This window comes from Balaenoptera ricei, chromosome 16, assembly GCF_028023285.1.
Source record: "Balaenoptera ricei isolate mBalRic1 chromosome 16, mBalRic1.hap2, whole genome shotgun sequence".
Classification (NCBI taxonomy): domain Eukaryota; kingdom Metazoa; phylum Chordata; class Mammalia; order Artiodactyla; family Balaenopteridae; genus Balaenoptera; species Balaenoptera ricei.
Genome location: NC_082654.1, coordinates 28,434,548 through 28,577,874, shown reverse-complemented (window position 1 = coordinate 28,577,874; position 143,327 = coordinate 28,434,548). Strand labels below are relative to the sequence as shown.

General features: G+C 43.6%; 4 protein-coding genes and 1 long non-coding RNA gene across 13 annotated transcripts; 2 read left to right on the top strand and 3 right to left on the bottom strand.

The window, feature by feature from the left end:
- Positions 1 to 34,184: 34,184 nt before the first annotated feature.
- LOC132350199 (uncharacterized) lies at positions 34,185 to 39,465 on the bottom strand. Its single transcript, XR_009497868.1, has 3 exons — positions 39,395 to 39,465; positions 35,200 to 35,310; positions 34,185 to 34,268 (listed from the first exon to the last, which is right to left on the bottom strand). It is a non-coding gene; the product is annotated as an uncharacterized LOC132350199 (long non-coding RNA).
- A 15,868-nt stretch (positions 39,466 to 55,333) lies between these two features.
- WNT8B (Wnt family member 8B) lies at positions 55,334 to 60,869 on the top strand. Its single transcript, XM_059900871.1, has 6 exons — positions 55,334 to 55,380; positions 57,317 to 57,350; positions 58,110 to 58,248; positions 59,070 to 59,195; positions 59,964 to 60,106; positions 60,324 to 60,869. Exons 1-6 carry the CDS (start codon positions 55,334 to 55,336, stop codon positions 60,867 to 60,869), a joined length of 1,035 nt encoding a protein of 344 aa, XP_059756854.1.
- Positions 60,870 to 61,918: 1,049 nt separating this feature from the next.
- On the bottom strand, positions 61,919 to 97,085 carry SEC31B (SEC31 homolog B, COPII coat complex component). Of its 9 annotated transcripts, none has more exons than XR_009498002.1 (27): positions 96,901 to 97,082; positions 93,679 to 93,765; positions 93,200 to 93,323; positions 87,113 to 87,308; positions 86,815 to 86,910; positions 85,687 to 85,830; positions 85,185 to 85,327; positions 84,230 to 84,329; positions 83,949 to 84,110; positions 83,270 to 83,404; positions 80,115 to 80,345; positions 78,101 to 78,175; positions 77,744 to 77,842; positions 75,443 to 75,542; positions 74,741 to 74,919; positions 74,344 to 74,470; positions 73,840 to 73,985; positions 72,952 to 73,125; positions 72,279 to 72,440; positions 68,554 to 68,731; positions 67,824 to 68,132; positions 67,537 to 67,595; positions 67,147 to 67,248; positions 66,687 to 66,803; positions 66,160 to 66,231; positions 62,723 to 62,941; positions 61,919 to 61,988 (listed from the first exon to the last, which is right to left on the bottom strand). XR_009498002.1 is itself a non-coding variant. In XM_059900270.1 (26 exons), exons 2-26 carry the CDS (start codon positions 93,755 to 93,757, stop codon positions 62,903 to 62,905), a joined length of 3,348 nt encoding a protein of 1,115 aa, XP_059756253.1. In that variant the 5' UTR covers positions 93,758 to 93,765; positions 96,901 to 97,082; the 3' UTR covers positions 61,935 to 62,902. The 9 variants fall into 9 exon arrangements, 7 of the variants coding, with proteins under 7 accessions (XP_059756253.1, XP_059756252.1, XP_059756251.1 ...); XR_009498001.1 differs by lacking the exons at positions 61,919 to 61,988; positions 62,723 to 62,941 and adding exons at positions 65,231 to 65,317; positions 65,444 to 65,934 and having other exon boundaries at positions 96,901 to 97,081; XM_059900270.1 differs by having other exon boundaries at positions 61,935 to 62,941.
- Positions 97,086 to 100,087: 3,002 nt separating this feature from the next.
- On the bottom strand, positions 100,088 to 105,237 carry NDUFB8 (NADH:ubiquinone oxidoreductase subunit B8). Its single transcript, XM_059900274.1, has 5 exons — positions 105,114 to 105,237; positions 104,723 to 104,849; positions 103,156 to 103,255; positions 102,564 to 102,719; positions 100,088 to 100,271 (listed from the first exon to the last, which is right to left on the bottom strand). The coding sequence occupies exons 1-5, from the start codon at positions 105,196 to 105,198 to the stop codon at positions 100,179 to 100,181; spliced, it is 561 nt and encodes a 186-aa protein (XP_059756257.1). The 5' UTR covers positions 105,199 to 105,237; the 3' UTR covers positions 100,088 to 100,178.
- Positions 105,238 to 106,893: 1,656 nt separating this feature from the next.
- Positions 106,894 to 117,468, top strand: HIF1AN (hypoxia inducible factor 1 subunit alpha inhibitor). Its single transcript, XM_059900646.1, has 8 exons — positions 106,894 to 107,102; positions 107,394 to 107,644; positions 110,272 to 110,420; positions 112,788 to 112,933; positions 113,733 to 113,839; positions 114,263 to 114,326; positions 114,553 to 114,663; positions 115,515 to 117,468. The coding sequence occupies exons 1-8, from the start codon at positions 106,926 to 106,928 to the stop codon at positions 115,557 to 115,559; spliced, it is 1,050 nt and encodes a 349-aa protein (XP_059756629.1). The 5' UTR covers positions 106,894 to 106,925; the 3' UTR covers positions 115,560 to 117,468.
- The last annotated feature ends 25,859 nt before the right edge of the window (positions 117,469 to 143,327 follow it).

Genomic DNA, 143,327 nt, shown 5'->3' with positions numbered 1-143,327 from the left:
ATCAGAGCAAGTAAAACCACGAGGAAACCAGGACACTAAACCTTGTGATCCCGCTAACAGTGTAACTCTAAAGTTCAGAAAATCAAGCAGTTCGAAGTCTCAAAGCAGAGAAACAAAGCCATGCCATCACCTGCCAGGAAATCTTACATAAATCTGCAGAAACGTGGGTCCTGCCCAGTTCTACCTCCCAACTTTGGAGCCTACATGCAGCTGTTAGAAAACAAGAAGAGAATGTAACCAGGTAGACTATGGATTTATGTAAACTTTCATACATCTTCTTTCCAGCTGTATTAAGTTAGCTGGATCACTAAAGATGATTAGGCCATTGAAAAAGGTGTCCAGGGACAAATATCAGAAAAATGGGAGTGCATGTGTGAGAGAGAGACAGAGAGAGACTTCACCAGGTAGGATTCGATCAAAAGATGCATAATTCGAACAACACTGTGGTACCCCAACCTGCTCCACCAAAATAAACCAATGTGTCCTTGGGGAGAAATATCACTGTATAAGGGGCCTGATCTATTAATTAATGCCTGACTTATGTGTACCATATAAAAAATAAATCTTTCCAAGACATATCTTACACCAGGTACTACCCGAGATAGACATTTTTAAAATAAAGTCACATATTGACTGGGGAATGGGGACCACCCATAGTCTCACCCTGACCAAGACTGTCACAGAGACTGGCATTTAACTTAGCAGAAGGCTTGTGCATGCCTACGTACTTAGTCATCCCAGTTTATTCTAGTTTCACAGCGGGGAGGTTTTTGGTTTCTGATCTAGCGCGATGTTCCACCCCGTGCCTTGTTATAGGGGATGTTTACTGAGATCACCCACGTGGGTAAGGAAAAGAAATTTCCTCAGCTAACGTAAGGAAGTTGTGCCCTCTGCAGGACAAAATGGCAACTGCAGCCCCAGTAATCCATGAGGACTGCGTCCTGTGCTTTTTGTAGCACTATACTGTTTCTCTCCACAATGCGGCACTGCTGTTCTAAACTCGTTTTTCAGCCAGCTTTGGGTGGGAAAGACAGGGTGACAGCGGGGAGAAGGTATAGGGTGGGAAGTACAAGGGAATTACGAGGAGTTAGAGGCTAAGGAAGAAAGCTGGCTCTTTCTGCCAGAGAGGGCTTGCCTGGCAACTCAAATCAGACCCATTTCAATTAGGAAACGTATCCCCTAGCCCAAGTAATTCATTTTGGATAATTTAATCCAATAGTTCCCAAACCTGCCTGACCAACAGAATCACCAGGGAAGCTTTTTTAAAGGTGTAGATCCCCAGATTCTAGTCCAAGAAACTCTGATTCATAACTTTGGGGAGGGGACCAGTCACCTGTCTTTTTTTTTTTTTTAATAAATTTATTTATTTATTCATTTTTGGCTGTATTGGGTCTTGTGTGCAGGCTTCTCATTGCAGTGGCTTCTCTTGTTGCACAGCAGGGCTCTAGGCCACGTGGGCTTCAGCAGTTGTGCTTCATGGGCTCTAGAGCACAGGCTCAGCAGTTGTGGTGCACGGATTTAGTTGCTCCGCAGCATGTGGGATCTTCCCAGACCAGGGCTCGAACCTGTGTGCACTGCATTGGCAGGCGGATTCTTAACCACCTCGCCACCAGGGAAGTCCCCACCTGCCTTTTTAAAAAGCTCTCCCAAAGATCATTTATGCAAGATTTGGAAAGGAAAACAATATTTTTAGAGGAATCAGTCCTTGCAGCAAGCACAGCTTTCATTTCTCAGTTCAATAACAATGAACGTGGGGACTTCCCTGGTGGCGCAGTGGCTAAGAATCTGCCTGCCAATGCAGGGGACACGGGCTCAAGCCCTGGTCCAGGAAGATCCTACATGCCGCGGAGCAACTAAGCCTGTGCGCCACAACTACTGAGCCCACACGCCACAACTACTGAAGCCCGCGTGCCTAGAGCCCGTGCTCCACAAGAGAAGCCACCGCAATGAGAAGCCGGCGCACCACAACGAAGAGTAGCCCCCTTGGACGCAGACAGAGAAAGCTGGCATGGATCAATGAAGACCCAATGCAGCCAAAAACAAACAAACAAACAAAAAAAACAATGAATGTAGTGAGAATCTATTCTGTGGCAGTGAGTTCTCTAGGAAATAAGAACACAACTGACTGACTAAGCCCATCTATCTCCTTGAGGAGTTTACTAAACAGAGCTCTATTTGGCGTTTCCTCCCGCCCATTATGGGCAAAGACTTGATGACCCAACAGATTTATAATTCCGTAGTAAGAGACTGCATTGTCTCCCTTCCATGTACTTACTGATCACCCCAGTTAGGGAACAGGGGTGATCTGGCTAACTTTGGTATCATTCAGAACTGAGTTCGAATCTAAGCAACAACTCATCAACTATGGGACATTAAAAAAATTACCTAACCTTTCTGAACCTTTATTTATAACAGGAGATAGTCATACCTGCCTCTGAAGGCTATAGAAGACTCAAATGAGGTGATTTAATGTCCTTACACCCTGCCTGGCACATGATGATTAATAAATAGTATTTATTAATAGTAGTAGTAGTAGCCCACTACCTTGATCTCTAGAGCACCTGCGTAATCTAGGGACTCTTTACATGATTTTTTTCATGTCCTAATGCCCTGTTTTGAGGAAAACTGCTCATCCTTGCCTCCAATAACCAGTTAAAAAAGTAAATAAGGAAAGCGTCCTTCCTGCCTCTGAATCATAGCAGGTAGATAAATAAATATATTTAGCAGTCCTTAATCCCCCCCATCATTAATGTTAGAATGATACAGTTGGAACTTACCTTAGCAGGAGTTTTCAAGTTTGGTAAGCGAGTGAATCCTCTGGAGCACATATTAAAAGCACAGTTTCCTAGGCTACTTCTCACGATTCTGATTAAGTAAACCTGGTGTGGAGCCCAGGAATCTTCACTTTAACAAACCCTTAGATCACACTTTGAAAAACATGGCCTTAGAAATAACTTAGTCCCAGGTGATGAATATTAACTAAACTTACTGTGGTAATCCTTTTGTGATATATACGTGTATCAAATCATCATGTTGTACACCTTAAACTTATACAATGTTATATGTCAATTATAACTCAATAAAACTGGGGGAACAATTACCCAATCCCAGGGTATCAAACTCAAAAGCTTTCAGAAGCCAAGCAGATCATGCACATATAAGAAGGGACAGGGTGTCGGATAAAAATGGTGTGATGCTTACAAAGTGGAACTGGAAAGTGCATGCCCTACCTATCTTCTTTTCTTTTTTATAATTAAGTTCCAAAGCATTTGGAACCAATTTGCTAGGCAAATGAAATTTGTCTGAGAATTCTCTGAGCACAGAAAGGTGAAATGACTTGCTCATTATCGCTCGAGTAGTGGTGGAGCTGGGCCCAGAGCCTCACTTTGTGAACATCCTTTTTACTGTGCCATGTTACAGCCTCATGAGTGGAACTCAGCAGTCTCCTTCTTCTTTGCCTGAGACTAAATCTCATACCCAGTTGGAGAAAAGGAAAGACAGTATTGAGAGAACCCAGCTCAGAGGGTGACTCTAGCCTAGACTATTCCCCCGAAGAGAATTTTCTTAGAGCAAAACGGCCTAGAGTTAATGGAGGAGGTCTTCACCCAGTGGTCCTGAGTGCCAAGACCTCTCAAACTGCAGACAAATACCTGCCATCAGTTATTTTTTGATGGACTTTAACACTACTTAAATGTTTATTTTCAAAGCAAGCAGAAGCAGTTTGTCTCCTTCCTGAGAGAACTATCCACCTGGTAATGGTGACCAACAGAGCCAGGGAAAGAGAAGGTCAGATCAAGTGGGGGAAGGGAACAATGTCAGGAAGTTGCAGAAAGCAAGACACCATATTTTTAAACACTACACACCTATCTTGTAAAAATTCAGGAAAACCAACATCCCATAAAAATACGTAACAGAAAAGTATCAAGATTAAATCCAGTAGGGCTTCCCTGGTGGTGCAGTGGTTAAGAATCCACCTGCCAATGCAGGGGACACAGGTTCAAGCCCTGGTGCGGGACGATACCACATGCTGTGGAGCAACTAAGCCTGTGCGCCACAACTACTGAGCCTGCGCTCTAGAGCCCACGTGCCACAGCTACTGAGCCTGAGTGCCACAACTACTGAAGCCCCCACGCCTAGAGCCCGTGCTCCACAACGAGAGAAGCCACCGCAATGAGAAGCCCACGCACCGCAATGAAGAGTAGCTCCCACTCACTGCAACTAGAAAAAGCCCAGGCACTGCAACAAAGACCCAACACAGACAAAAATAAATAAATTAATTAATTAATTAAAAAAAAAGATAAAGCGTTTAGGGCAATGTCTGGCATATATTGAATAGAAAGCACTCAATAAAGGTGATTTATTATTATAAAAAAATTTTTTTAAAAGATTAAATCCAATAAAAGTTATTATAAGGAAAAGGAGAATGAGATAACATTTTTACAGACAATGAAAATGAAAGCACACCAGAACACATTAAAGCTATTATATTCTGCTTCAAAACAAACCAAAAAAATTTTTAAATGATACAAGACATAAAAGAATAGTAGAAATCAGAAACAGAAATACTCAGAAATAAAGTGACAGAACTCATGAAAGAATTAGAAATAAAAGAAAAAAATTCAGAAACAAAGACTGAACAACCAGGAACACCAGAGTGAACAAACACAACAGATAACACCTTAAGAGAAATAGAAGATGAAAAAGAGGGAAATTTTAAAAACCAAAAAGAAATTTAAAATATCAAAGAGAAAGTGACAAATATATATATTTTTGGCTGCCTGGCGCAGCTTGTGGGACTTTAGTTCCCCAACCAGGGATCGAACCCGGCCACTTGGCAGTGAGAATGCAGAGTCCTAACCACTAGACCACCAGGGAATTCCCAGAAAGTGACAAATATTAAAGACAAACTAAGAACATCCAACATACAGATGATAGCTTTATATTGTCATAGTTGGGAGAGATCCCAACTATACTGGGAATATAAATGTTTAAAAATTTTAAACTTTTTTAGTTTATCTTAAACTAAAAAGGATTACAAGTTCATTCAATGATCTTGAAGTTTTTCACTGATTAGAACCTAAGTCCCCCTTTCCCAGGAAAGGTATGGTTTAGCTAGTTTCAAAAAAGAACACTCAGGATAAAGGATCCCATCCCCTATATCTTGGACTGATCTAGATTTTCTGTGTCCTATAGCTTATACAATTTGGGGAGCCATCTAAGAAAAAGAATACAAAAATGTCTTATTTTTATAAATTTTACAAAAACATTTGGCAGTTCAAGGGGCTCTAATTTAGTCTTATGGGAAATCCACCTCTGCCCATATCTACTTCTAATACAAGAATAGGCTGTCTTCTAACTTTTTGTAAATGATTTTTAAAAATTTTTTTTTTTTTTTTTAATTTTATAGCTACTTTATTTATTTATTTATTATTTATTTTTGGCTGTGTTGGGTCTTCGGTTTGTGCGAGGGCTTTCTCTAGTTGCGGCAAGCGGGGGCCACTCTTCATCGCGGTGCGGGGACCGCTCTTCATCGCGGTGCGCGGGCCTTTCACTATCGCGGCCCCTCCCGTTGCGGGGCACAGGCTCCGGACGCGCAGGCTCAGTAGTTGTGGCTCACGGGCCCAGCTGCTCCGTGGCATGTGGGATCTTCCCAGACCAGGGCTCGAACCTGTGTCCCCTGCATTAACAGGCAGATTCTCAACCACTGCGCCACCAGGGAAGCCCTAAAAATATTTTTTTAAGAGCAGGTTTATGTTCACAACAAAATTACAAGGAAAGTACAGAGATTTCCCATACACCCCTGTCCCCACATATGCATAGCCTCTCCTATTATCAACATCTCCCATCAGATCGGAGATGAATCTACATAAATGAATCTACATTGACACATCATAATCACCCAAAGTCCATAGTTTACATTAGGGTTCACTCCAGGGTTTCTATGGGTTTGGATAAATGTATAATGATATGTATCCATCATTATAGTATCATACAGAGTAATTTCACTGCCCTAAAAATCCTCTGTGTTCCACCTATTCATCTCTCCCTTCTGATCCCTGGCAACCACTGAGTTTAGTCTCCATAGTTTTGCCTTTTCCAGAATGTCATATAGCTGGAAGCATACAGCATGTAACCTTTTCAGATTGGCTTCTTTTACTTAGTAATATGCATTTAAGGTTCCTCCATGCCTTTTTATGGCTTGATTGTGCATTTCTTTTTAAAGCTGAATAATATTCCATTGTCTGGATGTAACACAGTTATTTATCCATTCACCTATTGAAGGACATCTTGGTTGCTTCCAAGTTTTGGCAGTTATGAATAAAGCTGCTATAAACATCTGTATGCAGGTTTTTGTGTGGACATAGTTTTCAGTTCCTTTGGGTTGCTGGATCATATGGTAAGAGTATGTTTAGTTTTGTAAGAAACTGCCAATTTGTCTTTCAATGTAACTGTACCATTTTGCATCCCTACTAGTAATGAATGAGAGTTCCTACTGCTCTACATCTTCACCAGCATTTGGTGTTGTCAGTGTCCCCAGGTAGCTGGAAGAAATGTAAAATGGTCACTGCTGGTAGAAATGTAAGATGATATAACCACTTTGGAAAAGTTTGTCAGTTTCTTAAAATGTTAAGCTGCACCTACCATGTGAACCAGTCATTCCATTTCTAAGTATTTACCCCAAATAAATGAAAGTACATGTGCACACAAAGACTTGTATTAAATGTTAATAGCAGCTTTCTTTGTAAAAACTAAGAACTGGAAAGAATCCTTATGACCATCTACAGGTAAATGGGTAAACAAAATGTGGTATATTCATACAATGGAATACTACTCAGCAAAAAAAAAAAAAGAAATGAACTGTTGACTAATGAACAACTTGGAAGAACCTCAAAAACATTATACTGAATAAAATAACACAGACAGAAAGAGTACGTCCTGTATATGATTCCATCTATATAAAATTCTAGAAAATGAAAACTAATCTATAGTGATAGAAAGATCAGTGGTTGCTTATAAAATGTGATAGGAAGCTGGGGAGGGGTAGAAGTCGATAACACTGCATTGTATAATTGAAATTTGCTAAGAGAGTAGAACTTAAGTGTACTCCCACACACAAAAAAGATGACTACGTGAGGTGATGGATGTGTTAATTAACTAATTCGAGGAAGCCTTTCATATGTATGTCAAATCAAGATGTACATTTTAAATATCTTACAATTTTATTTGTCAGTTATATCTCAATATGGCTGAATTACAAAAAAAAAAAAGAGAGAGAGAGAGAGAGACTAGGGAATGACAGATAAGGAAGGGATAACCATGACTAGTGGGAAACACACCAAAAAAATACCCTCACAGGGAGCCATCCAGGCTGGTGCTCAAAAAACCTGGGTAGCTAAACAATACAGGCAATGGCTAGGCAAGAAGCCATTTAAAGCCATAGGTGAGGTGTCATTTCATCACTCTTCCTCTAGCACATTGGCAGAGGTATGATCACTTGGGTGAGGACAGCTTTGTGTATTGCTTGGTGCTTATTTTTTAAAAATATGAAACATATTTCTTCAGAAGTCCAGAGCAAAATAAAAACCCCAGAGGGTTTCTTGGAGGGCTGGCTTTTGGACAGGCTGATACGGTCATTAGATACCATGTTTCACTCTTGCAGGACTTAAGCTGAATAATCACCATCGGTCGCCTTGACTTGCCCTATAATGCACCAAATTAAGGCATTCTTTTCTCTCTCTCCAGCCTGTCCTTTGGCAGATTGCTGTTGCTGATACAGAATAGCTTGCCTTTATTACTCTTTCCTTTATTCTGTTTCCTCTTTTTTCATAAAAATTGTGGTAAAAAATACATAACATAAAATTTATCATCTTAACCATTTTAAGTGTACAGTTCAGAAATGTTAAGTATAATTCTCATCATTGTGAATTATTATTTCTTCTTGCCCCAAACCATCTCTTTTTCTGTACTCCACTTTCTCTTAACAGCGTCCTAGTCATCCGATTCAAAATCTCAGAAACAACCTTTGCCTACTTCTCCTCCACTTACTAATTCCAATCAGTTCCATCTGTAAGTTGTGTTGAAGGCTGTAAGTCAGCCACCAAAATGTTTCTCATCTCATCAGTTCCTTCCTCTCCCACCTCTATCTCTACCTTAGTCTAAAGTAAAGCCTTATTACTTCTTTTTCTTTTTTTTGACTTATTTATTTCTTTATTTATTTATGGCTGCGTTGGGTTTTGGTTGCTGCGCGCGGGCTTTCTCTAGTTGCGGTGAGCGGGGGCTACTCTTCATTGCAGTGCACGGGCTTCTCATTGCGGTGGCTTCTCTTGCTGCGGAGCATGGGCTCTAGGTGCGTGGGCTTCAGTAGTGTGGCACATGGGCTCAGTAGCTGTGGCACACGGGCTCAGTAGCTGTGGCTCGTGAGCTCAGTAGTTGTGGCTCACAGGCTCTAGAGCGCAGGGTCAGTAGCTGTGGCGCTCGGGCTTAGTTGCTCCGCAGCCTGTGGGATCTTCCTGGACCAGGGCTCGAACCCGTGTCCCCTGCATTGGCAGGCAGATTCTTAAGCACCGTGCCACCAGGGAAGCCCAAGCCTTATTACTTCTTTCCTGGATAACTGCAAGAGTTTTATAAGTGATTCTCTTATCTCCAGGATCTCTCCCCTTTGATCCATTATTTACCAAATTAACATTTTTAATAAAAGTTTTTAATCATAAGTATTCCTCTGTTCAGAAAAATCTTCCATGACTCCCCCTACAAAATAAAATATGGTGTCCTTAGCCTATCATACAAGGTTCTGCAGGATGTGCCATAAATTATCTTACTAGTCTTATCATTAATAAGCATGCTATGACTTCAGAGGACTGAGAAGAAGAAAAGAGTCTTTGTCAATGTACAAAGCAGAGAATGCATCTCCATCGAGACCATTCCATAACACCAGTATGACACTGATTTCATCAGTGCTCTCGTTTTAAAGAATGCCTTTCCCATCCGCAAACGATGTTAAGTGTACAAGCCATTGTGAAATCATAGGCACTAAAAGTTAAATGTTCGTGTTTCTTGCATGCCTACATTATTTTTCATTTTGAAATAAAAAATTAATTTCCTCTGAAAATCATAGAACCAATGTATTAGAAAAAATCTTTGGATCTGTCTACTTTTCTTTACATCTGCTGCTACCATCATTGGCCAGGCCACCATCATCTTCCACCTGGTCTCCATTTAGGAGACCTCCACAGCAGTCTCCTAAATGGTTTTCCCTGCTTCTATTCTATCATTCTTCTAATGCATTCTTCACACAACAACCAGAATACATTTTTCAATAATATAAACCATATCACAATACTCCCCTGCTTAAAACCTTCCTACGGCTTCCCACTTCTCTTAGAATCAAATCCAAATATCTTGAAGGTTCTTCCTGATTTAGTTTATTCTACCTCTTTGACCTTATCTCCAACTATTCTCCCCATTTTGCTTACTATGCTTCAGCCTTACAGGTCTTCTTTTCATTCCATAAACCTGCCCAACTTGTTCCTACCTCTGGACCTTTGCATCTACTATTCCATTCACTGGACTGCTCCTCCGTGGATCCATGCCTCTTTCCTGTCTTTCATGTCTCATTTCATACATCCCCTCTTCAGAAATGCCTTCCATCACCACCTGATCTAAAGTAGGTCTCTAGTCATTTCTTATTAATTATCTTGCTTTATAGCACGTATCATATGAAATTGCTTTGTCATTTATTCATTATCCATCTCCCCCACCATCACCACCTCTGTAATGTAAGTTCTATGACAAAGAGTTCATTCCTACTTTTTGAGAACTGTATCCCTTGTGCATAGAATAGCATCTAGAACAACACAGCCACTCATTATATATGTGTTGAATGAATGAATGAACCACCTTCAAGCAGTTTGAAAGGAGAGCAGATTGTACTCTCTTTAAATATCTCCAGAGAAGATCTCACCATTTTTCTGAAAATGAATTCCAGCATCCAATAACTTTTAGTTGTCAGAAAGGTCTTCCTAATATCCAGACTAAATCCTTTCTAAAGCAATTGCTGTCTTTTCCCATTTGGTCCTCAATGGAATCATTAAATTGTCTTTTTTTTTTTTTTTTAAAATCATTGCCACTTCTTTTTTTTTTTTTTTTTTTAGCTACTTTATTTATTTTATTTTATTTTTTATTTTTTTTTTGGCTGTGTTGGGTCTTCGGTTCATGCGAGGGCTTTCTCTAGTTGAGGCAAGTGGGGGCCACTCTTCATCGCGGTGCGCGGGCCTTTCACTATCGCGGCCCCTCCCGTCGCGGGGCACAGGCTCCAGACGCGCAGGCTCAGTAGTTGTGGCTCACGGGCCCAGCTGCTCCGTGGCATGTGGGATCTTCCCAGACCAGGGCTCGAACCCGTGTCCCCTGCATTAGCAGGCGGATTCTCAACCACTGCGCCACCAGGGAAGCCCCAAATTGTCTTTTTATAGTCAGGAATAAATTTGTTATTAGGCTCTCTTAACACTAGTTTTACTCTTCACATTTTCTAACATTGTTGTTCTCTTTTGTCCTTGTCAAATTCTCTGTCTCAAGCTTCATCTGTGAGCCCAATATTGGACACAAACACTACTGCTTGAAATAATGCCTACATAAGAAAACCTCAACTTATAAGTACCTACCTTAAAAAGAGCAGTCCTCATGTCACCCCCACCTCTTTCTTAATCTCTTTTTTGATAGGTTCTACATGTGCTTTTATAAGAGACTTTTGTGAAAATCCTTGGACTTTTCAAGAATCTGTAAGTTCAAATGAGAAGTGAAATAGCTAAAGGACACAGATCCTAGAAAAGCTCCTAAACTTGACTGGTCCATCTGTGGTTTAGCTTAAACTCTACACAAAGCATGTTACAGGCACAAGGTCTAGGATTCCAACAACCCAGAAGAAGGTTGAATGGATAACAGTGAAAGCACACTTTAGTGAGAAGTTATTAAGACTAAAAGTGAGCTTTGGGGGTAAAGCTCTTCAAAGCTGAGTAGGGGAAAAAGTAAACAGAACTGAGGAATCTTTAAACTAGATGATATTCAAGAATGTGGCATAATTATTTACAGTAGCCAAGACATGGAAGCAAGCTAAATGTCCATCGACAGATAAATGGATAAAGAAGATGTAGTGTATACACACACACACACACACACACACACACAATAGAGCACTACTCAGCCATAAGAAAGAATGAAATAATGCCATTTGTGGAATCTAAAATATGACACAAATGAACTTATCTGTGAAACAGAAACAGACTCACAGACATAGAGAACAGATGTGTGGTTGCCAAGGGAGGGGGAGGAGAGTGATGGATTGAGAGTCTGGGATTAGCAGATGGAAACTATTATATAGAGAATGGATAAATGACAAGGTCCTACTCTATAGCACAGGGAACTATATTCAATATCCTGTGATAAACCATAATGTAAAAGCATATGAAAAAGAATGCATAAATATGTATAACTAAATCACTTTGCTGTAAATGTCAATAAAATAAATTTTTTACAAAAGAAACCCACCTTTGGGAATTCCCTGGTGGTCCAGTGGTCAGGACTCTGCACTTTCACTGTTGATCCCTGGTCGTGGAACTAAGATTCTGCAAGTAGCGTGGCCAAAAATAAAAAAGAGAGAAAAGAAACCCACCTTTAGAAACAGCATAGTGTAGCTGCAGAACACCCAAGACAAAAAGACTGTCTTAAAAGCAGACAGAAAGTCACTACTTTCAAAAGAAAGATTATTAGATTTACAGCTGACATTTCAGAAGGAACAATGGAAGCCAGAAAACAATAATATATTTATATGCTCAAATAAAATAATTATAAACCTAGAATGTATATTTAGTAAAGCTATCTTTCAAAAACAAGAATGAAATTAAAATATTTCAAACAAAAACTGAGTTTTCCAACACACTACAGGAATTCTAAAGGTTGTAATGCAAGTAGAAGGAAAATGATCTGTTTTTTAAGACCACAGATAAAATAATTAGCAAAGAAAGTGGTAAATACGTGGGTGACTCTAAAAAAGCAATAACTAGATTAAATAATAATGACAATGTCTTATGGGGTTTAAATAAAACAAGATAGAATTAAAGTGCATGAAAATAATAGCATATAAATTGGAAGGAAGATAATTGGAGTCAAAGTTTTCTACAGTCTTTTAGTGTCAGCTGTGGTTTACACTGATTACCTTGGGACTTTGAAAAGTTGAATATGGATAATAAAATTTCAAGGGTAAACACTAAAAGAATAGAGAAAGTGTATGATTTCTAAGTTACTACAGGGAAATAAGGAATGAAAAAATATTCAATCCCTTTAAAAGAGGCAAGAAAAGATACAAAAAGATACATGTGGGGAAGGTGGAACAGATAAAAATCACATAGAAGGAAATTCAAATATATCGGTAATCACAGTAAACAGATTAAACAGTCCCATTTAAAGCAAAAATAGATTGATTAAAGGTAAATTTATCTATATGAGGTTTTACACGAGAGACATAAATCATAAGGACACAGAAAGTTTTGAAGTAAAAAGATGGAAAAAAAAATACCAGGCCATCACTAACAACAACTATATTAATATCTGACAAATAAACTTTAAAGCAAAAAAGCATTACTTGAGATAAAGAAGATCAATTCATCAAGAAGTTTTAACAATTCTGAACAACATAATTCACAATTTAATCTAATGCACATACTTAGAAGATACCCAACATTACAAAGTATATATTCTCTAGAATTCAAAAATATGTAGAACTGAGTGACGTAAATACACCACACATGTGACACAGCTAAAGCAGTACCTGAAAGGAAATTTATAACATTAAATGATTTTGAAAAGAAGATGATCACAATAGGGCTGTTGAGTGTGCCCCCAGCAGGGCAGTTGGCTTCCCCCAGAGCAAGTGATCCAAGAATGAGAACAAAATGTCATACAACTTAAGAAGTTAGAGACCTTCATGATGGCAGAGGAGTAAGACGTGGAGATTACCTTCCTCCCCACAAATGCATCAGAAATACATCTACATGTGGAACAACTCCTACAGAACGCCTACTGAACACTGGCAGAAGACCTCAGACCTCCCAAAAGGCAAAAAACTCCCCACGTACCTGGGTAGGGCAAAAGAAAAAAGGAAAAACAGAGACAAAAGATTAGGGACAGGACCTGCACCTCTGGGAGGGAGCTGTGAAGGAGGAAAAGTTTCCACACACTAGGAAGCCCCTTTGCGGGCGGAGACTGCAGGTGGCGGAGGGGGGAAGCTTCGGAGCCAGGGAGGAGAGTGCAGCAACAGGGGTGCAGAGGGCAAGTGGAAAGATTCCCTCACAGAGGATCGGTGCCGACCAGCACTCACCAGCCCGAGAGGCTTGTCTGCTCACCCGCCGGGGCGGGCAGGGGCTGGGAGCTGAGGCTCGGGCTTCGGTCGGATCCCAGGGAGAGGACTAGGGTTGGCGGCGTGAACACAGCCTGAAGGGGGCTAGTGCGCCACAGCTAGCCGGGAGGGAGTCCGGGAAAAAGTCTGGAGCTGCCGAAGAGGCAAGAGACCACTGTTTCCGGGTGCGTGAGGAGAGGGGATTCAGAGCGCCACCTAAACGAGCTCCAGAGATGGGCACGAGCCGCGGCTATCACCGCGGACCCCAGAGACGGGCATGAGACGCTAAGGCTGCTGCTGCCGCCACCAAGAAGCCTGTGTGAAAGCACAGGTCACTCTCCACACCTCCCCTCCCGGGAGCCTGTGCAGCCCGCCACTGCCAGGGTCCCGTGATCCAGGGACAACTTCCCCGGGAGAACACACGGCGCGCCTCAGGCTGTTGCAACGTCATGGCGGCCTCGGCTGCCGGAGGCTCGCCCCGCATTCCGTACCCCTCCCTCCCCCGGCCCGAGTGAGCCAGAGCCCCCTAATCAGCTGCTCCTTTAACCCCGTCCTGTCTGAGTGAAGAACAGACGCCCTCAGGTGACCTACACGCAGAGGCAGGGCCAAATCCAAAGCTGAACCCCAGGAGCTGTGCGAACAAAGAAGAGAAAGGGAAATTTCTCCCAGCAGCCTCAGGGGCAGTGGATTAAATCTCCGCAATCAACTTGATGTACCCTGCATCTCTGGAATACCTGAATAGACAGGGAATCATCCCAAAATTGAGATGGTGGACTTTGGGAGCAACTGTAGATTTGGGGTTTGCTTTCTGCATCTAATTTGTTCCTGGCTTTAGGTTTATCTTGGTTTAGTATTTAGAGTTTATTATCATTGGTAGATTTGTTTATTGATTTGGTTGCTCTCTTCCTCCTTGTTTTTAATATATGTATACATATATATTTTTTTCCTTTTTCTCTTTTTGTGAGTGTGTATGTGTATGCTTCTTTGTGTGATTTTGTCTGTATAGCTTTGCTTTTACCATTTGTCCTAGGGTTCTGTTTGTCGGCTTTTTTTTGGTTTTTTTTTTTTTAGTATACTTTTTAGCACTTGTTATCATTGGTGGATTTGTTTTTTGGTTTTGTTGCTCTCTTCTTTCTTTCTTTCTTCTTTTGTCTTTTTTAATTACTTTTTAATTTTTCTATTTCTAATAATTATTTTTTATTTTAGTAACTTTATTTTCTTTCTTTCCTCCTTCCTTCCTTCCTTCCTTCCTTCCTTCCTTTCTTTCTTTCTCTCTCTCTCTCTCTTTCTCTCTTTCTTTCTTTCTCCCTTTTCTTCTGAGCCATGTGGCTGACAGGGTCTTGGTGCTCCAGCCAGGTGTCAGGCCTGTGCCTCTGAGGTGGGAGAGCCGAGTTCAGGACATTGGTCCACCAGAGAACTCCCAGCTCTACATAATACCAAATGGCAAAAGCTCTCCCAGAGACCTCCATCTCAACGCTAAGACCCAGCTTCACTCAAAGACCAGCAAGCTACAGTGCTGGACACCCTATGCCAAACAACTGGCAAGATAGGAACACAACCCCACCCACTAGCAGAGAGGCTGCCTAAAATCATAATAAGCTCACAGACACCCCAAAACACACCGCTAGACGCGGTCCTGCCCACCAGAAAGACAAGATCCAGCCTCATCCACCAGAACACAGGCACCAGTCCCCTCCACCAGGAAGCCTACACAACCCACTGAACCAACCTTAGCCACTGGGGGCAGACACCATAAACAATGGGAACTACAAACCTGCAGCCTTCAAAAAGGAGACGCCAAACACAGTAAGTGAAGCAAAATGAGAAGACAGAAAAACAAACAGCAGATGAAGGAGCAAGGTAAAAACCCAACAGACCAAACAAATGAAGAGGAAATAGGCAGTCTACCTGAAAAAGAATTTAGAATAATGATAGTAAAGATGATCCAAAATCTTGGAAATAGAATGGAGAAAATACATGAAACTTTTAACAAGGACCTAGAAGAACTAAAGAGCAAACAAACAATGATGAACAACACAATAAATGAAATTTAAAATTCTCTAGAAGGAATCAATAGCAGAATAACTGAGGCAGAAGAATGGATAAGTGACCAGGAAGATAAAATAGTGGAAATAACTACTGCAGAGCAGAATAAAGAAAAAAGAATGAAGAGAATTGAGGACAGTCTTAGAGACCTATGGGACAACATTAAACGCACCAACATTCGAATTATAGGGGTCCCAGAAGAAGAAGAGAAAAAGAAAGGGACTGAGAAAATATTTGAAGAGATTATAGTTGAAAACTTCCCTAATATGGGAAAGGAAGTAGTCAATCAAGTCCAGGAAGCACAGAGTCCCATATAGGATAAATTCAAGGAGAAACATGCCAAGACACATATTAATCAAACTATCAAAAATTAAATACAAAGAAGAAATATTAAAAGCAGCAAGGGAAACACAACAAATAACATACAAGGGAATCACCACAAGGTTAACAGCTGATCTTTCAGCAGAAACTCTGCAAGCCAGAAGGGAGTGGCAGGACATATTTAAAGTGATGAAAGGGAAAAACCTACAACCAAGATTACTCTACCCAGAAAGGATCTCATTCAGACTCGACAGAGAAATTAAAACCTTTGCAGACAAGCAAAACTAACAGAATTCAGCACCACCAAACCAGCTTTACAACAAATGCTAAAGGAACTTCTCTAGGCAGGAAACACAAGAGAAGGAAAAGACCTACAATAACAAACCCAAAACAATCAAGAAAACGGTAATAGGAACATACATATCGATAACTACTTTAAATGTAAATGGATTAAATGCTCCAACCAAAAGACATAGACTGGTTGAATGGATACAAAAACAAGACCCATATATATGCTGTCTACAAGAGACCCACTTCAGACCTAGGGACACATACAGACTGAAAGTGAGGGGATGGAAAAAGATATTCCATGCAAATGGAAATCAAAAGAAAGCTGGACTAGCAATTCTCATATCAGACAAAGTAGACTTTAAAATAAAGACTATTACAAGAGACAAAGAAGGACACTACATAATGATCAAGGGATCAATCCAAGAAGAAGATATAACAATTGTAAATATTTATGCACCCAACATAGGAGCACCACAATACATAAGGCAAATGCTAACAGCCATAAAAGGAGAAATTGACAGTAACACATTCATAGTAGGGGACTTTAACACCCCACTTTCACCAATGGACAGATCATCCAAAATGAAAATAAATAAGGAAACACAAGCTTTAAATGATACATTAAACAAGATGGACTTAATTGATATTTATAGGACATTCCATCCAAAAACAACAGAATACACTTTCTTCTCAAGTGCTCATGGAACATCCTCCAGGATAGATCATATCTTGGGTCACAAATCGACCCTTGGTAAATTTAAGAAAATTGAAATCATATCAAGTATCTTTTCCGACCACAACGGTATGAGACTAGATATCAATTACAGGGAAAAAATCTGTAAAAAATACAAACACATGGAGGCTAAACAATACACTACTTAATAACCAAGAGATCACTGAAGAAATCAAAGAGGAAATCAAAAAATCCCCAGAAACAGGATAGAAAGCCCAGAGATAAACCCACACACATATGGTCACCTTATCTTTGATAAAGGAGGCAAGCATATACAGTGGAGAAAAGACAGCCTCTTCAATAAGTGGTGCTGGGAAAACTGGAGAGGTACATGTAAAAGTATGAAATTAGAACACTCCCTGACACCATGCACAAAAATAAACTCAAAATGGATTAAAGACCTAAGTGTAAGGGCAGACACTATCAAACTCTTAGAGGAAAACATAGGCAGAACACTCTATGACATACATCACAGCAAGATTCTTTTTGACCCAGCTCCCAGAGAAATGGAAATAAGAACACAAATAAACAAATGGGACCTAATGAAACTTAAAAGCTTTTGCACAGCAAAGGAAACCATAAACAAGACCAAAAGACAACCATCAGAATGGGAGAAAATATTTGCAAATGAAGCAACTGACAAAGGATTAATCTCCAAGATTTACAAGCAGCTCATGCAGCTCAATAACAAAAAAACGAACAACCCAATCCAAAAATGGGCAGAAGACCTAAATAGACATTTCTCCAAAGAAGATATACAGATGGCCTACAGACACATGAAAGAATGCTCAACATCATTACTCATTAGAGAAATGCAAATCAAAACTACAATGAGATATCATCTCACACCGGTCAGAATGGCCATCATCAAAAAATCTAGAAACAATAAATGCTGGAGAGGGTGTGGAGGAAAGGGAACACTCTTGCACTGTTGGTGGGAATGTAAATTGATACAGCCACTATGGAGAACAGTATGGAGGTTCCTTAAAAAACTACAAATAGAACTACCATACGACCCAGCAATCCCACTACTGGGCATATACCCTGAGAAAACCATAGGTCAAAAAGTGTCATGTACCACAATGTTCATTGCAGCTCTATTTACAATAGCCAGGACATGGAAGCAACCTAAATGTCCATCAACAGATGAATGGATAAAGAAGATGTGGCACATATATACAATGGAATATTACTCAGCCATAAAAAGAAATGAAATGGAGGTATTTGTAATGAGGTGGATGGAGTTAGAGTCTGTCATACAGAGTGAAGTAAGTCAGAAAGAGAAAAACAAATACAGTATGCTAACACATATATACGGAATCTAAGGAAAAAAAAAAAAAGGCCATGAAGAACCTAGTGGCAAGACGGGAATAAAGACACAGACCTACTAGAGAATGGACTTGAGGATATGGGGAGGGGGTGGGGTGAGATGTGACAGGGTAAGAGAGTGTCATGGACATATATACACTACCAAATGTAAAATAGCTAGTGGGAAGCAGCCGCATAGCACAGGAAGATCAGCTCGGTGATTTGTGACCACCTAGCGGGGTGGGATGGGGAGGGTGGGAGGGAGGGAGATGCAAGAGGGAAGAGATATGGGAACATATGTATATGTATAACTGATTCACTTTGTTATAAAGCAGAAGCTAACACACCATTGTAAGGCAATTATACTTCAATAAAGATGTTTAAAAAAAAAAAAAAATCCCCAGAAACAAATGACAATGAAAACACGATGACCCAAAACCTGTGAGATGCAGCAAAAGCACTTCTAAGAGGGAAGTTTATAGCAATACAATCCTACCTCAAGAAACAAGAACCACCTCAAATAAACTACCTAACCTTACACCTAAAGCAATTAGAGAAAGAAGAACAAAAAAACCCCCAAGTTAGCAGAAGGAAAGAAATCATAAAGATCAGATCAGAAATAAATGAAAAAGAAATGAAGGAAACAATAGCAAAGATCAATAAAACTAAAAGCTGGTTCTTTGAGAAGATAAACAAAATTGATAAACTATTAGCAAGACTCATCAAGAAAAAAAGGGAGAAGACTCAAATCAATAGAATTAGAAATGAAAAAGGAGAAGTAACAATTGACAGTTCAGAAATACAAAGGATCAGGAGAGATTACTACAAGCAACTATATGCCAATAAAATGGACAACCTGGAAGAAATGGACAAATTCTTAAAAAGCACAATGTTCTGAGACTGAACCAGGAAGAAATAGAATATATAAACAGACTAATCACAAGCACTGAAATTGAGACTGGGATTAAAAATCTTCCAACAAACAAAAGCCCAGGACCAGATGGCTTCACAGGAGAATTCTATCAAACATTTAGAGAAGAGCTAACACCTATCCTTCTCAAACTCTTCCAAAATATAGCAGAAGGAGGAACACTCCCAAACTCATTCTACGAGGGCACCATCACTCTGATACCAAAACCAGACAAAGATGTCACAAAGAAAGAAAACTACAGGCCAATAACACTGATGAACATAGATGCAAAAATCCTCAACAAAATACTAGCAAAGAGAATCCAACAAGGAAAGGATCATACAACATGATCCACACACATTAAAAGGATCATACAACATGATGAAGTGAGGTTTATCCCAGGAATGCAAGGATTCTTCAATATATGCAAATAAATCAATGTGATAAACCATATTAACAAATTGAAGGAGAAAAACCATATGATTATCTCAATAGATGCAGAAAAAGCGTTCAACAAAATTCAACACCCATTTATGATAAAAACCCTCCAGAAAGTAGGCATAGAGGGAACCTACCTCAACATAATAAAGGCAATATATGACAAACCCACAGCCAACATCGTTCTCAGTGGTGAAAAACTGAAACCATTTCCACTAAGATCAGGAACAAGACAAGGTTGTCCACTCTCACCACTATTATTCAACATAGTTTTGGAAGTTTTAGCCACAGCAATCAGAGAAGAAAAAGAAATAAAAGGAATCCAAATCGGAAAAGAAGAAGTAAAGCTGTCACTGTTTGCAGATGACATGATACTATACATAGAGAACCCTAAAGATGCTACCAGAAAACTACTAGAGCTAATCAACGAATTTGGTAAAGTAGCAGGATACAAAATTAATGCACAGAAATCTCTTGCATTCCTATACACTAATGATGAAAAACTGAAAGTGAAATTAAGGAAACACTCCCATTTACCATTGCAACAAAAATAATAAAATACTAGGAATAAACCTACCTAAGGAGACAAAAGCCCTGTATGCAGAAAACTATAAGACACTGATGAAAGAAATTAAAGATGATACAAACAGACGGAGAGATATACCATGTCTTGGATTGGAAGAATCAACATTGTGAAAATGACTATACTACCCAAATTAAACCACAGATTCAATGCAATCCTTATCAAAGTACCAATGGCATTTTTCACAGAACTAGAACAAAATATTTCACAATTTGTATGGAAACACAAAAGACCCCGAATAGCCAAAGCAATCTTGAGAAAGAAATACAGAGCTGGAGGAATCAGGCTCCTGGACTTCAGACTATACTACAAAGCTACAGTAATCAAGGCAGTATGGTACTGGCACAAAAACAGAAATACAGATCAATGGAACAGGATAGAAAGCCCAGAGATAAACCCACGCACATATGGTCACTTTATTTTTGATAAAGGAGGCAAGAATATACAATGGAGAAAAGACAGCCTCTTCAATAAATGGTGCTGGGAAAACTGGACAGCTACATGTAAAAGAATGAAATTAGAACACTCCCTAACACCATACACAAAAATAAACTCAAAATGGATTAAAGACCTAAATGTAAGGCCAGACACTATCAAACTCTTAGAGGAAAACATAGGCAGAACACTCTATGACATAAATCACAGCAAGATCCTTTTTGACTCACCTCCTAGAGAAATGGAAATAAAAACAAAAATAAACAAGTGGGACCTAATGAAACTTAAAAGCTTTTGCACAGCAAAGGAAACCATAAACAAGACCAAAAGACAACCCTCAGAATGGGAGAGAATATTTGCAAATGAAGCAACTGACAAAGGATTAATTTCCAAAATTTACAAGCAGCTCATGCAGTTCAATATCAAAAAACAAACAACCCAATCCAAAAGTGGGCAGAAGATCTAAGTGGACATTTCTCCAAAGAAGATATACAGATTGCCAACAAACACATAAAAGAATGCGCAACATCACTAATCATTAGAGAAATGCAAATCAAAACTACAATGAGATATCACCTCACACCGGTCAGAATGGCCATCATCAAGAAATCTACAAACAATAAATGCTGGAGAGGGTGTGGAGAAAAGGGAACACTCTTGCACTGTTGGTGGGAATGTAAATTGATACAGCCACTATGGAGAACAGTATGGAGGTTCCTTAAAAAACTAAAAATAGAACTACCATACGACCCAGCAATCCCACTACTCAACATATACCCTGAGAACACCGTAATTCAAAAAGAGTTATGTACCACAATGTTCGTTGCAGCTCTATTTACAATAGCCAGGACATGGAAGCAACCTAAGTGTCCATCAACAGATGAATGGATAAAGAAGATGTGGCACATATATACAATGGAATATTACTCAGCCATAAAACGAAACGAAATTGAGTTATTTGGAGTGAGGTGGATGGACCTAGAGTCTGTCATACAGAATGAAGTAAGTCAGAAAGAGAAAAACAAATACCATATGCTAACACATATATGTGGAATCTAAAAAAAAAAAAAAAATGGTTGTGAAGAACCTAGGGGCAGGACAGGAATAAAGACGCAGACATAGAGAATGGACTTGAGGACATGGGGAGGGGTAAGGGTAAGCTGGGACGAAGTGAGAGTGTGGCATGGACTTATAAATACTACCAAATATATAAAATAGATAGCTAGTGGGAAGCAGCCGCATAGCACAGGGAGATCAGCTCGGTGCTTTGTGACCACGTAGAGTGGTGGGATAGGGAGGGTGGGAGGGAGACGCAAGAGGGAGGAGATATGGGGATATATGTATATGTATAGCTGATTCACTTTGTTATAAAGCAGAAACTAACACATCATTGTAAAGCAATTATACGCCAATAAAGATGTTAAAAAAACTTAAGAAGCAATGAAGACCCAACGCAGCCAAAAATAAATAATTTTTAAAAATCTTATTTTATGGTGAAGCATTCAAAGTATTCCCTCCAATTTTATGAACAAGACTAAGGTTGCCACGATCATCACTTCTATTCGATATGGAACTAGAGGTCTTAGCTGACACAGAAAATAAGAAAAAGAAACGGAAGGAAGAAACAGTCACTATTTTCAGATCATATGATGTGTTAACATAGAAAAGGCAAAAGAATATACCACAAAATATTAGAATTAAGATGAATAATATTATATTTCTGGATACAAAGCCAATGTACAAAAATCAGTTGAATTTTTACATGTCAGCAACAATGTTAAAAAATGCAATTTAAAAAATGATCTCACAGTAGCATGAAAAATATGAAGTACTTAGGAATAAATTTAGCAAAATACATCTAAGACCTTGGAGGAGAATATTATTAAACTTCACTGAGTAACATTATAGAATAACTGAATAAATGGAGGGCTGTATCATAGTCATGGATGGAAGACTCAGTGCTGTGAAGATGCCAGTTCTCCCCAAATTAATCTGTAGATCTGATAAATTCCAATCAAAATCCTAAAAGTGTTTTGGAAGGAGGGGGAAATTGACAAGGTGATTCTGAAGAACTAGATGGGAGGACTTGCCATACAAAATATAAATAATTATTATAAATCCCTAATAATTAAAATGTATCTTACTAACATAGAGATAAAAAATGTAGCCAATGAAATAAAATAGCCCAGAAACAGACCCATGAATAAATGAAAACTTGACTTACGATAGAGCTGGTAAAAAGGAGCAGTGAAAAAAGGATAGATAGCTTTTTCTGATAAATGGTACTTTGTTATCCACATGAAAAGTAACTAAATTGGACCTCTACCTTACAAAAATCAGTTCTTAGTGAATTCAGAATCTAAATATAAAGGGCAAACTATAATATTTTTAAAACACAATATCAGAGATTATCTTTTTTTAATGATTAAAAAAAATTTTTTTTTAAATTTTTTTTGGCTGTGTTGGGTCTTCGTTGCGGTGCGCAGGCTTTCTCTAGTTGTGGCGAACAGGGGCTAACCTTTGTTGCTGTGCGCGGGCTTCTCACTGTGGTGGCTTCTTTTGTTGCGGAGCATGGGCTCTAGAGCATGTGGGCTTCAGTAGATGCGGGACGTGGGCTCAGTAGTTGTGGCTCACAGGCTTAGTTGCTCCGCGGCATGTGGGATCTTCCCGGATCAGGGATTGAACCCGCATCCCCTGCATCGGCAGGCAGATTCTTAACCACTGTGCCACCAGGGAAGTCCCAGAGATTATCTTTATAACCTATGGGTAGGAAAGATTCCTTAAACAAGACATAAAAGGTACAAGTTATTAATAATAATAACAACAACAACACTAAATTTCAGAGAATCTCAGATGCCAACAATTCTATGATGCACCACTACCTTAAGACAGGAAAAACACGTCAATTAAACTATAGGACAATGTTTTCTTACTAATTAGGGTTTTTAATCTTATACTATTATAAACTTACTTAAACATAGATTTCATGTTCATGCATAAGAAAGAAAATTTGAGAGAAATAAGCTGATTAAAATATTCCTAAAATGTTTTCATATTCAGAGCCTGAATCTTACAAAGAGTTTTTGGCTTCATCCTTGACATCCATCCCTATTGTCCGCACAGTAGCACCCTCTGCCATCAGGAACATTGGTGATCAAAGCATTTCTTAAAGGGTACTCCATGTTATCAGTACATCTCCCAAGCCACTGGCATCCATTTTGCAAATTTTGATGTTAACATTTCCTTGATTTATAAAAAAGGGTCAACAGAATATTTCAGACAATAACCAGGATTTATAGTCATTTTCCATATAGTTCTTAAATAGTCTGTTGTTGGAAATGTCAAAGGATTGCAGCTGTCCAGTAATGAGATCAGGAATAACAACCAAGACCCTGTATTCAAAGGTAATAACTATATCATGACTTGTGGCCTGGCTGGCAGGGATTATAAAATCTGTCAATTACAAGGCTGTATTAATTTCCTATGGCTGCTGTAACAAATTACCACAAACAGGGTGCTTAAAACAACATGCACTTACCCTCTTACATTTCTGGACGCTAGAAGTCTGAAATCAGTTTCAATGGGCCAAAACCAAAGCGTGGTCAGGTCCATGTTCCCTCCAGAGGTTCTAGGGGAGAACACATTTCCTTGCCTTTTCCATCTTCTAGAGCTGTATTCCTTAGCTCGTGGCCTTTTCCTTCATCTTCAAAGCCAGCAGCATAGCATTTTCAAGTTTCTCTCTACTTCCATTGTCACATTGCCTTCTCCCTTCTGTCACTGCAGTCAAACCTCCCTCTGCCTCTCTCTTATAAAGACACTTGCTAATTTAGGGCCCACCCAAATAACCCAGGGTAATCTCACCATCTCAAAATCCTTAATTTAATCACATTTGCAAAGTAACCTTAGTTCCAGGTTAGGACCTGTGTATTTTTGCGGGGGTGTGGGGGGAGCACTATTCAGCCTACCACAGATGCGAAAATGTGAAAAATGTGCATCTAAGAATTGACAAAATAAGATAAAATTGATAATATTAATATAGCTAATTTATGGAACACTTTAATATGACAGGTACTGTTCTATGAGCTTCACATATATTTACTTATTTGTTAAATTCAACACATATTAAAGACTATCTTTACCACCTAGGGTTAGGGAAGAAATTCTTAAATAAGATATAAAAGGCACAAACCATTAGTGATGATGATAATAGTAATATGAATAAATTACTATCAGTAATAATACTAAGTTATATTTTATTAATTATATTATAATTAAGAATTTCTATTAATCAAAAGATACTATAAAGAAAGAGAAATAAACATACCACAAACTTGGAGAAGGTATTGCTATGCATATAACTGAAAAAAGTTTAAAGTCCAATATATATAAAGAATTTATATATTTCATTAAAAGAGGAAAGACAAATAATCCAACAGAAAAAATAGGTGAAGGCTTGAAAGTACACATCATAAAGTGCCCAGTAGAGTATAAAATGCTAGTTGGAGTGTAAATTATTATAATTGTTTTGGAAAACAATTTAACATCATCTTGGAAAGTGAAAGCTGCACTAACCCTATGATCATGGAATTCCACTTTAGGTATATATTCTAAAGAAACCGCTGTGCACGTGTACCAAAAGACATGTATAAGAACATTCACAGCACCACTGTTATGGGCTAGCAAAAGATCTGACACAATCCAAATACTATCAACAGTAACATGGATAAATTGTAAACTATTTATACAATTAAATACTCTATCACAGTGAAAATAAATTCATTGCACCTATGCATAGCTGCATGGATAATCTCAGGAATGCAATGTTAAGTGAAAAGAAAGCAAACTGCAGAAGAATATATACAGTATGATTTCACTAGTATAAGTTCAAAAACACAAAACCAACATTGTTTAGGAATAAAACATGTGAACGGCAAAGGCATGCTAAAGAAAAAAATTCAAGATATTTATTTCTGAAGGGGGAGTAAAGGAGATGAGATTGGTATGAGTTATAAAGTGTATTTCAAACATAATAGAATTATTCTATTACTTGTATTAAGCTACATAGGTGTTCAGTGTATCTTGTTTCTTTATTTTTAATTTATATTTATAAAATTTATTTTCAAATTAATTAATATCTAAAAGCAATTTTAAAAAGCTAGATATAATAGTACATGTAAGACTTATACCTACTTTTCAAACACAAATGAAACAGTCATATATATTGAAAGAAAATCCCAAGGAGTTTCAAAAAGTAATGATTTTTCCTAATCACAATGCAATAAAATTAAAGACTAACAATTTTTTTTAAATAACTTTATTTATTTATTTTTGGCTGCGTTGGGTCTTCATTGTTGCGCGGGGGCTTTCTCTAGTTGCAGAGAGCGGAGGTTACTATTCGCTGTGGTGCGCGGGCTTCTCACTGCGGTGGCTTCTCTGTTGCAGAGCACGGACTCTAGAGCACAGGCTTCAGTAGTTGTGGCTCGGGGACTCTAGAGCGCAGGATCAGTAGTTGTGGCGCACGGGCTTAGTTGCTCCGCGGCATGTGTGATCTTCCCAGACCAGAGCTTGAACTTGTGTCCCCTGCATTGGCAGGCAGATTCTTAACCACTGCGCCACCAGGGAAGTTCAGAGACTAATAATTTTTAAAATATTTATCCGTTTACAAAATTTTAAATGCCTGGATAAATAACTCAGATTAGAGCTGAAATCAAAACGGAAAATTTAAAATGTGGGATGGGGCTAAAACAGTTCCTAGGCAAATATTTAAATGTATATATTGGAAATTAACAATGATTGAAAATAAATAAAGTGTATAATGCAAGAAACTCTAAAAAATAAAATAGGAGCTTCCCTGGTGGCACAGTGGTTAAGAATCCGCCTGCCAATGCAGGGCACATGGGTTCGAGCCCTGGTCCAGGAAGATCCTACATGCCGTGGAGCAGCTAAGCCCGTGCGCCGCAACTACTGAGCCAGCACTCTAGAGTCCGCAAGCCACAACTACTGAGCCCGTGTGCCACAACTACTGAAGCCCGCGTGCCTAGAGTCTGTGCTCCACAACAAGACAAGCCACTGCAATGAGAAGCCCGCGCACCGCACCGAAGAGCAGCCCCCGCTTGCCGCAACTAGAGAAAGCCTATGCACAGCAACAAAGACCCAACACTGCCAAAAATAATTAATTAATTAATTAAAAAATAAATAAATTAATTAATTAAATAAATCCAATTAAAGTAGATGAAATCAGTAAAGATAAAAGCCAAAATGAAATAGAAAATAAATGATGGGAAGAAGCAACTCATAGAATAACAATCTGAATAACAATCTGAATAACTGGTGATCAATAAAATGCAAATTAAAATGAGATACCATTTCACATTCACTAGATTGGAAAAATTAAAAATGTGAAAATAACCTTTATAGAATCTAAAGAATCTTCCATTCAATAAAAAGAAGAAAAAATGTGAAAATACCAAATGTGGATAAAGATGTGAAGAAACAAGAAACTTCATATTGCTTAAGGGAATATAAATTTGTATAAATACTGTGGAAAAATTTTTGGCAGAATCTGGCGAAGCTGAAGAGCACTTTTTTTGGGGACCAACAATTACATTTATAGTTACATATTTTATAGAAACTCTGATACAGGAGTTCAGGAGACATGAATATCTGTGTAAAAAATTCCTACATATTCACCAAGAAAGAATGGATAAAAAAAATTTAGTACATTCATGAAAGATATGTTACACGGTGGTTTAAATGAAGAAACTAGGTTAAAACTAAAGAAGAGGAAAACAAGGAAGATACAGAACAATACATAGCATATAATTGTATTTGTATAAATTTGAAAACTTTCAAAACAATGCTATATGTTATTTAAGAATACATATGTATGTAAAGTATAAAACATGCATGGGAATTATAAGCACCAAATTCAGAATAACGATATGTGTGGGGAGAGAATGAAAGGAATAGAATTGGGAGGAAGAATGTTAGGGATTTCAAGTACATCTCTAATCCTTTATTTCTTTTTAAAAAATTAAGCAAGTAAAACAAAGGTTTGGATTTGATGGAGGTAGGATGGATACATATATTTGTTATGTTTTAGTTCTGAATGATATATTTTATAATATTTTAAATACTTTTAAATGACTCAAGAATATGTAGAAAACCTGAAGAGACTGATATTTACAAAAGAAATGGAAAAGTTCTACTCCTCAAAACAACAGCATCTGATTCAGATCATTTTATCTGAGTCCTAACAAATCTTAAAGAAATGATCATTTTTATGCTATATAATTTGTATCAGGGCTTAGAAAAGGACGAAAGTCCTCCAGTTTTTTCCAAAAATCTAGCATAATCCTGCTACCAACACCAAACTAGGATGGCATTTGGTATCTAAAAAAAGGGGGAAGGGTAGGCCAAATTTACTTATGCTCACAGATGAAATATCTGAAATGACATGTTAGCAAATTAATCCAGCAATGCAGTAAAATAGTAATACATCTTGAGCAAGAAACGTTCATCCCAGGAACCCATGAATGATTTTGAATTAGGAACTACGTTAATATAATTCACTACATTAACATATTGAAGGAAGAAGCTCCATCAGCTCAACAGATACCACCAAGATAACTGAATAAGATCAAAACCCATCACAGATTTTTTAAAACTCAGCAGAAATATTAAGAAAATTTCTCAGTCTCATGAAGGATACTAATCTACAACAAAAATCATATATTTTTTTAAATTTTTATTTATTTATTTATTTATGGCTTTGCTGGGTCTTCGTTTCTGTGCGAGGGCTTTCTCTAGTTGCAGCAAGCGGGGGCCACTCTTTATCGCGGTGCGCGGGCCTTTCACTATCGCGGCCTCTCTTGTTGCGGAGCACAGGCTCCAGACGCGCAGGCTCAGTAGTTGTGGCTCACGGGCCTAGTTGCTCTGCGGCATGTAGGATCTTCCCAGACCAGGGCTCGAACCCGTGTCCCCTGCATTAGCAGGCAGATTCTCACCCACTGCGCCACCAGGGAAGCCCCAGAGTTCAAGGTTTGTTGGAGTCATGTGTTATAGGCTCAACTGTGATCCCTAAAAGATATTTTGAAGTCATAACCCCCAGTACCTCAGAATGTGACCTTATTTGGAAATAAGGTCATTGCCGATGTAGTTCGTTAAGATGAGGTCATACTGGGGTAGAGTGGGCTCTTAATCTAATGGTTGGTGTCCTTATAAGAAGAGGAAAAGAGACACAGACACACAGACACAGGGAGGGCACCATAGGAGGACAGAGGCAGAGATTGGAGTGATGCTTCTACAAGCTATTACTGTATAGATTCCCTAAGTCATCTACTTTAGAAAGCATTTTGCTATCCCATGCTTCTCCTTTCTGTTCTCAACATTCTTCTCCTTTTGAAAAAAGAATACATGGACTATTCAGGAGACACTGAGAAGTTCAGCTTGACAGAGGCACTATTTCCTCTCTGTCATTCTCTCTGTCGTCTAAATTCCCAGGGAAGGAAACCTGACTGGCTCAGCTGGGGTGAGTACCAACTTAGTTATGACCACTGTGGTGGGGGTGGAGGAAGGCTGCCACGTGGTACAAAATCACTGCTGGAGGCCCCTCCGTTGGAAGTAAGACAATCCATGAAATCAGTCACTATGAGCTAGGTAGACAGTCCAACAGTTTTCTACTAAAACTATTATTTATGATAATTCAATAAATATCCTTGTAGATATATCCTGATAAACATTATCTGATTACTCCCTTGTGATAAATTCCTAAAGGTGGAATTATTGGGTCAAGTGTATTAATATGATTAAAGTTTTAAATTCATGCTATCAAATTGCTTTCCAAAGCATTGGATTAATTCACACTCCTACCAGCAGTATATAAATGACCATTTGATAAAACACAATTCCTTTGTCAATACTAGGTCTCATTTTTTTTAACCTTTGACAATGTGATAAATGAAGTTGATGTCTCGTTTTTATCTGTCTTTTCTCTTATAATCAAGAAAGCTCAATATTTTAATCTGCTTTTTGGATATTTTTACTTCTGTGTTTTTGAAGAGTCTAATCATATGAATTAGCCAATTTTAAATAGGGCTATTTTTTTTCATCCTAATGGCTCATCATAGCTCTTTATATATGTAAGAAACTTACTTTTTAAGATCTATGTTGAAAATATTTCTATTTCTATTAGTATTTTTATTTTGCTTACAGAGTGGTTTTTTTTTTTTTTTTTTGGATGCCTGGTTAAGTCTAAAAAGATGCTTTTACCTAAATATGAATTGTCTACAGATCAACTTTAATAATAGATTTTTTAAAAATACTATGGAGAACAATAGGTTAAATATTAACAAATGAATTTTGAATACTTAATGAGTATGAAGTGCCAAGCAAATATGCAATCATAGCAGCCTCTGTTATATTAATAGTGATATAATTCCATCTTCTTTTATTCACTACAATAGTTCAGCCCTTGTCTCTTCTCACCTGGATTTCTGTAACTGGCCCTAAATTGTCTCTGCCTCTAGTCTCATTAAAGCCATCTTTCATCAATGCCCCAAAATAATCCCTCTGATATACACATTTTATATCACACATCCGCTTAACCCCCTTTGATTCATTCCAATTGCCTTCATCATAAAATCCAAAATCTTAGTACAAGGTCCTTCTTCACCTGCGTCCTACCGAATTTCTCTGGCCTTCCTTCTGTCTTCATGTCACATTCAATCCAGCCACAATGGACTAATTACAGTTCTCCAAATGTACCCTCTTGCTTCACAGATCTGTAATACCTTCTGTTATTCCGTCTACATGGAACCCCCTTCCTCTCGGTCACTATTGATTAACTCTTATTCACTGTTTTAAGACTCAACCAAGTCTTTGCATACTCTAGGAAGCCTTCCTGCCTCTCTCCCGTTCCTTTAGGTAGACGGCCTCTATGCTTCCACAGCATTCCATGCCTATGTCTCCCTTAAGCACTTTTGAGCGTTTGCTAGTCTGTTTCTCCCGGAAGACTATAAATGTGGTGACAGCCTCCTCTCTCACCATAATGCAGGGTCTTACCCAAAGCAAACGTGCCACTGTTAAAGTCTTAAACAGGGATTAAACAATATAGCAGAATGTCAGGACATTAATAGCAATCATTTTTAAAGGTGGTATCATTTAGAATATTCAGTACATTGCTTTTCTGCCCTGTGCCTTAATTTCCACCTTTGTAGGTCTAAAAGAATACTATCAAGCAAACATCTTCAGAAGATAAACTAGGATAGAAGAAGATTAAGAAATCTGGTTATAAAATGCTTTGATATATTAGATGCTGGTATAAAATTCCAGGAAACCTAAGAGCATCTTATTTTCAAATATCTATAATATTGAAAGTTATTGAATAATGTAATATAGTTCATTTTTAGAGGAATAATGTAAATGTAGTTCATTTTTACATGGGACCCTTGATTTGAGGACACTAAGAGGAAACTCCCGACCTAGGATTTGGAGAAGATGGGAGGAGATTAAGAAGGTTATATAAACTTCAAAGTTGCTAAAAGACCAAGATCTGTTCTCACAATAAAAAATAAATGATAATTATGTGACATGATAAAAGTGTTAACTAACACTACAATGGCAACCATATTGCAATGTATCAAATCAACACATTGTATACCTTATACTTACACAATGTTGTATGGCAATAATATTTCAATTAAAAAAAGATTATCAATAATTTAAGAACAAACACAAAAGTACTGTGGAACTCATAACTTTTATGTATAATCCTTTGTACCTCAGACATTGAGATAACTTTATTCTCCAGTAACAAAGTGATTAAAACAGCAATACTTAACTCTAAATTGAAATAAATTTAAAAGTTTCCAATTCCTTTGCTAGACTGAAAACAACCCAAATATTCAGCAAAGTGCTGACAATTTATACACCTGACAATTTATACTATCACGCTCTTAAAAGAAGAGAGAGATCTTTAGGCCCTAACATAGGAAGCAGTATAACATATTATTAAATGAGAAAAGCAACTTTCAAAATATAATCTATACAATCTCATTTTTGTGAAAAATGTTAATATACATATTTGTATTCATATAGGTAGAGTTAAAAACCCAAAAGACCATCCAAAATTTAGTTGTTATCCTGGAGTGGGGAGAAGGAGGTGGGTCATCAAGGGGATGTGAGCTCTCTACTTCATATATTTCTGTCATGTTTAAGTTTTCACAATGAGAAGGCATTAACCTTATACAAAACAATGAGGGTATTAAATCTTTCCTTTGTGGGAAAAAATTCTGAGGGCATGGGAAAGTGCATCAAGAAACTTGTTTTAAATTAGCTCTCCCTTTTCACAGAAAGATCACCGAAGTCCGTTCTACCTCCTACAAGTTTTCCATCCCCTCAGAATTCCCTAGTCAAGTAAATGGAGAGAACCCTGTCCTCATCTCAGGGAAGAAGTCAAGACTGAAATTCATGAGTCATCATGCCTTGCTTTCCTAGGACTTGACTCTGGGTCTTAAATAGACTCTGCAGCTCTCTTTCTGAATGACAAAAGAGAGAAGGACCTGCAAAGGGTACAAAGTTTCAGTTATAAGATGAACAAATTCTAATGTACAGCATGTTGACTGTAATTAACAATACTGTATTGGACACTTGAAATTTGCTAAGAGAGTAGATCTCAGGTGTTCTCACCATACACACACACACACACACACACACCCCGTTACCATGTGAGGTGATGAATGTATGAATTAACTTGATTGTGGTAATCATTTCACAATAGAGACATATCAAACCGTCACATTGGACACCTTAAATATATACAATTTTCATTTGTTAATTACACCTCAAAGCTGAGGAGAAACAAAGAGTGAGTAAAGGACCTAAAGTTGTTTGTATGGGGGTCAAAACTGACTGAGCTCATCTCACACTAAGGAATCTCAAATAAAGATCTGGAAGATTCAAAATGGACATAAGGTTAACGGTCAAAATTCAAGTCAAGAGCCCTAAATCTTCTGGCCTGAATAATCCAGTAATGAATTAATCTAATAATTCTTTGTTTTCCAGTTCCCTTTGCCAGTGTAGATCTGGCCAGAGAGGGTTCTGAAGCAAGAGAAATAAAGGGAAGGAAACGAAGACAGACCATTGTCTCTGGGGAGCCCTGAGGAAAGGTGATGCAGATGCTAAAGCAGATGTGACCATGTGGAAATATGTTGCGGGCCCTTTGGGTTCCTGCATTGTGACTCCGGTGACCCTTCCTTCTTAGTAGAACAGAAGGGACAGCAGCTCCGAGATGTGAGAGCAAGAAACTTGGGCACCCTCCTGGCTTCACCGTAGGGAGGTGGCTGCCTATTGAAATTTCATCCCTTCTTCGAAGCTCAAATTCTACCTTCTTCAGAAAACCTTCCCCAAATAAGCCTATATGATTCATAGTCAGTTTGTAGCGACTTAATACCTTACTAAATTACATTCTTGTATTATCACCTTACTAGGTTGTAAATGTCTCTAGGGCAGAAATCCTGTTTTGGTTTTAAAAAACGTCCACAATGTCTAGTGTAGGGTTGAGAATGTAATAGGTGTTCAACAAGTAAGCGTTCAATGGAAAAGTTGAAAGAAAGAAACCATCAGGCTCCCTAAAGTTTCCTAAGCTTCTTTCTAACTTAAAGAATACCGGAGACGGTTGGGTCATATCCCTGCATTCTCAAATTAGAGGGCTGAGGTTCACCCAGTACATGGTATATTTTTCTCTGAAGAAAGCTACCCTGAATGCAAATTAAGCCTCAAAGCCCTACAAAGGACAACCGGGAAAGCACAGTCCCTTCTAAATCCCCTTGGGGACCAGGCTTCCCTCTCGGTGTGTCTGTGTCTGTGGTGAGTGTGCATGGGTGAGGGAGGCTGGGGGGGGGGTGGGAGGGCAGAGGCGGGAGGGAGGAGAGAGACTCCATGCAGTGATTATGTGGAGGGGATTTGCTATGTCCCTTTCTTCCTCCCCCCACCTTCTTTCTTTGTCCTCTTTCTCCGTGTTCCTCTCTTTGTCCCCTTTTCCTCGTCCCCTTCTTCTGCATTTGTCTGGGAGGATCCTGGAGTGTTCTTTTGATCGACTCAATCTTTCTCTGGCACTTGAGTTCTGATTGGCTGAAGGACTTAGAGGGGGGGAAAAAAACTTTAATTAAGTAGATAATCTCTTCTTTGGAAGTTTGGCAGCTCCATTTCACCTCCCCTTAACTCTGTTTGGGATCGCTTACACACCAAGGAAGTTGGGGTTTGAGGAGAATTCCACCCCACTACCACTGAGGAGAATACTTTCCCATCTTACCTCTCTGTCTCCCAAGTTTTTAGAATTTTCTATCCTTGTCACTCCAGAGGATTATGTTGCTTATGAAGCCTTCTGTGTGCATCTTTGTTTTCACCTGTGTCCTCCAACTCAGCCACACCTGGTAAGTAACCTGGACTCTTACCTGGAACTGGGAATAGGTAAATGTATGTAATCTATTGGAGAGAGCTTATTTTCATTTCCAGAACTGTTGGAAGCCTTGGGATCTCTCCTAGGAAAAAAATTGTTCCGTGGAGTAGGGCTCTTCCTAAATTTATGGCTGGTTTTAGTAAATCTTTAGGACCCCAGGTAATAAAGGAATGGATGATCAGATGGGGTGAGGGGTTCTTACTTTTATAAGTTGCTGGACCACAAATATTCTAAGTCTTTTTGGGGGAAATGGACAGTACCCCTTTTTACCAAATCCTGATGTCCGCATTGTGGAGAAGAAGAAGGTGGTTCAAAGCAGGTTCTACCGTCGGCTGAATCTGATCTTTGAGGTGAAGGCTGGAGACAAAATTCAATGGGATCTTATTTTGCGTTTTCTGACTTTAATTTTTTCAGAATATTCTAAGTAACTGCCCATATTGACACTTCCTAGAGACTAAAAATTAGCTCGAGCTACCGAGTTGCTAGTGGGTTAATAAACGTGTTTGAAATAAACTGCTTTAGAAATCTAAACTTCTCTACAAATGTATTTAATTTATTCCATTTACACAAATTTCTAAATTGCTGAGAAAATGTGTGTGAAAGTGCTTTGTAAGCTATAAACCATTGCACAAATGATAGATGATATTGTCATCATTTTCATTTAGCTCTTGGAAACCATATAAGGATCTATATATGGAAATGTTAATAAGCAAGTATGCAATAACATACAGAAGTAAGACCTGGGAGATGCATGTTGCTAAGGTGTTTCGAATTTCTCTCCAATTAAGATATAAACTCAGTTTCTCTATCAGTTCTAATTTTGACCATCTGTGTAACCAAGATATAAATCCAATTGCTACATTAACTATTGAGAAAACAAGAATAGGAATTTCTTTGCTGAAATCAGCTTCCTATGCTAGTTGAGAGTGTATTCTTATCTTTAGTGAGTATAGCCATCTTTATTAGAGAGTCGATCAGAAGTATGCCAAATTAATACAGTTTGCAAGTTAACGCAATAATTTGCAACATCGCCGATTATAAACTGAACCACCGAATAACTGGTCGATTTTTAATTGGCATTTTAATTAAATATTTCATGTTAAAAAAAAAATCTGTCTTCTCTCTCCTTCATGAGAACAAAAAGACAAAAGGGAGAGCAGACTATTTCAGAGCATTTCTACTGACGTTCATGGTATTCTTCAGCTGATTCAGTATCAGCAAAAGAGAAACACGAGATTCCTTTCCCCAGTCACCAGGGCAGTGTGAAGAATTGTTCTATAAAAAATACCTTTACTGTGTGTTCCTTCCCTGCTGGAGGGGGTCATGTTCATTTCATTCCGATACTGACACAGCCACACTGAAAGGTGGCTGGGTTGCTTGTCTGTCCAAATTCAAGTGTCTGGATTCAAAAGGAGACAAGAAAAAAAGAGATGTGAAAGAAAGTTCTAATTTAAAAACAGGGTTTAAGAACCCCTTCTCTCCTTGCCTGACTTTGAGGAGAAAATGTACAAATCTCCTGTATAATGCAATTAGATTTTAATTGCTTTTCCCCTATAAGCCCCAATTTGAATGAAACATTTCTACTTTGCCAAGAGTCTGGTTTGGGTAGCATTTGAAAGTGATTTTTAAACTTCACATTAAATCTTGGTTATTCTTATAATGGAACTATCAGGGTTTTGCATAAGGTCATCCTCCCCTTTGTGCCATGCAGAGAAATTTGACCAACCGCAGCCTTTCAGAGTTTCTCTTAATACTTCATTATCAACCTTTTATGTGAGGACCTCAAAAGCATTTAACAAATATAGAACCACAATTTCTGCTTGGCTGTTCAATTGTAGGCTTTCCTGAAATTACTGTCTAAAAGAGTCCATCAGCAGAAATTCCTGGGCTTTAAAAGGAGAGAATAAAGATGACATTCACCTACAACATGCAGTTTTACTAGGTATCTCAGTGCAAGATAATTGGGTGGGAGTTGGTGGGGGGGAAGCATTCTCCACAGTTTCTTCTTGTTGGGACACTTCTGAGGATAATTTCCTTTAGTAACTTGAGAAAAATCTTTACTTTGAATTTGTTTTTCTTAATCCTAATGGCTCCAACAAACAAACAAAACAAAAAACAACAACAACAAAAAAAACAGAGAGAGAGAATGGGAACGCATGAATGCATGATACAGCCAAGCAGATGGAGACAGTTGTAATGGTGGCCAGAGATAAACCAATTTGACTTTTCACTTCCAATATACTTACTTATCTGGCATGAACAGGCCTAGAACATGTTTTTCCTTAACTCTTACCTTCATTTTACTCCCAATGATGTCTCATAATGATACTGGGTCTTGCTCAGTTCTATCCATTTCTCTCTCTCTCTCTCTCTCTCTGCTCCACTCAATCACCAAATCAGAAAGATGCACTGGGACATAGAGGTTAACGCTGGCTCTGCCCTCATTCTTTAACAGAGATCACTGCCTCTCCTTCTTTCCAAAGGAGTTAAATAGGGTCATTCTCTTTTCTGCAGTAGAGCAAGAATTTATCTGAAATCTCTGGGTTTTAAGGCAGCTTTTGACATACATAATTCCTTGGTTCTCTCCAGGTAGATTTTTAGGGTAACCTTTCTATGGCTCTTGAAATTTCATCTGATAATGACATGCAGAACCCCTGATTAGCAAGCGCTTCAATTACCGTGTGTGTGTGGCGGGGGTGGGGGTTGAGTCCATGTTCTCACCAAGCATCATCTATAGTTTATTATTGTCCGCATATATGTGAAACTATTTTTCATATATATTATGAACAATAAAATACACACTCATTTAAAAATAATTGAATTCATGGTAATTTGTTGTTATATTTTTTGTTGAGTTCTTCCCACTGACAGATAAAAAAAGAACAGGTGAGAATCCACTAAACTTTGTCAGATTAAAAAGGGATTCTCATCCTCACAGAGGTTGGGAATCTGCAAAGTTGGGGAAATAAAAAGTAAGGTGTGTGAAATTGTTTTGAAATTAGGAAAATAATATGCCAATATAAAAGATTCACATACCTAATAGCTTCCCTTCTCAATAAAAAAAAGTTTATAGTCCATAAAAAAAGGCTTGGTATTCGTGGAGTAACTCGGAGGTGGATTAGGTTGGCAGCTGCACTGTAGGAAGTCCTTCTAAGGGCTTGAGACATGATCACTGAAATTTAATTCCCATTTTGTCATTGATTTCTCAATAGTGGAGCCCTGCGTTTTTCCTTTCAGTGTCTCTATATCTCTTGCCATAGATAATAATATTAATATAATAATAATTATTATCATTTACAAAGGCTGTGAGGTCTGGGAGGAGACACTTCATTACAGCTTTTCTTACAAAGCCAGTTTGTACAAACGATGAGGAGGATGCTCCGTGGTGCATCTTCAGTTTTGTGTGCGTAGATGATAATATGACACAAAGAAAGATCTCCTTGCTGTGATATTATATAGAGAAAAATGGGGGTATTTTTAAAAAGGCTAGAAGAAAAGGAGTTTCATTCCAAACCCTCTCTCTTCCATGGAAAGAATTTACTTTTTTTTTTTTTTCTTTTTCCCAGCTGGGACAATTGGTTTAATGCTGCTCTATATTGGGTAATGCTAATTCTCTCTGGGACTATTAATAAAATCCCTTTTTCCTGGGCTCCATTTATTCTTTTCTTTTTTTATCCAACTGATAGGATCAAATTCTCTTAATCTGCTGGCTGATTTTATTATTATTATTATTCTAAATCAGGACATTTGCAAAGGATTTTATTTGCTCACATTTGGGTGAAATGGTTTTTTGGCTAAGAGAGTCCAAAGATTCCACCAGAACTTTGCCATCTACTCATCCTTAAAGACTTGGTTCAGGTAGTCCCTCCTCCAGGAAGTCTTCCCAGGTTAAATTAGCTACCTCTGTTCTCTGCTCCCCTTTTTCACATTTTGTAGTTTAAAAGTAGAAAGTTGCCTGGTTTGCTGAAGTTCTTACTGCTATATAGCTATAGACTCCTGAGAAAGGGTAACTTATGATTAGCTTTGGCTCCGCCCCATATCCTGGGACACAATTTATACTCAGGAATAATAATATTGTGAACCAACATTTAGTGAGCGTTCACTATGTAACTTGGCCAAAGACACACAGCTTGTCAGTAGTGAGACAGGAATTTGACTCTACACCACTTGCTATTCTGAGCCACTAAACTATCCTGTGTCAGACAAGACTCTGGTTTGTTTCCTCTGCCCATGATTTGTAGCTCAGTAGCCAGAATACTGGACCATGCTCCTTCATTCTGTGGCCGGACTTCTTTCTCTGTCTGGCACTCCAATTCTTCTGGGAATTTTTAATGATATTAACAGTTTAGTCTGACAAAGATGCAGAAGTCTGGCATTGAGAAACAAAAGCTTGTACCTGGTTAGTATTTTTATTTTTTAATGTATTTCTTCTGTTAGCTTATTTAAATTGTCTCTTACATTTATTTACCCATAGAATTTATTTTTATTTCACTCCTTTCATCCCACCAAAAACTATCTGCAGTCTCTTTGATTTGGATTAGATGTGTGAAGTACTGGATTTTGCCCTAAACCTCAAATTACTTGTTCTTTTCAACACAGTGGGTTTGTGTTTGTTTGGAGATCAGTTCAAAAACTTCTGTACTATCTGTACTGCCTCTGATGTTAAAAGTTTATGTATAGCATAAGGAAGCTAGCTCTGACTATATTTTCCTAAGACTAAAGACCTATATTTGCAGCATCTGTTAGGATTTCCAGGAGTTCAAGAATTATTGTGGGTGTCCTTCATTTCATCATTTTTCATTTCATTTCATTTCATAACAGCTTTTAAATAAACACTTGGAATCTTTAGAGCTCTTTCGTCTTTTGATTATTAAAGTAACTAGCCAATGGTAAAAACAAATTTCCCAATATCCCTAATTCAAGCACATGATGGGGAGATGTGTAGAATAAATGTATAGTGTTGATCTTCAAAAATAAAAACCCCAGCCAAAACTAAAATCAATAAAAATAAATAAAATTTAAAAAAAAATAAAAATAAAAATAAAAACCCCAAACAGAAAAAAAACCTCTTTCCTATTTCCATCTGAAAGGCAGAGGAGAATTCATAGGGCTTAGAGAGAGAGGTCAGTACAATTTTTCTTAGGATAAACCCTCATTTTTCAGAAAGCAGATTTTTCTTCCTAGGTAAAAGATCATGCTGGGTTAACAGTTCGGGGAACTCTGAGCTTGGTTCACATAAATAACATTTCCCACTGCCTCCCATTTGAAATATACCTACACTCAGAGGGCCTCTTGAAAGAAACTACCATCCACTTTGGACAGACTCTCTAGCCTCATTATAAGCCAAACTTTTATGGTTTGTTTTTCTCAATCTTTATTGTCGGCTCTTGTTATTGATCATATCATTTCACTGTATGCTTCTAAGGTCAGAGTTTTCTCCAGGCCAAGAGAAATCAGAACATAGGGGTATCATTTAAACTTACCATTATCTGACCAGTTCAAACTCACTCTTCTTAATAGGATGTTTTCCCAAATTCAGCCTCCTGCAGTACCAGCACAGTACGAGGCTATGTGCCAGTAGTCTCAATAAGACCCTGTAAGTGAGCCAATAGTTCAATCTTTCTATGCAACTCCATAGATGAAATTCTTATGTTTACTAGGTCAAGCTTAAACCATCCTGCATGAGGAAAAATTCCCCTTCATTCAAAACTGTAATTCTCTTTTGCTACCATAAATCACAGTCCTTTTGCTTTACTCAGGCTCTCCATATCAGACTTTGAAGGTTCCTTTCCATACTACCCAAGATAATAAATAGTGATAGTGAACCATTTTATCGTGTCTGGCATTTCTTCATGTTAATCCAAGGCATCTGGTAGAGCCTAGACTGCATAGATGATTGGTTCTGTTTGGATTATTCACTCTGTTGTTTAATTTTATATTGTGAACATTTTCATTTTCTTACAAAGATAGCGAGAACAGCATATATAATGAACCCCCATAGCTCAGTTTCAACAGTTATCAACTGCAAGCTCCTCTTGCTTCATCCATACTTTCTTATAACATTGTCAACTGCATATATTTCTCTTTGTTTAAATCTTGCAAATACTACCATGGTTCAAAATAGGAAAAAGAATGATAGGAAAAGGAATCTTGTGTCTGAGAGATCTTGAGCCAGTAATTAGAGTGAATCTTGGGGAACATCATACAGATATGACTGCCCTTGGGGGAAAAATCAAGAATACAAATGAGTAAAAAGAGAAAATTTATTCAAAAAAATATTTGAATTTATTTCTATTTGAGCTGTGGCTGGTTAGCAAAAGCAACAGAAATTGATAGCTGGGTCAGATTGAGGAAAGAAAATTTTACCATCCATTTGGATTTTGTTCCATTAAGTAATGAAAATGGTACCAAAGTGCCAACGCCTGTCAATTTTCCTGCCTTGAACTGGTCACCTAGTTGTGTTGTAGGATAATTTTTATGGTTACCATGCATACCTCCCTTCTTGATACTGATATAAACTGACTGATCCATCAATGCAACTGAGAACATGAATATTTTCTAAAGTCTGCGCTACAGGGACCAACATTACAAGATCATAAAACAAAACAAAATTCTTTGCCTTCATAACAATCCTGGAAGAGGTTCCTGCAATCCCAGGCTTTCTGGGAACCGTGGTTTGAGCTGTACCTTAGCAGCTTTCGCTTAGAGACCACAGAATGGAGAATGAGTACAGCTTATTCCCAGCTACAGTCCTCATTTACATGCTGAATGCTGAAGTGCTTTTCTGTAGCTCAGTGTTTCTCAGCAGAGTTTGCTACAATACATAAAGAAGGAAGGAAATGAGGACAAGGAAAGAGAACCTATCACTCTATAAAATATCCTGAAATACAAATGACTTTTCAGTTTCAAGGGAAAAGATTATCCCTTGAAAATCTGTGATTTGCTTGGGAAGGAACCTGAGATTGTTTTGCAGAGACCCATGATACACAGTTGTCTATAGGCTATTATATTATCTTTGTCAGTACTTACTTGGCAAGGGCTAGATCTGAGATAATGTGGGATTATAATATAAATATTAAGGACAACTGCTAAAACTGAGGCATCTGTTTAACTTTTCTTTCTTCCTTTCTTCCTTCCTTTTCCTCCCTCCCTTCCTTCCTTCCTTCCTTTCCTTCCTTCCTTCCTTCTTTCCTTCCTTCCTTCCTTTCCTTCCTTCCTTCCTTCTTCCTTTCTTCCTTTCTTCCTTTCTTCCTTTCTTCCTTCCTTCCTTCCTTTCTTTCTTTCTTTCTTTCTTTCCTCCTTGCCAAGTGGCTTACAAGATTTTTTCCCCTAATATTTTAGGGCACTGCATTATAATATAGAAAATTCACATTTATATAAAACAGTTTGAGAATTATTTATAGGGCTGAATTCCCTTTGAAGAAAGAGAGGGAGTTTAAATCCATGAAATAGATATGGGGATATCACCAAAACTACACATTTGTTAATTTTTCCTTTTATACATATCTTGAAAAAAACCTTCACTTGGCCCCAATCTTCACTGCAATCATTTCTTTCTCTCTTTCCTTTCATATCTGTACTCCTTCAATGAATCTATACTAGCTACTTTCATTTCATAACTGTTTACTCACTGTAATCTGGCCTCTGTTCTATTTAATCTACTGAAATACAAATGTTCAAGTAGGAGGAAACTTGCCTTTGAAATTCTGAATCCTTCTCTTCCCTTCAAGACTTCAGCTATCTTGTGCCTTCTACTTCCTAATCCCTCCCCATAACTAAATAGGAAAGAGCCTGATTTCAATTATTTCTACTTTACAGTGGATAAGAATTAGTCATGCTGGTCACTCTTAGAAAAAGCTGCGTTTTAAACTTAACTCTAATTGTACAGTGAATTATTTCTAGCTTAAATATCCTCAGGTATTGTCAGCAAAGGTAGTGAAAGTGTTTGGACCAATGAGATATTATGTCGCAGTCACTAGTAAGGCTCACCTTCTATGTACGTAATTGTGTGTGTATGTACGGTTCTGTGTGTGTGCTGGTGCGTGTGTGCTCTGTGGGACTGATGTTGTAGAGGCTAGAGTCACGATGAAGTTTGCTCAGAAAGAGCTGTCCCTGGGCTTTCCCTGGCCCAGTGCATCTCATGAGCTCTATGAGATGAAAAACCTGGCCTTCAGACATTCATTCTAAGAGAAAGTTGTTTCACTGGGGCATCTTCTAGCAGCTCCCCTACACTGGACCCTCCCCTTAACCTTTCCCCTGTACTCTCTCTGTGCCAAATCACCAGATGGAGATCTGTATCTACATTCATTTACAACCACTTCTTCTTTTCCCTGGGCCATCACCCAAAGTTATTATAAACCGATGGCTTCTCCTGAAGTAGGCCAACTAGAGCTTCATGACCCAAAGACTTTCTATGGACCTCAAAGGGCAGGGAGAAACCAAACCTGTTATTCAAGGACTTGTGGGGAAAGTGAAAGGAGACAGAAGAAAGGAGGGGATGAGAGGGCATTGAGATGAAAGTCCTTGGCATTGAGAGGAAAGCACCAAATTCTGGAGAATTATATTTAGAACTTTTGCTTTTTAAAAACATGTGCGCAGAAGGGAAAAAGGGACTCCTAACTTAAATCAAAGCCATATCAACCACTGGGATTCAAATGTATCTGGGCACACTTGGGAAGCTAGTGAGGCTGGCCTGCAAGGCTTTCTGCATGAGACTGAGTTCTTTCCTGGGAGGGAACTCTCATACTGAGGGGAGAGGGAATCATGCGCACAAACTTAGCCCAGTAACAAGGTCCTGGTCAGGCAAAGGGAGAAGCAAGTCTGCAGATAGCATAGTGCTGGGTGCTCCTGGTCCTGTGCCATGGAGCTATACAGAAGCAGGCATGTGTCCTCACCAGGGCGGCTGCACCACTCACGGTACAAGGTGATGTGCTACAGACTGCCTCATGGGCTACCCTAGTTTGGAGAAAGCCCGCAAATAGGGAGAAATGGGTACAGCTAATTGGATAATGGCTGCAACCGCTTGTCCATAATGAGACATAGCTAACAGAGAATGGGAACTTGTAATTTTCTAGAACTTCCCAAGGGGGTAAAATAAAGTAAAATTTCTTCAAATGGTATCAGGTGAAGAGGGCTTTAAAAATTTGAGTGTACGGATCTATGGATGACAAATGTTAGGTAAGAAAAGACAAACAAAAGAAACTTGGAGACTTGCCAAGAGCTAAAAGAGAAGCTGTGGCATTTGTATTTGGGTTGATCTAAAGTCCCTCCCCTCCTGTCCCAGATCCCCGGGAAAATTTTTTGCTGGTGATCAGGTTGATTATGGAATAGGCAATTCAGGAGGCCATATAGGCCACAAGAAAAGATATGTAATGTTGAAAGGTGTGGGTGTTTGTGCCCTAGATCAAAGAATTTTGAATTGTGGTTAGATTATGGCCAGATTACAGCCACTGAGGTGCTGCAAGTTTAGAAGGTCCCTAGAGCAGAGAAGCAATGGGGAAATGATAGAAAATCCACAGGCCTCTGCTTTAGCAGTTACCCACAACCTCAAAACTACTAATGCATCTGCATCTGTGGATGGCTGCTTAACAAGTGTTGAAAAGATACTTAGTAATGAAGAGAATAGCAAGGACTTAAACTCACGTTAAAAGGAAGGGGAAGGAGCTTGTTAATGTTGATGTTAGAGAAGTCGTGGCAAAAGGTAGTAAAGACAGGCAAAAGGACACAATTTGGCCAACCAGCCCAGATGGGAGTGAGTATCAGCAGAGGTTACTTTGAGTGAAACATTACTGTGAGAGCTCAGGATGACTGATGGAAAAAGAGAAAGAGAGAGAGAGATCTGATTGCTCTCTCAAATTCTTACTGTTGGTAAATTAACTTGGGAGAAGAATGAAATAGCATTAGAAGCTTGTAGGAAAAAGCATAGGCCAAAAAATGAGTTAAAGACTCACTTCAAGGTTGAGGACAAGAGTGTGGAGGTCGTCTAAGAATATAAAATCATAGTCATGGCATTAAAGACTTCTGTGAGTAAAAGTAGTTAGCTTGTTTCCTAGAGGACAGAGGGCCCCTAGATAAAGATTCAGAATCCTTGTGGGCATATTCCATTCCCCCCAGATATTTTAGCCTTGGAATGCGGAAGGTGGGCATAAACAGGGCAGCTGTAATCACCAGGAAAACACCAATACCAAGAAAAAACTGCAGGGAAGGAATGAGATCCACGGTTTTAACACTCAGTGCAATCAGAGACTCAGCGCCTCAAGGCAGTGACCAGTGAGAGCTTTGGGAACTACCGAAACCAGAAGGTGCTCCATCCAGACACAACAGAAGAGAATGTCCACCTATCTGTTACTGTTGCAGTTGGAGCAGCCATTTTCCAGAAGATTGAGGCAAAAATTTGAGTCTCCCAGGCCCTCAAATTATACCTAGGTATCAGATGCTTGTAGGCACCTCCCTGTTCTCCCACCGACCAGTGCTTCTCAAAGCAGACTCTCAGGATCATCTGCAATACAACCGTCTCAGGAACGTGTACATGCAGATTCCGACCCACTCTCCCATCACCACTGCCCAACAAGAGTCTCTGGAGCTGGGGGCCTTCATGTTTAATAAACCCCAGAAGATTCTCATGCACTCTACAAATAATACATCTGGATTGTTTTTCACATGACTGTAATGAAGTCCATTCTCCAAATCTCTGGCACTCCAGATTATGTATACACATATGTACGTTACATTCTTATTTTTACATAATTATAGATTTGCAGAAGGTTGAGAAGAAACATACAGGGAAGTCCTATGCACCCTTTCCCCAGCCTCCCCGTGTAAACATCTTACAACTGTAGTACAATATCCATAAAGCTTATTCAGACTTCACCAGTTTTACATACTCCAAGTCTGCACTTCACTGTCCTAGACTAATGGAACACCTCTAAAAGAATGCCAAAGCAAGACAGATGGTAGGAGACAGGAGGTAGAGAAAGAATCCAGTCCTGTCCAGGCCAGGCACTATGGCCACCTGACAGTTAAAGGGGATTGGTGGAGTGTGGTTGTTGCTTACACCCTCCTCCACTGGGGAGATGCTGACACCAAAGTAACCCTCTTCAGGCATCTGGGGACAGGGGCAGGGCTAGAGCTTCAGTCAGAGTCTTACTGAGAAATTATCCTGCTTATCTGGCCAGACCCTAGTCTCCATGTGTTTGCTTTTGAGCCATTGGAAACTGTCAGCTTCCAAGGTAATAAAGAGTCTTCCGTAAAATCAGAAAGTTCACTGGTGCTTATTCTTCAGAGTCATTATAGGAGTGGAAGAGGTCCAGGGTGGGTGAATCAATAATGGCCAGGGTGTCAAGACTAAGCACACTGCTCTTGGGTGGGCAAAGGCACTTTTTGCATGAGGTCCCTGAAAGCCGATCCCAAGAAAGGTATGAACAGAACACTACAGAGTCTCTAGTTAATACTTTTTAAAATTGCTCATTTCCTTGCAAGGATGGCACCCTTTGAAAGGGCCACCTTTTGAAGGAGCTCCAGGCTGGGTCCACCACTTGGATTCAGCATATATAGGCAGATCAGGAAAACTAGTAAGGCTCAGGCCCCAGAAGTTTATCTAAATGAGTGACTGTGGAGTCTTCCCAGGAGAGGATTCTCTCTAAAGGAAGGGAATTGAGAAGATCCAGCTATAAAGCTTGTCACTGGAATTTGTTAGCAAGCCCCTCAGTTTCAGTTCAGTGAAGGAGGTTGGAGGGTGACTAGGAGTCTCTTTGCCAGGGGTTGTTATAAGCAAAAATAAAAGAACTATTTTGCTAAAACCCTGTAAGAACTTGTACACAAATGGCAGTTTTGATACCCAAGTGGAAAAGTTAAACTAAAAGGGGTTAAAAGACATTTGCCCCTACATTAAAAAAAAATAGACTTTTTAAAGGAGAAGTTTTAGGTTTATAGAAAACTAGAGCAGAAAGTACAGAGTTCCCATATATCTCCTCCACTTCTCCCCTGCACAGATTCCCCCCATTATTAACATCTTGCATTAGTGTGGTACATTTGTTTGTCCCTACTTTTTTATGCATTGAACCCAATGTAAGCAGCAACAGTACCCCCAAAATGTGCCCAGGGGATGTGGTGGTAGATAAAGCAGAGCCTGGCAGATATGGGTGCCTGGTAGGCATGAAGCAGAAGGAAGAGCTGGAGCAATGGAATAATAGAAAAGCAGCAGAGACAATGTGATAGTTAACTGAGCTTTTTATGACTGTGTGCAAAACATCCCTGAGACCTCCAGGAAATACTTATCAAGAACTTTTTGGGATCAGGAGTCCTGGCTTAGTATGTGAGAATAAGAGCAAGAGAAATATGGGTTACAGAAAAGCACAGCAGTAAGGGAGTACATGCTCCAGAACCAGACTGACTAGTTTCCAACCCTGTCTTTACCATTTAACTAGCTGTGTGACGCTAGCTAACCACTCTATGTTTCAGTTTCTGTGTCTGTAAAATGGAAGACATACTAGTTTCTACCTTGTATAATTGTTGTAATAATTACGTGAGCTTGAAACATGTAAAGCAATAAAAATAGTATCTGGTGTTCACAGAATAAACACTCAGTAAGTAGTCCAGTACCTACCTCATGGGGTTGTTATAAAAATTGAAAATGATGTTATAGGTAAAGCACTCAGAGAGTTACTTACATACTCGATAAACGTTAACTATTATTTGTGTGATAGAAATTAAATTTTATATGTTATCAGTATATACACTGGAAAACTAACCAAAGGAGAGGAAACAATTATAAAATTTTTATTTGGCAGTGTAAAAGCAAAACTAACTACAGTTATTTATGTAAATCGCTTACTACTTATGCCTAATTACTATGAAGCACAATAACAATTATATATAGCATTAAGTGTGTCAGATTGACTTTGCTAAAAGTTTTGATTATAACATCAACCTCTGTATACATCTGCTCAGTGTTCATTGTCTGTTGCTCTTGTGGAATAATCTTCTGCTAATGTAGTACGCTCATCTACTCACAATGCTAGAGAATTAGTGGGAACACAGGCTTGCCACAAACTTCCTTCTCATAGTCCCCCAAATCCTTTTTCAGTCCCTTTAATCCTAGAATTTTCTGTTGATTCTGATGACCCTCCGATTATTTTTTCAAAACCCTTTAATTTGCTTTTATAGAGTACTTGCTATGTTCAAGGAACTATATTAGGAGCTGGAAGGGATACAATGATAATTAAGGCAGGCTCCACTTATAGTTGATTATAAGGGAATAAAGGAAAACCTTTACATGAGGCAGAAAAAAGATGCTGTGAGTCTTCAAAAATTCTGGCTGTGGCTTTGGAGCTAGTTACTAATTTAAGAATAAGTAAGATGTTTAAATAACATATTTATTGAGATATAATTCATATATTATAAAATTTACCCTCTTAAAGTGTACAAATCAATGGGTTTCAGTATATTCACAAATTTGTGCAACCCTCACCACAATCAATTTTAGAACATTTTCATCACCCTAAAAAGAAACCCCTTATCCATTAGCAGTCACGTCCCATTCTTCCATCCCTCAGTCCCTGGCAACTGCTAATCTACTTGCAGTTTCTATGGAATTGCTTGTTCTGGACACTTTGTATAAATGGAATCATATAATTTATGGCATTTTGTGTCTGGCTTCTTTCACTTAGAATGATATTTTCAAGGTTCATCCATGTTGTAGCATTTGTCAGTACTTCATTACTTTTTACAGCTGAATAATATTCCATTGTATGAATAGACCACAATTTATTCATCCATTCATCACTTGATAGACATTTGGGTTGTTTTTACTTTTTGGCTATCATGAATAATGCTGCTATGAACACTCATGTACAAGTTTTTGTTGGACACATGTTTTTAATTCTCTTGAGTAAATACCTAGGAGTGGAATTGCTGGGTCATATGGTAACTCCTTGTTTAACTGTTTGAGGAATTGCCCGACTATTCTCCAAGTAGCTGCACCATTTTTTAATCCCACCAGCAATGTATGAAGGTTCTGATTTCTCCACATCCTTGACAACACTTGTTATAGTCTTTTTAATTTTAGTTTAGTGGGTGAGAATTCTTGTTGTGTTTTTTATTTGTATTTCCATGATGACTAACAATGTTGAGCATCTTATCATGTACTTAGTGGCCATTTGTATATCTTCTTTGGAGAAATGTCTATCCAGATCCTTTGTCTGTTTTCAAATTGGGTTATTTGCCTTTTTACGCTTTAGTTGTAAGTGCTCTTTATATGTTCTGGATACAAGTGTCTAACCAGATATATGACTTGTAAACATTTTCTCCCATTCTGTGGGTTGTCATTTTACTTTCTTGACTGTGTCTTTTGAAGCATAAAAGTTTTTAATTTTGATTCAGTCCAATTTATCTGTTTTCTTTGGTTATGTGTGCTTTTGGTATATCTAAAAAACCATTGCCTGACTCCAGGTCATGAAAAATTACACCTGTATTTTCTTCTAAGAGTTGTATAGTTTTAGCTCTTACATTTAGGTCTATGATCCATTTTTAGTTAATTTTTATATGGTGTGAGGTAGAGATCCAGTCTCATTCTTTTGTATGTGGATATCCAGTTGTCTCAGCACTATTGGTTGAAAATACTAAGAATAGGTAAGATTTAACAGAACAGCATGAGCAAAGGTATAGAGGCATGAATGCATGGACTTCCACGAATAGCAACTGGTTCAGCTCGACTAGAGGATTGGACAAGTAGGAATATTTAATGGGAAATGAGGTTGGAAAGGTATGTAGGGTCAGATTATGGAGGGCCTTGAGTGCCCAGAGTTGGAGAACTACAAAAGATTCTTGAGTAGGATGACATCGGAATCAGGCTTTCAGAAGACTGATCTAGCTGCAGACTCTACACTGAATTGAATGGGATAAAAAATGTTATGTAGAGAAGTCTATTAGTGGAGCTTCTACAGTGGTCTAGGTCAGAGGCCACAACTAAGACTGTGACAATGAGAGTCACCGAGGTAGCAAGAAAGAAAAGAGGGAACTGGTATGTAAAAAATATTATAAAGGTAAAATACGCACAGGTCGTAATAACTGATTGTATGCTGAGAATGGATTGAGAGAGACTGGGGAAAAAAAAAACTAGTAAAGTCAGGAGAAGTGGCTAATTTGGCAGGGAAGATGAGTTAACTTTTAAACATACTCTCCTCCATTGTTTACTGGCCATTTTTATTTCTTTTGGGATTTGTTGTTTGTGTCCTTTATTTTTTTTTAAAGTTCTGTGTTTGTTTTGTTCTTATTAATATGTAAGAGCTCTTCATGTGTCATATATTGTAAGAATTTCCCCCAGTTTGTCATTTGTCCTATACAAGTATTATCTCATCTGACCCTCTCAACAACCCTCTGAGATTGCCACACCACCCCCACATTAGTTACGGTTGAGGTAACTGAGCATAGACTAGTCTCTTCCCAGGGTCAAATAGCTAGTAGTGGCAGAACTGGGACACCGACTCGCTGGCTCTAGAACTTCCTCTCTCAGGTTTTCTGCCTCATAATATTGGCAAATTTAGTAATAGTTTCCTAGAAAAGCATCTGTAGTTTTAAAATTTTTTAAAGAAAATAGAAGGATAAATTGAAATCTTTTTTTTTTTTAATAAATTTATTTATTTATTTTTGGCTGCATTGGGTCTTCATTGCTGCATGCGGGCTTTCTCTAGTTGCGGCGAGCGGGAGCTACTCTTCGTTACAGTGCACGGGCTTCTCATTGCGGTGGCTTCTCTTGTTGTGGAGTATGGGCTCTAGGCATGCAGGCTTCAGTAGTTGTGGCATGCAGGCTCAGTAGTTGTGGCTTGCGGGGTCTAGAGCACAGGCTCAGTAGTTGTGGCGCACGGGCTTAGTTGCTCTGTGGCATGTGGGATCTTCCCAGACCAGGGCTCGAACCTGTGTCCCCTGCACTGGCAGGCAGATTCTTAACCACTGCACCACCAGGGAAGTCCCTTGAAACCTTTTATAGTGTTTTCTTTACATGAATCAACTTAATTGTATGTATTTGTGTTTCTCTTTTTCTTGGTGACTCTAGCTAGAGATTTGCTGTTTTATTATCTTTCAAAGACAGCTCTATAAAACTACTGTTTTTCTGTCTTCTAATTCTTTAACTTTTGCTTTTATCTTTTTGATTACGTTACCTATTTTTCTTAGGTTCACTTTGCTGATTTCAAAAGAACACATAGTAAATTTTTTTTAATTCTTAAAAGGAGAGTTTTTCTCTCAATATAACAGTGATTTTCAACCAGCATGAGAGTGGGGATGGAGGCTAATTATAATCTCCAGGAAGACTTTTTCACAGATAATCTACTATTTTCTTGTCTCTTGCACCAACTGACCACCCCACCCCAACCTTTGAGGATTATACTGTTATTGAGAGTGCTTTCTAATAGCTGTGTGCTTCCCTTGTAAGAAAAAACTCAAGTTTAAACCATCTCCCATAAGAGTTCGTATGACATTCTCATTGTTAATATTTTGGAATAGGCATTGGAGTTATTTGAAAAGTGTGTGTTTTAATATTAAATAGTTAAAATTAAAAAAAAATAAACATACTGTCCTCACAATTTGATACATTCCCAGGAGAGAAGTCTAGCATTCATTTGGAAATGCAGCTCTGGATCTCAAGATGGAAGTCAGGGTTGGAGGTAAAGATTTGGGAGATATTGCATAATCATGGTGGTAAGACCTTGGGCATGAATGAAGGATTCTCTCCTTTCCCCCATCTCTCTAGATTGCTGTTCCTTCTGAGTTTCCTCAGATGATACTTCTTCCTGCTCCCACCCCTAAATGTGAGTTCCTTTGTTCTTTCATTCAACAAATACTTATTAAATGCTTACTATCCTCAGGCACTGTTCAATGCACTGATAATACTTGGTGAACAAAACAGACCAAAAAAAAAAACCTGCCTAATGAAGCTTACAGTCTAGTGGAAGGAGAATATACAAATAAAGATGTAAAACCTAGTGTTCAGATGATGAAAAGTGCTGTGGAGAAAAATGGAGCAGAGAAGGGTGGGGGAAGTTTCAATTTTTAAATAGATGATCCAGGAAAACCTCAGGGAGAATGACACATTTGATTAAAAGGCCAGTGCAGGTGAAGCAACAAGCTGTGTGGCTATCTGAGTAAAAAGCATTCCAGGCAGAAAAGACAGCAAGTGCAATGGCCCAGAGGCTGGAGAGTGCCTGGTGTGTTGGAGGAACAACAAGGGGACCAGTGTGGCTGGAGCCGAGTAAGTGAGGGGAGAGTAGTAGGAGATTAGGCCAGAGGCCTAACTGGGTGTCAGATTGTATAGGCTCTTATAAACCACAATAAGAATTTGGCTATCATTCTATGTGAGATAAAAAACCACTAGAGGATTTTGAGCAGAGAGTGGCAAAATTTGATTTATATTTTAAATGGATCAGTTTTTAAAGGGGTCTATCATTTTGAGCATAGATTATGGGAGAAAAAGGGTGGAAGCAAGGGGATCAGTTTGCAGGCCTTAATGATAATCTAGGCATGAGATAATGACAGCTTGGACCAGGGTGACAGCAGTGAAGGTATTGGGAACTGGTTAGAGTCTGGATATAATTTGAGCTGGAGCTGGCCGGCGTTGATGACAGACTGAATACAGGATGTGAGAGAAAGAAAGGTCAAAGATGACTCCAAGATTTTTGTCCGGCCAATGGAAGAAAGAACTGTCCATTCCTTAGATAGGGAAGACAATGGGAGGAGCAGGTTTGAAATGGTGGCAGCGAAGATCAAGAGATCAGTTTTGCACGTGTTAAGTTTGAGCTGCCTATTAAAGGTTGAAGTGGAGATGTGAAGAATATAGTTGGGGGAATTCCCTGGTGGTCCAGTGGTTAGGACTCCATGCTTCCACTGCAGGGGGCCCTGGTTCAGTCCCTGCTCAGGGAACTGAGATCCTGCAAGCTGTGTGGTGCAGCATGGCCAAAAAAAAAAAAAAAAAAAAAATTAGGACTCAAACCCTAGTTCTTTAAAAAAAAAGAATATAGTTGGATATGCAAGTCTGGAGTTTAACAAAAGGTCTGAGAAGAGTTGGGAGGGTCCAGAAAGACATAAACCCTTTGACTGACACCCAACCTGGGTAGTGTCATCAGCAATTGTACGTATAGGAAATGGGAAGCTTGCACCTTCGTCTAGTAGTATGCTGCTTGGACCACGTTCTGTAGAGCTGTCTCCATCTTCCTGTTTGTTAGCATCTTTCCTTTAATCATATTACTGTCCCTAGGTGGCACCCATACAAACACTTAAATTCTTTCCTCTTTTGCTCTCCTCACATTACACACTCACTATGCTTTCTGTAATCCATATTCTATTTTACTCCTCAAAAGGACACCTTGCCATCATCTCATTAATAAAGAACAAGAACAAGCACCCTCCTCCTTTGGTGCTCAGCGCAAGGACCTACTGGAGTCTTTTCTTCATACTGGATACAAGTAACCTCTGCCATGTGGTTCAAATATATCTGCAAATACCTCGGGGGTTAACAACCCAAGTCAACTTACGGGAATATTGTCCAAATAAGGCCTACAGTTGTGTCATATGGCAAGTGCTCAATTACATCTCATTGATTAATCAACTAGGCTATACCAGCATATCATACAAATCTTTACATACTGTAGGATCTTCGTGGAAAGAAGAATCTTCTAGCATCTCTGCTCATCACTCTCTGTGACTTCAACTCAGTGTCCTCTCAAAGGAAGTCTCTTGACCCAGGCTCACCGCTAAGCTTTCTCCTTTGGCTGCCACCCAGTTTTCATTTTGTTGCTTTGTTTTCTTTCCTGATACTGTCTGTCTGTCTTGTGGAATGGGAACTAGCCTCTGTCTGGCCTGGTAATGTACAAAAGTCTTCAAAAGTTATCCCTCACATAAAGATTGCCCTTCTGAGACACAGCAAGCTCAGGCTTCTTTATCTGAGGCACAGGAACTGGCTGACTTGTCTGACACTAGTCTTTAAGGATCAGAAATTTATCTCCAAACCCATAATGGCTTGGGCAATTATGAGTTCATTCACATCATTTTGAATTTATTTTTATGCTTTGCTGGTACTACTGCCCCCAAGAGAGTACTGCTTCTTTTTATTTACTGCTTCTTTAATTTTGCTTGCCAAGCATTAAAAAGTAGGCCTTGGTTTTGCTAGACTCTGTAGTCTTTTATGATTTTCTAAAATTCTGTTACATTTCTTCCTGAACCTTTTCCATCTTCTCTCATATGGCAGCATCTCAGTTTATTGATACTGTTTGTCAAAAACTACCCGTATTTTAGGTGTTGTGTGTGTTCTGTATGATGCCAGTCAAGCTATTTTGGCCTCTGATGAGAAACTGAACTTTCTTAGCCTTTTTCATTTCCAACCCACTTTCTATGATGGCCAGCATCTTACTGGCCTTTGGAAATGCAGGTTACACCAACTTTCATGGAATAATACATGACGATTCCCATGTTACTTTCTCCCATTATAATGGAAAAAGAAAGATAATAGGTAATATGTTTGGATTAATTTTCAAATGCCTATACTGAAGTCCATTTGCCAAATCTCTGGCACTCTAGATTATGTATGTATATTTTTAATTTTTGTATAATTATAGATTTGCAGAAGGTTGCAAAGAAACATGCAGGGAAGTCCCAGACACCCTTTCCCCAGCCTCCCCCAGTGTTAACATCTTACAGCTATAGTACAATATCCATGAAGCTTATTCAGACTTCAACCAGTTTTACATACATTTTTGTGTGTGTGTGTATGTATATATGTATGTATGTGTATAGCTCGATGCAATTTTGCCACATGTATAGCTTTGCAAAACCATACCACAATCAAGACACTTTACCATAACCGCAAGACTGTCTGGTGTTATCACTTTATAGTGGTATCCATCCCCTATCCCTAACCCCTGGTAACCATTAATCTAGTCTTTAGCTCCATAATTATATATTTAACCATTGCTACATAAATGAAACCATGCAGTATGTATCCTTTTGAGATTGGCTTTGATCACTCAGTATAATTTCCTTGAGGTTCATCCAAGTTTTTGTGTGTATCAACAGTTCATACCTTTTTGTTGCTGAGTAGCACTCCATGGTATGGATGTACCACAATTTTTTTAAACAGTCACCCTTTGAAGGACATCTGGGTAGCTTCCAATTTTTGGTTATTCTGAATAAAGTTGCTATGAGCATCTGAATACAAGTTCCTGAGTAAAAATAAGTCTTCATTTCTCTGGGATAAATGCCCAACAGTGGAACTGCTAAGTAGTGTGGCAAGTCCATTTTTAGTTTTGAAAGGAACAGTCAAACTATTTTCCAGAGTCAGATTATTTATTTTTGGAATTTAATTATGACTCAATCCCTAGAAAGTTATTCCACTGTTTACCTCTTTCTGATTAGAGAACTATCCTTCTCAGAGTCCTGTGGAGTCAGATGGACCTGGATTCAGATCTTGCTTCAATCACTAATTAACTGGGTGAGCTTGAACAATATATTTAACTTTTTTGAGTCTCAGATTCCCTATTTGAAAACTAGGGATAACAATGCCCAAGATAGTAAGGATTTAACAACATCAACATGTAAAATACTGAGAGTAGAGTGTCTGGTAGACAGTAGCAAGTTAATGCTAGCTCTCTTCCCACTCCACGGCAAAATAACGATCAAACATTACTCCCAACATTTTTGGTATTTGAAATTTTAAAAATCCAAGCAAAGCATAATACTAGCTCCTTTTGTACATGTTCTTTTTTTTTTTAACTAAATTAAGTAGATTCCTTATGCAAAATTTTTCCTTGGAAAAACCATTTTCCCTTTCTTCCTCTCAATTATAGACTTGCTTTATTGTGCTTCACAGATCTTGTATTTTTTACAAATTGAAGGTTTATGACAACCCTGGATTGAGCAAATCTATTTGTGCCATTTTTCCAACTGCAGTTGCTCACTTAGTGTTTCTGTGTCACATTTTGGTAATTCTTGCAATATTTCAAACTTTTTCATTACTTTTATATTTGTCATGGTGATCTTTGATGTGGGAATTCCCTAGCGGTCCAGTGATTAGGACTCATCGCTTTCAATGCCATGGGCCTGAGTTCAATCCCTGGTTGGGGACCTAAGATCTTGCAAGCTGCGCAGCGTGGCCAAAAAAAAAAAAAAATGATGTTATTATTGTAATTATTTGGGGGCACCACAAACAATGCCCATATAAGATGGCAAACTTAATAAATGTGTGGGTTCTGACTGCTCCACCTACCAGCCATTCCCATCTCTCTCCCTCTCCTTGGGCCTCCCTATTCTCTGAGACACAACAATATTGGAATTAGGCCAATTAATAACCCCACCATGATCTCTAAGTGTTCAAATGAAAACAAGAGTCACCTACTTTCAATCAAAAGCAAGAAATTATTAAGCTTAGTGAGGAAAGCATGTCGAAAACCAAGATAGGCCGGAAGCTAGGCTTCTTCCCCAAACAGTTAGCTGCATTGTGAACGCAAAGGAAAAGTTCTTGGAGGAAATTTAAAGTGCTACTCCAGCGAACACAAGAATGATAAGTGAAACAGCCTTATTGCTGATACGGAGAAAGTTTTAGTGGTCTGGATAGAATATCAAACCAAACACAACGTTCCCTTAAGCCAAAGCCTAACCCAGAGCAAGGCCCTAACTCTCTTTAATTCTATGAAGCCTGAGAGAGGTGAGAAAGCTGCAGAAGAAAAGTTTGAAGCTAGCAGAGGTTGGTTCATGAGGCTTAAGGAAAGAAGCCATCTCCATAACATAAAAATGCAAGGGGAAACAGCAAATGCTGATATAAAAGCTGCAGCAAGTTATCCAGATTCCAGATCTAGCCAAGATAATTAATGAAGGAGGCGAAACTAAACAACAGATTTTCAATGTAGATGAAACAGCCTTCTACTGGAAGAAGATGACATCTAGGACTTTCATATCTAGAGAGGAGAAGTCAATGCCTGGCTTCAAAGCTTCAAAGGACAGGCTGACTCTCTTTTAGGGACAAAGTCAGCTAGTGACTTTAGATTGGAGCAAATGTTCATTTACCATTTTGAAAATCCTAGGGCCCTTAAGAATTATGCTATATCTCCTCTGCCTGTGCTCTATAAATGGAATAACAAAACCCGGATGACAGCACATCTGTTTACAACATGGTTTACTGAATATTTTAAGCCCACTGTTGAGACCTACTGTTCAGAAAAAAATAAGATTCCTTTCAAAATATGACTGCTCATTGACAATGCACCTGGTTACCTGAGAGCTCCGATGGAGATGTACAGTGAGATTAATGTTGTTTTCATGTCTGCTAACACAACATCCATTCTGCAGCCCATAAATCAAGGAGTAATTTTCACTTTCAAGTCTTATTTAAGAAATACATCTTATAAGGCTATAGTTGCCATAGATAGATTCCTCTGATGGATCTGTGCAAAGTTAATTGAGAACCTTCGGAAAAGGACTCACCATTCTAGATAATTAAGAACATTCATGATTCATGGGAAGAGGTCAAAATATCAACATTAACAGTGGTTTGGAAGAAGTTGATTCCAATCTTCATGGATGACTTTGTAGAGTTCAAGACTTCAGTGGAGGAAGTAACTGCAGATGTGGTGGAAAGAGCAAGAGAACTAGCATTAGAAGTGGAGCCTGAAGATGTGACTGAATTGCTGCAATCTCATGATAAAACTTGAACGGATGAGAAGTTGCTTCTTATGGATGAGCAAAGAAAGTGGTTTCTTGAGATGAAATCTACCCATAGTAAAGAGGCTGTAAATATTGTTGATATGACAACAAAGGACTTAGACTATTACATAAATTAGTTGATAAAGCAATGGCACTGTTTGAGAGGATCGGCTCCAGTTTTGAAGGAAGTTCTACTGTGGGCAAAATGCTATCAAACAGCATTGCATACTACAGAGGAATCATTCATGAAAGGAAGAGCCAATCAATTCGGCAAAATTTACTCTTAGTTTAAGAAATCGCCACAGCCACCCCAACCTTCAGCAACCACCTCCCTGATCAGTCAGCAGCATAACATTGATGCAAAACCCTCTGCCAGCAAAAAGATTACGACTCGCTGAAGGCTCAGGTGATGGTTAGCACTTTTAATAATAAAGTATTTTTTAATTAAGGCACTCACATTGTATTTTTTTAGACATGATGCTATTGCATACTTAACAGACTACAGTATAGTGTAAACATAACTTTTATATGCACTGGGAAACCAAAAAATTCACGTGACTGGCTTTATTGTGATATTCACTTTACTGCAGTGGTCTGAAACCAAACCAGTAATATCTCTATGAGGTGTGCCTGCACATTTGCTGAAGTAATTCTCACAACTCTTGGCAGCAGAAATGAATTGGTGTATCTCTATTATGTTCTGTGGTTTTTCTCTCTTCCAGGTCAGTGAACAATTTCCTGATGACTGGTCCAAAGGTAAGAAAAAAAATTCCTTTGATTTATTTGGATTTCACTCAGCTTCTTGACTGAAGACTACACATGTCAATATCTTTTATTATATCTTTTATTATGCTGTATATATTATAGGCAGAAAAACTGTGGCACAGAAAGGGTTAGGGACACACCCGAAACCCCACAGCAAACTAGTGTCAGAGCCAGGACAAGAACTCAGGAATATTGATTCTGAATTTATGGCCAGAATTTCCAGAGCCAGAAAAGTTTTCTTTCACAGTGTCAGGCTACAGTCACCCATCCTTCTCAGTGCAGGGTGGGAGGCTGTCTTCCATCTTTAAAGTGCTGGCATTGTACTACATGATCTCTAAGGACATTTTCAGCTTACAAAATGTTCTCTTCTAAGCTAGTAGTAGGATGAAAACAGCTGAAAAATCATGAATTATGTAATTGAGGCTCATTTTGGAGTGACAGAATAGTATAATGAATAGAGGCAGTGAGGTCTAGAGTCTAATGAAACTGATTTTCATTCCTACTTCAAACATTTGCTAGTGGTGGGACTTTGGGCCAACTGTTTTACATCACCTCTCTGAGCCTTAGGTTTCTACCTAAGTTTATTTGTGATGTTATTTGTGATGTTAAAAGCATATTTAAAGTGCTTACTCTGTCATTATTTTGGAGGGACGGGAGTGCACAGGAAAAGAGGTGCTTGGCCACTTTAGGGCAATTGCCTCCCAAGTTCAGTTGCTGTGAGTCTGAAGTTTGACCCCTGTGTCCCTGCAGGCTTACTTGATCTACTCCAGCAGCGTGGCAGCTGGTGCCCAGAGTGGTATTGAAGAATGCAAATACCAGTTTGCCTGGGACCGCTGGAACTGCCCCGAGAGAGCCCTGCAGCTGTCCAGCCATGGTGGCCTTCGCAGTGGTAAGGAAAGCCTCGGCCACAGCTCCCTGGACCCCCTGGCCACAGGTTAGAGCCCCACTCTCCAGGGATGGCCCCCTGCCTCCTCTACACCCTTGTTCCTCAGCTGGTCTCTGCTCTCAGGTCATCTCCCTCTCCAGGATCTTCTCTGTTCCTTCTCCAGCTCCTCTTTCCTACCTATAGAGCTTTTTTCTTTCTTCCCCAACACCCTCACTGCTCAACAAATGGACCTTGCCTCACCCCCAATCCTATACCACCCTCAGTCTCCCGGCTGGCTAAAGGCTTCCTCAAAATATAAATAAGGTAGGTAGGGGTCGTAAATCTTCATGCCTCTTAGCGCCTTCCTTCAGCAGGCTTAGCAGAGAGGTACAGGGCAAGTGGGAACTGACTTGGAGCCCGGATTCCCATGGAGAAGATAAAAATGGAAGGAAATGAAAGAGCTGCCAATCAGTGGTTCTTTTCAAGACTAGCTAGCACCTGCCTCTCAGACTTCAATGTTCCAGGAGGAAGTGGGGATGGTTTCTTTACAACCTGACCTTCAGATTCTCCCCCATTTCTTTCTTGGGCTCTTTCCCACCTAAATCTCACCCATATCAACAATAATCTAGCCACTCAGTCATAAAATGTGTGACCCGAAAAGATGGGAAGGAAGAAGAGCAGGGCTGAGACCAGGGCTGGAGCAGACCCTGGAAGAGAGTAAGGTACATTATAAAGGTGGGGAAATAGAATGGAGCAGGGAGAGGAGGGTATAATGATGGTATTAAAGGTATGTCTTTGGGCTGTAACTCCTCCCTCTAACTCACTCAATTTTTGGTTCCTGTCAGCTAATCGGGAGACAGCATTTGTACATGCCATCAGTTCTGCCGGGGTTATGTACACTCTGACTAGAAACTGCAGCCTTGGGGATTTTGACAACTGTGGCTGTGATGACTCCCGCAATGGGCAACTGGGTGAGTAGTGATCTTGGGGGTGGGTAGGACAGCCCAATAAAGTTCACTTAAGTAATGAAAAGCTTGGTGGGTACTTGGTGGGGTGAAGAAGAGTTGTATTCTTCTAAATCTGAGGAAAATCAGGGCGAACCAGTTTGAGCCCAAACCCTACAGTGACAAACCAGGCTAAATGTAGCTGGGGACCCTTCTCTGACTGGGTGGTTTCCTTAATTTAAACACAATAACGATAAAGGAAGAACCCTCCCTTCAGAATCACTCCTATTACTGTCTCAAACATAGGGGGAACGAACGCCCTTCCATGCTGCCTATCCCTGTCTCCTTTCCACTGTTTACCTCCACTATCCTTTCCAACCCTCTGCCCTGCAGCTCAACTGCCAACTGCTGTTCCATATTATCTCAATTGCCCTTCTCTCTCCCCCTCAATGCTGTGCTTTCCTCACCTTTTTTGCACCATCATGTCCCTTCCAGAGGTCAGTCGCTGGCGGAGGTCTGCACACTCTGACCAAAGGCCAGAAACATAGTAACGGGGTGAGCAGGCACCTGCCTCACTTGGCAGCTACTTAAGTCCTGGAGTCCTGGGCACGAGATTGGCTGAAGCTGGAAGTAGGAGCACAAAGGTGGCAAAAACAAATCTAGGGTGAAACTAATTTGGAGACAGGGCACTCGCCCCACCTGAACCCTTCCCCACCTCAGATCCCCCAAACCCACTTAGAACCAGCAGCCCAGGAGGCTCCGGGCCGTCCTTTCTTCCCACTGCATTTTTTCCAGGGGGCCAAGGCTGGCTGTGGGGAGGCTGCAGCGACAACGTGGGCTTCGGAGAGGCAATATCCAAGCAGTTCGTCGATGCCCTGGAGACAGGACAGGATGCTCGGGCAGCCATGAACCTGCACAACAACGAGGCTGGCCGCAAGGTGAGTCCTGCAGCCCCTGGGGTCAGGCAGCTGGCTCCATCCACTGCCAGCCCTAGGTGCGGACGGCTCTTCAATTCATTCATCAGATTGGGGAAATGCGGCATCGGCATCGAGGCGGCTGGCCACGTAGACTAGCTAGAATCCTCGCAACCCGCCAGAGGGTGACACTCCCCAGGCGCTTAATCCCTGGCCCGCTCACTCCTAGCTCTCTTCCCAGGCGGTGAAGGGCACCATGAAACGCACGTGTAAGTGCCACGGCGTGTCTGGCAGCTGCACCACGCAGACCTGCTGGCTGCAGCTGCCTGAGTTCCGAGAGGTGGGCGCGCACCTGAAAGAGAAGTACCACGCAGCTCTCAAGGTGGACCTGCTGCAGGGTGCTGGCAACAGCGCGGCGGGCCGCGGCGCCATCGCAGACACCTTTCGCTCCATCTCCACGAGGGAGTTGGTGCACCTGGAGGACTCCCCAGACTACTGCCTGGAGAACAAAACGCTAGGACTGCTGGGCACCGAAGGCAGAGAGTGCCTGCGGCGCGGCCGGGCCCTGGGCCGCTGGGAGCGCCGTAGCTGCCGTCGGCTCTGCGGGGACTGTGGGCTGGCGGTGGAGGAGCGCCGCGCCGAGACCGTGTCCAGCTGCAACTGCAAGTTCCACTGGTGCTGCGCGGTCCGCTGCGAGCAGTGCCGCCGCCGGGTCACCAAGTACTTCTGCAGTCGCGCGGACCGGCCGCGGGGGGGCGCGGCGCACAAACCCGGGACAAAACCCTAAGTGTCCCCTTCCGCACTCTCCTTTCCCAATTTGTCCTTGGCTTCTTTTAGAGACCCCAGTAGTAGAGGAATCTAGGGAATAGGGACCCCACACTACCAAGGCCAGGGATCCCGAGAGGGAGAGAGACGCTGCAATCTCTCCTGTGCTTGCCACTTTCCAACCTGTTTCCACAATTCCTCTGCTCTCTCCTCGCGCTGTCTGCATCATCCGCTCACCACACTTAGGTCTGAGAACCCTCTGTTCTGAGATTCTGAGCTATTGCTCTTCCTTGGAGTAGGAAGAGAATAGGCGTTCCTCCTCCCGGTCCCAGCTGCCCTAACGCCTGGCCTAGCCTGTGGAGAGCTTAGGAACTGGAAGAACCCTTCTGAGAGATATGCAGGGCCCAGGGAAAACACGGCTTTTTTCTTTTACCCGTCTTCCCCGCTCCCCCCATCCCCTCCCCCTCATTTTTCTGCTGCCAGTTCTCTGCCATAGCCACACCTTCCTTCTGCAGAGGCCCTCCTGTGCTTCTGATTCCCTAACTGCTGGCATAGACTCCCAGGAATCTCTGCTTTCTCTCCCCCCCTTTCCTTCCTTCCTTCCCTGAAGGGATACTGAGGAAACTGACCCAGGAAAAAGCATGTCTTTGGAGGTTGGTTCCTAGAGGCAGGGGTTGAAGATGGAGGAAATGGGAACCCTAGAATGCTGACTTGCTGAAAACCAAGGGTGCCACTCATCCTTGTGATACCATGTCTCTAATGGACTTTGCCAGTGGGGCAATGACCTTCCTAGACAATCACCCAAGGTGCTCCAGACACATACCCACAACATCTAAGAATGATGTAAGGGCAGACTGCCAGTCATTTCCTACTCTTTAAAGTAACCTCCTCCCTGCTCCTAACCTATAGCCTCCTAGCAACCAACTTTACTTCTTCTCTTTCCCCAAAGGATCTTATTCCCCTGAGCCAAGACTGAGATAAATAAAGCTAATTTCCCATTCAGACCCTGGTTTGCACCTCTGAAGACAGGTCATGAGGAAGGAGAAGCTGGGACCCTTCCTTTTCACTAACCTGGTTCTCAAACAGGCAGGATTCAGGCATTGGATACTTTCCTTCAATACATAAACTTCCTGCAATGAAACTGTTAATAATAGGAAGTTCAGCACCTTGAACCTTAATTTATTGCAGTCACTGTGACATGTGCCTTTTTTTCAGGTATTGAACTTATTCTTGGGGATATGGGGAAGAGCGTGTGTAAGATATAACCTCTAGGTCCTCTCCTCCCTCCCACCTTGCCAGGATACTATCCTCCTGTGAGCCTCACTTCCCTGATGGCCTAAGTAGTTATCCTGGCCTGACAGAGGTTAATCTGCCAAGGATTAGTAAATCATCCCCATAAATCTTCCACCAATACATTCACTCAGTAGCTAAGACCTTGCTGCTGGTTGTGCTTGAGTCTTCTGGTTCTCTTCTCAGAAAGCAGCAGTACAGCAGGGACTTGGTGAAATAGGGCTCTGGGGAGGCAAGAACTAATCCCTGACAGACCCTCTGCAGCCCAAGGAGCTTGCCGGTCATCTCCCTTCCCCTAGGCTGGTCCTGGGTCATAGGCACCAGGTAGCCCCGCAGCCCTTCCGGAGCAGAACTGGTCAAATGCTAGAAAACTTCATCCCATCTCTTGTAGAGGAGGAGAAAGCACAGAGGAGTGGCTCCAAGTGGGTAAAATGGGTGGAGGCTCTAAAGGCTGACCAGTGACAGTGGAAAGGCTCTCATATTCCAAATTGACACAATGCCCAGGTCAGACCTCAAATCTCTGGCCTCATCCCTACACATCTTCTGGTCCCACTAACACTTACTGAGGAGAGAGGTTCCCCTTACCTCCTTACAGGGGACATGCTTCCTTTCAGGGTCTCCTAGTGCTTCATTTCCAGTTCCATCAGCAAAAGGCCTTTTGCTCCTTCCCTCAGCTTTGATCTGGGCCTCTTGAATCTCCCAAATTGCCCTTCGTCCCTAATCAAGCAGCAGCATGTACTAACTTGGCTGTCTCACTTGGCAGAATTACTTGATAGTGTACAGTAAGAAAATCTGGCAAGGCAGCTAGAAAATATAAAAGTACAATGTTGTAAAGGAAAGCTACATTCTCCAGGAGGTCTCTCAGCATACAAGTAGGAGAACTATTGTGCTCCACATTTGATAACTCCAGGTCAGTACTTGAAACATGTCATGCTGCCAGAAAGTTCTTTCATACGTTATTGTTTTGTATTCCCAAATGGATATGATTGATACCACATTCATTTGCATCTATAAAGAAAACAATACTGAGCTACCTTAGATCTGGATTGCTTTTTTTCCCCCTCTTGCATTATCTATTCATTCACTTATTCATTCAACGAACACCAGAGTGGAAATACAGTGGTGAACAACACACTGACCTCCTGCATTCATGGAGTGTAGGTTCTCTTTTATAATCAATCACCAGTGCTGTGTTCCCCTTTATAAATGTGGACAACCAGACCGGTTGCATGGGAAGACACCTTCGAGGTCAGCTAGTGAAACCTTCTGTTTTACAGATTTAAACTGATGCTGACAAAGATGTCTGGCTTGCTCCACCAACTAGTAAGGTACCGTGGGGTGAGTCCTGGAACCCAGGCCCCTTCCCTCCTCTTGTGTGCTCTTTAGGAGTCCATCTGTCTCAGCCAGGGGACAGAAGCAGAGGGAGGTCCTGAGAAGTGACAAGGACGCTGGGTGGAGGGGACAAAACACTGTCTCCTTCCTGTCCCTAGCCTGTGAGCCTACACACAGGCAGGGCTTTCTTTTCTTGAAAAGAATCGCAGCCTCAACTGGCCTTAGCAGCAGGTTAGGGCAAAGACAGAGACAGGGTCGTGCTCAGCGCTGGCGTTGCTGGTGGTGGTGGGAGGGAAGGGCAGGCCAGGGCACTCGCCTATTGTGGGTCTGGATTGGATGCTTCCACTCATTCATTTCCTTTTAATTAACCCGCATTCCTGGAGGAGAAATATTTATGTTGGCTCCCATAGAGGCAATCCGCAGACTGGAAAGAAGGGGGAAGAAAGCCTGCCTTAGCAAAACAATATCTCTAAAGAGCTCAAGAAGAGAAAATAAGAGAACAAAATGCCATTAAAATAGCCTTCTACCCCCACCGGAGTCAATGAAAACTTCATTTCACATGCTAATCCCCCACTCCGCCCCCTTCTCTTCTCATAACACCTTTCCCAAAAAGTGTTTGGGAAAAGTCTTCGCAGTCAGTACACAGCTCCCCGCAGCTCAGACTTCTCCTTGTGTTAGTTCAGGGCCCCAAGTGAGGCTCTCGCTCCAGCAGCGGCTTTTTTCTCCCCACCTTTAATTTAAACAAAGACTTCGGAGTTCATCAACCTCCCACTGAAATTCACAGCTGCTGAACAAACTAATCCCCTCTCCCAGCCTTTCTTCCCTTCAATGGGCTCTTGGCTTCAAAGACACTTTGGGAAAGGACTTTGCTGGGGCTCACACTGCTTCATCAATAGAAGTTAGTGCAAGTATTATCTGAAGAGCAAGTGGCTTTACAAACAAATACTGCCTAACAATCCCTTCCTCCCAAACACACACATCTAGCCTGCAGACATGATGCGATCTACAACAGGATTAGAGATCGTACCCCTGGCTTCACACCCAGCCCCTTTTGTGTAGCTGAGCTCAGCCCTGAAGTGGTGTGGGGAAAACCCTGGAGCTGAATGTCAGGCACGGATAGAGACACACACACACACACACACATAGCAGAGTGACCATAAACGCTGCAAGGAGAGCCTAATTCAGTGCCACCTCCTTTCTTCAACTCTCCTGACTTCCAATCTGTCCCCAAGCCTCTCCCCTGCCTTATTAGGGTATTGGGAACAAGAACAAAGAGGACTGGGAAGACAGATAAGAGCAAACTAGGACCTAGAGGAGATAATAATTGGGAGATGACAGAGGAAACCAAACTAAAGCAGCTTTATTGTACATAAAGTACATCAGTGCTTCAAATGCAGAGTCCAACCATGAAAGCGCAGCCAGAGAAGACAGCCCTGAGATGTGTGGGGCTGGGGGAAGAGGGCCTCCAAGCCTTGAAGAACAGTGCTAGAAGACTCTTTCATTAATATGGCTCCTATTCCAGAACCTGGCTTCTAATCACAGAATGAGTGGTCTAGGCCTTGGGCCAGGGAGCAGGCAGGCTGAGTCCGGGGCCACTCCCCACAGGCAGTGGTCCCTCTGCTCCTATCCCATAGCCTAAGACAGCGCTCAGCAAGAGGCATCCCCTCCACCCTCCACTTCACCTGGCTCACCCTTAACAATGCTGGCAGTTGAGAGGTCCCTTCTTAAAAGGGTCTGAGTTCCTTCTCTTCGTTGTGCTCAGCACCCATCCCTCATGTGTATGACTTGTTCAAAGGGTGAACAGCAGTCAACTCTACCCCAGCCTCTGCGGCTCAGAGAAGTATGAACCTGGAAATATGAAGTCAGAGGCAAGGAAAAGGTAAAGTCAGGCTCATAACCCACAGAAGGGGAAAGACAAAAAACCCACAAGATGGGTACAGTCGAGGTAGACTTGGAAGTAACAATCCTGCTCACCCTCTCAGAAGCCACTTAGAACATCCCTGGGGGAGAAGACACACTGCGCCAGGCCCTGGTGGAGTACAGTTTTAGGGAAAGTGAAGAAGAACAGGCTGAGAGAGCCCTGAGCAGATCCCAGAGAGCCACGCATAAAGGGGTGGAGAGCAGGCACTCTGCTGGTTTGGAGCCAAGCCTACAGCATCATATACCTGGCAGCAAGGGAAGAGGGCTAGGAAAAACAAACGGAATCTGTTCCGAAATTCCCCTTTCCTGCAGGAAGGAGTTAAGTAACAGTAGAAGTGGCCTCCTGGCAAGAGGAGCTGCCTGGTCTAGATGTGTAGCTTATGAGCGATGGTGAGGACGGACTTCAGGACAGGCATGAAGCTGGAGACCTCGCTGAAGCTGCTGCAGCTCACCACCTGAGCATGCACGGCGAGGCCCCGCTCAAAGCTTCCTGCGTCCACACATCGGGCAACCTCGTGGAGCCCAGCCAGAACAGGAGGCGAGAGCTGTGGAAGGATTAGCCCGGGGTTAGTAAGCCCAACCCCGCCCCTACCCTGGAGGCATGGAAGGGAGAAGAGAGGACTTAAGTTCTAGAGCCCAGTCCAGGCAAGATGTCTATATTCTGTAAGGAACCCAGGGTCGGTGAGTCCTATAGGAAGGGACACTGGGCACCCTTTGGCCATGGGTGAAGGTGGAAGAGCAGGAGGCAGAGGAGCACTGACTGTACTTACTGTCCCTTCGCAGAGCTTCTCATATAGACACTCTAGACGTTGGGCTGCTTCATCCAGCTTCCGTTTTGTCTTCTGCAGGGAGGGAAATGGATTCTGATTCCAGCTACTATGCCTAACACTACACAGAACCATAAAGAATCACGGTACCTTAGAGCTAGAATGGCTTAATGCTCTTTCATTTCACGGAGGACAAAAAGGAGACCTAAAGAGGCTAAGTGACTCGCTCAAGCTGACGCAGCCAGGAATGAATGGCAGGTCTCCTCACTCCTGGTCTCACCCTCCTTGCAGTCCTCCCTGCTGCCTTTCCAAGAGCTAAGTCTCAGTACTGTTTGGTCTTGCTACCAAGGAGATAACCTCCAGACCAGACAAGTCCTCCCCAACTCCACATGGACATCAAATAAGTATAAGATACAGGAAGCATGTCCAGGGACAGTAAGAAGAGTCACACAAGGAACTGGTCTATAGCTAAGGGATCCTGGGACCAGCTAGGGTAGGAGGGGAGCATCATGGGGAAGGTTCAGACTCACTACGTCAGTGGCAGACAGGGAGCAGCGCTGCAGAAGCGCCTCAAGGCTGATCTTCAAGGACTGATGTTCAGGGGGCAGCTCCTTCCTGTCCATCTTCTCAGGTGGCCGCTGCAGTTGCTGAGGAGGGAGCAGGGACACAGGAGAGAGAGGCAAGCTGTCCTGCTCACGGCTCCCCTCAGGACTAGGCCTCAGTGACTTGGGGGTCACACTGCTCCCACTAGAGCAGAGCAGAGCTGAGGAGGGGCATCCTCCCTTGTCTGCAGTAGGGACACTTGGTATCTGCCCCCCACCCCATCTCCTTCAGCCCAGAGTCTGCCTCCAACTTGAGGAATGAAGCCATCTACTGTGCTCCCTGCTTTTCTATACCCAAGAAAAGAAGGTTTCCAAGAGGAGGGAAACACATCATTCCTGTCACCTACAGGCTAAGTTCTCCTGGGGCTCCAGGGGGAGCATGACTCACACTGGGGACAGCAGGCTGTGAGGAAAGGACCCCTCGTGGCTCAGGGGTGAGGCACATAACTGGAGCAGTAATTGGTGCTGGGGGCATAAATGTCTCTGGCAACTAAAGAGAGAGAAAAGAAAGGCACGTGAGTCTAAGCTGAAAGACTCCTTCGGCCCTGCTTTGAGGGAGTGGCAGAAATTATGAATGAATGAGGGCACAGAATAGTTTGTGGGGAACCAGGAAGTGAGAAGATGGTGAATGTATATAAGAAGGAAAGAGGAGGGAGCTGAGGGGAGAAGAGTGAGTGGGGAAAGCAGAATGGGAAGGACCAGGCTGCTTTCTGTACGGAACTAGAGTGTGGGTCGTCGGTGAATGTATAAGGGGTTGAGTTGCGGGAGATGTGTTGACCTCTTTCCTCTGGAGGTTTCCCCTGGGCACTGGAGCATTTTCCAAAGAATCTTGAGGTCCTGAATAGTATAAATATAGAGGTATGTTAGGGGCATGATCAAAAACACTGGAATTTTTGGTCTGAAGACCAGGAAAATTATTTTAGTTGGAGTCTGCCACACCTCCCTCCACAGATCAGCCACACTCTGAGTTGACATTCTCCAACCCCAGTTCATTGGCTTGAGGAAAGAGACTCCCAACGTGGTAGTGGGGAGGGGAGGAGAGGGAGGCCATGGGAGAAGAGTGACCTGGTTGAGGAGTCAAGATGCCAGTGGTCGGGAAGGCATCGGCGCATGGAGCACCTGGCCCTCCTGGAGGATGTGCTGCAGAGAAGGTGACAGGAGGGGCTGGCGGCTGGGAGCTCATAGGGTTGAAGCCTGGTGCTCTCACAGGAAGCAGAGGGAGCCATCGAGGAGTCTCAGGCAGGGAGGCAGAACCAGCCTGCATAATGTCTGGGGGTGCCGTGGGTGGACCAGGAAGAGGCCATGTTCCAGGGAATCCCACGGGGTTAGGAGCTTGCACCCTTTGCCCTCCTGATAGCTGCGGCTGAGATAAAGCTGAAATGGGATAGAAACAGGTCATTTGCCACCAAATTTCAATTTGGGAGAGACTCAGAGCACATCAGGGAGGAATAAGGCAGCAATAAAAAAAAACTATAATAATAATAAATAACTAATACATGTGTATGGAGATCTACCATTTACAAAGTACTTTTAACTATATTCTTTATTTGACCCTCAGAACAATCCTGTGGGGTTGAAATGACCAATAACAACCACTCTCAATTTTCAAAAGAAACAAAGTGGCTAGGTATATTGCCCACAGGTACAAAGCCAGTAACTGACAGTACTGAGAATTCAGACTTCAAACTCTAAGCTCCTCTCACTAGATAGACATACTGCCTCCCAAATCCATTCTAGCCATGCCAGATGTTTTCCTGTGTGCTCCGCCTAGACAGGTCTCCACTCAGTCACTCACCAGGCCTTAGCCCAGGGACCACAGGCAAAGACTGGGCTTCCTGGAACCCAGATGGCCTGTAGTCACTTGTATTTTGCATTCTGGAGCCCTGATAAGGACTAGGACGGGAAGGTGTCAAGGGCATCACAAGTGATGACGGAGGTGTAAAAATCCTTGGCCTTGGAGATGGAGCTGGAACCTGATGGAAGAGAAAAAAGGGTCAGCACTTGGAAAGGAAAAGAAAGGTAAGTAACCGAAAACAGAAAAACAACAAAGAAAATGAAACAAAATACTAATTCTTAAAAAAAACCAACAAAACTGATAAACCTTTATAAAGACTGACAAAGACAAAGAGAGAAGACACAATTCATCAAGATCAAGGATGAAGCAGGGAACATTACAACAGACCCTAGAGCCATTAAAGAGATAACAAGGAATACTACAAATAACTTTACATTCATAAACTTGACAACTTAGAAAAAACGGACCAATTCCTCAAGAACCACAAACTACCAAAACACAGCCAAAATTAAATAGAAAACCTGAATATTTCTTGGAATATTAAATTAAATTAATTAAATTTGTAATTAAAGGAACTAAATTTGTAATTAAAAAGCTCCCCCCCCCAAAAAAAATCTCTAGGCCTAGGTAGTTTCACTGGAGAATTTCACCAAACATTCAGAGAATTAACACAAAGTTTACATAATCTCTTTCAGAATATAGAAGAAGGAACATTTCCTAACTCACTTCATGAGGTCAGTACTACCCTGATACCAACACTACAAAATAAAACTACAGACCAAAATTTCTCATAAACTTAAGACACAAAAACACTCAGCAAAATTTTAGCAAATCAAATCCAACAATGTATATAAAAATAATATACCACAACCAAATGAGATTTACTCCAGGTCATGCAATGTATATCATGATATATTTAAAAATCAATCAACGTAATCCACCATATCAACAGGTTAAAGAAGGAAAATCATTTGATCATATAAAATGATGCAGAAAAAAACATCTGACAAAGTTCAACACTGATTCATGATTCAGTACCCCAGGAATAGATGGAAAAACTTCCTTAGCCTCATAAAGAGCATCTACAAAAAACCTAGAGCTACCATCATACTCAGTGGTGAAAGACTGAATGTTTTCCCTCTAAGACTGGAAACAAGGTTAGGGTGTTCACACTCACCATTCTTATTTTAGTACTACAATAAGGCAAGAGAAATTAAAGGCATACAATTTGGAAAAAAAGAAATAAAACTGTCTCTATTCGCAGATGACATAACTATCTACATAGAAATTCCCAAGGAATCCACAAAACACTCCTAAAGCAAATAAATGAGTTCAGGAATCTCATTTATGAGCATTGAAAAGTCACGTGATACAAGATTAACACATAAAAACCAATTACATTTCTATACACTGACAATAAACAAGTGGAAACCAAAATTAAAAATGCAATACCATTTGATTTCAAATTGCTCAAGAGAAAATTAAATACTTATGTTTGAAATGAATAAAACATGTCAGGAGCTGTATGATGAAAATTATAAAGTGCTGATGGAGACAGTACTGGAAAGACACACCATGTTCATGTATGGGAAGACTCAATATAGTAAAGATGTCAACTATCCCTACATTAATCTATAGTTTTAATGCAATTCCTGTCCATTTCTGCAAGTTTCTTTTTAGATATAGGCAAACTTACTCTAAAATTTATGTGAAAAGAACACGGTCCTAGAATATCCAAAGCAATTTTGAAACAGAAAAATAAAGTAGGAGGAATTACTATTCCCCATGTCAAGACTTACTGATATAGAGGTAGTAATAAAGACAGAGTGGTACTGGCAGAAGGACAGACACATAGATCAGTGGAACAGAACAGGGGACTGAGAAATAAGCCCATATGAATATGTCTAATTTTTGACAAAGGAGCAAAATCAATTCAATGCAAGAGGAACAGCCTTTTCAATAAATGATTCTGGACATCCATTGGCAAAAAAAAAATGAAACCTGACCCAAACTTCACACTTGCACAAAAATTAACTCAAAGTGGAACATGGACTTAAATGTAAAACATAAAACTATGAAACTTCTAGAAAAAACACAGTAGTAAATTTGAGGGACCTTGGACTAGGCTAAGAGCTCTTAGACTTGACATGAAAAGCATGATCCATAGAAGGAAAACTTCATAAACTGGCACTTATAAAATTAAATTTTTTTGCTCTGTGAAGGACTCTGTTAAAAAGATGAAAAGTAAAATTCTTACATGGTTACACACACCACACATACACACACACAAATGAGTACATGTAAAACCAGTGAAATCTGAATCTGTGGATTATACTAATGTCAGTATCTCAGCCTTGATATTGTATTGTGGTTGTGTGGGACACTGGCATGGGATGTGGTGGGCTTGGGATGCATGAGACTTCCCAATACATTTCATTGTATCTTCCTGTGAATCTGTAATTATTTCAAGATAGAAAAGAGAGAGTGAGAGGAAAGGGGGAGGGGAGGGAGGGAGAGAGAGCCAGCAAGTAGGGAAGGAGAAGGAGGAGGAGGGAGGGAAGAAAATTAGGGTGGGAATTAAAGGTGGGACAGGATGAATCATCAGAACTTTTCTACCTGATACCTTTATCTACAATCTCCCTGGATTTTATTCCTCTCTTGCTATAGCTTCCTAACCACCTCTAGCCTTGCCCTTCCTAGACACATAGCTAGTCCTTCCCCTGCATAAGACCATTCAATAGCTCCTGCCTGCCTTCAGGGTCAAGTCTAAACTCTTTTTAAAATTAATTAATTAATTTATGGCTGTGTCAGGTCTTCGTTGCTGCATGCCGGCTTTCTCTAGTTGCGGAGAGCAGGGGGTTACTCTTCATTGCAGTGCATGGGCTTCTCACTGCAGTGGCTTCTCTTGTTGTGGAGCACGCGCTCTAGGTGCGTGGGCTTCAGCAGTTGTGGCACGTGGGCTCAGTAGTTGTGGCACACAGGCTTAGTTGCTCTGTGGCACGTAGGATCTTCCTGGACCAGGGCTCGAACCCGTGTCACCTGCATTGGCAGGAGGATTCTTAACCACTGCGCCACCAGGGAAGTCCCTCAAGTCTAAACTCTTGAACACAGAATGCCAGGTCTCTACTGATCTAACTACCACTTGTTACCCCAGCTTCATCTAACTCACTCCACTGCCACAAACACCTGTTTTGGAGCCCCATTAAAATGTTAGTCATTCCTCAAATGGGCTCTGCTTACTTTCCCTTCACTGCCTTTGTAGATGCCATTCCCTCTGCCTGAAATAGCCTTCCTTACCTCTTCCTTTGCCTGAATAACTTTCAACCTTCAAGACTCAGATCAAACATCATACTTGTTCTGAAACATTCCCTGAACTTCCCCCGTCCCCCAGTAAATTGCTTTCTTCTGTGTGATCTCATGGCTCTTTAATCATATCCCAATCATGGCATTTATGAATTTTACTGCAGTTAATTTTTACCTATCTTTCCTAGACTAGACTATGAGATAATTGAGGGCAAGGATCATGGTTTGTGTACCTTTCTGTTCTAAGTGCCCAGTAGTTGTTCAATAAACAGTTATTAGAAAAATAACTGAATCTATACTTTATGAAGACAGGAATTTTCATCATTTTTTTCACTAATACATTCCAAGTGCCTAGAATCATGCCTGGCACTTGGTAGACACCTAACAGGTATTTTTGAATGAATGAACAAGCAAGATCTTACCTGGTGAGAAGACTGGAATCCCAGTCTGGGAGATGATGTCTCTTGAGAGTGGGGAGCAGCTCCCACAATAACCCGGGGAAAGGGGAAAGGGGGAGACTGCTGGCCCAAGACACCAGAACCCTGGGCATGAAAAAGCCGATCTCTCAGCTGCTGAATTGGTGGCTATAAAAGTTATAATCATGAAGAACTGTGTTAAGTAAAGTTAAAACAAGCAAACATCCTCTCTTACAAGCCTGGCCCACATAGCATTCAAACTTCAGCCGACCCTCTACATTTCAGCCACCTTAGAGGACTCAAAAGGTCTCTGATTCCTGCCAAACCTTCCTTCTTGCTGTTCTTTCTGCCTAGAATTCCTGACATCTTCTGGTAAGCTCTTTCTCTTTGAAGGTCCAGCTCAAATGTTTTAACCACTGGGAAGCCTTCTTTGACTTCTCCAGACAAAGCCAGCCCCTCGCCTGTGAAGTCCCACAGTGCTTAGTATAATCTTCTGTTATGGCAGGATAAATTATTGACATCTGATTTTCCCCCAAGAGATTGTGAACCTCCTGAGGGACTAGATCATATTTATCCTGGGAGCTTCAGCATTTAGCATAGTGCCTGGAACATGGAAGTGCTCAGCCAGTGTTAGATGACTGAATGAAATGGTTTGCTCTCTCCACATGCTCCCACTCACCTGAGTACAGTCACTGGGTAGGTAGCTCATGGCAGTGACCAGGCTGCCCTGGGCTGCCAGGAGGTTGGCATACTGAGCGATTCTGTAGGTTGTGGCAGGGCCTGGGCTCACCCCATCAGGACCCCGCAGTAGCTTCAAGCTCTTGTTAAGGACCATCACCTTCTCCATCAGGTCCTACAGGGACAAGGATAAGGGCAGTCAGCCCTCTTCAAAGCACATCCTGCTCTCCAAGCCCAGGCAGCTCAACCAAGGACTTCTCTGCTATGGGTATGAGGGCACCTGGCCATAGCCAGGTGCAGGTAGCAGGTGATGATATATGATATATAAGAGACATGACAGTCAGAGAAGGGCCACTTGGCTTCACTTGCCAAGCCATTTGGGTCTTACACTCTTGTACATTTCTGCCTCTTCTTTTTGGATTTTTTATCTTTTATGCTAATACATCATCAACTTCAGATTCTGTTATACTCTTATTTCATGTGTGACTTTGTCTCCGCATGAGTCTGTGACCCCCCACCTTCTCTGGGTACCCACAGAGTATCTGGTACAATTTAGATACAGGACTTTTCACAGAAGCTAATAGAAGGCCCAAGCTCACAATTACTCAAATATAGAGTAAACTTATATACCCAAACCTGAAGTGGGAAAAAATTACGAAGGTTAATATCTAAGCAGCTGCTGCTCAGTCTCCCTTGACTGAGAAAGAAGGAAGATGATAGCTTATCCATGGAAAAGGTCCCAGACTTTAGGGGCCCTAATCTCTTCCCTAATACCCTGATTCCAGCCTGGTTACTCAGAAGACTCACCTCTGATGTCCCTGCAATCTCCACTGCTAGCCCCTCCTAAAGGCCTGGGGTGGGGGACCAGGGCCCTGCAGAGACGGGGTACCTGTAGAGCCATGGGGGATGAAGCCTGGGGGCATTTTTCCCAGCACTCCACCAGCCGCTCCACACTTCCTGAGCACACGTAACAGAGTCTGGCTTCAGAGGTTAGTGCCCTGCCACCCTCCTGCTCCATGCGAGTTCCCAGCATGTCTGCAGAGAGACAGAAACTTCTTAAATGGCACAGCTTCCCTGTGCTCCTCCTCATCCTGTTTGAAAACAGGTGGGGGACCATGAGTTATGGGACAAGTAGCCTCAGTGGCTTTAAGACAACAGTGAGGCTAATCCTGCTCTGCAGTGAAGGGCAAAGCTCTTGCACTGAGATGTGACAAGAAAAAGTAAAAGAGGACCATAAATGCCCTCTACTAAACGTAGAGGGATGCACTCTAGTCCCTGACAACATGGCTTGACCTCCCAGAGTTCAGGCCGCTCCTCTGTCTCCTCCCTCAGTGTGTCCACTGACTCCATGCTAGAGTCATACCACTCCATCCTGGAGCTGAGGGCGACCTACCACAGAGCTCGGGGAATTTCTCTGGCCCTGAGTATGTCAGTAGCAAGGCCAGAGCCTCTCTCCAGTTCTTCAGGCTACAGGCACACACCATATCTTTCCAATTCTTCTGTATAACACAGGCTAGCAGCTGTAATGGGCAGAGAGGGAAGGAGGCCATCAGCCGTCCATCCAGCATAGGCAGCAGGAGTCACACACACAGATGTGCTGAGAAAAGCCCCTCATAAGCAGCCTTCCTGTTAGACCACTGACTAGGGGCTAGTGGTAAGGTAGGGGTGGTTAAGAGTAGGGAGAGAGAGAGATAGGCAGATCGCCTAAACACCAGTCCCAAAGTGTGGACATCCACTTGACAAGGCCCAAGTAATCCCCTCCCCTCCTCTCCTGCATGGTGGGCAGTTACCGGGGCAATTCTGGTCTTCTTCTTGGCCAAGTAGTGCTCCTGTGTTTGCTTCAGCAGATCTGCGCCCCCAGCCTGGGCCAGGATGATGGCATCAGCAAAGCACTCTTCCTTCAGACACAGCTCCACAGCGGGGCCCAGTTCTCCAAGCAGGAGAGCCTGGCTCAGGAGTCCGTCTGTGTCTGTAGGTAGAGGCATCCCCTCTGCATCAGCCTGCCCTCAGACCCTAGCTTCCTGTCCCCAGCAGGGCCCACAGCCCACCTCCTATACTCTGCATCCCTCAGTCTCGCTTGCCCCAAACTCCCAAAATTCATTCCCTCACAACAAAGTGTAGTGGGGTGTACTGGGGTGCCCAGGTCCAATGGTAACTCTCTAAGCACAGGACCCAAGACAAGGCAGGGACTCAGGTGGCAGCATCATAGGTGTGATGTGTGCTTGCTCAACAAGAAGAGGGTCACAGTTCTTTGAGCAAAAAGACAGAAGGATAGAAAAAAATACCTTAGTAGAAGGCCTTCCATACAAAGGACCCATCCATGAAAATCTTCAGCCAAAGAGAGCTCTAACTGGTACAGAACCACCCAGCATTTGTGATCACGGTGGGGGAAGCAGGAGGCCGGGGACAAGAAGGGAATGTCCTCAAGTCCCGAGAACTCTAAGCTCACCCACTCCCACACAGAGGGTTCCTCTCCCTCAGGGTCAGGGTACCTTCTGTGATGGGGATCTCCCACGGAGTCATGTCCTGAGGGACCAGCTCATCAAAGAAGGTTGAGCAGGCAGAGGCTTCCTTGGTGGTATGTTTGGAGGTCTGTACAAAGAAGGACAGAGGTGGCTTCTTGGGAAATGAGCCCAGGAACAGAGAGCTGGCTTAGTAGCTCTCTCTGGGAGTGCTATTAAGAGTTGGCCCTTCAATAGATATAAAAGCAAAAATAAACAAGTGGGACCTAATTAAACTTGCAAGCTTTTGCATAGCAAAGGAAAAAACATAAACAAAACAAAACGACAATGCATGGAATGGGAGAAAATATTTGCAAACGATGCGACCGGAAAGGGCTTAATTTCCAAAATATACAAACAGCTCATACAACTCAACAACAAAAAAACAACCCAATCGAAAAATGGGCAGAAGACCTAAACAGACATTTCTCCAAAGATGACATACAAATGGCCAACACGCACATGAAAAGATGCTCAACGTTGCTAATTATTAGAGAAATGCAAATCAAAATTACAATGAGATACCACCTCACACCGGTCAGAATGGCCATCATTAAAAAGTCTACAGGGACTTCTCTGGTGACACATGGTTAAGAATCTGCCTGCCAATGCAGAGGACACAGGTTCAAGCCCTGGTCCGGGAAGATCCCACATGCTGAGCAGCAACTAATCCCGTGCGCCACAACTACTGAGCCTGCGCTCTAGAGCCTACAAGCCACAACTACTGAGCCCATGTGCCACAACTACTGAAGCCCGCGCGCCTAGAGCCCGTGCTCCACAACGAGAAGCCACCGCAATGAGAAGCCCGCGCACCACAACGAAGAGTAGCCCCCACTCACTGCAACTAGAGAAAGCCCGCGCGCCGCAACAAAGACCCAACGCAGCCACAGATAAATAAATAAAATAAATAAATTTATTTAAAAAAAAAAAGTCTACAAATAACAAATGCTGGAGAGGGTGTGGAGAAAAGGGAACCCTCCTACACTGTTGGTGGGAATGTAAGCTGGTGCAGCCACTGTGGAAAACAGTATGGAGGTTCCTCAAAAAACTAAAAATAGAGTTGCCATATGATCCAGCAATCCCACTCCTGGGCATATATCCAGACAAAACTATAATTCAAAAAGATACATGCAGGGCTTCCCTGGTGGCGCAGTGGTTGAGAATCTGCCTGCCAATGCAGGGGACACGGGTTTGAGCCCTGGTCTGGGAAGATCCCACATGCCGCGGAGCAACTGGGCCCGTGAGCCACAACTACTGAGCCTGAGCGTCTGGAGCCTCTGCTCCGCAACAAGAGAGGCCGCAATAGTGAGAGGCCCGCGCACCGCGATGAAGAGTGGCCCCCACTCGCCACAACTGGAGAAAGCCCTCACACAGAAACGAAGACCCAACACAGCCAAAAATAAACATAATAAATAAAAATTAAAAAAAAAAAAAAAAAAAGATACATGCTCCGCTATGTTCACAGCAGCACTACTCACAATAGCCAAGACATGGAAACAACCTAAATGTCCACCCACAGATGAATGGATAAAGAAGCTGTGGTACATAAATACAGTGGAATACTACTCAGCCATAAAAAAAATGAAATAATGCCATTTGCAGCAACATGGATGGACCTAGAGATGATCATACTAAGTGAAGTAAGTCAGAAAGAGAAAGACAAATACCATATGATATCATTTATATGTGGAATCTAAACTATGACTCAAATGAACTTATCTATCAATACAAAACAGAAACAGACTCACAGACATAGAGAACAGACTTGTGGTTGCCAAGGAGGAGGGGTTGGGGGAGGGATGGAGTGGGAGTTTGGGATTAGCTGATGCAAACTAGTACATATAGAATGGATAAACAACAAGGTCCTACTGTATAGCACAGGGAACTATATTCAGTATCCTGTAATAAACCATAATGGGAAAGAATGTAAAAAAGAATCTATGTATATCTGAATCACTTTGCTATACAGCAGAAATTAACACAACATTGTAAATCAACTATATTTCAATTAAAAAAAAAAAGAAGAGTTGGCTCTTAATGGGTAAAGCTAAAAGAATAACCAGGTATGGTTTGGGAAGTGCTCTACTTCATGGTTAAAACACAACTCTACTCCTAGCCTAAAAGCTTAGGTCTCTGTGTCTCAATCTGGTTTTAAATGAGTGAGGAGTTTGAAGACTTCCATAGAAGCTGAGCACTTACTGAGAGCAAAGCTTAGGGCTAGGAGGGGGAAGATACCCTAAAGGCATATCTTCTATGCTACCCTAGGTTAGGCTGGCTGGGCTCCTACCGCACCTGGATGCAAAAGGCCTGTTGTCTGTTACTGTTGAGGTCAACTCCCTTGGGCTGAGGGCTCTCACCCAGCCCCAAATCACTCTTCAACCATGTGGCCACCTGCAGGGAGAGACTTATGAGCACCACTCTTCCCAGCACGAGGTCAAATAAGCATTATGCTTTCTTCCCACCTCCATACCCCACCAACTGGACTCGCTAGGATCCTTGACGTATTTTCCTGGGAAAGAGACTACCTTCAGGAGGTAAAATGCTCGTATATGTATTAATGGAGCCCAGGAAGAGGTATTCTGACATGGTTTCCACTGGCAGGATTCTCTTTTCTGCATCAAGCATGTTTCTGATGTGAAAGCAGCTTACCTTCTTCTGAAGTTCATCTTTATTGTATCCTAATAGTTTTAGGAATTTCATTCTGGAGTCCTTCTCTAAGGTCACCTAAGGAACAACAGAACATAGAAGTCTCCATTAAATGAATGTGAAAGACGCTCTCCTGCACCAGCCGGACATCTGTGCCAGTGTACCCTCAAATGTAGTTCTTTGTACTACCAGAAGTGCCCACTGAGGCCAACACCATCTCTCCCTATTTCTCCCCTGACTTGATTCCTGTTGGGGTGTGGGCAGATGTGTTAACAAACCCTTTCCCCCTTCTGCAATGAGAACCGGACCTTCAGTTGACTTCCTAGATCTATTGCCCTGGTAACCTGATAAAAGTAAAATGTCAGCTATGTTTCTAGGCAACACAGCTTGTGACTGGTAAATTGCATCTGGACTGGAACTATGTAAACTATAAATAATTGATGTGGACACCATGCCATGGGCTTTCCTGATAGCAAGGACTCTTGTACTAAACAGATCCCTTGCAGGGACCCTAGAAGCTATGCTTTTGGAGTTTGTACAAGAGATATTGGCTCTTGTGGGCCTGGGGCTTCCAAGCCAGGGCAGCTAGCACACCAGCCTGATGTATATCTCATCTTCTTGCACCTGGGGAGCTGAAGAAGAGAACTCTAAGCTGCCTCATGGACTGTAACAAGGACTCCCACAGAAGAGAACCACCTGATGCTCCCTGATGCTGCCCTGCTGACAAGCTGTGGTTCCCGTCCCCTGTCCTTCTGAGGAGACTGATGCCAAATTAGCCTTCAGTAGTCTTATGAGTCTAAACGGCTAGGTGAGAAGACTCCTAAGTGGAAGTTGCATGGATATAGTAAACGAAGTCAGCTTACCCACTCAGTGTTCCAGATACTAAGGGCCAAGGCTTCCTGAAGCCCTACCCTAATGGGTTAGCTGGCCTGGGCCCTTCATTTATCCCACACTGAACCATGAATTCTTACTATGATCTTTCTCATAGTCTCTCAGGGCCCCCTTCTTCTTCTATCCTCTTCTCCTGGAAATGTTCATCCATACTCAGCTTCAGGACCATCATGGACAGCTCTTGCGTAGCTTTTAAATCAGACTCCCCTCTGTCCTGTGGGCACCAATGTCTCCTTTGTTCAGCAGAGTAAAGGCTGAACTCCCGATTATTCCCTCTACTCTTTCTCACCCCACCATTCCTGGAGCTACTACCTGTATCCTGCTTATAACAATAGCATTATTTCTTACTATTTTCTTCCCACATCTTTTTCTAGCTTCATTCTACGGTTGATGATCTTCCTCAGATCCTTTTCTCCTTCTCAGATTCCTGGTATCGACCTTCATAAAGTTCTAGTATATCTGAAGCACAGACTCCAAGTCCTTCTCAGACCCTCCAGGACAGGCCCTGTCCTTCTTTTTGCACTCTACTCTATAATCCCAAAGATATGACTAATCCTCTCACTGCCTGTCCAGTTATTTCTTTCTTCAGCTCTCTCCTCTCACATGCTCACTTCCTTTGACACGTAAAGCACTCAGCGTGGTGTCATAAGCAACCTGAAATTAAACTGACGCTGCAACTGAAGCCATGCCTCCAGCGTAGAGTGGGACTTGAGCCCTGAGTCCCACCACAATGACTTGCCTTGGGTTACCTGAAACAACTCAAAGCCTTCCAGCTGATCTTCTTCCCTTCCTTTCCCTTTCTTTCTTCTCCATTCCCATCACCTTAACTGCCCTGTGGCATGGCACTGTGAAAGCCTTCACCTTGGCTCTGGTAAAGTATGCAGGACATCAGCAACAGCAGAAAAAAGGCAAATGCTACTTGTACTCCTCAGTTTCCCTAGCCATAAATGGTCTCTGAGCCTCGGGTAAAGGGTGAAGATTTTGTGCCTGGGGTGGGTGCCATGTAGGAAAAATCCTAGCGGGGTTAGGGCCTCTGTAATCTGGGCCACGTGGTGGTTGTTGACAGAGGCTGGGGTGCCCAGCTTTGGAGAAACACTTCTGAGCAGCCAGCCTTCAGGCTTCCTACCTTCAGGAACTGCCAGAGCATCTTTTCGCTTTGCGGTGATGCTTGCTGGATCTTGTTCTGACAGTAATTCAGGAGATTTCCTGATCCCAGGCCCTCCTGCAGCTCAGCTGACCGCATGAGGAATTCAGGTTCTGTGGTGACCTGACTGATGAAGACTAGGCGGAGGCAAGGCTGTGGCACCTGATGGGCAGGGGTGCTGGGGAGGCCAAAGGTAACCAGCTTCCCCCCAAACTGGTGAGGAAAAACAAGAAAGGTTAAGGCAAAAATTAACACCAAGTCAGGATCACAGGGAAGGCTATCCATTGGTCAACCCTAGGATAGGAAAGCAATAATAAGAGAACTCCTGGGGGTAGAATAGGATCAGGAATTCAGCAGTGAATGTGCCCCCATCCCAAAACCACTCCTGCACTTTCAGCACCATCAACTTAAAACCTCAGTACGTGGTACTCATCTTTTCCGCACTTGTCCTGGTACCACCTTTCTCCCAGTCACCTGGACTAACCTCCTTGGCATTATCACAGTCTTTTTACCCACAATAGCTGAGCAACAACAAAGTCTTCCCTCTTCTTGTTCAATGTCTCCCATGCCCAGTGCTAGCACGGGTCTTTTCCTCCTCCATTCCAAGCCTTAGACTACAACCCTATCCCTGCTGCCATTCAGGAGCCTGTACTGGTTTCACAAGGCCCTGGAGAGAGCTTAAGCTCCTCTGCCTAGAGTGCACAAAATCTTTCAAAATCAGGGCCAGACCTGCCTCTCCAGCACCTCTCTCTCTGTTCATTCATGTGATCACTCCGCATCTCCAAAGTGCCCAGTTCATTCCTGCTTCTGTGCCTTCACCCACCATAACCCCACCTGAGCATCCTTCTCACCAAATGAGGCACTTTATATAAAGCACCTGGCACAAAAGCAGAGCCCAGGAAAGTTCCTTTACTCCAGCAGTTCTTCACCTGGGCTGCACATTAAAACCACCTGGGGAGCTGTCCAAAGTCACCAGGCTGTACCCCAGACAAAAAAATCAGAAGCTCTGGGGGTGGTACTGGGCATCAGTATTTTTTTTAAGTTCTTCAGGTTATTCCAACTGCAGCCATGCTTGACAACTACTGCTCTAGTCCCCAACCATTCACTACTACCCCCTCCTTAATGAATGTTCCCAGCCAGAATTCTTCTCCACTCTTACAGCACAAAATCTACATTACAGATTGTGCTAAACAGAACAATCTTAACTTTTGATTTGTATAATACTCGATAGTTTTACAAAGTGCTTACATATATTCTTATTTGAGTTTCATGTCAATTCACAAATACAAGCTCAGCAGGTACTACTATCCCTGTTTTACAGATAAGAACACTGAAGTCCTGAGTTAAGTGACTTGCCCAAGGTTACCCAGCTGGTAAGAGACAGAGCTATGATAGAATTCAGGCCCCTTGACCTCAGAGTTCTTCACCTCTCATGGGGTTAAAGACGGGCATCATGGAGGCGGGTGGTATTTAAGCAAGTGACCTTGAAAGGCTGCAGTAGGATTCAATGTTCAGGAGAGAAGCTGAAGGGTAAGGTACAGGTGGAGGCAGCAGAGTTGAGTTATTCATAGAACAGAAAGTAGACATATGTAACTGGAGCAGAGCGAACACATGAGAATAAGGTGGGAATAAAAACTGGAGTAGGACTTGGCCATTTCGGGGGAAGTGGAAGTTGGACAACATCGCCTGTTTTAGTGCCTTTTTTTTTTTTTTTTTTTTTTAGTTCAGCAGAGAATTTTCCAGGGCAGGCAACTTTGTGCTGGATCAAGATGAGCTGGTGCAGGCCCAAACACTCACATAAGATGTGGTGCTCTGCCTCAGCCTCAACAGGTGGGTGCGTCTCAACTGGAGAGACGAGGGGCTGAAGTGCGTGTTTTGCCAGATCTACTGGCACCTACGTCCTAGGGGCATCCTGCTCCTGGAGCCCCAGCCTTGGTCATCCTACAGCAAGAGAAAGACTCTCATGGAAGCAATCTACAAGAACTATCATCGAATTCAGCTGAAGCCAGAGCAGTTCACTTCCTACCTGACATCCCCAGAGGTGGGCTCCTCCAGCTAGAAGCTTGTGGCCACACCCCACAACACCTTCAAAGACTTCCGTGTCCCGTGTAACTGTTCCACAAGGCCCATCCCCCCAGCCACTAAGTGGCTTCCTGAACAGACAGTGTGAAGAAGCTGCCCGCTGCTCCAAAGGACCTGGGGGAAGAGGAAAGTATCCCAAGGTCTTTTCTTTCTGGCTCCAAAGATAGTCTCCTCCCTTGGATCTGCAGAAAAAGCCTTTCCTGTGTTGCTGCCCCAGCCTCTTCCCTACACTGCTGGCACCTAAGCAGCAAGCCCGGCTGTGCTGGAGTCACCATCGTCTTCCTCTCCCCCACTCCACTGCGCTGGATGGCATGGATGGTTTGCTAACCTCTGTTCTCCTAGGGCATGGGAGGTGGTGGGTATCAAGTTCTCTAGCCTCTTCCTCCTGTTGTCCCAAGGAGAGATTCCCATTTCTCCTCGGCCCTTGTCCTAGCTGTGTCTCAGTGGACCACGGATAGATGGACTGAGGGTTAAGAGGGGAACGTTGATGGGGAGGCCTGCAGGTACTGTGAAAATCCTTCCCTCTGCTGTCCCCCACTGGGGGGGGGAGTTGGGTTTGGAATGAGAATGGCACAATAAACTTGATGTTTAGGGCAGTGCTCCCACCCCCCCAAAAAACTGGAGGTAAATGGGGCTCTGTGTACATTTGGCCTTGAGTCTATAAGGTAATGGCGGGGGGGTCAAAGTTTCGAGCAGAGGAGTGAGAGGATGAAATCTACATTTTCTCTTCTTTCCTGCTTTGTATTCATCCTGTTCTTTTTGTATTCTAACCATGCCTGGACTCACTACCAGTCCAGGTATGTAGATGTGGAGAAAAATCAGATGGAATCTCAGGCAGTTCTCCATAAATGAGAGTTCTAAAGCAATCAATTCCTTTTAGACAGCACTGGCACAGCAAGCAGGGTGAAGGGGTAGAGAGGGAAGCTACAGCAACTCTCTGCTTGAGCAGTAAAGTGGGACCTGATCTGAGACACAGGCAGTGAGAATAAACCTCTTACAGAACACAGCTCCATGCTGGGCACACAGTAGGCTTCACACACACACACTACACTTACAGCAAATGAAACACCTGCTGGCTTTCTCATCCATTTGGGGGGTTTTTTCAGGGGAGGTATCAATGATGCTTGGGCCACTTGCTCTGGCACCTGCAACGGTGGGAGATGCTGGACTTTGCTAAAGGAAGAAGAGATCTGAGGGCAAAAGGACACCTGCATCACCAGTATGGAGTGGTGGCTTAGCCAGGAACTCTACCTACAAACTCCATTTTGGGAGGGATCCTTGAGATACCCAATTTGGCCCACAAAGGCAGGACTCTCATATTCCAGGGGACTGGTAGTGAGGATGGGACTCCCATGCAATAAGGCTCTCGGAAACCCTACTGCATTCAATGTCTACAGTGGAGTGTGGCACAAAATGGATCTATAGGAGGCAGGGAGGAAAGACGGTTCATACTTCCAAAATAGTGAAGGGTCCTAGCATGGAGGTCCAATTTCCCCAAAATACCGCTGCGAACATCCAAGAGCAAGAATCAAGGTAAAGGCCTCCTTTGTATTGGGCAGGAACTGACATCCTTCCGGGAAGATGGGCACTGGAGCAAAGGTTCAGCCTTCCCAAACCCAGGGCTCTGGTCTCCCAAGTCTCCAACAGTTCCCACTTCTTTCCAGGCTTATGTCCTTCCCTCTCCCGCCAAACAGAGTCCCTTCCCGCCAGCATTCTCCACCAAGCCCTTCAAACCTTGTCAGCCTGTCTCATCTGCTGGACTTCCCAGCTCCTACCCATCACAGAGTATAAACTGATCCAGCCGTCGAAGGAGGCAGCAGAGAACACTGGAGGGTCCCGAGGGCACCACTGCACATCAAAGCACCAGCTGCTCAGTGTGGGTAGCTTATACACCACCTAATATGAGGGAACACAACCATTAAGGAAACCGTGACTTAGGTAAGGAAACCCAGAACACACAGGTGCAGCCGGGACTCCCCTACCATCCCAGCATGCCCACAGAAGGGCCAGCCTACCTCACTGCTCCCCAGGTTCCAGCACAAGATCTGGTTGTCCTTGGCACTACTGAGCAGTAGCTCAGCGTCAGCCTGACTCCATGACACTGACAGGATCCCCCTAAAAAGGAAAGGAAAGAGGAACTAACATTTGCTGAATGCCTACTGTGAGTAGGGTGCCTTATGTATCTTGGATAATCTCATCCCCCCAAAATGAGCAGTCTGACTTCATTTTACAAATGAGGAAAATGAGGCTTTGGAGGAAATCAAGGAACTTTCAGCAGTCAAGCAGCCAGAACCCAAGTCAAATCCCAGAGCCTATGCACTGTGCACTATACCACTCTGCCTCCTACAGGTCACTGAAGGATGGCCTGCTTCTCTTCCCTGATTGTAGGGTAGGAATTATGAATCAACATGAATCAGGCAAGCACCCATCCCTATGGGTGCCTTTAGCCCAGGAGGGTAGTGAGGACCTAACGCTCAGGAGTCCCCAAGGGGCATGGTCCTTGAGTTAGAAAGAACAGACTATGGGGCTGCTTTCTCTGCTGTAGGCCCAAGAGCTACAGCTTCAGAGGCAGGCCTTTTCACAGAAAAGACAGGAGCCAAGGTTCTCTTATTAAGAACTCTTGAAGGAGGCAACCTAATCACCTAAAGAAATGAGTACTGTCCTCAGATCAGAGCCTGGGGACTCTCCTAGGGGGACTAAACATTGGCTCCAGTATTTCTCATGACCCTATCCCCACTCCCATCTCTGGAAGTTAGACGGAAACTCAGGCTCTTTTCCATAACCTCTGGGTCTAAAGGAACTCCTCTTGATTGGAGCTGGAACTAGAACTGGGTAACTATGTGTTCACTGGGATAGCTTTGAAGCCAGGGAGAATGTCTGGTAGCCAAAGTGAGGCATGCATTGCCTTCTATCCAGGTCATTTACGCCCCCGCCCTCCAACAAGGATGTGGATGGGGTTTGAGATGCTACCTGCTGTGACTCTCCAGCACCTTCAGGGGTGAGGAGGCAAAGCGCAAGTCCCACAGATGAATTACTGGAAGACGATCATCTTCTGAACATAGCACCAACTGGGTGGCTATGTCTGGGTGCCAGGCCAGGCCTGAGCAGTGCATCTGTGAACAAAGCAGACCCCAATGGGCAATGTAACCTGACTCTTCTGGTTATGAACCTTTTTTGTCCAGCTGAAATGGGACCTCTCTGAGGGCAGGTTTTGTGTCTCTCCTATGTGACTAGGAACACCACAGCCATCGGGGAATAAATGATGACCATAAGCAAGGAGCACCAGAAGCCTCCAGATCAGCTCAGTTTAGCTTCCCTAAGCTTTCACTCTCAAATGGAAATCTGCTATGAAGCTGAATCCACAGGTGTAACAGGCGAAAGCAGAACCCTGGCCTGGGGGAGAGCAGCTCCAACACGAGGCCTGAGAGAGACAGCAGAGCCAGAGCCTATATTCTGCCTGTATTCAACTCACCCTGTTGCTGTGATCACTGACTTTGATGATAGGTTCATTCTTCCTGAGATCCCACACGACTGCCTTGCCGCTGGGGTGAGCAGAAGACAGAATGTGTTGAACTTGACGGTTCCAAGAGAGTGCCTTGATGTCTTCTGGGGGCTGCTGAGGCAGGATGTGTGGGGGGCAGGTTGAGGACAACCTGTCACCCCTGGACCAAGAGACAGCTGCTCTTCCACTGCTCCCAACCACCCACGGAAAGGCCAAGAGTAGACATGGGGCTATCCAAACCAAGCCAGTCTCGGGAAGCTGGGAGGGGAGTTTTCCAGAGAGGATGCTTTAGGAAACTGGTGTAGAAGCTGAGAGAAGGACAGATGCACTTGGGTTTTACTCCTATCCCAAAGTGCTCCTGAGAGGATAGAGTCAAGATTTTAAAACAGCCCTCTCGTCTCTGACAAGAGAGAGAAGGAGAGGAAAGAGGTGAGGGAGGGAGGGAAATATAGACACCCAAGACCCCCCGAGAGAATGAGGCAGAGAGAAAAGCCATTGATACTTTTAGGGCACAAGGTGCTATCAAATTCATACTGAACTTACCTCACGATACTGTAAGCATAAGAAACAAAAGCGAGGAAGAAAAAGATGGGCCCAGTTACAGACTGACAAGATAGGTACACTCAGAGACAGAGACACACAAGTTCCCCAACCGCATGGGGGAATCAGATACAAAGACAACACTGATCCTCCCACAAAAAGGACAAGGGTGGATCTGGGTGTCCTACTCTTGCCCCTGGTCAGCTAAGCTCAGGGCCCAAGCTTGCCTAAGCTATACTACGACAAACAGTACGCTCACACCTTCTCTCAATGTCTTTTACTCCCCTCACCCTTCTTCATTTGCCTTCCAGAAACCCCTAGGTCAGTTAATGACCACAAGCCACCCCCAACCCGTCCCCACCCGACTCCAACTCTATTATCTGGCTGGTAGGCAGCACGTTAGTCTGTGGAGCTTTAGTGCCCTCCATTGGTGAAGACGGAAATCTCCTGTGCTCTGGCTGCCTCCAGAATTCAACGTTCCCCGGGAAAATCAGCTGCACACTCTTTTTTTTTTTTTAGCTGCACACTCTTAAGCAGCAGCACCAGAAGGCTCCTCACCTGTGACTTGGATCCTGGGGTCATTGGCACACTCAGGTTATTCAAATCCCAAATGAAGATTTCAGAATCATTGGCCCCTGAGGCCAGGAGGTTGCCCTGTATGAAGGAACAGGCCTTTGGAGACACGCCTCCCCAGGAAGAGATGAGAGCAGAAAAGAGGGAAGGAGACCCACATGTGGGGCTTCCACAGCCACCCCCACAACAACCCGGGAAGGGCTCAGAGTTAGAGACCACAGGTCACAAGCAAACGCTTCCCTTCAGATCTGTCGGCCGTGTCTGATTAACTGAAATGCAGTACCTGGAAAGGATTAAAGTCAAGGGCTCTGACAGCCCCCCTGTGCTTCTGTATCTGGGTAATCACAGGCTCCTTTCCCGAAGACAGGATGTGGGTCACATTGTATAGAGTAAGCATGCCATCGTCCCCGCCGCCTGCAATAACCCCGGAGCCTTCCAGAACCCCGTTGCCAAAGCTCCCCCAGATCAGCTTGTGAAACCTACAAAGAGGAGGAACTGGCATCAGCACCAACTCAGGTCCACGTCAGTAAGCAGGGAATGGGCATCTCTGTCAGCCTCCGCCATTACGCAGGCATCCCCACCCTTAGTCAGGGCCCGCCTGGCTCCCTCATTTCCCAGACGCAGAACAGAGGTCTCCTCTGCCTGGTCCTGCCCTCTGGCTGAAAAAATGTTCCATCTATGTTACACTAGAAGCCAGGAGGCCACTGCCATGGAGCTGGGGGAGGGGTGCTTTTTTTGTTTTTGTTAATATTACTGGATTTAATATAAACCCAGTGATAAACACTTCAAATAAATTACTTCTTAATCCTCCCAACTCAAATAACAACTAACACTTATTTTGATAACTTCCTACGTACTAGGCACTGTTTTAAGTGCTTTACATGTATTAGCTGATCAACAACCCCATGAGGTATTAACTCCATTTTCAATTGAGGAAACGAGGCACAGAGAAGTTGCGAAACTTCTGTATATACAGTTAGTAATTTTACTCCCATTTGACATCTAGGAAGTGACAGAGTCAAGGTTCAAAGTTAGGCCCATCTTATGCCAAAGCCTGAGCTCTTAACCATCATAAAATACTGTCTTCTATTTAGAGCAAGGTCCAAACTCTTCTACACCTGAATAGAAGCAGGTTCCTTAGGCCAACAGTTGCTGTCCCCTCTTCCCTCTTAAACTGGAAGTGAGAAAAGATCTAAGGACTTTCCCATCCCATGCCTCTCCCACATGTCTAGTCCACTGGAACTACCATGTGGATTCGGTGGGCCAGCCCTAGAGACACAGTGGCACAAAGAATAAATGCACCGTTTGGGAAACACTTTTCTGGCTTTCTGAGCATCTTTCACACAAGAAAGAGATGGACCCTGGACTCCCTGCACACAAGTATGGGTCCCCTGCAAAGCCCCTAGGGAAGGCATGTGAAATCCCCAAAGCCTCACAGGTGGTCTGTCCTCCATTTCACTTGGCTATCCTACTAGACAAGGATATTTCCACAGCCTTCCGAGAAGCCAGATTTCACACTGAATGATGTCATAAGATCTCTAACTGAAATTACATGTTCCCACACCCTGGGAACAATCAGCAAAGAAATTGAATGGGGCGACCAGGCAGGAACCTGTTTGGCTAGTCATTAGAGCAGAGCCAACGTGTCAAAAGTGAAGAGCTGAGCACTAGTTCAGACCAGGTCAGCATCTGAACAAAAACAGCAGAGCTGAACAAACGGTGGGTCTCAAGCTACTGTCAGAAAGGCTATATTTTCTAAGGTTGCACTGACCTTAACAGGGCAGAAGAATGTGTTCCATGCTGGCTTCAGAGGCTGCCATGTCATCCAGGGGCTAGAGCTCAGCATGGACAGAGGCAAGTCTATAGGATAGCCAGAGAAGCCTCTAATAGGTCACACAGGAAGCAGAGGTAGGTATGGCCATGGAAACTCACATGGGAATGCAGTGACCTCGGTATGGTCCGAGCACATGACATACAAAATCAGAGTAAAATCAGAGTAAAAAGTACCACATGGGAGTCACCAAAGGGTCGGAGAAGAGAGTCCAGTTACTTTAGAGTGGCTGAAATGCAGAATACGGGGTGTGACAAAATGATTTTTCTTTGTGTAAGCATGCAGAAAGTACATTCCTATTGTTAACACTTCACTAGTAAGGGTGAAACTGGAGCCCAAATAGCTGTGATAGACAACACCTGGGAGAGGGGGGAACACCTGGAACGAGTCAGGCAAGGAAGGAGACTTGATCAATCATCTCTGCCCTGCAAATGGACAGCCATGTGTGTGTGTGTGTGTAGACAAAGAAAGAGCACACAAGCATGTGAGCAAATGTGACAAAACATTAACAACTGATGAGTCTAAATGAAGGTATATGATTGTTCATTGTACTATTGTGCAATTTTTCTGTGTTTGAATATTTTAAAAATAAAAAGTTATAAAACAAAAAAGATGGCCTTTGGCCTGCAAATAGGAACTAAGAGATTTAAGTAGAAGGTATAGGGAGACGAGTTTGTATAGGAAGGTGGGAACTTTGAAAACATGAGAATACAGGTGGAATTCTCTGCTAAAGAGCTTCTCAGGATAATGATGGCAATGATGGAGACCATGTGGCATCACAGAATGAGGGGTGGCGCCTAAAGAAAATACAGGTTCCTTGATTCCCACCCAGACCTTGTGAAGCAGAATTTCCAGAGACAGGCCCTCAGAACCTACATTTCTAATAAGAGCCCCCCAGGTGATTCTAATAAGCTGCCAAGGTTGAGAACCTCTGTACTAGATACATCAGACTGCACACCAGCTTAGAACAACGGGAAGAAGTTGAATGCATAAAGATAGAACCAGCCCCAACAATCAACTCATGGCTACGCTCCTGGCAAAAAGAGAAAGACAAGGCTGGAGAGAATAAACTGAGACCTGTGAGATCAGAACATCACACCAGCTAAGCTCATCTGAGGCCAAGCTTCAGCTACCTTAGGATTAGGAATATGTGCTGTATAAATTCTTGCTCCCATGATTTCTGTACTTCTTTGTTTTGGATTTTGATTTTATTTGCTTAGTGAAGTTCCTTATGAAAAATCCCAACCTCATGTTAGTGGATTAAAGTGAAAATGAGTTTGTCCACATCCTGGCCAAAATAACTGAGGAAATCCAAGTTTCCTTAAAAGTCAGAGAGATGAGGGCAGTGCTCCAAGCTGGAAAATAAAGACACTGGGGTGGAGCGATGGCTGTCTGAGAGGAGAACTACTTTTCTGAATGCCTAGTATGCACCAGGCTACTATGTGCCAACTATGTTACTCAAATTTACAGTAGAGAAAACAGGGTCAGAGAAGTTAAATAATGTGTCTGACAGGACAGTAGATGGCAAAGCTGGGATTTGAACCCAAGTCTGTCCAACAACAAAGCCCATGCTCTCTCTTCTCTGTGATCTTGATGTCTCTAGAGAGGAGGCAAATCTTAGAAACAAGAAAACTAGGAGTAGTACCAAAACGATCTTTTACTACTTAGTGTTGTCCCTTACAAAGGCACCGAAAGAGGGGTCACAGTGCTCCCCAAGTAGCTAGAACTGAGATAAAGGTATTGGAAGATAGATCACCTACTTTCTCCATGTTACTAGAGGATGGGTCAGACATAGGTTACAGAGGCCACTCAGAGATCTAGAACCTCAGTGTAGACAGAGGTAGAGTGCAGCAAATCACCCACTGACCCCTGAACTCATTCAGCCATAGCAGCTATGTCCTCAACTCAAAAGTCAATACATAAACAATGTATTATTCTCCCAGAAAGCTTTCTTCTTGAGTGAGATTCATCTAACAAACCAAACATCACTTGCTTCAGTGCACATGCTAATCCATATTGATTCTGATTGCATCCAGTGGCATTTATCCACACACTCTCTTCACTCTATTTATAGCTTAAGGCTGTCCCTTATCTACACCCATACCAGTGTTTCAGAACATTTCTCTTTCAGTCAGGTATTTCTAAATAGATAATATTTCTCTGATACATCACGGGTTGAGGATAAGAGGATCTTCAGGATTCAAATGTGGTTGAGGCATGGGTCTGGTAAAAAGGGCAGGCAATGGAAGGGGGAAGACTTTGAAGAGTATGTTTAGTTAATAATAAAGAGATACAGAGAGGCGTTTGTTAAAAAAAAAAGGAAAAAAGGAAGGAGACTAAGCTAGAAAAAGGGAAGGAGAGATTGAAGATAAGACTTAAATTTGGAGTTCAGTAGGTTCTTAGAAGTCATCTTGTACAACCTCTTCTTTACATATAAGTGAGGAAACCTAAGATCACTGATGGAATTCAATGTGCCCAGAGTCACATAGTTTTAGCCAAGGTAGCAACCCAACACAACTGTGCTTTCCATTAAACTAAGCAGAAGATGATACAGAAAAGAGGAAAGCATAAAGCAAAGGATGGGTTGCCCTTTGTCTACCCTGATCATCTTGGTCAATTGTCTGTGATGCTGACTTTTGAGTAAGTGACCTAACCCAGGCTGGAACGGAAAGAAGTGGGTGTCTTAAACCCTGGAGGGTCTAAGATGATTTCTTCAGTAAGGCCCCAACCGAACTGTGTCAAAGGTAATCCCTTAGGTCTTTGAGAATGAGAATCAATCTTTAGACACAATTATAGAGGTGGAAAAAGGAAGCTAACTGTACTATTTGTTTTGGTTGTAGTCCCCAAATTCCTGCAGGGTAGAGCAGGGTGTGAGGTGATGCTTCATGATTCCTGAATAAAGTACCAACATTTCAAAAAGGGTCCCTTCAACCTAGCTGGCTGCCAAACAAACAGATTGTTACGCTTGAAAAGCTCTTAAGGCACTAAGACTAACTGAAGACTAACTATAACTAACTGAACTGGTGGACATGAATGCTCCGTTTGGTAATCCAGAAGTTTCTAATATCACTCATTTATTCCACAGATATTTTTTAACCACCTAATGACAGGCACTGTTCTAGATGCTAAAGATATAGCAGTGAATAAAACAGACAAAAATCTCTGCCTACATGGATCTCAGGATTCAGTTTCAAGGTTTCTTAAGCAATTACATTGCCTCTTTCTTAGGAACTCCTAGCCCTAAGGAGCCACTACTGTGCTGAAGCTGCTGCTTGGCTGGTCAAAGAAAAGAGTTCTTGCGCTCACTGCCCCTTTTCTTATCTTCAGGAGTATAAACATTATTAAATTAGCTCACCCCTTTCAGCAGCCCTTTCCGAAATGCTTGCTTAGAGGTTAAGAATATCTCATCATTACTGGTAAACCCGCCAAGGCCTGCTCTTCAAAAGGTAAAGGTACTGGAAATACAAAGAAATGTTAAAAACTGCAAAATAAGGGATACTGTAACAAAGTGATATAGGAGCTCAAGAAAAGGAGAACAAAAACTTTCATTATTAGGTTAAACCATGAAAAGAAAGAAGAGGGTACTTCTGTCTAAATATCTTAATCTAATCACTCAGATGGACCAAAAAATGCACAAGAAGATGGAGAGTTGCATTCTAGACCAGCAATCTCTAAAGTGGGATGGGCAAGATAATCCTCTGGGCTGTAAGAAAAAGATTTATATTTTTAATATTAAAAAGTAGTACAGTAATACATGTATATTATCTATACTGAATATATACTTGAGTACAGTGAATATTCACGTTTTTCCTGATTGTACAAAAATTTAGAGATCATTGATTCAGACTGTAAGCCTTATCTTTACACAACCTGTAAAAGAACAGTTGAATAATAGAAAGAAGGTAGGTTTTGGAGTAAGACAGGCCTAGACTTAAATCCTAGCTTCTCAGAGTTTTGGTTCTCTCCTATGTAAAATGGGAATAATGGTATTTATTGGTTAGGCTCATTTTGAGGAATGAATAAGATATTATACAGAGCCCCTAGCATAATGCCTGGCATGTATACATGTGCTTGGTGAGTGCTAGTACCCAGCCCTGTAAGCCTGCCAGAGCCATGAAATCCATGAGTGCCCAATTGGTGCCTGACAGCAATGAGGAGAGGATCATTCTTTCGCCTCCCACTGGCAGACAAGGAAATATTGTGTAAGGCTGTTATCTTCACAAGAGCCAAGGGAGGAAGGAGCCAATTCCTCTGCGTTCAGAGACAGATCAGGTACTCGTGGGTCCAGGCTTCTGTGAGGCGTCTCTATCACATGATTCTGCATGACGCTGCTGCCGCTGACCACAAAGGCTGGAGTGGGTGTTTTCAAAATCCTCTTGCAAAATAAACCCAGAGTTAACTTCTCTCCTACTTAAAGATCATTCTCCCCTCACTTGTCTCCTCATGAGCCCTGAGAAGCACAGACTACTCCCGGGATTCCCCATCAGGGTCTACATCAGGATCTGCCCTGCATACCCATCAAAAGTTCAGACATAGTACCTGCTGGAGGCAGACAGGACTCCCTTGCGTTTCAAGTCCAGAGAGGGGTCCCTGAAATCAACCTCAAAGATTTCCAATGTGCCATCTGTACTAAAGGAGGCATCTAGCTGCTGGGCAGATGTTCCTAGGCACAAGAAAAGTCAGGAAGAGGCAGCATATGAGCAACAATATATGCATGGATTTGGGGTATAAATGGTTAAGCAGTAGAGAAGAGGAGAACAGGAGAGGACTGGATATACCCTTTTTCAAATGGTAGCTCCAAAGAAAGCAAGAAAGCATGAGGTGCTTAGCCTTAAGCCAGAGTCCAAGGTTGCCCCCAGGTACCCAAAACTCCTAACATCCCTTTGCATATGCTGCTAGCCAACCCCAGATTTCCATGACTCTAAAACTTTCTCTGAAGCACAATAAAGAACCCTGGATACTAAGTTTCCCTTCAACCTACGTACTCCAGTGGATCCTCATCCACAGTATCACCATACCTGTGGCCAGATACACAGGGTACTGGCTAGCTGGGCTCCACACTTGTACGGCTGGCCGCTCAAGTTCCTTCAGCTTCATGGTCTGTCCTGTAGGTGGCAGAAAAGTGACATGGCCCTCAGCCTACTGAAAATAGAAACCAGCAAGCTTAAGGGCCAGATCAAGGGAACACCTGTGGACATGAGAGCTTGTTTCTCTCTCTCCACCATAGAATGGGGCATTTGGGGGCAACACAGGGTAACAAATACATGACCGTCTGCAGATCTGTAATGACAGTTCATTTTCCCAGTTACTGAAATCTAATGCTTTAAACCCTAAAAGATATTCAAACACACTGGTTGCCACAGGCCCAAGGGTGATGATAACCATCAAACCAAATAATCTCTCAGTGACCCTATCCAATCCCTTGGTTTTAAACATTATCCATATGTCGATGACTCCCAAATTTACATCGGCAACACAAATCTCTCCTCTGAGCTACAAGTTCTTATATACAACTGCTAATCAAATATTTCCATTTGGATATAGTAAAGATACCTAAAAGTTAGTCTGTCTAAAATAGAATTCTCTATTCCACCATCTCGCCCACCCATCTGTTCTTCCTTCAGTTTTCTTCATTTCAGCAAATGGTACCACCACCCAGCCAACTGATTAACCCCTAAACCTGAAAATCACCCTAGATCCCTCCTTCTCCCTTATTCCCTTCTAATCCATCATTAAGTCTTCCAAATTTTGCCTCCAAAATATATCTTAATCGGTCTATTTTTCTCCATCTTCACCACTGCTCTATTTGAAGATACTATCATCTATCACCTAGATTACTGGTCTTCTCCCTGTTACTCATCCCTGTCACCCAATTCATTCTCTGCATAGCAGCAGGAGTAAACTTTTAAAATCAAAAATTGGATTTTGGGGGTTCCCTGGTGGCGCAGTGGTTGAGAATCTGCCTGCTAATGCAGGGAACACGGGTTCGAGCCCTGGTCTGGGAAGATCCCACATGCCGCGGAGCGGCTAGGCCCGTGGGCCACAACTACTGAGCCTGCGCGTCTGGAGCCTGTGCTCCGCAACAAGAGAGACCACGATAGTGAGAGGCCCGCGCACCGCGATGAAGAGTGGCCCCCGCTTGCCGCAACTAGAGAAAGCCCTCGCACAGAAACGAAGACCCAATGCAGCCAAAAATAAATTAATTAATTTTAAAAAAAAAATTGGATTTTGGCATTCCACACACAATTTTTCAGTGGCTTCTATCACACTCAGAATAAAATGTGAACCCCTTTGATCCCTGCTCAAAGGCTCTAGCCTAACCACTTCAACTTCATCTCTTCCTACTCTCCCCCTTACTTATCGTGCTACAGCTGCATTAGCCTTTTCTCATTTCCTGGCTTTTCCCCACTTTAGAGCTTTGTAAATTCTGTTTGCTATACTTTGACGGCTTTTTGTTTCATTCTCTGCATGACTGGTCCCTTATCACATCTTTCAGGGCTCAGCTTCTCACCTCCTCAATGAGGTGAGCCACCCAATCCAAAACAGACTCCTTTTTTTTCTTCTTAGCAATCTATAATTATATATTTATTTACATCCACATTGTTGGTGTTGTCCACTAATAAGTAAACTCCATGAGAGCTAGCACTGTGTCTGCTTTGTTCACCGTGTTATAACTAGCGTCAGAACAATGTCTGGCACATAGTAAGTGCTCGATAATATTTTATGAATGAATGCAGACATCTATTTTAACTCAGTAGCTTCCAAACCAATTCTAACACATACTCAAGGTGCCATCCCAACAGGCTAGCAAAGCGGCAGGGAAGTTTAAAAAAAAAAAAAAGTTGGGGTTTCCCTGGTGGCGCAGTGGTTGAGAATTTGCCTGCCAATGCAGGGGACACGGGTTCGAGCCCTGGTCTGGGAAGATCCCACATGCCGCGGAGCAACTAGGCCCGTGAGCCACAACTACTGAGCCTGCGCGTCTGGAGCCTGTGCTCCGCAACAAGAGAGGCCGCGATAATGAGAGGCCCACGCACCGCAATGAAGAGTGGCCCCCACTTGCCGCAACTAGAGAAAGCCCTCGCACAGAAACGAAGACCCAACACAGCCATAAATAAACAAATAAATAAATAAAACCCAAAGTTAAAAAAAAAAGTTAACACTGAACTTGATGGAGTAAACTTGGGACCCACTGTGACCTCCTTGAGCAAGCCACAGCCAGGTTAGTCTTGACCTACCAAAACAAAAGTTTTATTACTTAATAATCTCAAATGTACTCTCCAGCTTGAAGAACGTTTAAGGCTGCCAACTCAGCCAAGATTTCCCGGGGACCTCTAAACACTTGAGGAATATTCGGACAAGATCGTACATCATACTACACGGTCACCAGTGCCACCTGCTGGTCAACACCATTTTCACGTTTCTGGAGAAAGGTCTCTTAAGCGGGAGCTGCAATTAGCCGTGTGCACTTGACGTCCATATCTCATTTAATTCTCACAATGGTTCTGGGCGGCCAGTACTGATACTATCCGCATTTTACAGAGAAGAAAACTGGCTAGGCCAAGCTGTGCACTCCAACAGCCTCCAGAGCCCAGTGCTTTTAACTATTATACCAGTCTAAACTAAACTCCATGAAGTGTTTAAACCCCAGCCTACAAATTGGGAAGATGGGCTTTTAATTCACTTTGTTCAAAGACATCTGTTCACAAAAAAGGTCCCCGCTGCGGTCAGAATGCCGGGGGCCGGAGGCGTTAAAAGTGGGAGAGCTATGACCACTCAACCAAGAGCTGGACACGCTCGTGCAGTGAAGGAGGACGCCAGCTACGCTTGGCTGTCCACTCGCTCCGGAGGATGGTCGGCCTCCCCCGCGGCGCGCCGGCGTCAGCACTGACAGGCCTTCCCGCCCAGGCCAGACGGAGAGACCCGTTGCCGACATTGGGCCCAAGCCAGGTCAGGGCCCAGGGCTGATGGGGGAGGCGCCAGGGCAGCGCTGGAGAGAGGCCGTCTTCGGGCTGAGGCACCCGGGCGCGGCAGGGAGAGCGAGCCGAGTGCAGGCCGAGAGCAGGGCAGGCGTCGTGGGGTCCCCTGAGAGGCACACCGGCTGAAGCCCCGGGAGCGGGCCGGGCCGGAGTCCCAGCGGAGGGCGAGCGCGCCCCGGCACCCTCCCGAGAGAGGGGCGGCGCTCGGGGGTCCCCGGCACGGCCTCCCCTCTCAGCGGCCCCGTACAGGCGGGAAAAACCAACCTGCGCGGAGAGCCCAGGCCAGGGGTCTGGCGCGGCGTAGCTGGAGCCGGAGCCGGTCTTCTCTCAGGGCTTTGGAGCTCAGGGGGGCGCTGTGGACGGCGGCTGCGGAGGGCCAAAAGTAGTCCTGGCCCGCAGGTCCCACCTCCCACACGCGCCGCCAGGCGCCGGGCCCAGCACCCGGCTGACCCACGGAGAACGTTCCCTAATAGGATTATAGCTTTTAATCGGGCCTCCCTCACCTGTCCTGTGATTGCGCAGTGGGTCAGATCCCGCGACCAGTAAGTTCTGGTCTATTCAATTTGAGTCAGGCTCCGCGGGCAGCCTCTGAAAAGGGAAAATAACTCATTATTTACTTATTGAAGCGGAGAAGACCCGGCCCTAGCTCCAGGAGCTCTCAGTGGAATCCATTTAGTTGAAAAGGTAAAAAGCAATCTAGGCCATAAATAGCGGTAAGTGACTTTCTGCAGCCCAGCAGCAACTGGTGCCCCCAACCGTTGATTGAACTAATTAAAAGCTATAGATGGGCGGCGGGCGAGGTACCAGGGACTTCCTGGAAGGTTTCAGGGACGAGACAGGTGTCATACGTTGGGGCTTCAAGAAGACAGGTGAACTCCCAGCTAGGAGGAAGGGGCCCAACCGGCTAATAGCGCCCTGGTGTTTCCCATACCATGAATGAAAGGGACTACAGTTGGGGGAGTGGCCTGGATTCAGATTGTGGAATACCAATTCAACAATGCAGGTAATTGGGAGTTATTGAAAATTATGGGCAGATATGCAATAAGATTATATCAGACTAGCAATATGGATCACCATGCAGAGAACAGAGCTGGAGGCAGGGAATCAAATTAGGAGACTAATAGAACAATCCAGGTACCAGGTGATGAAAGCCTGGATTAACATAGTGGCAATGATTGTAAAAGAAAGCTGGACAGGCTCTTGTGACTGATAAAAAGTTGGAGGGGGGGGTGATCATATATACTTTTTATATTGATTGAGGGAATTATGGCATTTCCAAATAAAATGTTCTGTAGGCAGCTGAAGATCTTAGACCTAAGTTATTTGATTTAAATTTTTAATTTAATGCATGAATTCTACCACCATATTCCAGCCTGATATACCCCCAAAGATGGTGAGCTGGTTAATCTTATGACTTATGACATGGTCCCAAGTCATTGTGACACAGCTCTAGATTTCCTTTTCACGTGGACATGGGAGTTTTGAACTCAGGACAGAAAAGAATTTAGGGCATTGGTGGTGCCTGCCCACTCTATGTACTAAGTATTTCTTGAACTTCTTAGCACAACAGTGGATGAGAAACAGGGTTGAAAACTGAACCTCAGCCAACACCTCAAAGTAGGGAATGAGGCCAAGGTGTCACTGGAGTGCTCTGCAAGAAATCTGAACCAAAGGCATAAGGTCACAGTTTCAAGTAGGACATGATTTAAAAAAAAAAAAAAGTTAAATAAGTGCACCCTTCTCTCAACCCAGACACCTTAGAAATTCTTTTCACCTCGTTTTACAAATGCCAGTCTCCTCTTCTAGGTAACTTCTTGAAGGCAATTATTTTCTTGTTCAACTTTATATCCCCAGGACCTATCAGTGTCTGATATATATTAGGCAGACAGACGTTTGTTAAATGATTATCAAATGCTCTAAAGGACAGAGAATGAAAACATATAAAAAGCAGTGGAGACCTTCAAAGAGAGGCATTTCAGAAGAAGTACCCACTCCCTGATCTCATAAAGGTCTTTCACTGCCTGAATACCACTAAAGGACCCCTTATTTAGCATGAATGGACTTGCTTCTACAGATCATGTTGAATGTATGCTTTCTTATGAGACAGGTTTTCAGGCAATATCATTGTAATTTAAGAAAATGTCCCTAAAGGGAAGAAAAGAACATAAATTGGTTCTCTTTAAAACAGATGCATTGAAATAGACCCTCAGGGCTTCCCTGGTGGCCCAGTGGTTAAGAATCAGCCTGCCAATGCAGGGGACACGGGTTTCAGCCCTGGTCTGGGAAGATCCCACATGCTGCAGAGCAACTAAGCCCGTGCACCACAACTACTGAGCCTGCGCTCTAGAGCCCGCGAGCCACAACTACTGAAGCCTGCCCGCCTAGAGCCCGTGCTCCGCAACAGAAGCCACCACAATGAGAAGCCCACGCACCACAACAAAGAGTAGCCCCCACTCACCAGAACCAGAGAAAGCCCGCACACAGCAACGAAGACCCGACACAGCAAAAAATAAATAAATTAATTAATTAAAAAAAGAAAAAAAGAAACAGACCCTCAGAAACATGGTTTTTCTCTTTCTAAGGCTATTATAGGAGCTTGGATGAATCATTAAGGTAGTGAAAGCCATGTATAGGTTCAGTAATAAGTCAATGACTATCCTCTAATTAATAAACATAGGTAATGTCAATTTATCAATTTATAAGAGTCTAGGATTCAGAAGTTGCTTTGGAATACATATTTTCTTTTTTTTAATTGAAGTATAATTGATTTACAATGTGTTTTTAATAAATACATACTTTTAAAAAAATTAATTATTTTTGGCCGTGCTGGGTCTTTGTTGCTGCGCACGGGCTTTCTCTAGTTGCGGCGAGCGGGGGCTACTCTTCGTCGCAGTGTGCGGGCTTCTCATCACGGTGGCTTCTCTTGTTGCAGAGCATGGGCTCTAGGTGCATGGGCTTCCGCAGTTGTTGCACACGGTCTCAGTAGTTGTGGCGCACAGGCTTAGTTGCTCCGTGGTATGTGGGATCTTCTCGGACCAGGGGTCAAACCCGTGTCCCATGCATTGGCAGGCGGATTCTTAACCACTGCGCCACCAAGGAAGTCCCAAATACATATTCTTATAAGAGATATAAGATTAGAGGCAATCACAGCCCTAGGCCAGTCCCAAAACACCTATTTATCCTATAATATACTTGAAACATGTTAGAATATTGTTTTTTAGCTAACCACTTATTATTAAAAAGGTTTTTTATGGGAAATAAATCTTGCTCCAACTTGAGAAGTCAGGAACGTATCTTCCTTCTTCCGCAACCCTGTAGATGGGGAAAGGAGCTACCCTTACCACCTGCTGTACAACTGGAACCCTCAACTACTTTTCCCAGTGAAATTAGCAAATCAACATCTTCTTGTGCTTAAGCAGTGGCTTTTCCTGGGGAAATGAGGCACAGATACCACAGTACTAAGTTTTATTAGCGATTTCATTAAGGTAAAATCTCTAGGATTGAGGGAGTCAGTTAGGGGGCACAAAGCCCACGAAGCCTCCTCAGATCTCATAGTGAACCACCGGCTCAGGTTCTTTGTTGGGATCGCCACCTCGTTCCAGGTACAGATTATTGTAAGGATACTGCTTTGGTCCCTAAGAAAAAAACACAGGTCAGCAAGAACAACATATATCTATGTAGCCAATACCTGGCTACACCCCACTCTGAGTGAAGAATCACACACAGTAAATGGGTACACGGTAGGCTTTGGTCAGACCCAGCTGTGCTAGAACAGCAGGGACAGCACTCCTCTTCCCCGCTCAGCCCAAGGCAGAGAGAAAGCCTAGATTGTAAGAGAAGTGGTGCCTACACTGTGTGTGTGTGAGTGAGAGTGAGAGAGAGAGGGAGGGAGGGAGAGGGAGAAAGGAGAAAGAGAGAGGGAGAAAGGGAGAGTGTGAGGGAGAGCTTTCTAAATGAGACGATGCATCCATCCATCCCACTCTCTCTCAGGGTCGAGACAGACTCAATCTCCTTTTAAGTCACTCAGCCTCTAATGGTTCCACCACTAAAGTGGCCTAGCAAATGAGGCGTGCAGGAGCAGCAGTGGGGGAAAGCACAGAGGAGATACGGCTCGGACGTGCTTTAGGGGCTGCTGGCTTTACCAACAAACAGCTGTCAGAGAACACAGCTCAAGGCGAGGAGAAAAGGGTGATGTGCTTACAGAACTGAAAAATGGAAGAGCCACACTGTGTTTCTTGCTCTCCTGAAGTGAAGTTAGCGCTCACACCAGCCCTATGTGCACTCTCCAGCCTGGGGCCCCTGGGGCTCGGTAGGAAGGCTTGTGTCAGTGCACACAGACACACACGCTACTGTTAGGACATTGATTATCTCAGCACAGGTAGCACTGTGCAGCCAACTGCAAACAGCAGCCTCCTGCTTTCAGTTCCTTTCCTCACAATCTACCCTGTAGACTACTCCCAAATTAATCTTCCTAAAAACCTAGGCTTCATGATGGCATTCTTTTGTTCAGAAGCCCAACATGGCTCCCTGCTGCCTCGAGGCAGACCAAGTCATCCCTGTATCCCCAACCCTTAGCACCTTCTGTACCTGGTGCGTGATAGGGGCTTCATAAATATTTACTGAATTAGTGCATCACTATACCATCAAGTCCAGATCCCTTAGCCATGCAGTAAAAGGTGCCCAACCTAACTGATCAAACTCACTTCACAGTATTTTTTTTAACACAGCAGTTTTGACACCCGATTTCCCAGGACATCAGAATTACCTGGGAACTTGTTAAATATTGATTCTAGAACCCCATTCTGAAATTACTGAATTAGGCTCTCCAGGAAGTGGGGCTCAGGAATCTGAATTTTTAGTAGCTCTCCAGGTAACCAATGCAGCTGGTTATCTAGGAACTATTTATAAGCCTATTCCACTCCAGCTAACTCACTGTCCTCTTCCTTCATTCTATTTTCTCTCGCCCCAAATGTTCTCTTCAACTTCTCCCCACCATCTAAAATATATGTATTTTAGCATCTAGCATAATCCTTCTCCTTAACAGCACCTGATACCCCCAGCATACACATTCACTACACACATATATACACAAAAACTGTGCCAAATTCCTATATATATGTTCCAATGTTGCTCATGTCATGTATCTAAATTTTCTTCTTATCCAAATTAAACGTCCTTAAAGCTAGACAGTATATTTTCTTTCTTTTTTTAAATTTATTTACGTATAGTTGATTTACATTGTTTGTTAATTTCTGCTGTACAGCAAAGTGATTCAGTTATACATATATATACATTCTTTTTCATATTCTTTTCAATTATGTTTTATCACAGGATATTGAATATAGTTCCCTGTGCTATACAGTAGGACCTTGTTGTTTATCCATTCTATTTATACTAGTTTGCATCTGCTAATCCCAAACTCCCAATCCATCCCTCCCCTACACCCCTTAGCAACCACAAGTCTGTTCTCTACAGACAGTATATTTTCTATGTCCTTTACATTCTCTAAAATCTAACTGTCCATGCTTGCAGTAAACATTTAATTGCTTCCAGTACCCTGTAGGAAGTGCCCTTCACACCAACAAAGGATAAGCTTTCAACTTGAGATTCCTTGACTCTACCTTAAAAGATCACTTGCTGAAATATTATTGGTAAGTACAGTTCCCCAAATGGCAACTCTAAAGACTAGCTGGCTTCTCTATTCTCATTCCTCACCTAGTCCTACAGTTTCTTCTCACTCAGACTGATCCAAGATGCAGGCAGGAGCAATGCTCTGGTACTTGTACCAGGCCAGTGGGTAAGACCCTCTATAGGCCTTACCAGGAAGTCAAGCTTGGTATTGGCTGGATCCCTACTCCAGAGACTTCATTCCCTCAGGAAACAAGGCTAAGTAAGTGTGGCTGAGGGAGCACTTCTCAGATACTCACCACAGGCTGGTAGGTGGGGTAAGTCTCTCCCACCCAAAACATGAACAGCATGAAGGCCACGAAACCGAAGAGGTGCTTACACATGAGATTCCAAGAAACAGGAGTGGGGGACGTGTCCACACGGTTCCTGATATACATGTCTAGGTCCCAGTGCATCTGAGACAAAAAGGCAGATCACTGTCACATACTGCTCTTCCTGCAAAAGGCATGCAGTCCAGAGTGATTAGAGCCTCATAGAAGGCTTGAAAGGCATTCTACTGCCCTGGGCAATATTCTGAGAGCCACATCTGAGATATTGTAGCCCACAGGACTAGATGCTGGCTTATGTCTAGGTTCTGCTGACCAGAGACAGCTCAGTCATAGAAGTTCACAACTCTTACAATACAGAGCTTTGACTCTTACAATACAGAGCTTTGATTACTCCCAGACATCCCATTCCACACAACACACAGGGAACATCAGATCTCAGATTGCTGGACCTCGCTTCCTTGAGCAGAAAAACTTTAGTGTTACTTGGGCAGAAAAGTGCCATTTGAGCTACAGAAGACATAGGGAAAAGGAAGGAAGGTCAAATGGGATATGGTTCTCTCACCGGTTCACCCCAGTTCAACCGCAGGTCTGGGTGGTCCCAGTCATACCATGGATCCCTCTCCTGCTGTGAGCGGTCAGGGAGCTTCGGATAGTCACCATACCTGAGAGACAGCAAGAACTTCTGGACAGGGCTCTGAGCAGCCTCACTCAGACAATTCACAGTCTCCTCATCTCAGAGATGAGAAACCAAGTGACAGAGATAACTGCCTCCCCTAAGGACAGAGGAACTGACCTTCAAATCAAGATCTCAATTTTTTCCCTGAGGTGTACATATTGAGAAATGCTGAGTTAAAGGGCCACTGGTAAATATCCCAAATTTCCCCCCAAAAAGACTGTGCCAGTTTACATTCCTGCAAACGGTATAAAAGAGATCCATTTCCCTGAATGCCTTCCAATACCAAATTTAAAAATGTTATTTGATAAGTGAAAAAAAATCTCAATTTTTACTCACTAAGCACAGAATAACCGAAGAAGTCCAAATTGTCATTAAAAATTTATGTCAAACTCTGAAACATTTTAACATATGTAAGCTTTTCTTATCTTCTTTCAACAGAAAGAAGAAAAGTCATGCAATGTTATAATGTTAGTGCTGGAAGGGAATTTAACAATCACTCTGTTTCCCCCATTAGACAGAAAAAGAAACTGAAGGTCAGAGTCTGAACCTAAGATCGCCCAGTTAATTGGAATAAAAACAAAAGGGTACATATTAGAAAAGCACTTTTCATAGCAACTGTGTTTTTCAACCACAGAGTTGACATACATCTCCAAGTCTCAAACACCTCATGGGTCTTCTTGATAAGCTGGATTTTTCCCCAACAAAACCAGGTTCAACTTATACAGACTGCTACCGAGGCTGCTCTTGTCCACAACACAATAAAAGACATAGGAAATGATGACAACTAGACATGTGTCACAGAAAGTGATTGGAAAACAACAAGACGAATAGGAGCTGCTGAAACCATGGCTGAAAGAGTGATGCTAGGACAGAAAATGAGGGTGATGGTAATCAACTCAGACAATTAACCACAGGGATGTTACGGGGGTGCGGGGGCAAAACCATCAACTGGGGTAAGGGAGTTGGCTATTTAATCTGCTTTAAAGTTGCTACGACTTCCACAGCTAACTGCAAAATATTTCTTAAAAGAGAGATATACATGTAAATATAGAGTACTCTATCTACAAATAAGGTTCTCATGACAGGAATCCAGCTCTAGCCTGGTCACGTGCTTGGATGACAGCACCTGAGCCCAGCAGATGCTCAATCTAAATGAAACCTTGCGCTCTGGATGGAGCCAAAGAAGGTTCCTGCTATTCAGGGGTCCTCAAGGGAGCTATTAAAACCTCAGCTTCCTCATTTGAGGAAACAGCCTGAGCCAAGGAGAAAATTGAAGTCCTCTCGGCTGCAGCTGCTCACCCATCCCCTCCCACCTCCCTCCACGGAGAAAAGCGCCCACACCGTCGACTCTGAGGGGTCACTAAAAGGTTCGGGGAAAAGGGTCAGAGTAGAGCTACCCAACCCAGCCGAACTTCTCCCATCACTACCCAGGTGCGAGCAGGCCCTATCTCACCCCATGCCATCATCTGGGTACGGCTCGTAGTCTTCCACCCGCATATTATACTTCTTGGCGGCGGCAGCCCGTTCTTCTGGGGTCCTGGGATAGGGTCCCGGGAGCATGTCCTTGGTAATGTGGGAGGCTGGAGAGCAGATGAGGGCACGTCAGAAGCGACCCCATTCCTCCTGCCACTCTGAAGGCTTCAAGCTGCGGTGGCTGCAGAGACCGGAGCCCGAGGCTTCGAGAGACCAGCAGACCCTCCACCTGTTTTTCTGAATACACCAACTCCACCTCCGCCCTTGCCCGGACTCGGCCGCCGCGGTATCCACAATACCCACCCTCCGTCCGACGCACCAAACCTCAGGCACCCCCCTCCCACACTGGGGCCTCGCCCGTTCTCGCGGACCTGTCCGTGCACCCATGGGCACCACGTTTCGGGATGCCCTTTGCAGCCATCGGACTCCCAGGACCCCCGCCCTGGCCGCCGCCATCTTCACCTTCTTATTTCACCCCGCACATGCGCAAAGACCTTGTCACGGCGGCTGAGCCGGGCCAAACGCGACAAGGGAGAAAAGTCTTAAAGGTTCAATAAGGGCGGGGCTTAAACGGTGCTAGGAAGCCAGAAGGAAGATGAGCGGTTGGATAGAGGCAGAGAGGGAAAGCGGGAAGGAGAGAAAAACAAGCAGGTCACTGCTTTGACATTTCAGATTGTTATGTCCCTTTTCTACCTCAGCTGACTTAGACGTATCCAGGGATAACGGGCACTCAGAACCTGAGCATTTCAGGTGGACAGCTGACCCACCTACCCCAGGACCGGTACAAGTAAAAGGAGCCTGTCAATCTCTTTTCTGACTGCTTGCCTTTTTCCTCTCCTTCACTGGCAGTTCCTCCTTCCATCCCCAAACGTGATCATTCTTCAAATTCAGCCCTTGGTCTTGTTTGTTCTTGTTTTGTTTTCCAAATTAGTTATCTCCTTCAGTTAGATGCACGGTGCAACACACAAATTGGCCCCGAACTGGTTCTTTTTTTGTTGTTTTATTTTGGCTGCGCGGCTTGCGGGATCCCAGTTCCTCGACCAGGGACTGAATCCGCGCCCTTGGCGGTGAAAGCGCTGAGTCCCAACCACTGGACCACCAGGGAATTCCCCCAAACTGGTTCTTCAGTTTCAGTCTCGTGTTTACATCCGAATGTCCCAGTCACCTCAACCCAACAAATTTAAAACCAATCCTATCATCTGAACCCACCTCAGATTTGCTAGAATTCGCTCAGATTTACTAGGACTTGGATAAATACATTTCAAGCCGAACCACAATTAGCGAACACTAGCCTAACAAAAGAATTGGGGGGGGGGCATTATTGTTCGCATATGAATATGTGTTCATTTTATCTACACAAGTATGATTTGCATAATTTACAGTACAAACATGCACATATTTACAGGCAGTTTTAGGGTGATCACTGTTTTGGAGTAGAATCCATTATTATAGACATTCCCAAATATATATAAGAGCAATAAAAACTGATATATACTATTCAGTATATGAATTTGGGGGAGAACTACTTTACAGCAACTTGCCCTCTTGTAAATGAGAATCGAATGGATGTTCAGAATGGTTGGACGACATCTGCATTCAATCAATAGCAAACACTGATCTAATTCGGTCAAGATAGACAAAAATGCCTTTAAGTAGGTGAGATGGTGACACAGGCAGAAAAATCAAATGGTGCCAAGCAAAAGAAAACCATCTTTGATTTCGAAAGAATTCAAGTTGCCATATATCTTTTGCCGAGGCTTTCGGAGCAACCTTTACCCAACATCTATCTATTGGACAGTTGCTTTTCCTTCTGACTTCCTTAGGTGGGTCAAGTTTGCGTCTCTCCCCATCCGTCAGTGTAAAATTTAATGCCCCACTAAACTTGCCTCCTTCTTTGCCTGTTGTGTAGGCCTGGGCACACTGAGGCAGCAATAATTTGTGAATTGGTTAACCCGATGATCACCCCTATTCAGTGGGACTAACGTCTAGTCCCGGGTCTTGGGGGGCGGAGCGTAGGGTGTAGAGCTATAGGTTACCATTAGGAGGCGCTCGCCCAGGGCTCGGCCCCGCGTTCTTAGTGTCTGGAACGCTCTCTCTCGCAGCCTAGCTCTATGGTTTCCGTTGTGTTTTCCCCGGAATAGGCGGAGCTTCCGCTTCCGGTGGGGCCGTCCCTAGCGGCGGAGATGGCGGCGACTGCGGCGGAGGCTGCGGCCTCGGGCTCTGGAGAACCCCGGGAAGAGGCTGAAGCCCCCGGCCCCGCCTGGGATGAGTCCCAGCTGCGCAGTTATACCTTCCCGACCCGGCCCATCCCGCGTCTGAGTCAGAGCGACCCCCGGGCGGAGGAGCTTATCGAGAATGAGGTAGGGGGCGGGGCCGCGTCGAAGAGGGGGTGGGGGGTGGGGGAATGGGGGAAGGGACTAGGTTGGGAGGAGAGGTCAAAGGCGAGTGGTGATGGGAGGGAGGGGTTGTGGACTAGGCCGGGTTGTGGACTAGGGCCTAAGGGGAGATGGAGAGGGAAGCGAGGAAAAATGGGACTTGCGGGGTTCGTGCTGGTTAACAGGAGAAGTAATTTTGAAGTTGGGAAGTATTGGAATTTGGGGACAAGAACCCACTAGCTCCTTGGGACGACTTCATTTGTTTTTTCCACTTAGGAGCCTGTGGTGCTGACCGACACAAATCTTGTGTATCCTGCCCTAAAATGGGACCTTGAATACCTGCAAGAAAATATTGGCAACGGAGACTTCTCTGTGTACAGTGCCAGCACCCACAAGTTCTTGTACTATGATGAGAAAAAGATGGCTAATTTCCAGAACTTTAAGCCGAGGTCCAATAGGGAAGAAATGAAATTTCATGAGTTTGTTGAGAAACTGCAGGATATACAGGAGCGAGGAGGTGAAGAGAGGTAAATTCCCAGGTCGTGGTTTTCCATTGGATCTAGGGCATCTATTTTCTTTTCCTTTACTTATCTGAGGATGAGTTTTCTAGCGTGAGGGATGATGGAATGACTAGACTTGAACTGTGATTCTCAAGTTTTTTGTCTTCATAAAGTGAGAGTCACACTTGCCTAGCAGAGTCAGGTAGGTGAATGAAGTGAGTGAAGTTGTTTGGGTGAAAGCTATGATGAAGCTGAAGGCATATGCCTTATTCAAAGTGCGAAGTCATTACTTGACTTTTGTTTCCATTTTGGAGTGCAGTCCCAGGGTTGCCAGATAGTCTGATTTTTTTCAAGAGAAACCATAAATCAGTATTTTTATTTAAAATCTTTTTGACTTTTAAATGTGGGCAGCTAATTCATATTTTTTGAAATGCTGCAAGAGACCAATTTAAAATATCTGTCAGTAGATTTCCTGAGATTACGGGTTTGCAATCTTTGTCCTAAAATATTTGAATGGGGGCAATGCAGGCTGAAAAGTTGTATAGGTGAGGGTGGAGAGAATATGGATGTGTTGCGTTGTATTGATGATAGCAAGCACAAGACATATACACACACGGGAATGACTCTTTCTCTCTACCTTTATCTCTCTTTATGAGGGCAGCCTCTTATGTAGGTCCCAGACAACATTCAGTCCCACAAAATAACATTGCCTCTGGGGAATTGCTGTCACTGAGTACTTGATGGTGAATGACTATCTCCGTCTCACATTTGGTGTCCAATCCTGGGTTTTTCTTCACTCTCCAGCCTCAGTTCTCTTCCTGACTCTGTTAGCAGTATGTGGCAGAGTGAAAGGATTTGAAACATTTTTATTTTTTTTTTTGGCTTCCTGACTCTTAGCTGTTGTCATAATGATGGAACTTTGACCGGAAGAGTTTTCACAATCTGAACTATGGTTGATTTGTTCTTTATGTCTTATAGAGACTGGTTCAGTTGAATCATCTCATGCATTAATGTCCTCAAATTTACCACAGTGCATGCGCACACACACACATACACCCAATGTTGAGAAGAGAGATTGATTTAAATGATGCTGGTGGAGTGTAAAGCTATTGATTGAACATATGCACTGGAATGAGCATGAGATAAGACACATGAGTTCTCTGGTTCCTCAGTCACTTTAAGTTTCTTGCTTCCTGTAGCGAGAGCATTCTGCCTAAGTCTGAACCATGAGTGTAGTCTGTACTTTATGGGTGATTTAAGGAAAATTTTTTACTATTTGCAAGATTTGCCCTATCAGCTGACTTTAGCACCAACCACCTCTATTGTATAATTGTACAGCTTGTTATGATTCTGGGGTGAAGGGTGTTAGGATCCTCTTTGAGCTATTTTGAGGATTTACTGTTAAGGTTTCACAGGAATTGCTTAGATTCCTGTTTGGGGAGTGTTCCTGACTCTTTCAGAGTTACTTGAGAAATATTTGTATGAATATATGTACATCATAATCTGTGGGGAACGTTCCAAGGTTGCATTCGAGTCTTGAGGGTTCCATGTCCCCAAACAGGTAGCTGTTTCCAACTTATCAAGATTTTTAATTAATGTTGCCTCAAACATTGTGATTCCCGGCACTGGGATACCTTTGAGCTTTTGAAGTAATGCTCTCAGGACCATTACTTCTTTTTCTTCACATTTGCCCCCTAAATAATGTTTCTTTTGGGGCTTGATCAAGTGTGTTTGGCTTTTCATATCTATTAAGTAACTTCTTACCTTCCTCAGGCATGTTAGGGGCCCTGGGTCTGCGGAAACCTTAGTGAGGTATTTTTCTTCAGCTATAGATGGCTGCTACAGATAGGTGGCTGAATCAGTTAAGATAAACTAGGCTTCAGTCCAGGGCTCAGCGACTTGAAGCAACAAAGGTTTATTTTTCACTCATGCTACATGTCCATCTCAGGTCACCTGGAGACTCTACTTACATCATCTTTTGCTCTTTGGGACACAGATTGCTCTAGCAGTTGCCATTGGATACTTTGCAGTTGCTGTGGCAGAGGGAGAGTGATGTGGTAGTGTGTACTGGTTCTTAAAATTACAGTTTGGAAGCAGCACCAGTCATTTTTGTGGACATCTCATTGGCCAAAGCAAGTTATATAAGCAAGCCTTGCTTCAAGGAGGTGAGGAAGAATAACTCTCACAGGGAGGGAACTAGTTCTTGGTGAACAATAATACGAGCTGCCAAAATGGCCATCAAGGGCCAAAGGGGATGTCTCGCGCCCCGAGAGTTTCTGGAACAAGGCTGAGTCATCATTCTAGGGTCTGTGGGTAGGCTTCGAGGAAATCTATGAAATTATATTAAAGTTCAATGTGTACATTTTTATGGGGAACCTTGCTTGGATTCTTTTTTTTTCTTCCTTGGATTCTTAAAGGATTCATACTGTGACCCAGAAAAAGTTAAGAATCACTTCTCTAAAATATAAAATTTGGTGTTGAACAGAGCTCAGAGAAGGATAGGTAAGGATTCAGTTCTGTGAGAGTCCCATGACTGCAGCTGTTCTTTGTGGGAGATGTTGGTATGGGCTTGGGTTTGGATTTCCAGGTATGAGAGGCCATGCCAGGGACAGTGTGTACATGCACTAATGGGATTTTCTTCTTGGGGAACATAGGTTGTATCTGCAGCAAACACTCAATGACACTGTGGGCAGGAAGATTGTCATGGACTTCTTGGGTTTTAACTGGAACTGGATTAATAAGCAACAGGGAAAGCGTGGCTGGGGGCAGCTGACCTCTAACCTGCTACTTATTGGCATGGAAGGTAAGAAATCTTTCAGAAAGCAGCATGGCTTGGGGTCATATGAAGTGATTTCTGAACCTTTCCCCACCACTTATTCGCTCCATGACTGTCAACAAGTCACGTAACTTTCTTGTCTCAGTCTCCTAATTTGTAAAATGAACACAGTAATATCTTATAATTAACTATGAAGATTAAACGAGGTAACATATGTTATGTGAGGTACTCTAAAAAGAAAGTTCCCTGTTCCCTTCCTCAGCTGCTGTGTGAGTATATATATTCAGATATTAGGGATCTCTAAAATTCTGTTGTTCTCTATTGGATCTGTCTATATTCAGAAGATTTTTATCCCAGTAGAAGAGGGAAACATTTTTCCAATGTAAATTGAACCTTATCGTTTGAACAGATAATACATTAATGGGGTTAAATTCAAAAGGTGTAAATAGGTATGTAGTGATAAATCTCTCTTCCATTTCTATTTCCCAGCCTCTCAGTTTTCTTCCCTCCCTGGAGGCACCATATGTTATTAGTTGCTTGTGTATCCTGCTAGTGGATTTTACACGTACATAAGCAAATACATGAATACTTTTTTTTTTTTTTAAATAAAAAGAGGAACCTTTAAACTCCAATCAGGAGAAAGAGAGCTACTTACCAGCCAGGTTCATTGTCTTATTCTTATTTTTATTTTCTGTCACTTGCTCAGTGCCAGGCCCATAGTAGGTACTTAGTAAATGGTGAGTAAATTGGGTTGAACAAGGAAGCAGAGTAATTACCTATTGTCATTCACCACTAGGCTCTGAAGTCTCTTCTTCCCCTTTGATTGTCCTTTCTTCAGATTTGGGTCCTTTGCTGCCAGTGTTAATAGTTTCCAGCAGTGCAACTTATGAATTGACCCTTAACCTGACCCTTTGAAACCAACTCTTGGTTGACCTGCCAGGAGACAGTTCTTGTTTACTTGACTCTGAATTTTTATGTTGCCTTCCTATCCTGTGGTGTAGAGAGCAGGGAAACAGATCCCTCAGGTAGAGATGAAAGAGCAGGTCTCCTTTGAGGATGCATATGGATCTCTGCACTTAGGAAAGCAGCTGTCTTGGCCCACCCAGGCAGACCTGGGGAATGTTTTCTAAACTCCATTCCCTGCAGAAGTCCCTTGATCTCTCAAAGATTGTGCAAAGGATAAACATCAGATGCAGCCCCACTTACAAAGAGTAGATGGAGCATACATACGCTAGGGCAGAACTAATTCAGGATGGCATTTTAAATAATTTGCCTTATTCAAAGTATACAGCTCTCTTCAGGAATCTGATATGCTTCCCTCGATGAGAATCAGCAGCTCCAGTGTTGATCTAAAGAAGTGTTGCAATCCCACAGGTGTGATGAAGTGGGAGCAGAGGTTGAGAATCTTTGAGCTCCAAAAGAGCTACCCAAAGCAAGTACATATTCGTACAACTTAAAATGACTGATTAACTCCATCAAAGAAGATCATGCATGCATTGCTGATACCAGTCATTTCAGTTGTTTCTAACTCTCGTTTTTTTGCTGCCCTTGAATTCGTGCCATAGTCAAGAAGAGTACAAGTACAGGTTCCCCTCAGCTGTCTAAAAGAGCATTCCTGTGAAACCTTCTATAAGCCGAGATGATGTAAAACAAAGAAGCAATTACTTTAGCACACATCTTGCTAATGGATGCACAAAGTAAATCGAGATAAAACACAGATGCTCACAGACACAGTTCAGAGCTATGGTGGCTTGATACTGAGATGCTGGCTTGATGCTGAGATGCTGAGTGTAGTTTCCAGGGGAGGAGATTGGCAGTGCCACTCTCACTGCTTGCGCTTGCTGCCTCTATGATGGCTCGCTGCCAAACAAACACTGAATGATATTTTTGCTTTTTTTTTTTTTTTCTTCATAAAAATGAAAAGGATTCTTTGGTTTCCAAATTTCCAATTTCCAATCCAAATTCTTTGGATTTCTTTTGGTTAGCAAAAACAGGTACAAATGTAGGTCTTTTGTAAACGCAAAGTGACGTAAAGCGAACTTTTGAAAAGCGGGGCGTACCTGTACAGACTATATTATTTTGCCATACTTGTATCACTTTGATGTGCAGTTGCTTCCAGTAAGGGCAGCAGTCATCATTTAAGAAAGTCTACTTTGCTAATTGATGGTGAACTCTTAGCCAGTGATGTTTGCTACTAGACTTATCACCCATTAAAAGTGTAGCACCTAATTGGCTGAGAGTTGTAATTACAGTCTCCCTGATTTTGCCTGAAATTTTGATTTGGAACCCTTTGCTGAGAGGGCAAACTGGGTTTCTCTCCAGCACTGGGGCCTATCTTCCATCCTGTGCAATAGCGTTACTGCTCTGAATAAGAAAATGTCTGTCTTCCTACAGGAAATGTGACACCTGCTCACTATGATGAGCAACAGAACTTCTTTGCTCAGATAAAAGGCTACAAGCGATGCATTTTGTTCCCTCCGGATCAGTTTGAGTGCCTCTACCCATATCCTGTTCATCATCCATGTGACAGACAGAGCCAGGTGAGCTCGTGTGGTCTGAGGAGGGTGTAGAACTCCTTTGAGATCCAAGGCTGGCATGTCTTTCCCCTTCTCTGTGGAGGTATGCCAGGTTTGGACAAACTCAGAGGACAATTTCACAATGTAGTTTATATATTCCAGGTCCCTGTGGTGGTCCCCAGATGTTTAAGGCAGACCCCATCACTGATGCTGGTGGACTCTGGTTATTCTGTTTGATTGAATTATAAGTTCTTGGAACAAAATGTGTATGTCTCCATTGGATTTAATAATTGTTTACTTTTGTCATGGATGCTACTTCTTTTTGATAAAGAGAAGGGTGAATAGAATTGAGATATGTCACTTAATGTCTTTTCTGGATCTCAGTGAGGTGTGTGGTTGACTTTGTGGCCAACCAGAGAGCGCCTCTCCTTTCTTGAGGAGAAAACCGCTTAGCTACCTCGTGTAGAAATCTTTGCTGGTTAGAATATGTATTGGGGGAAAAGTTTCTGAAGGTTTGGGTGAAGAATGAGTCCTAATTCCTCAGATCTGCAGGCCATGAGTATGTTTTCTGACCTTTAAACTGTGATGATTGGCTTCTGACCTCAGGAGCACTGAGGCTTAGTATTCTTTATCATTTAACATTCAGCAATGCCCATCTTCTTAGGTCGTTCTCTGAGAGAGTTTGTGTATGTTTAATGTGTGTTGTGTCTTCTGCTGGATATAAATTCTAAAGACTTTTTTAAGGCATCTTTCTTGACTACCAAAGTTACTGATAAAAATTTGGTGATTGACTGATTTTTTTTTTTTCTCTTGAACCTCTCAGGTGGACTTTGACAATCCTGACTACGAGAGGTTCCCCAATTTCCAGAACGTGGTTGGTTACGAAACAGTGGTTGGCCCTGGTGATGTTCTTTACATCCCAATGTACTGGTGAGGATGGGGCTAGGACTGGGGGCTTTTAGGGAGCGTTCTTTCCCATTCCCTGGAAAACCTTATCCATGTCTCTTCTTTTGAGTTGTGGCAGGATTGGACTTATGTGATATACAGGAAGGTTGGCATATCCAGATGATGAGCATACTGAACATGGGGGAAATGACAGTACTGTTTCTAGACAAGATGACAGTTCCTCAAGTCCAAAGAGATCCCAGAGGCTTGAGGCTAGAGAAACTGTTCTTGACTCTTTGGTATTTGAAGGCTGAACACCACTGCCTCTAGCCCCAGAGTGTGTTTGATAGGATGAGTGTGAAGGTACTGTCTTCATTATATCCCTTAGCAGGATTCTACCTAGTTTCAGAGGATCCCTCCCTCTGAAAAGTATTGGTGGCAAACAGGAGCCTGTTTATTTTCTTGCAGGTGGCATCACATAGAGTCATTACTAAATGGGGGGATTACCATCACTGTGAACTTCTGGTATAAGGTGAATATGGTTTTTTTCGTAGATGGGAGTGGGGTGAGGTAGGTGTAATAAATTATTTAGGGGCAGGGTGGGGAGGTTGGCTATCTCTGGAAGTGATTCCCAGGTCTTTGGGGGAGCTGGAGAGGGTGGGGTTGAACTGGGTTTCTTAAGGGAGGATGGTGCTAGGAACAATGGGTGACACTGAAGCCTGCTAAAGACATTTCCTGAGCTGCTGCTTCCTTTGCAGGGGGCCCCCACCCCTAAGAGAATTGAATATCCTCTCAAAGCCCATCAGAAAGTGGCCATAATGAGAAACATTGAGAAGATGCTTGGAGAGGCCTTGGGGAACCCACAAGAGGTATGTGGCTGCCCCAAGGTGGCACTCCTGTGACTCAGTGGGCAGAGTGACCAGGGAAAGTCAGGATTGGTGTCACAGTCTGTGTAGCTCTTCTGTTTCAGTATCTGTTGTCCTGTTTCTTCATAGAGGTTATGGGTATGTTCAGAAAATCCTTGTTTTCTGATGAGAGCTGGGCTTGACTGGCGGATCAATTATAATCTGTCCCATGCTAGTAGTAATGTTCCGCATGGGGCCTGTGTGCCAGCTGGGGACCCCCGAGGGGATTCTTTTGGAATGGGAAGCGAGCAGTAAAGCATCTACTCACACGCTCCCAGCTGTGCCAAGACTGCTCTAGGTAATGTTGAGACCTGCTTCCCACGCAGGTGTGCCAGTGGCCCATTGGGTAAATGGGGGAGGTTTGTATCTGTAATGCTCTTACCTCTGTCCTGTGGATAGCCTCAGCATTCAGAGCACCTGTGGGCTTGGGAGATCGCACCAGCCTGATTACAAATGATCTTTTCAGGATATAGAGTCACTTAAGATTCTTAAGTCACATTTACAAAACATGCACGTAAACACTCGGGGTGTCTGGGATTATTAGCTCCTCTGACCTTCTGTCTGTCAGTTTGGTTCTGCTTACAAATGTAGGGTATTGTGAGAGGGAAGGTAATACAAGATGGACCCAGAGGAGAGGGCCGTGCTCCAGAATACTGGGTTGACCGCTAGGAAGAGAGTTGGTTAGAGGGTTTACAAGATTGAATGGAAGCCTTGTCCTTGCCCTTGGCTGGACATCGATGTCTCCAGACACACCTCATCTGGCTCCGGGGCTAGGGGACAGGCAGTTCTGACTGGCTCCTCATGTCTTTTCACAGGTGGGGCCCTTGTTGAACACAATGATCAAGGGCCGATACAACTAGCCTGCCAGGAGTCGAGGCCTCCTGCCAGGTGACTGCTAGCCCGTCCACACCGCTTCATTGATGAGGACAGGAGACTCCAAACGCTAGTATTGCACGCTGCACTTAATGGACTGGACTCTTGCCATGGCCCTGGAGGCAGGTGTTCGGGGCAAGGCAGGGTGGTTGGCACTCCACTCCCATTCGGAGGGACTTCTTACCCTTGCCTCTGTGCCCCAGCACCTTCCCTCTCTGCCCCCTAAAGTCCTGCATTCAGTGTGTGGAGTCCCCAGCTTCTGGTTGTCTTCATGTCTGTGTGTTAGTCTGTCAACCTTGGGATGTGTGTGCGTGTGTATGCCTGCACACGCGTGTATGTATTTGTTCCTTGCTCCCTCCTTCTGGGTCAGGATGCCACCTCTGGCTCTCAGCTCTGTCTCCTGCAACCTGAGTGCCTCAGCCTGAGAGAGGGGAGATGTTCTTGGACGCCCACTGCATCTGGGCTACAGGGCCACAGCTGTCCTAACCATGAGGTCAGTCTGCCCCCTCCCAGTTTTCACAGAGTGAGGCTCTAGGCTGTTGGGAATGGCTACTGAGACTCCAGTGGGGAGAGGGAGAGTGGGGAGGGTTGCCTTTGAGAGCCTAAATAGCTTCCTAGGAGAGCAAATTAGACAGGGTTCCAACTTGAACCTTCAAGCTCAAGCCATACACAGAAAAGAGCCTTGGGACACAGGAACCAAGGATTGTGCATAACTTCCAAACTACAGACACATACAGCTTCTTTCTTTCAGCACCAGCTCTTGTTCTCTGTCCTGGGTGCCAGGGGAGTCATCCTAGCAATGGCTTCTCTAGGTTCTAGGGGTGCAAGCCTCTGTGTGGATGTGTGTGTGGATGTTTGTGCCTGTGTGCGTGCATGTGTGTCCACACTGGCCTGCCTCTCTGCTTACCAAGTTTCTACTGCTTAACCTTGTCCAGTGGGACATACAGCGGGAGCCCCAAGGCAGTGCTGCCTGACCTGGTCTAAAGCTTTTAAACTCATTTTTAGCCATTGGATGTTGGTCAGGCCTCGCTGCAACCTGCCTGAGGCTGACTGGCTAGAGCCTCCAGGTCCGATGACCCTCCCTGCCCAGGCCACGTCCTCTGTGTCTGCGGAGCTTCTTGGCTCAGGAGACAAAATGGGGTCAAGCCTAGGCAGCTAACTCACCACATGTCATCCACCTCATGGCAAGGGCAAAAATGTAGCCTTGCCTCTTAAAGCCAGCGCCTCTGCCAGACCCCACTGTAATGTTCCACAAACACCCTCAGAAGTCAGGGCAACTGGTGGAGCATGGAGAGGAATTTCCTTTTCTGTTCATAGCTTTTCATTGGAACCCCTCTCAGGGCTGCAGCTTACAGCTGGGCAGCTGTGCACTGCACAACTCGAAGGGCCGTCATTCACACCTGTATAATGGAAGTGGGGCCCCTGGGATTGGGCAGTGTGGTGGCCCTGCGTCTGCTCACCTCCACTCCCATCTCCACGCCCCTTCTCTCTGGAAGGAAAAAGGAGTTGGAAGTCTCTGGGTTCATTTTTTCCTTTTTTTTTTTTTTTTTTTTTTGCCAAAGGTTTACTTCCAGTGTCTGAGCTATGGCTCTCACCCCCAGAGCTCAGTTCACAGTTACAGTGCACTGATGGACTGAGAGGATGCATATGTGTGTGTGTGCATGAGCGCACTTGTGTGTATTTTGGGGAGGGGTGTTTATTTTTAGTACCCCATTCTGGGGTTCTCTGATGCAGTGTGGGTGTTCAAACATGGTACCTTCTCAAGTGTAGTTCTTTCAAATATAGCCAATGCTGGAAAATGTGATTGCAGTGATCTCCATCCCTCCATCTCTTTTGGGAAAGAGGAACACAGCAAAGAAAACAAGGCAGACAGAAGATAAATTGACCACAAAGACACTTTGAAATATAGCACATTATTTTCCTTCTCAGCAGCTCTGCTGCATCCCTTGCTCATTCCTCAAAGGTGTGGGTGATGTGCAGCAGGGAGGCGTGGTCTCTCAGCTGCTCCTCTCTGGGTGCTGTGCTGACCCAGGTCTGCATGAGGGGGAGGGACCTTCACAGGTTGGGTCCTGATCCTTGGGTAGTGTCTCTGGGTTCATGTCCAATAGTGATCCCTGATTATTAGACACTTAATGTGTGCCTAGTGCTTTTAGTGCAAGGTAGGTATTCTCATTTTACAGTTCAAGAATAAGCAGTTAGTGGCAATCAGGATTCAAACCTAGTACTGTTTGGCTGCAAACCCCCTGCTGTTCTTTTCCACTAAACTACATTGATTCTCCTACTGTACCTCCTTTGGACTACCGGCAGCAGGCAGTGTCTAGTACAGACAGGCTTAGCCCAAAAGGATACAGAAGATACAGCTCAGGGTGAAAGCTCTTCTGGGCTCCAGCTAAAGACTTCTTGGGAAAACTGCCAGGAAGCCATATTATGAGTTAAGAGTTCTGGAAGAAGTTACAGGGAAACAGTTCTAGATCCCACTGGTTACTTGTGTGTCCTTGAATAGGTCCCATAACTTTCCCCAGCATGCTTCTGCATCTGTAGAATTGAAGATCTAGATCTAGATATTCACTAAGAACTTTGATTCATGTTCTGCTGCTTCCGTTTCCCCCAATGAAGAGATTGAGGCTCTTCCCTTCACGTACCTAGGTTAGGGCTGTTCAGGCTCAAATTCTACTCGTAGCAGAGTAGGACGTTTCTGCTCTGTTGCTTACTCTCTCCTAGCTGGCAGTGTGAGGGCAGACATGAGGGGAAGATGGGTGTTTGGGCCTGTATGAGGGTCAGCCATGTTGCAAGATCCTATTTTTACACCAGCAGGTACAGAGGAAACTACTCTTTTGTGAAGTCAAATACTTGTTGGGGGGTTGAAGTTTGGGGGGTGGAGGAGGGGCTGTTCTGGGCATCAGTTGAGCAGATGCCCAGGATGCCTGGGGGAGACCAGCTTCCCCTACAAATCAGAGCTCTAAATTACAAGGTTTTTACCAACGCGAACAGTTGGGGGAAGTCGTCTGCTCTCATTTGCGTAATGGTTTCTGTCACTGGTGATTAGACACAGGATGAAGGAAAAGAAATTTGACAATTAGGAATGAGCGATCATTAATCTGAATCTGTTAGGAGACAGGGGAAGGATCCTTATCAGTGGGCCAACCCAACATGAGGAGACCCTCCTTCTGCCCCCGCAGAGACTCTTGGGCCATATACACTTTCACTGTTCCCACCATAAGCTGAGCTGGTATTTTCTTAGCAAAGTCTAGGTGGGCCCAGTCCTCAGGCTGAGGTGGATACAGGAACAGACATCTAGAGGCATGAGCCAACAAAGGGTGTCAAGTGCAAGTGATAGGGCAAAGAATAGCAAATAGAATGGTTTTGACATGTGTATGCTGTTTGTGGAAAATGTTTTTGTAATCAACACTCCAGATACCCCACCTGTGACATGTATTTGTTACATTCCTGCACTGCAGGGTGTGGAGAAAACCTGCTCTTTTATCCTCCAGGAGCCTCTGCTTAGTTGGAGAGGAAACCACATGAAACACCCAGAGGTTATGAAGCCATGTGTGGTGCCCCCTATGAGGACAAGGTTAGAGACTGTTGAGAGAGGAGGAAGATCAGTAGATAGCAAACCTCAGCCTCCAGGCTCCTCCCAGGCCCTGGGCTCCCCAGGGAGGACTCTTCATCCTAGGCTCCCAGCAAGGATGATTCTGTCCCTCCCCCCTCACGTCATTGCAGCTGTAGTTATGTGGAAGGCACGGAGACCCCTGCCCAGATGTGTGAGCAGGTGATGAGATGAACTAACAGGCTGAGTGTTAACGTGTGGAGAGTCCCAACTTGGATCTTCTCAGGTCTCCGTGTCCCCTCATCTCTCATCTCTCTGTCTCTTCAAACATCGTGGACAGGATTTGCACCAGTTGTTATTTGTTTCTCAGTTTTGTGGCTTATATGTTGGTGGGTTCCTTAGATCAGTGGCTCCCTCAAGGATTGGAGGCAGGGGTGATGGTGGTGGTTGGTTGTCTCGTCAGAATGTGAACTTCCCATGGATAGGGCTGTGTCTCTCCCCTTGGTAACTTTCCTACCTCTGGTTTGTCTACCCTTCAAAGTCCATTGCAGGGTTTAGTAGGGCTGCAGAGAGTGGCCCTCAGGGACCAGTTTTACCCAAACAGGGTGGATACTGGGATGCTCCTAAGAAGTGCTCATGGGCTTCCAGAGGCGCTGGCCTTTCTGCCCATGTCATCTTCCCTTTTTCCAGAACCTCCAGTTCTTGCCCCCCGGTCCCTGCCTACTTCTCTGGTATCCTCTCAAACTGCCTGCTCTAAAGAGATGTTCCAGCTTCCTTTTCCAGAGTGCCCCCAGTTTCTCTTACTTATACTCTCCCTGCCTAGGCTCTTCAGCAGCCTCTTCACCAAGGTCCTTTTTCTAAAACAGTTGCTTTCTCAGAAGCTCTCTGGCTGCAGGTGTTTGGATTGACTTTCTGTAGGATCCGTTCATGTTCCTTTTCTGATCTGCAATAATTCGTTTACCCACGGTTAGTCCATTTGTTCTGTGTCTGCTCTGTTCTCTTGCCATTCCTTTGTCACTTCTGTACGTCCTGGTTTAGCTTTTCTCAACTCTGGGAGCCCTTTCTGCTAGTCTTCAGCCAGTTCTGTTTAATCTTCATAGGACTTAGAATCTTCAGCGGAGCCCTGCTGAGCACTTTTGGTGCATTTCTGGGGGACAAAGCCTCAGACACTGGCAACCTTGAGGACCAGGGGTCTGTGGTTTGTGAGGCCTCCGGAGATGGGTGAGAGGAGGGAACCTAGAGAATCATGGGCAGTGGAGAAGCAGTGAGGGGAGATTGAACAGGAGACTCCCCGGGAGTGGAGCTGGGCCTGGCAAGCCTGGCGGGAAGAACTGAAGTTCGTGCTCCCACATACATGCATCTGTGTGCCTTAGGGTCCAGCCGTTCAGGGATGGTGGGTGTTTTGGGAATGTCTGCTAATTTCTCTCAGGTGTCTTTGGTGATGCTCTGAGTCACCAAATTTGGCTGACTTCTTTGTTTCAGTGTTTGCTGGAAGGGAAATAGCATATTGAGTAGTCATGTGTCAGGAGTGGAGGTCTTCGATGAGAAAGGCCCTGGAAGCTGGGGTAGCAGGAGACAGGGGCCCAGTGGTCAGCTTATATACCCAGACTGTCACTTCACTCCTCCAGATGTTTAGTACAGTAGCTGATTAAAGACATTTTTTAAAAAATTGGGCCTTGCCTTCTTCCCCACCTGAACTCTAGTCTTCAGGTGATATTTTGGGAAGGAGCATGTGTCCTTTAACTTCCAATGAGAAACAACCTAACAATCTAGTATAGTGTATAAAAACATGGATTTGGGAGTCAGATGTATTTGGTTCAGATTTCTAGCTTTGCTACTTATCAGCTGGGCTTGACCTTGTTGATTGACTTGACCTTTCTGAGCCTCAAGTTTCCTCAACTATAACGATATGTGTATAGGGGAAGGTGGGTGTTGAAAATATCTACCTCAGGGCTGATGGACTGATCAAAACAATGTTTGTAAAGCTTTACCACAGTGCCTGGCAAACACTGAATAAATGGCTGTGGTAGTGGTTATATTTATTTTGTGACTTATTCAGAAACTTGATTTCAGTGATTCCTTTCCTCTCAAGAGCATAAGGAAGAATAAGGAAATTATGCTGGAGAAACTCATATTGAGATGGGGACAGACAGAAGAGCCTTGGTATCTAAATCCACCCTAGAGGGAGGGAAACAGGGAAGAGTCTGATGCCTTCTACTTGGTCAGCCAGACTTTACCGCTCTCATCGGCCCAGGGCCGGCGTGAGAAGCTGTCAGGTTTGAGGTCTCCTTACGCTGTGTGAGGGGTGAGGGCAGCTGGGTGAGTTCCCGTTACACCTGGAGAAGCTGTTGCCAACCTCATACCATGAAGCACCACAGCAGTCAAATCAGGCCCGCTTGTTTCCGTTTTATTGCATGCCCTTCCATGTATTTAAGTTTCATATGTATTAAGATTATTTTAGGACAGGGGGGCATTCCGAAGAGAATTCAGAAAAATATAAGACTGGAGTCTCAATAGCTACCATCTGTGGAGCCCCTGGAGCATTTGTTTCAGGCCCAGTGCTAGTCTCTACCCATGTGCTCTCAGTTCATCGGGGGCGTCAAGCAGGCAGTGTTACAGGTCTGCAGAGGAGAAGCACCTGACAAGCTCCGGTGTTCACAGTAGGCTTCTTGCAAGAAGTCACATAGTCTAAGGTGATATCTGCAAGATAACCAGGGGTTGGGGAGGAGTAAAAGGCATGTTTCTTCTCTGGCTTCTCTCTTCCAGTCCCAAAGCAAACACTCTGTTCCTCCATGTTTAAGGGTTTTAAGAATCACTCGTAGGAAAGAGCCAGACAGTGGACCCCCAAAAGAAGAAAACCCTTTGGTTAGCTACAGAAACATTTGAAAATCATTTTGATTGTCAGCCCAGGTTTGTCCTGGAGTGCAGATGGATTGGACTTGCTCAGTTGTAACCCTTTTCCTGACTGCTTCCGCAAAAGACTTCATTCTGGCCTCTGGAATTTCACCCTGCCACCCTACTTGGAAGAGATGCTGGATCCAGTTACTTAGACATCAGCCCGAGATGTACTACTCTGGCTGCCTGGAATTCTCAGCCTCTTCCACACTGATATTCCGCTGATCTCTTAGGTTCTTCCCCCACTCCCAGCCACTCCCCTCCTCCCCACTATGAGCCACGCCTCTCTGCAGCGCCCCTCTAGCCACTCATATCCTCTTGGGTCTGACCCTGGTCTCCAGCCCCATGGATGAAGAAGACCTCTCTCTAGCTGGTGCCAAGCCGTCTCTGGGCTTCAGGCCATTCTGTAGTCACTTTGCAGCCACCTCTCCACTTCTGGTTTCTTTTGCTCTGTGCCTTGGAAGCCTTCTGGCCCCAGAAAATGTTGCTGTGTTTTATTCAGTTTGCTTAAAACTTACTTGGTCATTGAGGTCAATCCTGCCCTTCAGGGAAGCTCTGCTTCTTATCTCTGTATCCAAGCTCTTGAATGTATAGTGTATGGTGCAATATAGGGTAGTGGTTGAAAATGAGGACTTTGCATATTTGGCTTTGAATCCTAGATCTGTCATCCTATGTGACCTTGGGCAAATGACAAACTACCTGAAATTCAACTTCATATGTATGAGGATAACATTATCTACCTTGTCAGGGTTACGTGAAATAAGGTATATAAAGAAAGGCTCAGCAGGGTGACTGTTCCATAGCAGAGGCTCGATTGTCATTGGCTTCTAATGGCCCCAGCCTTGTCTCTTTTAAAGCCTTTACTTCTCTTCCATGTAGCTTTCTGACAAAGGTCCTGCGTCTACTCCCAGAGCAAGTCTAGTTGTCAGGTCGTGAGCAGAGCAGAGATAGGAGCATAAATTTCGTGCTCCTGTTACCATTCCCTACCCCTTCTCGGTGACCTCCAACTCACAAGGACTCTAATCTACTATGCTGCCATCGCTGAGGAATGATCTAAAATTTATTTTTTATAATATTAAAAATACCTGAAACACTGTCAGTGAAAATAGAAGACCTCAGACCTGCTGTCACCAAGGGAATAAGAAGCACTGGAAGTGTGAGTTGGTGGCACAACAGGTGTGAAGGAGGCACAGCAGGCAGGGACACAGGAGACAAGGAGATGGGCACAGAGGCCACCACGCTAGTCGAGAGGCAGCAGGGCCACAGGCTTGTGAAGTTTCCCTCCAAGTTTTTGAATAGTGAGCTTTTGACTGTGAGCAAAACCCCACCCATTTTACAGTCAGTATAGTCATTGTTCTTACAAGGGTTTACGTGATGATTTGACAAGAATGGAGAATCGGATGTGACTTCTGGGTTTGAATCCCTATTGGCTGCTTCCTAACTATAACCTGTTAACCTAGGTTAAGTCTGTGCCTCCGCCACTTCAGCTATGAGGGGTGGAAAATAGCGCATGGCTTGCAATATTGTTATGAGCGTTTGTGATGATGTTTTTAAAACACTCAATTCAGTATGGGCACTCAGGAAACGGTTTATTATGAAGACCCAGTGTCTAGTTAGTGCTTGGAGAGCTGGGCTTTTTTGATCCTACTCTGACTCTCAAGATAATGACACTTGAAGTGGAATCACAGAAGAGATGACTTGGGGTGGGGAAGCAAAATGGAAGAGATCACCAGGTTGTGGAAGAGACTGAAAGTCTGAAAGGCAGATATGGGGAAAAAGGTGGTCTTGCTAGGATGGGGTCTTAAGGAGCAGAAACAGAGACCTAGGCTCTGGGTTACCATCTGATCCCCAGAATGAAGGAAATAGGGCAGGAGGGTGTCTGGGGGGGACATGGTGTGTCTAAGTGGAAAGGACACAAGGTTCAGGGGCCATGAACCCCTATGTGAATCTTAGATGTCCGTTTTTCAGGCTGAGTGACTTTGGGCACATTTGTCTCCATGCTTCAGTCCCCTCATCTTTAAAAGTGGTCAGTACTATCACCGCCTCCCTTACAGGGCTGATGGGACAACATACGTGAAAATGCTGTCTAAATTGAGCGCTATATAATACTTGTTGGGTGGTGGTTTAGGAGAGCTTTCCCAGAGTGGATGGGTCATAGAATTGCAGGAGTTCACAGATAAGAGCCTCCCACATTTCCAGCAGGAAACAGTAAAGCAGCATTTCCCACCAAAACACTGTCTTTCACTGTGCCAATATTTGGTCAGGATTTTGTTTTGGTTTAAGAAGGAAAAGCAGTGTGCTGAGAAAGGGCATAAGTTTTGGAGTCCCATGGATTAGGTTTGAATCTTGTTTTCACCATTCCCAATGCTGAGATGGTCAGATTACTTACAGTCTCTGAACTTTGCTTTCTTAACAGGCCCCTTCGAGTGGCTATTGGGAATGAATGAGACAGCTCAAGTGAAACATCTCAGTGCCTAGTGCCTCCCTAGTAAGTGCCCAATAAATATTAGTTCCCTTTCTTTCATTTCTTTTCCCTTTAGGAAGCAGCTAGTTTACCCAGCTTAAAAGGGACTCAGTTGTCCACGCCTTGGTGTGAACAAGTAATATTGGAATTCCCTTCTTGTCTAGGGTGAGATCGGTTGTCCTAAGGAGTGTGAGTGTGAGTGAGGAAGAATCATGGGAGAAGGTGGCAGGACTCTACTTTGTTGGAGCTGGAGTAGGGGTCCTTTGGTCATCTAGTTGGTGTGGGGGTGAGTGAAGAACGCGTGATGTCGAGAGGTGAGTTTGAAGAAAGAAGGTGGGTGCCGAGTGCTAGAGGGAAAAGCCAGTCGAGGGGTTGTGTGGAGTGGAGGACAGGACAGTGAGCTATGGATGAGATCAGAGTCCTGCCAGGGGAACCTTAGGAATTGTGACTACAAATCAAAGTTGTGAGAGAAGTCCTGCATTCAGCCAGCTGTCATCTTAATACCTCAGAGTTGTGGTCCTCCCAGAAAGGAAGAATATAAAAAGAAAGCAGAAATCTTCAAGATGGAAAGACTTTTTAAGTGTTTTCAGAGTCAAGGAAATGCACAACCTAATCAAGGTACCTGACAGCCTAGGTGGGGTTCAAGATGTCTGAGAAAATGCAGTTGGGTATTGAAGCGCATCAAACTCAGGGATGTGAGCTGGGTGAACACCTTCTTAGGTAATGGAGACCCCATGATAGAGATTTCAGAGACAACAAATAGGAATTTATGAGTCCCTTCTTAGAATCCAGTCAGTAGCCCAATCAGTGTTTCTGGTTGTTTTACCATCTCAACCATCTGAGAAGGCAACCTCCAAAATGTATGTGCAGCATCAATTGTTTCCTTGATAGGTAAGCATCTTTTAACTCTGGAGAACTTAGAATGAAGGATAGGCATGTTTAAGAACATGGAACCTGCAGCACTACTATATTTGCTCGAAGGGAATCTATGCAGTTTGTTTTTAAATCCTTAACATATGGAGGAGAATTTGCCTTTTAGTTTGATAGGTTTACCTTGTAATACCAACTAAAGAGTGTTGAATAATTTATTTAGACTTGAATTTTAAGTCGAAATCTCACCAAGTCTCTATATTGTTTTGGAACATTTAAAATGATTTGAGATTTGCTGTATTTATGAACGTAATCTATTGGCGATATAATAATTAAGTACTTGGGAAAGTTTGTTTTAGTCAGATAAATGAAGTACTTAAGAAATAAAATATATTAACCTCACATTACTCCTTTGTTTTATAAACAAAATAATAAGGTTTGTAAGCTGAACTTAACAGCTTAGACAAGAACTAGGATTTTGAATATGTAACTTCGAAAACTGAATATAATTCTTAAAACCAAAGTAATTTCTGGATAGTTATTTCTACACACAAAAGTATCCCTCATGGATATCAAACACGTCCCAGGGAAACTCTGCACATAGTATTACCACAGACCCAGTCACTCAGCCTCTCTAGGTACCAGTCGCTCTCCCGGCACTGGCAGCAGTTAAGATGGCCACCGTGGGTCAAATCATAGCTACAGACATGGTTTTTAAAACTTTTTTAAATTGGTTGGCAACATTTATGATAAACTTTAATTTAAAAACAAAAGCTTGGGGCTTCCCTGGTGGTGCAGTGGTTAAGAATCGGCCTGCCAGTGCAGGGGACACGGGTTCAAGCCCTGGCCCGGGAAGATCCCACATGTCGCGGAGCAACTAAGCCCGTGTGCCACAACTACTGAGCCTGCGCTCTAGAGCCCGCGAGCCACAACTCCTGAGCCCACGTGCCACAACTACTGAAGCCCGCGCGCCTAGAGCCCGTGCTCCGTAACAAGAGAAGTCACCGCAATGAGAAGCCCGCGCACCGAAACGAAGAGTAGCCCCCGCTCGCCGCAACTAGAGAAAGCCCTCACGCAGCAACGAAGACCCAACGCAGCCAAAAAAAATCAAATAAAAACAAAAGTTTTTGGCTTCTCTGGAAAATTAGAAGATCTGGCAACAGTAAGATCCCATTTCCCATAGGGCAGCAGTTGGCCAGAGCTGAGTAGCTGCCACCACTTTGGGCATGTCCTTCCCATTTGCCACAGTCACCACTCTTCATTTTGGTACCTAATACCTGGCTTATCTCACCTCTGTGACCTGTCTGGCCCACGTTTTTGCACGTGACCCCTGAACTAGAGGTTTTCTGAGGTTCCTAACAGCAGATTGATAGCTGGGGGAAGGGCTCAGGAAAAGTGCAGTCCCTGCCCTCCTCTCTATTCTCATCATCCCCTCTGTCCAGGCTGTCTTTTCCCAGCCACCTGGCCCCAGGGCTGGTTTCAGCCCTTAGAGGAAATACGCAAGATGTTCCCAGGCTCAGACTTCTCTGTGTTTGCTGCTGTTGTCTATAACCACACTGGTTCCAGAGATTCTCTTGCCCAGACACTTTGCCTGGGCTCTGACCTTATGTCTCAGTTCCTGTGAACTTTCTGCTTCCCTTCGTAATTTGACCACAGCCTCACTCTGGTGTGTGAGGGCCCCCAGGCTCTGCTTTATGAAGCTCCCGTACCTGATTATACCTGGTCTGTCAGGCTTGGTTTTGAATCTTCTGACTCAGACTCCCAAATCCCAGCCGCATCTCCACCATCACTGCTCACTCTCTGGGCAGTGTGGTTACTCAGCTGAGGGATGGAAGATTGTTGAAGGTTCAGGAGACATGGGAGGTGAGGTTGGAAGTGTTTGCATTTTCAAGAGAAGCATGGAGGCAGAAGCCAATCACAGTTTAAGGAGGCAACCAGTAGAAGGCTTTTTAGGTGAGGGAGGCAACTGAGCATAGTTGTAGGCAGAGGAGAAGGCAGCAGGAGAGAGAATTCAAGTGTGAGAATAAGGTCTCAGAAGAGGCACAGGGTGATAGGATAGGAAATAGCAATAGTTGGTGACTCCCAGGGAGATTCTGAAGCTCAGAAACATCTTAACACCTCAAGAGATGTAGGAGTGGGCACTGTTGGAAGTCTGTAATCCCCTAGAGTGGGGGTTAAGTAAATGATTCTGGAGGTTTGGAGAGTAGAAAGAGGGTACGGCCATGATGTTGGGGCCACAGCCTGGGGCAGGAGAAATTTCCAGCAGTGCAGCCAACAGCCTCTCACAGTATCTGTAGACACAGTAGAAACATCTGAACCAAATGGTCATGAAGCTTGGTGAAAACCAGACCCAGTGAGAGTTGCTTAATGGATCCACGTCAGCCTATACTAGAGGAAAGTCTCCAGTAGTATGTTTTAGGGCTCAGTCTGGGCCTGTGTCTTGTCTGACATTTTTATTGACAACTGACTGAGGCAGCAGGCTCATCAAGTTTGCAGGTGATAGAGGTGGGAGGGGCAGCTAATACTTTGCATGAAAGAGTCAGGATTCAGAACGATTTCAACAGGCTGGAACACTGGGCTGGAACCAACAAGATTAAATTTAACAGGGATAAATGTAGAGTCCTGCACTTAGGTTAAAACAAAATCAATGACATAAATACTGGGTGGGGGGGCGGGCCAAGCTTGACAGCGGTTCATGAAGAAGAGACCTGGGGGTTTAGTTGACTGCAAGCTCAATATGAGTCAACTGTGTGATGCGACTGCTAAAACCTCTAATACAATCACAAATTGCATTAACCGAAAAGGAGCAGCCAGATCAAGGGAGGTACTTACCCCACTCCCACTGCTTTCTGAGATTGTCAGGCCACCTCTGGAATACTGGGTCCATTCTGAGGTCCATTTTTTTAAGGAGGTCAGTGACAAATGAGAAAATATTTTGGACAAGCAGCCAGCATGGCATTAGGCCGGAATACTGCCAGAAACTTTCCAGAAATTCTATGGTGCTGAGGTTCTGGGATGAAGGGCAGGAGTGACCCCAGGCAAAGACCTGTTGTTGTATCTGGAGCACTCTTCTGGTACTTGGGAGAAAATAGGGGGACCTACTTCTCCTCACTTCCTGTGGGTACCCAGAGGCATTGGCCTGTGAATTTCATCCCAGGATTTCCTGAAGTTGGGCGATTAGGGGTTACTGAGAAGGGGTCTAGGATGGGGATCAGTGTGGGAGTGGGTAGAAAAATGGGGCAGTGTGGTAGGAAGGAATCTGCAAATTTGGACCTCAAGCACCACCTCCCCAGCACCCTCCCCCAGGACACGTAGTCCCCACTTCGGTCACAGCGTGGCGCTCTCACTCCATGTGGGGATCCTGAGTCAACAGCAGGAGCCCAGTGGACGGCCAGGCCGCGGCTGCACTTCTCACACTCCCCACTGCAGGGAGCCCACGGGGCCACTCGGCTTAGGTGCGGCTGGCCTGGGACTCCTGGGTGGCAAGAAGACTCGCAGCACAAACACACATGGAATTCAGGTGTGTCTCCTATTACAGCCAAGCATTCCTGCCTGAGCTGCTGTGCACGTGGCCTCGTCTGCCCTGGCATGGAGCCCAGGGTGCAGAGGGCTGCTCCTATGGCAGGAGGGTTCCCTGGCACCGAGAGCTCCATTTCTGTGGGGTCATGGACCAACCCGAATACCAGAGGAGCTTGTAGAAAGTGCAGATTTGTGGCTCCACCACCAGTCATTTAGTAGTTCTGGATGGAGCTCAGGAATCTTTTTTAACCAGCTCCCCAGGTGATTCTGATGTCCATGGCCTTCTGACCACATTTTGAGAAACTGACCTAGGACATACAAGACTACCTAGTATGCGTCAGTTCTGTTTCTCAGAGCACACAAGAAGGACAGTGTGGCGATCAAGAGTACACAGGCTTGCTCTCCAGGTAACTGTAGCCAGGATGTTCGGAGGAGGAGGGTGGGTCTGGAGATGGGGACACAATATTTAAGCCCAAGATGGATGTTTTGAGACTTGGGGAGGTTGGATGTACTGAGGGCCATAAAGGAATCGGGGTGCTGGCACCAGGGATGGGGATACTGGTGGGGTGATGGGGGTATGTTGGTGTATTGGAGTGCTGAGTGTAATGTGTTGTTGAAGGGAATAGGGGCAGAGTGTACTGGGAGGGGAAGGAGCTGAGAGGATGGGTTGGAGTACACTGGCGTTTTCTTGAGGGGCCGGAGGTGAAGGTTTGTTATATCATGATGGGGCCGTGAAGATGAAGTGGTGGAGACTGCGATGCTCAGTGAAGGCCCACGGGGGCAGCCATGCTTTGTATTTTGTGGCGAGACATTGAGCCCATGCTTCTGACTATTCTCTTTTTTGGTGTAAGAGGGGAGGGGGGATGCTCCTTAAGCTTCTGGGGGAACTTTCCTGGTCCCAGAGGGTATAGGTGAAGAGTGTGTGTGTGTGTGTGTGTGTGTGTGTGTGTGTGTGTGTGTGTGAGAGAGAGAGAGAGTGTGTGTGAATGAGGAGCTGTTGTCATCAGCTCATGAGCATGAGCATGTGGATGTCTGCTAACTGAAAATACCTTCCAGAAACTCTGAAGATCTTCCCGGAGGAACATTCTAGAAAGAATCCTCAAATTTCAAATCCTTGAACGCTGGAATTGGAAGAGAACTTAGGTGCCATCTGATGCAGTCTCCTTCAGTTTGGTTCTGGGGAGGACCTTGTGAGGACACCCTGCTTTCTAAGCCTTTGGGGATCCCAGAGCCTGGTGTGGGAGACAAGACTCATACATTACCTAGGGAAAAGGGAGACTCAGTAGAGTCAGGTAGGGGTTTATGGGTTCTGCCAGTAAACACCTAGGAGGTCAGAGGTAGGTGAGCACCTACAGAAGGCTCCCTAGAGCAGGGCAGCTGGAGCTGTACCTTAAAATGGGTAGAATTTATTTTTAGTTACTTTTGTTCTGACTATGATTTTATGAAAATGAAGGAAACAAAAAACACTGGAATGAGAGGGTGAGGCGTCTTCGTCTGTCTGCAGGGGAGCAAAGATATAGAGGCCTGAATCCATCTGAGGTTTGGAGGACAGTAGAGAGACCAGCTTGGTTAGAGGGCTGGGACCACTGTCGGGGTAGAGTAAGTGAGAAGGACAGAGGGGTGTGGCTGTGGCGGGAGGGGCGAGGTGGAAGACAGGGGAAAGAAGCTCAGGGTTGGGCTCACAGTAGGGACGGTGAGGGTTGAGGCTTGAGCAGATGAGAGCACCCAGGAGACAGGAGAGAAGAGGGTTCCAGGGACAGGTGTGAACATACGTCCAGAGAAGCACTTCCCAAGTAAGCAGGAGTGGAACCCAGAGAGTGGAGGTCATTGAGATGGAGAGAACACAGGAGGGGCAGTCACAAGCTCGAACTCTGAAGAGTTGTTTGGTATAGGAGGCGGGGGTGAGGACCCAGTGAAGGTCATTAGAGTTGGTGATTAAGAGGTCAGCAGAATGGTAGGGGTTAAAGAGTGAGTTGGTGGAGAAGAAATGAGGCAGCAAGTGTAGACCATTGTAGGTTATCCTTTGAGAAACACAGAGGGCTGGAGATGGGTTGTAGTTTGAAAAAGAAGCCGCAGCAAAGCTTTGTTAGCCTGGGGGAGAGGAGCAAATCTGTGGACAGAGGACAGGGGAGAAGGAGCTGCTGGAGAGGAAGAGATTGAGCAGACACTGGGAAGAGCCAAGTTATAGACGGGAAAGGAAGGGAAGGGAGCCAGGGCCTAGAAGAGATCAAAGCCGCAGATGAGAAGAAAGGGGTGAAGTCATAGAGCTCTGGTTGGACCCAGACTTTGACCTCCTAAAGTAGGCTCCTTCAAGTAAGGGTGGCCAGGGTGGGGCTGGGCTGGAGGGATACAGAGGAAGGGGTGGAATCAAAGGAGTGGTCTGGACATCTGACATATTGCCCAGCAGACCTGGGAGGCAGAAGATCCGGGCTTGGTTTTCTCTTGGGTCAGGTCTGACGCTCTGCTTCTGGGAGCAGGATGGAGCAAGCAAGCCATGGTGCGACCAGATTACAACAGTCTCAGGAGCCTAGAGGCCAGAACACTACGAAGGCAGGGAGGGGCCTTGCTGGGGAAGAGAGGAACAGCTGCCAGAGCAGGCCTGGGAAGGCTTGATTGAACAGTGCAGTGTAGAGGAGCCAAGAGCCTGAGTTCAACTGTGAGGGATTATCACTGTTACTCTTTTTAAGTATCTGAGGTAAGATTTGAGTGGAGAGAAGAACATAAGGAGATGCAGAAAGGGAGCATTGCTTTGTGCCAAACACTGTTCTAGATTAACTGGTTTGATCCTCACAGGACCGTCCATGAATTAGGTAGGTGCTATTATTATTATTTTACATATGAGATCAAGGTTCAGAGAGGGGAAGTAACTTAGCTGAGGTCACACAGCCAGTTGGTGTCAGAGTTTAGTATTTGAAGGTTTTTTCTGTTTCCAAAGCGTATGCTTTCTGCTATGCCTTTTTATCAATACTTACTAGGTAAGTGACCTTGAAAAAATTACTTAATTTCTTCCTCACTTTCCTCATCTGAAAAGTGGGGTTAATAGTAATGCTAGCTCATAGATTTTTGTGAGGATTAAATAAATATATGTAAAGGACTTAAAACCGTGTCTAGTACATAGAAAGTTCTACTTAGGGGATGCTGCCATTATTATTATTATTATTATTATTATTATTATTATTATTTCTCATTGATCCTCATAGCCTCCAGCCAGAAGCTAAGGACTTTGAGGAAGTTGAAAGAAGGTCTTGGAACATACTGGTGATTTAGAGACAATCAAGTAGTTGAGACGAAGGTGAGAGAACAGTATACAACCAGTGGTTCTCAACCAGGGACATTTTTGTTGATGTGGCCGGCAGGAGCTACTGGTTTTTGGTGGGCAGGAGCCAGGAGTGATAACAGTGGTCAGTCATGTCCCAGTTGAGAATATGCAGGAGAAACTCAGCTAGAAAGGATGCTTGGGATTTAACTCCTCAGAAGAGTAGCAATCCCAGAGATTGGAGCAGCTTGAGCAAGTGTCGGGAGGAGCTTGAACACCTGTCTGGCTGGGAAGAATTATACTCTGTTGGAAGCAAGTGTTCCTGGAGGATACTAAGGGCAGGCTTAGGGCTGCAGAGGAGGCTGGGAGCCCATCCCAGAAGATCAGACTGAGGGCTCTGGACACTGAGCAGAGAAATGGAGACCTGTGGGGTTCTGGATGAGGGCATGGCATATTTAGGAAGACCATTCGTGCAGTCAGGGAAGACATTGGGTTGGGGGGGGAGAATCTGGACCAAACCCTGGAGGAGAGGCACATGAGTTGGACTGGGTTTGGGGTTAAAATTGCAGATAAGTGGCAATACTAAGAGACATTTGAAGGGAAACTCCCAGTGTGAAGATTCATGAATGGAGAGTGGGCTGGGCCTGATCTAGCAGGCACATGACCTGAGAGGAAATTCTGGGAGACATGGGCTGGTTTGGGACTCAAGGTGATCACAGTGAATTTGATGTCGTGATGGGGAATCTGGGAGGAGATAATCTGGTGAGGAATTGGGGATGCCAGTTGGAAGTTGGACTGAAGTACCGATTTGGGAGTCATTAATCCACATCTACTGAGTACACTCAATACACTTATAAAAGAGGGCCCCTTTGAGGGTCATTCCTATGGGGTTGCTAGTTGAATTTGAAGTCCTGCTTGTAGATAAGTTGGTCATGGGAGAGAGTGTGGAGGGGAAAGCACTGAAAACCTTCAGACTGAGCCTGGGCCCCTTCTGCAGATAAGAAGAGTTGCTGGGAGAGAATTAGAGAGGTTGGAGAACTAGGAGAGGGCAGAGGGCTTCCAGAAGGGCATCACCAGCGCCAGGTACCCCAGAGAATAGGCCTAGGGGTTGGCTGCTTCCAGAACAAGTGACTTCAGGACAGCAGCAGGGTGGAGGCCAGAGACAGGCAGGGGAGCCACTGCAGGAAGGAGGCAGTGGGTGAAGATGGCTTGTGGGTTGGAGAAACTTGGGAGTTCAAGGAACGAGGGAGACAACTGAGGTTCCCAAGGCAGGTTGAAAAGGGTATATATGAGAGAGAAGAAACATTGAGGCTGATGGAGGGGATGGAGTAGGAGAAGAAGTTCTTCTCTTAGCTAAGGGGTTCCCAAGGAACCATCCCCACCTTAGGTACAAAGTAGTGGATTTCTCCAGGCTCCATTCTCTGGCCTTTCTCTGCCCCACCCCGCTTCTTAACCCCCCAGTTTAGGCTATTATTTCCTCTGCCCCCCTCAAGGAACACAGAGAAAAACAGATAGCCTGTGTCCTGTAACTATCCTGATTTATCTGGCTTTCCTACCCTGCCCTCCGTACTCAGTGATTCTCAACTCCTGTGCCCTCAGCCTTCCCTTTCCCAGGATAAAGTTCAGTTCCTGTAAGGTGACTTGACTGTAGAGATTTTTCCTGTTTGCCATCCTCAGTGCATGTGGGCTTTTCAGAAAGTGTGTGGACCACCCTGTGCCCTTCTCCCCCCTCACCCCACCCACCCAGTGTCTTCTCCTGCTCCTATTCAGGCAGGACTTACCTTTCTTAGTCTGTTGCTTTGATCACAGTCCGTTCTGGGAAGTGGTTCCCTGATCCCTCCCCCACCAGCTCCCTGGTCTCTTTGAGTCTGTCACCAGAGTTAGGAATCAGCAGAGGATGTTGAAAACTCCTCTCCTCGAGGAATCCTCCTCCAATTGGGCTCATTCAAGTCTTATTGCTCCTTTCCTCTGTCGATTTTGAGGGTCCACTTAGATAACTTTGCAGATAAAAAGTAGCACGTGCTCTTGCATCTTAACTGTTTTGGAACTATTCTGCTTCTGTTGCATTGTACTATTCCAGAAGACAACTAGAGCTCACCTAGTTCAGGGATTTCAAAGAATATTTTAAACTTTAGAGCCTTCAATTCTGAACACACACACACACACACACACACACACACAGATAAAAGCAGAAGTGCTGTGGCTGAAGCTTGCTCTCCTTTGCTCCCATCCTTGCCCACAGCAACTTGGATGCTCCTGAACCCCTAGAGCTCCACAGAGCACATTCTGATGCCTTCATTTACAGGTGAGGAAAATGAGGCCCAGAGAGATGAAGAGACTTGCCCAGAGTCACACAGCAAGGGCAAAAACTCAGGGTTTCCCCATATCCCTCCCAGTTCTAGCATTCTAGGACTTGTTAACTTCTAGCCAAGTTGTCCCTCTAGTGTTCTTTTATGTACCTCGTGTTTGTCATTCATTCATTTAGATGTTTATTGAGCACCTACTATGTGATGTATACAGAGTAAGCCCTCAGGACTATTAGGTAGCAGTCCTGTGAGTTGGTGGAAGCAAAAGCAGACACTGTCTGCCCTCATAGGGCCTTCAGTCTAGTGGTGGGGACAGAAAAACTGCATCTGTGAAAAGTGCCGTAAAGGAGAGATCAACGGTTTGATAAGGTGGGCTTATAAGTGAGATGTCAGTCCTTTTGGGCTGTTAGAACAAAACACATAGACTGAGTAGCTTATAAACAACAGAAATTTATTTCTCATAGTTTCAGAGGCTGGGGAGTCCAAGATCAAGGCACCAGCAGATTTAGTATCTGGTGAGGGCCTACTTCCTTGTTTATAGATCACCGTCTTCTCACTGGGTCCTCACATGGCAGAAGAGACAAGGGAGCTCGCTGGAGTCCCTCTCATAAGGTCACTAATCGCCTCCCAAAGGCCCCATCTCCAAATACCATCACGTTGGGGATTAGGTTTCAGCATATGAATGGGGGGGGCACAAACATTCAGTCTATAGCATGAGGGATTTAACATAGTTAGGAAGTGACCTGGAGCCAAGAGCTAAAGGTAAACTGGGAGAACAGAGGAGCGAAAAGTCTTGCAGGCAGAGGGAGTGGCATATGCAAAGCCCTGCGGCAGGAGGGAGCAGAGTGGGTTAAGGAATGAGAGGAGGCCACTATGGCTGGAGCACAGGAAGTAGGACCGTGGCCGGGCAGGCACGCAGGGGTTGTGTACAAGACGGGGCTGTGCAGGCTGTTGAGGAGTGCTGCAGCTTTATTCTGGAATTAGATTTGTGTTTCAGAAAGATGTCTCCAGTTGCAAAAGGTAACTGAATGCCTTGTCCCCAACCCTTTCCCAGCTGGGTTGCTTTCATTCCATCACCTTCTTCTGACTGCTTTTCTGACATCAGTCACATGCTGCTTGGGGTGTTCTTAGCAGGGCTGGTTTCCACTCTTTATGGCATATGCATTTTGGCTCTAAGGTATATGTGTGCAGTGTAGTGTGTGAATGTATTGCGACTGTATCATTTATTCATTCAATAAATGTTAAGTTATTGAGTGCCACTATGAGCCACGTACCATTTGATTATCATTATGGGCAACAACGAGCTGGGTGATAGCGTGTCCTAGTGTGTGATGTTGTGTCATGTGTGGGTGCTTGTGTGTGATTTTGTTAACCGTGTGCTCTAAATGATGGTTACTACGGGTGGCTGTGTTATCGTATGGCTCTTGGTGTATGTCTCCCCTTGGGGTCCTTCTGTGTGACTGTCATTGTGGGTGTTATGTGTAACTCAGTGTAACAACAATGGGTGTGGCTGAGGTTGTGGGTGTGGGTGTGTTGCTGTGCAGTGTGAATGTAGGACTGTCAGTGTGTGGCATGCATGTCCTGTGCAGGTGAGACTCGGTGTGTGATGTGTCTGTGTGTCAGTGGGGGGCACAGGAGACCCCCATCTCCTGCTGTAAATCTGGAGGAGAAGGAGCTTCCCCGGACTGTTGGAGGCACTCTCCGTGGCCCCTGGGATGATCGATGCAGGGAATGGAGCCTCCACCTGGCGCGGCCCTGGGATGTTGGGGAGCTGGAGCCCCCCCGCTGGTGCTGGAGGGGAAAGGGGTGATGGGGGCAACTAGGCGGGTCTGGGCTGGCCAGACGGGACCAGATTAATAAAGAGGGACCCGGGGGAGGGAAGGCCAGGGCCGCAGCGGCTGCAGCAGGAGGCAGCTGAGATGAAAGTGGCCCGACTGGCGAGCAGGCAGGTGGCCTCTCCCCTGCCCTGTCAGCACTTTTTAATGTCCTCGTGGTTAGAGTGTGTGGGAGGAGTAGGGCGAGGGAAGCTGGAGCTCACCTTTCCCAGGCCCTGGGGGAGGGGGCTGGGGCAGCCACGAGGTGGTGTTGCTTTTGGTGGGGTGGGAGGAATGCGGTCATAGGTGTAGCTGAGAGGAAGAGCCTGGCTCATGTCCCATCCCTGTCCCCTGAAAACTTACCTTAGCTCAGGCTATCCAGGGGTGGCAGGATTAGGAAGCAGCTGGGGAAACAGAAAACGAGAAAGGGAGGTAGAAGAGGGTGACTGTGTGTGGGAATGTGGGCACAGCACATGCAGGTTACTGTTGGGCCAGGCAAAGGTCGGGTGTGTGTGTGAAATTGAACCTGCCTACGTAAATGAGCGTGAGGCTGAGTTCATGAGAACGTGTGAGCAAGACCAAGACCCTGTGTGTTTGTGTTTGTTCAGCTCTCTGCAGTTGGCAATTTAAATTTTTAAACAGGGGGCTCTCGTCCTGGCTTGGCCTGTTGCTGGTGTGTGGTGTTGGGCGGGTCATTTAACCTCCCTGAGCTCTGTTGCTTCATCTCTAAAATAAGGATAAGGGTATCTGTTTCACAGGATGATTATGGGGCTTAAATAGACCAAAATGCATGTTCAACTGTAAATCTCCCTATAAACGTATGGTATCGTTAATAACTACACATGGGGTGTGTTGGGTGACTGTGTGTGAAGGTGTGGGTGTGTTCGGAGGCCTGAGTGTCTTTGTGTATCAGCCATAGTGGGTGCATGGGTGAGAGAACAAGCGTGATAGTAAGTGTGAACTTTATTTGCGATGAGTTTGTTGTGGGAGTGAGTATATAGGTGTTGGAAGTGAATTTGGTAGTTGTCGTAAAATATACGAAAATATCTGTGTGGATCCAAGTGTGGGGAGTGTGAGTGTCTGTGTGTGACTGTGAATGTGTGTTCTTGTCTTTGGGCGTCTGCATCATTGCGTGTATCTGTTTGCGGTAGATGATTTTGTGTCTCAGGGTGTATCTGAGTTAGTTGCCCTGGCACCTGAGATGGACGCGTGCATCTTGGAGCGTATACTGGCCGTGTGGGGGATGTGTGGGGATGGGTTTGTGTGTCTGTGTTTCTCTGGGTGTGTGTCCCAATGCCAGTGTGGTTGAATGTGCCTTTGTCTCGGTCGTGTGAGTGTGATGGCGGTATGTGGTGCCTTGGTGTGGCTGTGTATGACAGTGTGTGTGCGTGCGTGCGTGCGTGTGAGTGTGTGTTTGGTGAGCGGCTCTGCTGCCTTAAGCACCTTTCGAATACATTGGCCACAGCTCATTGAATCCTTTAACAATCTGACTCTGCTCTTCCTTCCCCCTTTTTTCTAATTCAGTTCCTCTTATTACAAAAATAAAAAGTAAAGCGCTGCCCCTTTCCAGTGGCTGGCCCCGCGGAGCCCCTGCCTTGGGACCAGCCTCGTTTCACTCCATTTCGGAGAAAACGGGAAGTCGGTGATTTTAAAAAATATTTTCTACTTTATTTGGGATTTAATGTTTTTACAGAATCCTGCTGCCTCCCTCTGTTCCCCCTCCCCATCCACCCCCAGCCCCACATACAAGAGGCGTAATGGCCCATTCAGCATATTAGGGGAGTCAAGCGCGTGCTCGCACGCGCACGCCTGTGTGTGTGTATGCATACACACACTCTTGGATAAAAACACACAGAGACCCATGGCAGACACACATAGGAATACACAGCAGCTCAAACACATACTCAGACATGAATTCAAACACTCTATCCTAATACTCAAACACCACACAAAGACAGAGACCCAGACACAGTCACACTCTGAAGGGAAACACAAAAGCAGGAGCACTGTTGGGGGAGACCCTGTGGAGACATGACGAGAACCAGACAGGCAGAGAGGGGAGGAAAGAAAGAGACATGTTCGCAGTGACAGGTCAGAAGCAACTTTTATCCCATAAAGGAACATGAGTAGAGTAGTTCAAGGGAATGAGAGGGGGTTGATCATCCCTGGGCCAGGCATTGCCCCTTTTGTACAAGGGAATACTGTATGGTCAAGAAGTGATTACTCAAGGTCATGAAGGGAGTCAAGCCTAGATGTGGGGACAGAAATAAGAATCCTGTGCCACTTCCCTGTGCCCTACTATCAGGGTCCCAGGGCAGTAAAATGTATAACTGTGTGTACGTGTGTGTGTGTGTGTGTGTGTGTGTGTGTAAGATGAGCTTTTGTACAGGACTAACTTAAGTGCCACATACATATTAGGCTCAACAAATGTTTGCAGAGGCTGGCAGGGCCCGGGTGTGGCTGTGTGGGTCTTTAAATGTATATTTGAGAACCTGTGTGTGCACACACATGAGAGCATCCATTGTGGTGTATAAGCCTGTGTAAGTGTGGCTATGTGTGGCCGTGTCTATGCATAGACTGTAAATCCCATAGGGGCAGGAACCATGTATCCTCTCTGTATCTCCATCACCTAAGAAAGGGCCTGGCATATAGTAGGTACTCAGTAAATATTCGTTCAAGAACGAATGAATGAACAAAGTCACTCTGGGAGCTCAGATAGCTTAGGAAGGGCCTGATTGTCACAGGTAAGAGACCATGAGCAACCCAGCCTCTGGGCAGGACCTGGGAAGAGGGGAGATGGTGCACCATGAGATGGTGGGGTGGGAACTCTAGCAGTCTCTCCCTGCTGCTGTCTCTCTTGTTAGGAGATGTGGGCCCTGTGGTCAGTGCTTTGTCCACAGTGATGAGTTTCAAGAGTTATTTCAGACTATTCTGTGGTAAAAAAAAGAAATGAGCTATCCATTTAAAAAATATGGGACAGATGAGGAAGAGACGGGCAGAAGTAGACAGAAATTCAAGATGGATGATGGACAGAGACAGACATATTGAGTAAACACACAAACTCATTAATAGATTTATTTATAGACAGACCAAAAGACAAATAGAGACACAGATAAATAGGTGTACAGATAGACACACAGACTGACATGGGTAGTCAGGTAGGCAGACAGTCTCCAGGAGTGACTGACAGACCAACAGACAGGCAGACCAATCGATAGACAGCTAGATGGACAGCTGATTGCACAGAGAAGATGGATGTATAGCTCAGCATGTACAATAGGCCTACCCAGTAGCCATGCCCCACATTCTGTCCTCCCTTCTTGCTAGCGGAACCCATTCTTTTGTTTGGTGTTTGGAGACCAGGTGCTTTGGGGAAGGTTGAACCTCTCCCTTGCCCCAGAGGTGAATCTTAGTTGGTCCAGGAAAATCATGGTAATTCCATTCCCCTTGCTGGAGGTTGATTTACAAATGGATATATGGTACAATTCTGACCACTGAAATGTGGGAGGAAGTCTCTTAAGGAGACTTTGGGGAAATTTTACCTCAAACTTATAAAAGGACCGATGGAAGAGATGTGCCCTCTTCTCTCCTTCTGGATTTTGGACTTTCCTATGTGAAGATGTAATGTGCTGAGTTGCTGCAGCCTTTTTGAAACCCTGAGGTTCCTCCTGAGTCAAAAGCTGACGTGCCAGGGATGGTAGAGGATAGCTGTGAAAATCTGGGTGCCAAATGATGCCCCTGGGCCACATTGACCAATTTAGGAATCTCTCTGTCCCCAAACTTCTTGTTATGTGAGATAATATTTTTCTTATCACCTAAGCCACTTTTTTTTTCCAGCTTAAATACTTCAATGTGTATTTCCTAAAAAAAATAAGGATGCTGTCTTACATAGTCATATGCAATCATCTAGATCAGGAAATTAACATAGATATAATTCTACCACGTAATCCACAGATCCATTCAAACCTCGCCCATTGGTCCTATAATATCCTTGATACCTTTTTTCCCCTTCTGGTTCAGGATCCCCTCCAGAGTCACAATTGCATTTAATTGTCATGTTTCTGTAGTTGCCTTCCATCTGGAGCAGGTCTTCAGTCTTTCTTTGTCTTTCATGTCCTGGATAATCTTCAAGAATACAGAATAGGTTTTTTTTTAGGAGTATCTCCCAATTGGAGTTTATCTGATGTTTCCTCATGTTATGCATTTTTTGGCAGGAATGATGCTATGTTCTTCTCAGTGCATTATATCAAGAGGCACATGACCTTGATTTGTCCCAGTATTCTTTTTTTTTTTAACATCTTTATTGGAGTATAATTGCTTTACAATGGTGTGTTAGTTTCTGCTATATAACAAAGTGAATCAGCTATACGTATACATATATCCCCATATCTCCTCCCTCTTGCGTCTCCCTCCCACCTTCCCTATCCCACCCCTCTAGGTAGACACAAAGCACCAAGTGAGCTGATCTCCCTGTGTTATGCGGCTGCCTCCCACTAGCTATCTGTTTTACATTTGGTAGTGTATATATGTCCATGCCACTCTCTCAGTTCATCCCAGCTTACCCTTCCCCCTCCCTGTGTCCTCAAGTCCATTCTCTACGTCTGCGTCTTTATTCCTGTCCTGCCCCTAGGTTCTTCAGAACCTTTTTTTTTTCTTAGATTCCATATATATGTGTTAGCATACAGTATTTGTTTTTCTCTTTCTGACTTCACTCTGTATGACAGTCTCTAGGTCCATCCACCTCACTACAAATAACTCAATTTCGTTTCTTTTTATGGCTGAGTAATATTCCATTGTATATATGTGCCATATCTTCTTTATCCATTCATCTGTTGATGGACACTTAGGTTTCTTCCATGTCCTGGCTATTGTAAATAGAGCTGCAGTGAACATTGTGGTACATGACTCTTTTTGAATTATGGTTTTCTCAGGGTATATGCCCAGTAGTGGGATTGCTGGGTTGTATGGTAGTTCTATTTTTAGTTTTTTAAGGAACCTCCATACTGTTCTCCATAGTGGCTATATCAATTTACATTCCCACCAACAGTGCAAGAGGGTTCCCTTTTCTCTACACCCTCTCCAGCATTTATTGTCTGTAGATTTTTTGATGATGGCCATTCTGACTGGTGTGAGGTGATACCTCATTGTAGTTTTGATTTGCATTTCTCTAATGATTAATGATGCTGAGCATCCTTTCATGCGTTTGTTGGCCATCTGTATATCTTCTTTGGAGAAATGTCTGCTTAGGTCTTCTGCCCATTTTTGGATTGGGTTGTTTGCTTTTTTGATATTGAGCTGCATGAGCTGCTTGTAAATTTTGGAGATTAAACCTTTGTCAGTTGCTTCATCTGCAAATATTTTCTCCCATTCTGAAGGTTGTCTTTTCGTCTTGTTTATAGTTTCCTTTGCTGTGCAAAAGCTTTTGAGTTTCATTAGGTCCCATTTGTTTATTTTTGTTTTTATTTCCATTTCTCTAGGAGGTGGGTCCAAAAGGATCTTGCTGTGATTTATGTCATAGAGTATTCTGCCTATGTTTTCCTCTAAGAGTTTGATAGTGTCTGGCCTTACATTTAGGTCTTTAATCCATTTTGAGTTTATTTTTGTGTATGGTGTTAGGGAGTGTTCTAATTTCATTCTTTTACATGTAGCTGTCCAGTTTTCCCAGCACCATTTATTGAAGACGCTGTCTTTTCTCCATTGTATATTCTTGCCTCCTTTATCAAAGATAAGGTGACCATATGTGGGTGGGTTTATCTCTGGGCTTTCTATCCTGTTCCATTGATCTATATTTCTGTTCTTGTGCCAGTACTGTCTTGATTACTGTAGCTTTGTAGTATAGTCTGAAGTCCCAGAGCCTGATTCCTCCAGCTCCGTTTTTCTTTCTCAAGGTTGCTTTGACTATTCGGGGTCTTTTGTGTTTCCATACAAATTGTGAAATTTTTTGTTCCAGTTCTGTACCTAAGCCACTTTTGGTAGGATCATCTGTCACTTGCAGCCAAAAGCATCCTAATGCTACCCAAATCAACCGACAAATTGGCAGACAGACAGGTCAAAAACAGGTAGAAAAACAAATAGACAGATGGACAAAGACAGACAGGTAGTCAAACCTAGGACATGTAGATATCTGGCTAGTTAGACAAATTTAAAAGCAAAAAGAAATGGGTACATGAATGGATGGATAGATAGAGATGGACAGAGAGATAAACAGACAAACTGGGCAGCAGACAGTTGTAAAGACAATCAGACTCTGACCCCAGTGTTTATGTTTATCACCTGTTAGATGCCTACTTGCTTCTATTAACTATGTAATATTCATTTTTGGGAAAAATTCTCTCTGTCTCTCCGTCCCCTCTCTCCCTCCCTCTCCCCCGACCTTCTCTCCCATCTCTTCCCTCTCCCCTCTGTCTCTCTTTTTCTCCCTCTCTCCCTCTTTTCCTCTCTTCTCCTTCCCTTTTTCCCATGTCCTCCCCCTCTGCTTTCTTCCTGTGCCTTACCTGCTTCTGTCTTTAAGTGTCCCCATACTCACAGCTAACTCTCTGCCTCTCATGAGAAAGCATGTTACCTGTGTGACAGAGGCTGCCTCTGAGCAAGGCTTGGATTGGGGACGGTGAAGGAGCATGGGAACCATGGAAGGCAGAGAACCTCCTTTTACTTCCACCCTACCCTTGGCAGCCCCAGGCAGCAACTAAGTCCTGGCCTAGGGTTCTTTTCCTGACCGCCACTCCCCTTTTCCTCCCTGCTCCCTGCCAGAGATTCCAAGAACCTGGGGTTAGGCCTTTGAAGTCTTCCTCTGAGATCTGTTCACTTTGCAGGCTCAAGGGAAGGGAGCAGACTCAGGACTTGCTTTTTTGTTAAGGGGCAAGGAAACGGTGGCAAATACAGACACAACAAGAAAAGGTAGGTCCACCAAGCTCCTCAATCCAAATCTCAGGTCTCTCCACCTTTTGTGTCCATCTCAGTCATTGGCCACTTTCTGAATATCCTTTGAGTCTCATATTTCAACAAATAATTCTTGAGCTCCTGTGGTGTACAAGGTGCTGCCTGGTGCTATGGGAGACAAATGGGAAAGAAGGTAAGTCCT

Bases quoted from the DNA above. Each gene is read 5' to 3' on its own strand.
- WNT8B (XM_059900871.1), top strand. From the start codon at position 55,334: ATGTCGAAAACCAAGATAGGCCGGAAGCTAGGCTTCTTCCCCAAACA. The intron at 58,249-59,069 runs GTAAGGAAAGCC...GGTTCCTGTCAG, and splicing joins CCATGGTGGCCTTCGCAGTG to CTAATCGGGAGACAGCATTT. The intron at 60,107-60,323 runs GTGAGTCCTGCA...CTCTCTTCCCAG, and splicing joins ACAACGAGGCTGGCCGCAAG to GCGGTGAAGGGCACCATGAA.
- SEC31B (XM_059900266.1), bottom strand. From the start codon at position 93,757: ATGAAGCTGAAGGAACTTGAGCGGCCAGCCGTACAAGTGTGGAGCCCA. The intron at 85,328-85,686 runs GTGAGTTGAATA...CTTTGTTCACAG, and splicing joins TCAGTGATCACAGCAACAGG to ATGCACTGCTCAGGCCTGGC. The intron at 67,249-67,536 runs GTCAACACATCT...CTCTCTCTTTAG, and splicing joins GAAACCTCCAGAGGAAAGAG to TTGCCAGAGACATTTATGCC.
- NDUFB8 (XM_059900274.1), bottom strand. From the start codon at position 105,198: ATGGCGGCGGCCAGGGCGGGGGTCCTGGGAGTCCGATGGCTGCAAAGG. The intron at 103,256-104,722 runs GTGAGATAGGGC...GCTGTCTCTCAG, and splicing joins TACCCAGATGATGGCATGGG to GTATGGTGACTATCCGAAGC. The intron at 102,720-103,155 runs GTGAGAGAACCA...TTTTTGTCTCAG, and splicing joins GGTTGAACTGGGGTGAACCG to ATGCACTGGGACCTAGACAT.
- HIF1AN (XM_059900646.1), top strand. From the start codon at position 106,926: ATGGCGGCGACTGCGGCGGAGGCTGCGGCCTCGGGCTCTGGAGAACCC. The intron at 107,103-107,393 runs GTAGGGGGCGGG...TTTTCCACTTAG, and splicing joins AGGAGCTTATCGAGAATGAG to GAGCCTGTGGTGCTGACCGA. The intron at 114,327-114,552 runs GTGAATATGGTT...CTTCCTTTGCAG, and splicing joins CTGTGAACTTCTGGTATAAG to GGGGCCCCCACCCCTAAGAG.